The sequence below is a fragment of the Cynocephalus volans genome, chromosome 5 (genome assembly GCF_027409185.1).
Source record: "Cynocephalus volans isolate mCynVol1 chromosome 5, mCynVol1.pri, whole genome shotgun sequence".
NCBI classification, from domain to species: domain Eukaryota; kingdom Metazoa; phylum Chordata; class Mammalia; order Dermoptera; family Cynocephalidae; genus Cynocephalus; species Cynocephalus volans.
The window spans coordinates 436675-580853 of record NC_084464.1 but is presented as its reverse complement, the minus strand read 5'-3'; positions in this window follow the sequence as shown (position 1 = coordinate 580853).

The following is a 144179-nucleotide window of genomic DNA, read 5'->3' as shown; positions in this document are numbered from 1 at the left end:
AGTGATTTGAAATGCTATCTTTCTTAAATACTAAATTTCTATAAATCTTGGGTATCTCTTTGAATTCTCCATTCTTTTTCATTAGGTTTTATATTTACTTATAAACAAATTCCATATGGTCTTGATAATGAAGAATTTATAAAAAAAAAAAATTTCGATCTCTGGTAGACTTACCCCTCCCTTTTGATTTGTTTCCTCATTTTTTTCTGATGAACGATTAATGTTTCATCAACATTTTATAATCATCTTATTTTGTTCTAGGTGAAGAAACAAATGAGACTATTTTTAATGTGATCACGACACACGTATAAAGTAACTTAGGAGAAAATAAAATCCTTAGGATCATGTGGCTTTCTGGCCAAGAAAATATCTCTGACATTTCTCTATCGTTTGTGTATGTATGTTTTAAGAGTGTTCTAATGCTTAAATGACATAGTTAAACAGGCTTTGTTGAGTTCTTGTTAGCTTTATGCCAAATATTTTAACAATTTTGTGGCTATTGAAAATGGAATCTTGATTTGTGTAATGTAATCTAGATAGTTATTGTTATTACATAAGACATTTATTAATTGTATATGTGAATTTTTCTAAATCGCAACATGTAAATTTTATTTTAGTAAGTCGTCTTGTTTGTAATAGGTTTTTAATTAATTCTTTTTGATTTTCTAAATTCACAATACATACACATAACACATTTTTCTCCATCTTGAGATATACAAATACGTATGGTCAAATCTTATTTTATCTAGTGTTTTGATATTTATGAGTCTTACATTTTCTCAAAAGTAGTTTTGGCTTCTGTGGAAATTATTATGTGTTTTTCTTTCTTCTAATGCTGAATACTTTTGCAAAATATTGAAGTTAGTAATTCATCTCAAATTTAATTTTGTGAATGGTACCTAGCAAAAGCATAACTGGATTTAATTTCCAAGTAAATAATATTTCAATCCCTGTAATGATGAAGTGCTTTCCCCTAAGTAATCTGAATCCTTTCCACATATACCAGAATCTGTTTCAAAATTCAAACTTTTGCTCCACTGAACTATTCGATTATTCTTTGCCAATCTCATTCCCTTTCAAGTATGTTCCTTTGCAATACATTTTATTAGACGGAGCAAATTTCCTCTTTGTTTTTATTATTATTGTTCTTCTTATGTCTTGAACATTTTGCGGGCCATTTTTGCACATAATTTTTTTTCATATTAACTTTGAGGTTATTTGACAAGTCCCCTAAACGTCACTCTTTGGAATTTTTCAAGTTTAGATTTATTGAATCTATTGGTTAACATAGGTAGAATACATATATATGTGGCGTAACTTCCTAGCATCACTGCTGCCCGGCACATGGATACACGTGGGCATTTTGGTAGGAGCTGCTGAGTGGCTCCTGCGACAGGGGTATCTATGAACACATCTCCTGGGGCATGTGCTGGGACCTCTTCTTCCTTCATTCTCACAAGAGCTGGTCGTCACCAGACATACAGACCTGCCCATCTGATGGGGCAAATGTTATCTGAATAGTGAGTAAATTTCTGTGCATAATCATTAGGGAGGCCGCGGATGTCTGACATTTACTGGCCATATGAATTGCTTCCCTGTGGAACTGCAGGAATATGTCCTTTGTCCCTATGGATAAACGAGAACTCTCCGTACAACTAGGATGCATACTACCCTTTCTCTGCCCATGAAGAATTTTCCAGTCTGGGGTTTGTCTTTTCACCTTTTGACATTATTCTGGTTTTTGTTTGGACCAGGAAAAGTCAGCATTTTCCTCAGTGGCTTCTGGCTCTCTGGTCATTCAAAAGTAGTTCCTATTTCAAGATTATGGCAATACTAACTATCAGGGCTTTGTGTTTCTACATAGGGTCTTTGGTTTTTCTGTAATTTTCTTCTTACTAAAAACATAAAATGAAAATTAATCAGATCTTTCTCATATTATGCGGCCAGATACCAAAGGCCACATAACATATAACTGTACTGATAGGAACAATCCACGATAGGTAAATTCACACACACAGAAAATGGAGTGGTAGTCAGGGACAGGGAGAGGCGGGATGGGGAGTGACAGCTTAATGGCTACAGAGTTGATGACGCTGTTTGATCACTAGACGGTGGTAAGGGTTGCACCATATTAAAAATGTACTTAATGCCACTGAATGGTAATTTTGAAAATATTAAAAACACTTTATTTTATACAAGGGATATTATTGAAAATAAAAGATGAAAAAATTTGAGGAGATGCAGGACACAGACAAAAATGAGGAGAAGCACAGCGTCAAGGAAGGGCAAGAACGGATCTGGAGTGGGGACTGGTGAGGGTGTTTGTGGGAGCTCTGGAGCCAGGGCTCCCCTGGGTGCTGGTGTTTCTTCTAATTCTTCTGATGTTTCAGGAACGGTTATGTCAGGTTGCTCTAGCTCTACCTCTGGATCTTGAGCTTTCTCCTGCTCTTTCTCTTGCCCTTTCTCCTGATCTTTCTCTTGATCTTTCTGTTGCTCCTGCTCTGGATCTTGCGTCTGATCTACCACTTGCTCTGGATCTTGTTCCTGCTCTACCTCTTGCTCTGGATCTTGCTCCTGCTCTGCCTCTTGCTCTGGATCTGGCTCCTGCTCTACTTCTTGCTCTGGCTTGGGCTCTGGATCTTGCTCTCGCTCTGCCTCTGGCAGTGGAGGTGGAGCTGGAGCTGGAACTCGAGCCGAACATGGCAGCAGCTCTTGGGACAGTTGTTCAGCCTGGGCGGAAGCTGGAACTGGAGAGACAACAATTGAAAATATCAATGTGAGTTTCTATGTCTCATCCAATGACACTGTCTTTCTAGAAGCCCAAGTCCAGAGACCCAGCCTCAGGAAGTCTCCCCACACTGCAGAACACTGTATGATTGTTCTGAGTACTCAGTGCCCCTGTCCCCAGCCTGCTTCTGGAAACTCTGCTCTGTGTGGCCCAGCCCAGGCCCCTCCCCAAACCCGCACAGGCACCCACCCTCTTCCTCCTCACCCTCAGTCTCCACCTCACTAGGCTCCAGGTGCTCCGGCTTCTCCAGCTGCGCCAGAAGAAGATCAGCCTTACGCTCCACCTCTGAACCTCGCATACTGATATGTACATAGGCCGAAAGAAACTTCAGAGAATGAAATTCAGGAGGCTCGTGGAAATCGGTGGAATAGAATTCCAGCCAGATCTTTAAGACAGAGGACATGGCACTGTGGGAGACAGGTGGGCAACAGCATCAGAGGCCTGGCCTATCCCTCTATGCTGCCCTCCCAAGTCTCCCCTGAGTGAGCTGCAGTCTTGTGCCCTCTGCCCGTGCCTGTCCATAGACCAGCCCATCCAATGTCCATCCCCAGTATGGCAGTTCTGGCACAGATGGGCCTGGCAGCCAAGGAGGGGCTGGCAAAAGCCTCCATGGGAGGAGCCTTCAACCACTGATGTGACCACGTTTCCCTTCTTCAGGGAAACCTGACAACCTCCTCTGGCTGTGTCACGGCCCCATCCCTGCTAGAATGACCTGTCCACCCCAGGAGGGTGCTGTCTGCTCTGGGCATTTACTCACTGGCACACAGGAGGTGTTCAGCAATATCTGATAAATGAGGAAACAGAGGGAGGCGCTGCTCCCCTGGCCTACCCAGGGCCCTTGGAAAAGCCCAAACTTGAGCTCACACGTGAATGTACTGCCCAAGTGTCTGCATGAAAATCTGCATATCCTTTTGCCAGTGACAGCAATCTCTTGGCCCTGACCACACTCTGCACCCTCAGCACCAGCTGAGCATCCCCATGGAGGCTCCAGCCCCGAGTGTGAGCGGGATGCTCTGCACACCTCCTGCTCTGGCTCAGCACGGGCTCTGGTGGTGTGGGCAGGGCTGGGTGGGACGGCGTGGGGATGGATTCTCTCTGGGCTCACTCTGCTCTCCAGCCTCTCGCACACCCTATGGTGCCTGGGACCACATCCCCAGCCGTCTGGACTCCTTTCCCTGCAGGGAAAGCCTTGAGCCCTCAGCCCTGTAGCAGGAATCGTAAGATGTGTGAGAGCCAGAGTTCTGCCAGCCCCCCACCCACAGGCCCCCGCAGACCACACGCAGTTGTGTGGAGATGGGAGCCCCTCCTTCTGCACCTAAACCCCACTTACCATTTTAGCTGCTCCAGGGATTCGCCATCCCCGTGACAATCAGTAATCATGTTTCCATACCTAGAGGAGGTCAGGAGTGTGTCAAATCTACCATACGGTGGCACTACCTGCTTCTCATGTCTACTGTGACTGTCTCACCTCTGACTAGAATGGAAGCCCAGGAGGGCAGGGAATGCAGTCTCCTCGGTTCATTGGATCATGGTCAGTGCCCAGAAAGTGACTGCACATAGTGTGGCTTCACGTATGTTTGTTGAAGGAATGAACCCCAACCAACTCCTCCCAAGATATCTAGGTGCACCTGAAGCCTCTCTGCCCGCCTCTTGTCTCCCTGCTTTGAATACTCCCAGAAGCCTACAGATAGAATCTCGAATTTCCTGTAAAAATGTGAAAACAGTGAAGCCCAAGTCAACAAGGTCAGTGAGGGGGTGACAGAGACTTCCTCGTGGGGGTGTCAGGAATCCTGAAGGAGGACGACCGTGGCCCCTCCAGCAGACCTTCCACAGGGCTGGACTCAGGAGCAGCACTTTCCATGGGGGACCCACTGGAGCTTGTTCCTGTGACCACCCACTGAACACAGGAGGAAACTGAGGCTCAGAGGGGTGTGGTGACAGTCCTAAGACTGACAGCTGGGAGGCGGCCTAGTGACACTGTGTGATCCAGGGCCTGAGTGCTCACCTGAGGAAAAGCAGGTGCAGCACATGCCGGGGACTGGCAAAGTTCCTGTAGGTTGACAGAAACAGGTGGACATAAGATTGGTCACCACCCAAGACAGCAGGCACCAGGTGCTCCACCCGCTTCTTCAGGGTGCGTGCCGGGACAGGCCACACCATGTGGGTGGCATCCGAGCTCAATGAAGATGTGTCTTCACTCTAGGACAGGACAGGGGAGAGATACACAGTGACAGCACCGTGAACCCCAAGGAGGGCAGGGGCTGGAGGCCAGTCTTAACCCCAGGGAGGACATGAGAAGACAGCCTGAGGGCCCAGGGTTAATGTACAGGGTGGTGGTTGCCACCCCGGCAGTCCCCGTTCACCCTCCAGCCAGACCTGAGGTGTGAACACACCAGGACCAGCAGGTTTATAACCCCCCCACCCTCTGCCCCTGCCCTGGGAGGGTGTCCCATGTCCCCGTTCCCCACACACTCAGGAGGAGGGGGTGCGGTCACCCAGGGAGGCTCATAGTGCTGGCCTGGCCTTGCCCAACCTCCTCTGGGCCACCTGACATTACCTTTGGGGACCTCCTCCCACGGCCACAGGGGTCGAGGGCGAGGGCTGAACCAGCGCCGGAAGCATTGGACAAGCCTCTCAGCACCGGGCTTCCTGGGGCTACGGCCCCGGGACCTCGGGATACAGCACAACATCTCACTCTGCCTGTGGCCAAGTGAGCTGGGGAAGGGGCTGTGTATAGAATGTGGGTGCCAGGTTACCGAGTTCCGAGTTCTGTTGGGGTCTGTCGTCAAGGAAGTGAAGTCACTTCCTGATACCTCGTTTCCTGAGCCCCTCCTCTGTGTACAAGACTGCAAATGCCCCTCTGGGTACCTGTCTGCTGACCCTCCTTCCCCATGAACTCTCTCTATTGCCCACACTTCCACCAACACTGCCTGACCACACCCCTGTGCAAGGCCTGGGTGCAGCCAGCGTCACAGCTCAGAGGAGATACACGTAGGTTCATCCCCAGCTCCTGCTTCTTATCACTCTATGTGACCCTGGACAAGCCATTGTCACTCTCATGACCTCCCCAGTCTCCCCTTTTGCACAGTGGGGATCTTTCTAGCATCTTCTTCCTAGGGATGGCATCAGGCATGTGTGAGAAAACATCTCTGAAACCAATGGCCGGTGTCACATGCAGCTAATAAACAAGACTAGAGACAAAATCCACGACGGTGTGGAAGGTAGCATGGAATACGACTAACGACAGGTCTGGTTCCTGTCATATAATCTTGAAAATGTCACTTTTGCTCTTGGTCTGTTTTCCCTGTCCGCACCATGCGACAGTTGGAATTTCATGCATTCACATACTGCTTTCCTCCATAAAACCTCACAATGGCTTCGTGTGTATTTAGGTTTGGACTCAAGTGCCACATCTCTGTCTGTGTGGTTGGCGACTCCTCAGGGGCTCCCAGTGGTCCCCACCATCTGCTGCACACATCCTCACGTAATCCCCTGCCCTGCAGTGTGGACTGGACTTAGTGACTCACTTCTAACCAATACAGTATCAAAAGTGAGAAGGTGTCACTTTCTAAATGTCCTGGTAACACGCCTGCCTCTCGAGTCTTGTGCTCTGTCTCCTCTGTTCTCTCTGTTTGTATCCACCATATGCCAAGCATGGTGCCGAGAGCTGGAGAAAGAGCTGATTCAGCTGCACCCTGGCTTGGGAGATGATCCCAGGATAAGAAAGAGGAGAAGACGTGCTATCGAGTGGCTGACATTCTAAGAGAGGAAAGGGTAAAGTGATCTAGGAGGCCATCAGAATATTCTAGATTAGGAAGCTACCTGAAGATGGTAGGAAATGAACACCATTTGCAGAGAAGAACCAGAGGCGTTTGGTCCATTAAGATGACGGCAACATGTAACTGATGTGTAAGATGTAAGTAAGTAAGAAATACTATTCACAAATTCAAATCCTATTTTCAAAATCATTGAATGGCAGGGATAAGTGCTCATGTTCAATGCAAACATAACTAGAATTGAGGAAGATTCCATTTTTGGAATAACTTTATATCTCCATTAAATGCAGATATGTTCAGCAATTCTTTTCAAATTGTATAAAATATCCATTGTTGACATAATCAGGATTCCACCCCCATACTTTGGCTTCACAGCCCATTTTCTTTACACCAGACACACATCCATTGCTGTGATGTAGATCCATTGCTGTCAACACTATCCCAGCCCACAGCCTACTGGTCCTGGGAGACAGCAACTCTATCACTATATTGTGTGCAGAATCCAGGAAGGGCCTAACACGGGGGCTCCATAAATACTCCCTGAAATGCTGCACTTGAGAAGAGTCTATGATTTTATTACCTGGTGCTCTACCTACACATGTTATCACTCTGCATTATGTCATGATCCTTAGTCCCCCTCACCTGACAGTCAGCAACCCAGGAGCAGAGTCTACACCTCGGTCTGCCCCTATCCCAGGCCCCCAGCCCAGCACCTGGCAAGTAATAGGTGCCAAGTAGTGATGAATGAATTATCTGGAAACATGTGAAACAGGATTCATCAAGAATACCCAGATGGAAGGTCACCATGAACATGCTGCCTGATAACCTGCCAGCCCTTTAATTCTGTCTGCCGACCACTTCCTTCAGCCAGGAACTGCCTGGGCACAAAGATTTCCCAGAGTCACCATCCTGCCTTGACTTCTGCCGTTCACTTTAGCCTCCTTGATTGTCCTACTTACTGTGGGTTTCTTCACTCTCAGTCTCAGGGGACACCTCTGAACCCCTAAGGTAGCCCACTGGGTCTTCCTTCTCTGGTCAACACATTCCTCTTGCTTCTGTGCATGGCCTTGATAGCAGTGTCACAGGCAATCCCAGGAAAGTGACACCCCAGCATGCTGACCTTGGGCACCCGCACTAGTCAAGGGAGCCCTCTCCCTTCATCTCCTGCAGAATCCCCCTAAGAATAGGGGATGCAGATATGTACACATGCGTAGGGAGGAAAGGGGGTCTCATGACATCTTAGCTAGAAGATGATTACAAATTTCTTAAACATTTGTAGAAAATTATGGTTCACTTGTCCTGGCATGCAACTGAATGAGAAAAAAATCTGTGAAAAATTCTGACACCCATGACAAAAGAAATGATCCAAACAATATGACCATCGAGGTGCTTTTCTTTTATGTTTAGGACTATCCTTTAAAAATGTGGTATTGAGGAGCATGTCAACAATATTGGGGGAGGCTCTGGAACGATGCTGAGTAGAAAATGGACAATAGATTACTTTTTTGAGAATTGAGAGAAGCTATTTTGCAGAAAGTGGCAAATGAGCTTGACTTTTAAAAACGAAGAGCATTAAAGCAAGTAAGTTGAGTGGAAAGTAGATGATATTTGGGGGAGGGGTGACATGTTAAGTTACAAGAGGCAAAGAAATGGAAAGAACACATGTTTTGCAAAGGGAAACATCATTCCTGTAAAACATCAGAATTGGAGTTTTCTTGCTGTTCTTTTTGTGCCTATGTAGTATCTTCTTTCTGCTGTAACTTCCAACTTGGGTTCTAGGTACTCTGTGTATGTGTGTGTTTACAAGAGAGAAACTGATAAACCTTAGTAAGCCCTAGAAAATTCTAGAGGTCTGAAATAAACAGATATTTTTCAAGTTTATTTAATTAAAAAGCAAAACAAAACAAAAACAGTGTCATCTGCTCCTATTAGGTAAATAAATATATGATCATATTGGAATCTTTGTGTGTGTGTGTGGCTGGCCAATATAGGGATCCACACCCTTGACCTTGGTGATACGAGGCTGTGCTCTAACCAGCTGAGCTACCAGCCAGCCTATACATGATCATATTGGAATAATATGCAACAGAGAGATACTCTGCTGCTATGGAGAATAAGCTGATTGCAAGGAAAAAAGATGCTCACAGATAAGGCAAGGGTAGGCTTTTTGTCCCCCATTGTGGAATAGTACAGGGAACAATGCAAAAGTATTGAGGCTGGTCATTCCAAGTCATGGGAGGGAAATTAAAACGATGACTCTGGAAGAATAGTTTAAAATGTCAAGGAGTTTGAGGCAGGTGATCAATTTAGTGAAATGACAATTGCTTTAGGAGAGGCTGCTTCTTTGAAAGGATTGATACATACAGCAAGGCAAGGGAGGTGACTGTGCTGCTAAGTTTTTAATATTGCTATGCGTTTTAACTTTAAATATATTTGTGACTTTGCATGTAGCTCTGAATTTTGAGTGTCATAATTACTTAAGAATCTTTTATGGATTTGATTACTATAGCTATCACTGTAACTTGATGAGGTTTTAGAACTACATTCCATTTCTAATTTTGGTTTTATTATTTCCAAGTGCCAAAATACTTAACACAGAACCACCTCTTATTCTATAACAAAAAGCAATGGAGACAAGTTATTCAGTTGAAAAAAATTACTTTTTTTTTTTTTTAAAGATGACCGGTAAGTGGATCCTATCCCTTGATGTGGTGTTGTCAGCACCACGCTCTCCCAAGTGAGCCAATCAGCCATCCCTCCGTAGGGATCCGAACCCGTGGCCCTGGTGCTGTCAGCACCGCACTCTCCAAGTGCGCACGGGCCGGCCCTGCTCCATGGTAGTTTTAGATGCTTCCCTCCTTTCTTCTCAGAATTTTCATTTTCCCATGTTCTCCTGGACAACTTCAACCCTGCTAACGATTCAAACCCATCACATCTGTCTGTCATGGTGTGGACTGGCTCCCAAGCAGAAGACTCAGGGCCTCTTTGAACTAGGACTTGCATTGACTTCAACTCAACCAAGCTGAGGCGCCGATCTTGTGATTACACTTAGCCTGTGCTATGAATGGAGAGAAATGAAGTGAAAAGTGCCTATGAGATGCGAAGTCAAACTTGTCATGTTCCTAGTCCCCTCTCTGGGCTTCTCTCCATCTTCAGCTCCACCTCACTGTTTACCCCTTAAAGAAGCCAGATGCTCTCTAATTCGTATGTCCACGAAACACTTGGTTTCAAATAACGGCTATTAAATGACTATTTGGTGGAAGTTCTGTATCCTAAATTTGTAGGTGTCCTTTATGCGACTGACGATGGCATGAATACCTAGTGTTAAGAGTCTTTGGTGTGCTCAGCATTAATATACGTTAGGAATTGTCATGGAAACTTGTAAAATTAAGAAAAAATCCAAATGCATGTCATCTGGCCTTGGAGTCCAGTTCTTCAGTACACACTCTGCTGATTTGGGCACCTCAGTCAAGAACCCAGGCAAAGAATCTCACAGAGTCACCCCCAGGCCACGAAGCCACAGCACACGAGCAAGACTTTCCCGTGCTGCCCTGTTAACCATGAGCAGATGCCAAGGGCCCCAGATGTTTCAGCAAATCCTCTAGTTTCAGCAAATCCTCTAATATGAAACAGGCCAAAGCAAACAAACAAAAAAGGAAAAAGCGAATTGGAAGAAATAGAGATCATGCAAGGGAAACAGAAAATAGCATTAACTTCCTCAGAGTTACGGGAGAGAAACTGTTGGACTTAATGACGAAGAACAGACATTGTTAAAGTAGAAGAGGGAGAAGATGAATCAAATAACCACGAGGTCATTTAGAAATTAAAAATATAACTGTTGAAATTTTTGTTTGTTTGTTTGTTTTGTGTGTGTGTGTGTGTGACAGTTAAGGGGGTTGTAACCCTAGGCGTGGTGTCGCCCGCACCGCGCTCAGCCAGTGAGCGCACCGGCCATCCCTATGTGGGATCCGAACCCGCGGCAGCGCCCCTGCGCTCCCAGCGCTGCTCTCTCCCGAGTGCGCCATGGGGCGGCCCATAAGTGTTGAAATTTAACTTAAAAACAACTCACTAGAAAGATGAGAAAATAACACAGGGGAAGCCTGATTAGACCAAAAAGACAAAAAGATAACAAGAAAGATACAATTGAAAGAAAAGCATAAACAAGTAAAAGGAGTAAAAGGGAAAGAGAGAGAGGAAACGGAAGTGCGTGTCCGCAGAGCCAGTGTCTGAACAACACGCGGTCCAGGAAGAGCCGCGGAGATGGGCAGGAGGAGAGAACCGTGGGAGAAAGGAGGAAGGGACAGGTCCCGGAGGTCCCCAGAGGTCCCCACGTGGAGAGTGACGATGGGTCCACACGCCGCCCCGCACTGGGGAAGCACAGGGGACACCGTGTCAACTCTGGGTGTGGGGGTACAGGGGACGGAGGCTGCGGAGGAGCCTCAAGACGGAGACGACAGGGGAGTCCGGCCTTCAGCGTCTGGTGCAGAGTCGGTTCCGATCTCCGCTTTTCCTCGTCAAACGTGAGTCCGACAAGGCGAGGACGGGCCTCTGGACGTTTAGCGGCCCAAGACCGTTTACTTAGCAGTCTATGGGGGGGCGTCTCCCATTACGAAGAGGACATAAACCCGGACTGGGGACAGGGCTCTGGTGACGTCCACAAGGGGATCGTACCGACCCCGACTGCTCGGAGGCTGCAGTGTAGACATCGGCTCCCAGGAGGTGTCGTCCAGAGCACCACATGGGTCCCTGAGGCGTTCACCTGTGGTGACAGCAGCCGCCCTAACCGGGACAGTGCGCGTGCGCAGACGCCACCGCGTACAGCAGACACGCGGTCCTCACCGGGCTGTCAGCCGCGTCCCCGCAGCCGCCGGTGCGCGGCGCTCATAGCCTCCAACTGGAAGCCGCGGGAAGCCGCGGTCGCGGGGTGCGCTCTCCGTGGCGCCTCCTGGTGGCCCTGCCTGCGGCTGCCGCCCCCAGGCCGCCCGTCCCGCCCGGGGACAGGAGCGCACGACCGGCCGCTCTCCACTCCCTGCTCCCGCCCCTCTGCGGCCGATGACAGCGGGTTCCAGCGACACGACGGATTCCCACGGGCGCTCCGGGTCGGTGCAAGGGGTCCGCGCTGACGAGGCGCCGAGCACAGCCGTGAGGGGGACCCGCCTGGGCTGTCGTCGGCCGACGGTCCTGGCGGTTCCTCGGCCCCAGGCTGGCAGGCACAGTCCGCGGCGTGACAGTCCTGACCGCGGAGCCGTGTGCTATGAAAGCCACACGGTCACCACGAGCGACGGTATCTTGTGTACTTTTTCAAAACTGAGTTTTCTATTCTATGCCTTTATTCAACCGTATGAAATATAGAATTAGTAGTTTATCAAATTGCGTAAAAAATGTCAATTGTTATTTATATATAAACAAAATTTATAGATTTATTTGGAAGAATTGATATATTTTCCCTACTTATTTTCTCATCTATGAACATGTACATCTCTTCATTGTCTTCAGTTTGTTCGTTTTTTCAATAACGTTTTACACTCCGTGTTTAGAAATCATGATTGTAAAAATGCACCTTAATTATTCATGCAAACCTTATGAATGAAAATTTGGGGTGTTTCCAACCCTTAGTAATAGGTATTGTCATAGTAACAATCTTGTCGACACCTCACCTTATAATTTTTCAAGGTTACATATGATATAGATTCCTGAATATTGGGTTACAGTGTAAAATAGTAAATATACAAGTATAATTTTGCTAAATTTTGCGAGTTTCTGCTCCTTATGGGCTCTACCATTTGCATTCCACCACAGTGTATTATAATACCTGTATCCCCACAGTCTCACTAACAAGTTTGTTATCAAAAAATTAAATTTTGCAAATCTAATAGGTGAAGTCTTGTATTTCAATATATTTTAAATGTATAGTTCTCTATGAGGGATTTTAAGCACCTAATTAAGTATTGATGCCAATTTAAATTTCCTTTTGTGTTATTAGGTTGTTCATATATTTTGTTCATTTTTATTTCATTTTGTTGGTCATTTCCCTCTCATTTTTTCACACATCATTGTATTAGTGATATTATCCTAGTTTAAGAGGTTTTTTGTTTTTTTGCTTTTTTTAAATTGAAACATTATTGATCACCCATTTTAAGTATTAGAGCTTGTAATTACTTTTTGTCGTGTCCTTTTGACCTAGTTGGTGGCATTTACCTTTTGTTTCAGTTTGCTTTGCTTTATTAATTGCTGCTATGCCATCCATGTTAACTGCTGCTACATTAGTAGCAGCATATTTTCACCAGTGATTTGAAATGCTGTCTTTCTTAAATACTAAATTTCTATAAATCTTGGGTATCTCTTTGAATTCTCCATTCTTTTTCATTAGGTTTTATATTTACTTATAAACAAATTCCATATGGTCTTGATAATGAAGAATTTATAAAAAAAAATAAATTTCGATCTCTGGTAGACTTACCCCTCCCTTTTGATTTGTTTCCTCATTTTTTTCTGATGAACGATTAAGTTTCATCAACATTTTATAATCATCTTATTTTGTTCTAGGTGAAGAAACAAATGAGACTATTTTTAATGTGATCATGACACACGTATAAAGTAACTTAGGAGAAAATAAAATCCTTAGGATCATGTGGCTTTCTGGCCAAGAAAATATCTCTGACATTTCTCTATCGTTTGTGTATGTATGTTTTAAGAGTGTTCTAATGCTTAAATCACATAGTTAAACAGGCTTTGTTGAGTTCTTGTTAGCTTTATGCCAAATATTTTAACAATTTTGTGGCTATTGAAAATGGAATCTTGATTTGTGTAATGTAATCTAGATAGTTATTGTTATTACATGAGACATTTATTAATTGTATATGTGAATTTTTCTAAATCGCAACATGTAAATTTTATTTTAGTAAGTCGTCTTGTTTGTAATAGGTTTTTAATTAATTCTTTTTGATTTTCTAAATTCACAATACATACACATAACACATTTTTCTCCATCTTGAGATATACAAATACGTATGGTCAAATCTTATTTTATCTAGTGTTTTGATATTTATGAGTCTTACATTTTCTCAAAAGTAGTTTTGGCTTCTGTGGAAATTATTATGTGTTTTTCTTTCTTCTAATGCTTAATACTTTTGCAAAATATTGAAGTTAGTAATTCATCTCAAATTTAATTTTGTGAACGGTACCTAGCAAAAGAATAACTGGATTTAATTTCCAAGTAAATAATATTTCAATCCCTGTAATGATGAAGTGCTTTCCCCTAAGTAATCTGAATCCTTTCCACATAAACCAGAATCTGTTTCAAAATTCAAACTTTTGCTCCACTGAACTATTCGATTATTCTTTGCCAATCTCATTCCCTTTCAAGTATGTTCCTTTGCAATACATTTTATTAGACGGAGCAAATTTCCTCTTTGTTTTTATTATTATTGTTCTTCTTATGTCTTGAACATTTTGGGGGCCATTGTTGCACATAATTTTTTTTTTTCATATTAACTTTGAGGTTATTTGACAAGTCCCCTAACCATCACTCTTTGGAATTTTTCAAGTTTAGATTTATTGAATCTATTGGTTAACATAGGTAGAATACATATATATGTGGCGTAACTTCCTAGCATCACTGCTGCCCGGCACATGGACACACGTGGGCATTTTGGTAGGAGCTGCTGAGTGGCTCCTGCGACAGGGGTATCTATGAACACATCTCCTGGGGCATCTGCTGGGACCTCTTCTTCCTTCATTCTCACAAGAGCTGGTCGTCACCAGACATACAGACCTGCCCATCTGATGGGGCAAATGCTATCTGAATAGTGAGTAAATTTCTGTGCATAATCATTAGGGAGGCCGTGGATGTCTGACATTTACTGGCCATATGAATTGCTTCCCCGTGGAACTGCAGGAATATGTCCTTTGTCCCTATGGATAAATGAGAACTCTTCGTACAACTAGGATGCATACTACCCTTTCTCTGCCCATGAAGAATTTTCCAGTCTGGGGTTTGTCTTTTCACCTTTTGACATTATTCTGGTTTTTGTTTGGACCAGGAAAAGTCAGCATTTTCCTCAGTGGCTTCTGGCTCTCTGGTCATTCAAAAGTAGTTCCTATTTCAAGATTATGGCAATACTAAATATCAGGGCTTTGTGTTTCTACATAGAGTCTTTGGTTTTTCTGTAATTTTCCTCTTACTAAAACCATAGAATGAAAATTAATCAGATCTTTCTCATATTATGCGGCCAGATACAAAAGGCCACATAACATATAACTGTACTGATAGGAACAATCCACGATAGGTAAATTCTCACACACAGAAAATGGAGTGGTAGTCAGGGACAGGGAGAGGCGGGATGGGGAGTGACAGCTTAATGGCTACAGAGTTGATGAAGCTGTTTGATCACTAGACGGTGGTAAGGGTTGCGCCATATTAAAAATGTACTTAATGCCACTGAATGGTAATTTTGAAAATATTAAAACACTTTATTTTATACAAGGGATATTATTGAAAATAAAAGATGAAAAAATTTGAGGAGATGCAGGACACAGACAAAAATGAGGAGAAGCACAGCGTCAAGGAAGGGCAAGTACAGATCTGGAATGGGGACTGGTGAGGGTGTTTGTGGGAGCTCTGGAGCCAGGGCTCCCCTGGGTGCTGGTGTTTCTTCTAATTCTTCTGATGTTTCAGGAACGGTTATGTCAGGTTGCTCTAGCTCTACCTCTGGATCTTGATCTTTCTCCTGCTCTTTCTCTTGCCCTTTCTCCTGATCTTTCTCTTGATCTTTCTGTTGCTCCTGCTCTGGATCTTGCGTCTGATCTACCACTTGCTCTGGATCTTGTTCCTGCTCTACCTCTTGCTCTGGATCTTGCTCCTGCTCTACTTCTTGCTCTGGCTTGGGCTCTGGATCTTGCTCTCGCTCTGCCTCTGGCAGTGGAGGTGGAGCTGGAGCTGGAACTCGAGCCGAACATGGCAGCAGCTCTTGGGACAGTTGTTCAGCCTGGGCGGAAGCTGGAACTGGAGAGACAACAATTGAAAATATCAATGTGAGTTTCTATGTCTCATCCAATGACACTGTCTTTCTAGAAGCCCAAGTCCAGAGACCCAGCCTCAGGAAGTCTCCCCACACTGCAGAACACTGTATGATTGTTCTGAGTACTCAGTGCCCCTGTCCCCAGCCTGCTTCTGGAAACTCTGCTCTGTGTGGCCCAGCCCAGGCCCCTCCCCAAACCCGCACAGGCACCCACCCTCTTCCTCCTCACCCTCAGTCTCCGCCTCACTAGGCTCCAGGTGCTCCGGCTTCTCCAGCTGCGCCAGAAGAAGATCAGCCTTACGCTCCACCTCTGAACCTCGCATACTGATATGTACATAGGCCGAAAGAAACTTCAGAGAATGAAATTCAGGAGGCTCGTGGAAATCGGTGGAATAGAATTCCAGCCAGATCTTTAAGACAGAGGACATGGCACTGTGGGAGACAGGTGGGCAACAGCATCAGAGGCCTGGCCTATCCCTCTATGCTGCCCTCCCAAGGCTCCCCTGAGTGAGCTGCAGTCTTGTACCCTCTGCCCGTGCCTGTCCATAGACCAGCCCATCCAATGTCCACCCCCAGTATGGCAGTTCTGGCACAGATGGGCCTGGCAGCCAAGGAGGGGCTGGCAAAAGCCTCCATGGGAGGAGCCTTCAACCACTGATGTGACCACGTTTCCCTTCTTCAGGGAAACCTGACAACCTCCTCTGCCTGTGTCACTGCCCCATCCCTGCTGGAATGACCTGTCCACCCCAGGAGGGTGCTGTCTGCTCTGGGCATTACTCACTGGCACACAGGAGGTGTTCAGCAATATCTGATAAATGAGGAAACAGAGGGAGGCGCTGCTCCCCTGGCCTACCCAGGGCCCTTGGAAAAGCCCAAACTTGAGCTCACACGTGAATGTACTGCCCAAGTGTCTGCATGAAAATCTGCATATCCTTTTCCCAGTGACAGCAATCTCATGGCCCTGACCACACTCTGCACCCTCAGCACCAGCTGAGCATCCCCATGGAGGCTCCAGCCCCGAGTGTGAGCGGGATGCTCTGCACACCTCCTGCTCTGCCTCAGCACGGGCTCTGGGGGTGTGGGCAGGGCTGGGTGGGAGGGTGTGGGGATGGATTCTCTCTGGGCTCACTCTGCTCTCCAGCCTCTCGCACACCCTATGGTGCCTGGGACCACATCCCCAGCCATCTGGACTCCTTTCCCTGCAGGGAAAGCCTTGAGCCCTCAGCCCTGTAGCAGGAATCATAAGATGTGTGAGAGCCAGAGTTCTGCCAGCCCCCCACCCACAGGCCCCCGCAGACCACACGCAGTTGTGTGGAGATGGGAGCCCCTCCTTCTGCACCTAAACCCCACTTACCATTTTAGCTGCTCCAGGGATTCGCCATCCCCGTGACAATCAGTAATCATGTTTCCATACCTAGAGGAGGTCAGGAGTGTGTCAAATCTACCATACGGTGGCACTACCTGCTTCTCATGTCTACTGTGACTGTCTCACCTCTGACTAGAATGGAAGCCCAGGAGGGCAGGGAATGCAGTCTCCTCGGTTCATTGGATTATGGTCAGTGCCCAGAAAGTGACTGCACATAGTGTGGCTTCACGTATGTTTGTTGAAGGAATGAACCCCAACCAACTCCTCCCAAGATATCTGGGTGCAGCTGAAGCCGCTCTGCCCGCCTCTGGTCTCCCTGCTTTGAATACACCCAGAAGCCTACAGATAGAATCTCAAATTTCCTGTAAAAATGTGAAAACAGTGAAGCCCAAGTCAACGAGGTCAGTGACGGGGTGACAGAGACTTCCTCGTGGGGGTGTCAGGAATCCTGAATGAGGACGACCGTGGCCCCTCCAGCAGACCTTCCACAGGGCTGGACTCAGGAGCAGCACTTTCCATGGGGGACCCACTGGAGCTTGTTCCTGTGACCACCCACTGAACACAGGAGGAAACTGAGGCTCAGAGGGGTGTGGTGACAGTCCTAAGACTGACAGCTGGGAGGCGGCCTAGTGACACTGTGTGATCCAGGGCCTGAGTGCTCACCTGAGGAAAAGCAGGTGCAGCACATGCCGGGGACTGGCAAAGTTCCTGTAGGTTGACAGAAACAGGTGGACATAAGATTGGTCACCACCCAAGACAGCAGGCACCAGGTGCTCCACCCGCTTCTTCAGGGTGCGTGCCGGGACAGGCCACACCATGTGGGTGGCATCCGAGCTCAATGAAGATGTGTCTTCACTCTAGGACAGGACAGGGGAGAGATACACAGTGACAGCACCGTGAACCCCCAGGAGGGCAGGGGCTGGAGGCCAGTCTTAACCCCAGGGAGGTCATGAGAAGACAGCCTGAGGGCCCAGGGTTAATGTACAGGGTGGTGGTTGCCACCCCGGCAGTCCCCGTTCACCCTCCAGCCAGACCTGAGGTGTGAACACACCAGGACCAGCAGGTTTATAACCCCCCCACCCTCTGCCCCTGCCCTGGGAGGGTGTCCCATGTCCCCGTTCCCCACACACTCAGGAGGAGGGGGTGCGGTCACCCAGGGAGGCTCATAGTGCTGGCCTGGCCTTGCCCAACCTCCTCTGGGCCACCTGACATTACCTTTGGGGACCTCCTCCCAGACGGCCACAGGGGTCGAGGGCGAGGGCTGAACCAGCGCCGGAAGCATTGGACAAGCCTCTCAGCACCGGGCTTCCTGGGGCTACGGCCCCGGGACCTCGGGATACAGCACAACATCTCACTCTGCCTGTGGCCAAGTGAGCTGGGGAAGGGGCTGTGTATAGAATGTGGGTGCCAGGTTACCGAGTTCCGAGTTCTGTTGGGGTCTGTCGTCAAGGAAGTGAAGTCACTTCCTGATACCTCATTTCCTGAGCCCCTCCTCTGTGTACAAGACTGCAAATGCCCCTCTGGGTACCTGTCTGCTGACCCTCCTTCCCCATGAACTCTCTCTATTGCCCACACTTCCACCAACACTGCCTGACCACACCCCTGTGCAAGGCCTGGGTGCAGCCAGCGTCACAGCTCAGAGGAGATACACGTAGGTTCATCCCCAGCTCCTGCTTCTTATCACTCTATGTGACCCTGGACAAGCCATTGTCACTCTCATGACCTCCCCAGTCTCCCCTTTTGCACAGTGGGGATCTTTCTAGCATCTTCTTCCTAGGGATGGCATCAGGCATGTGTGAGAAAACATCTCTGAAACCTATGTCCGGTGTCACATGCAGCTAATAAATAAGACTAGAGATAAAATCCACGACGGTGTGGAAGGTAGCATGGAATACGACTAACGACAGGTCTGGTTCCTGTCATATAATCTTGAAAATGTCACTTTTGCTCTTGGTCTGTTTTCCCTGTCCGCACCATGCGACAGTTGGAATTTCATGCATTCACATACTGCTTTCCTCCATAAAACCTGACAATGGCTTCGTGTGTATTTAGGTTTGGACTCAAGTGCCACATCTCTGTCTGTGTGGTTGGCGACTCCTCAGGGGCTCCCAGTGGTCCCCACCATCTGCTGCACACATCCTCACGTAATGCCCTGCCCTGCAGTGTGGACTGGACTTAGTGACTCACTTCTAACCAATACAGTATCAAAAGTGAGAAGGTGTCACTTTCTAAATGTCCTGGTAACACGCCTGTCTCTCGAGTCTTGTGCTCTGTCTCCTCTGTTCTCTCTGTTTGTATCCACCATATGCCAAGCATGGTGCCGAGAGCTGGAGAAAGAGCTGATTCAGCTGCACCCTGGCTTGGGAGATGATCCCAGGATAAGAAAGAGGAGAAGACGTGCTATCGAGTGGCTGACATTCTAAGAGAGGAAAGGGTAAAGTGATCTAGGAGGCCATTAGAATATTCTAGATTAGGAAGCTACCTGAAGATGGTAGGAAATGAACACCATTTGCAGAGAAGAACCAGAGGCGTTTGGTCCATTAAGATGACAGCAACATGTAACTGATGTGTAAGATGTAAGTAAGTAAGAAATACTATTCACAAATTCAAATCCTATTTTCAAAATCATTGAATGGCAGGGATAAGTGCTCATGTTCAATGCCAACATAACTAGAATTGAGGAAGATTCCATTTTTGGAATAACTTTATATCTCCATTAAATGCAGATATGTTCAGCAATTCTTTTCAAATTGTATAAAATATCCATTGTTGACATAATCAGGATTCCACCCCCATACTTTGCCTTCACAGCCCATTTTCTTTACACCAGACACACATCCATTGCTGTGATGTAGATCCATTGCTGTCAACACTATCCCAGCCCACAGCCTACTGGTCCTGGGAGACAGCAACTCTATCACTATATTGTGTGCAGAATCCAGGAAGGGCCTAACACGGGGGCTCCATAAATACTCCCTGAAATGCTGCACTTGAGAAGAGTCTATGATTTTATTACCTGGTGCTCTACCTACACATGTTATCACTCTGCATTATTTCATGGTCCTTAGTCTCCCTCACCTGACAGTCAGCAACCCAGGAGCAGAGTCTACACCTCGGTCTGCCCCTATCCCAGGCCCCCAGCCCAGCACCTGGCAAGTAATAGGTGCCAAGTAGTGATGAATGAATTATCTGGAAACATGTGAAACAGGATTCATCAAGAATACCCAGATGGAAGGTCACCATGAACATGCTGCCTGATAACCTGCCAGCCCTTTAATTCTGTCTGCCGACCACTTCCTTCAGCCAGGAACTGCCTGGGCACAAAGATTTCCCAGAGTCACCATCCTGCCTTGACTTCTGCCGTTCACTTTAGCCTCCTTGATTGTCCTACTTACTGTGGGTTTCTTCACTCTCAGTTTCAGGGGACACCTCTGAACCCCTAAGGTAGCCCACTGGGTCTTCCTTCTCTGGCCAACACATTCCTCTTGCTTCTGTGCATGGCCTTGATAGCAGTGTCACAGGCAATCCCAGGAAAGTGACACCCCAGCATGCTGACCTTGGGCACCCGCACTAGTCAAGGGAGACCTCTCCCTTCATCTCCTGCAGAATCCCCCTAGGAATAGGGGATGCAGATATGTACACATGCGTAGGGAGGAAAGGGGGTCTCATGACATCTTAGCTAGAAGATGATTACAAATTTCTTAAACATTTGTAGAAATTTATGGTTCACTTGTCCTGGCATGCAACTGAATGAGAAAAAAATCTGTGAAAAATTCTGACACCCATGACAAAAGAAATGATCCAAACAATATGACCATCGAGGTGCTTTTCTTTTATGTTTAGGACTATCCTTTAAAAATGTGGTATTGAGGAGCATGTCAACAATATTGGGGGAGGCTCTGGAACGATGCTGAGTAGAAAATGGACAATAGATTACTTTTTTGAGAATTGAGAGAAGCTATTTTGCAGAAAGTGGCAAATGAGCTTGACTTTTAAAAACGAAGAGCATTAAAGCAAGTAAGTTGAGTGGAAAGTAGATGATATTTGGGGGAGGGGTGACATGTTAAGTTACAAGAGGCAAAGAAATGGAAAGAACACATGTATTGCAAAGGGAAACATCATTCCTGTAAAACATCAGAATTGGAGTTTTCTTGCTGTTCTTTTTGTGCCTATGTAGTATCTTCTTTCTGCTGTAACTTCCAACTTGGGTTCTAGGTACTCTGTGTATGTGTGTGTTTACAAGAGAGAAACTGATAAACCTTAGTAAGCCCTAGAAAATTCTAGAGGTCTGAAATAAACAGATATTTTTCAAGTTTATTTAATTAAAAAGCAAAACAAAACAAAAACAGTGTCATCTGCTCCTATTAGGTAAATAAATATATGATCATATTGGAATCTTTGTGTGTGTGTGTGGCTGGCCAATATAGGGATCCACACCCTTGACCTTGGTGATACGAGGCTGTGCTCTAACCAGCTGAGCTACCAGCCAGCCTATACATGATCATATTGGAATAATATGCAACAGAGAGATATTCCGCTGCTATGGAGAATAAGCTGATTGCAAGGAAAAAAGATGCTCACAGATAAGGCAAGGGTAGGCTTTTTGTCCCCCATTGTGGAATAGTACAGGGAACAATGCAAATGTATTGAGGCTGGTCATTCCAAGTCATGGGAGGGAAATTAAAATGATGACTCTGGAAGAATAGTTTAAAATGTCAAGGAGTTTGAGGCAGGTGATCAATTTAGTGAAATGACAATTGCTTTAGGAGAGGCTGCTTCTTTGAAAGGATTGATACATAAAGCAAGGCAAGGGAGGTGACTGTGCTGCTAAGTTTTTAATATTGCTATGCATTTTAACTTTAAATATATTTGTGACTTTGCATGTAGCTCTGAATTTTGAGTGTCATAATTACTTAAGAATCTTTTATGGATTTGATTACTATAGCTATCACTGTAATTTGATGAGGTTTTAGAACTACATTCCATTTCTAATTTTGGTTTTATTATTTCCAAGTGCCAAAATACTTATCACAGAACCACCTCTTATTCTATAATAAAAAACAATGGAGACAAGTTATTCAGTTGAAAAAAATTACTTTTTTTTTTTTTTTAAAGATGACCGGTAAGGGGATCCTATCCCTTGATGTGGTGTTGTCAGCACCACGCTCTCCCAAGTGAGCCAATCAGCCATCCCTCCGTAGGGATCCGAACCCGTGGCCCTGGTGCTGTCAGCACCACACTCTCCAAGTGCGCACGGGCCGGCCCTGCTCCATGGTAGTTTTAGATGCTTCCCTCCTTTCTTCTCAGAATTTTCATTTTCCCATGTTCTCCTGGACAACTTCAACCCTGCTAACGATTAAAACCCATCACATCTGTCTGTCGTGGTGTGGACTGGCTCCCAAGCAGAAGATTCAGGGCCTCTTTGAACTAGGACTTTGATTGACTTCAACTCAACCAAGCTGAGGTGCTGATCTTGTGATTACACTTAGCCTGTGCTATGAATGGAGAGAAATGAAGTGAAAAGTGCCTATGAGATGCGAAGTCAAACTTGTCACGTTCCTAGTCCCCTCTCTAGGTTTCTCTCCATCTTCAGCTCCACCTCACTGTTTACCCCTTAAAGAAGCCAGATGCTCTCTAATTCGTATGTCCATGAAACACTTGGTTTCAAATAACGGCTATTAAATGACTATTTGGTGGAAGTTCTGTATCCTAAATTTGTAGGTGTCCTTTATGTGACTGACGATGGCATGAATACCTAGTGTTAAGAGTCTTTGGTGTGCTCAGCATTAATATACGTTAGGAATTGTCATGGAAACTTGTAAAATTAAGAAAAAATCCAAATGCATGTCATCTGGCCTTGGAGTCCAGTTCTTCAGTACACACTCTGCTGATTTGGGCACCTCAGTCAAGAACCCAGGCAAAGAATCTCACAGAGTCACCCCCAGGCCACGAAGCCACAGCACACGAGCAAGACTTTCCCGTGCTGCCCTGTTAACCATGAGCAGATGCCAAGGGCCCCAGATGTTTCAGCAAATCCTCTAGTTTCAGCAGATCCTCTAATATGAAACAGGCCAAAGCAAACAAACAAAAAAGGAAAAAGCGAATTGGAAGAAATAGAGATCATGCAAGGGAAACAGAAAATAGCATTAACTTCCTCAGAGTTACAGGAGAGAAACTTTGGACTTAATGACGAAGAACAGACATTGTTAAAGTAGAAGAGGGAGAAGATGAATCAAATAACCACGAGGTCATTTAGAAATTAAAAATATAACTGTTGAAATTTTTGTTTGTTTGTTTGTTTTGTGTGTGTGTGTGTGTGACAGTTAAGGGGGTTGTATCCCTAGGCGTGGTGTCGCCCGCACCGCGTTCAGCCAGTGAGCGCACCGGCCATCCCTATGTGGGATCCGAACCCGCGGCAGCGCCCCTGCGCTCCCAGCGCTGCTCTCTCCCGAGTGCACCTGGGGGCGGCCCATAAATGTTGAAATTTAACTTAAAAACAACTCACTAGAAAGATGAGAAAATAACACAGGGGAAGCCTGATTAGATCAAAAAGACAAAAAGATAACAAGAAAGATACAATTGAAAGAAAAGCATAAAAAAAGTAAAAGGAGTAAAAGGGAAAGAGAGAGAGGAAACGGAAGTGCGTGTCCGCAGAGCCAGTGTCTGAACAACACGCGGTCCAGTAAGAGCCGCGGAGATGGGCAGGAGGAGAGAACCGTGGGAGAAAGGAGGAAGGGACAGGTCCCGGAGGTCCCCAGAGGTCCCCACGTGGAGACTGACGATGGGTCCACACGCCGCCACGCAATGGGGAAGCACAGGGGACACCGCGTCAACTCTGGGTGTGGGGGTCCAGGGGACGGACGCTGCGGAGGAGCCTCAAGAGGGAGACGACAGGGGAGTCCGGCCTTCAGCGTCTGGTGCAGAGTCGGTTCCGATCTCCGCTTTTCCTCGTCAAACGTGAGTCCGACAAGGCGAGGACGGGCCTCTGGACGTTTAGCGGCCCAAGACCGTTTTCTTAGCAGTCTATGGGGGGGCGTCTCCCACTACGAAGAGGACATGAACCCGGACTGGGGACAGGGCCCTGGTGACGTCCACGGGGGATCGTACCGACCCCGACTGCTCGGAGGCTGCAGTGTAGACATCGGCTCCCAGGAGGTGTCGTCCAGAGCACCACATGGGTCCCTGAGGCTTTCACCTGTGGTGACAGCAGCGCCCTAACCGGGACAGTGCGCGTGCGCAGACGCCACCGCGTACAGCAGACACGCGGTCCTCACCGGGCTGTCAGCCGCGTCCCCGCAGCCGCCGGTGCGCGGCGCTCAGAGCTGCCGAGGGGAAGCCGCGGTTGCGGGGTGCGCTCTCCGTGGCGCCTCCTGGTGGCCCTGCCTGCGGCTGCCGCCCCCAGGCCGCCCGTCCCGCCCGTGGACAGGAGCGCACGACCGGCCGCTCTCCACTCCCTGCTCCCGCCCCTCTGCGGCCGATGACAGCGGGTTCCAGCAACACGACGGATTCCCACGGGCGCTCCGGGTCGGTGCAAGGGGTCCGCGCTGACGAGGCGCCGAGCACAGCCGTGAGGGGGACCCGCGTGGGCTGTCGTCGGCCAAAGGTCCTGGCGGTTCCTCGGCCCCAGGCTGGCAGGCACAGTCCGCGGCGTGACAGTCCTGACCGCGGAGCCGTGTGCTATTAAAGCCACACGGTCACCACGAGCGACGGTATCTTGTGTACTTTTTCAAAACTGAGTTTTCTATTCTATGCCTTTATTCAACCGTATGAAATATAGAATTAGTAGTTTATCAAATTGCGTAAAAAATGTCAATTGTTATTTATATATAAACAAAATTTATAGATTTATTTGGAAGAATTAATATATTTTCCCTACTTATTTTCTCATCTATGAACATGTACATCTCTTCATTGTCTTCAGTTTGTTCGTTTTTTAAATAACATTTTACACTCCGTGTTTAGAAATCATGATTGTAAAAATGCACCCTAATTATTCATGCAAACCTTATGAATGAAAATTTGGGGTGTTTCCAACCCTTAGTAATAGGTATTGTCATAGTAACAATCTTGTCGACACCTCACCTTATAATTTTTCAAGGTTACATATGATATAGATTCCTGAATATTGGGTTACAGTGTAAAATAGTAAATATACAAGTATAATTTTGCTAAATTTTGCGAGTTTCTGCTCCTTATGGGCTCTACCATTTGCATTCCACCACAGTGTATTATAATACCTGTATCCCCACAGTCTCACTAACAAGTTTGTTATCAAAAAATTAAATTTTGCAAATCTAATAGGTGAAGTCTTGTATTTCAATATATTTTAAATGTATAGTTCTCTATGAGGGATTTTAAGCACCTAATTAAGTATTGATGCCAATTTAAATTTCCTTTTGTGTTATTAGGTTGTTCATATATTTTGTTCATTTTTATTTCATTTTGTTGGTCATTTCCATCTCATTTTTTCACACATCATTGTATTAGTGATATTATCCTAGTTTAAGAGGTTTTTTGTTTTTTTGCTTTTTTTTAATTGAAACATTATTGATCACCCATTTTAAGTATTATAGCTTGTAATTACTTTTTGTCGTGTCCTTTTGACCTAGTTGGTGGCATTTACCTTTTGTTTGAGTTTGCTTTGCTTTATTAATTGCTGCTATGTCATCCATGTTAAGTGCTGCTACATTAGTAGCAGCATATTTTCACCAGTGATTTGAAATGCTATCTTTCTTAAATACTAAATTTCTATAAATCTTGGGTATCTCTTTGAATTCTCCATTCTTTTTCATTAGGTTTTATATTTACTTATAAACAAATTCCATATGGTCTTGATAATGAAGAATTTATAAAAAAAAAATTTTTCGATCTCTGGTAGACTTACCCCTCCCTTTTGATTTGTTTCCTCATTTTTTTCTGATGAACGATTAATGTTTCATCAACATTTTATAATCATCTTATTTTGTTCTAGGTGAAGAAACAAATGAGACTATTTTTAATGTGATCATGACACACGTATAAAGTAACTTAGGAGAAAATAAAATCCTTAGGATCATGTGGCTTTCTGGCCAAGAAAATATCTCTGACATTTCTCTATCGTTTGTGTATGTATGTTTTAAGAGTGTTCTAATGCTTAAATCACATAGTTAAACAGGCTTTGTTGAGTTCTTGTTAGCTTTATGCCAAATATTTTAACAATTTTGTGGCTATTGAAAATGGAATCTTGATTTGTGTAATGTAATCTAGATAGTTATTGTTATTACATAAGACATTTATTAATTGTATATGTGAATTTTTCTAAATCGCAACATGTAAATTTTATTTTAGTAAGTCGTCTTGTTTGTAATAGGTTTTTAATTAATTCTTTTTGATTTTCTAAATTCACAATACATACACATAACACATTTTTCTCCATCTTGAGATATACAAATACGTATGGTCAAATCTTATTTTATCTAGTGTTTTGATATTTATGAGTCTTACATTTTCTCAAAAGTAGTTTTGGCTTCTGTGGAAATTATTATGTGTTTTTCTTTCTTCTAATGCTTAATACTTTTGCAAAATATTGAAGTTAGTAATTCATCTCAAATTTAATTTTGTGAACGGTACCTAGCAAAAGCATAACTGGATTTAATTTCCAAGTAAATAATATTTCAATCCCTGTAATGATGAAGTGCTTTCCCCTAAGTAATCTGAATCCTTTCCACATATACCAGAATCTGTTTCAAAATTCAAACTTTTACTCCACTGAACTATTCGCTTATTCTTTGCCAATCTCATTCCCTTTCAAGTATGTTCCTTTGCAATACATTTTATTAGACGGAGCAAATTTCCTCTTTGTTTTTATTATTATTGTTCTTCTTATGTCTTGAATATTTTGGGGGCCATTTTTGCACATAATTTTTTTCATATAAACTTTGAGGTTATTTGACAAGTCCCCTAACCATCACTCTTTGGAATTTTTCAAGTTTAGATTTATTGAATCTATTGATTAAGATAGGTAGAATACATATATATTTTCTCTCTATATATACATGTATGTATATGGAAAGAGAGAAAGAGAGAATAGATTGAATTAATGTAAGTAGAAGAGAAATTATGCAATTTTTTTGCTCCATGATCATGACTTATCTTTCCATTTATTCAGAATTTCTTTTGTAACTTTAAATAAATTTCTAATTCTTTCCCCCAGCAGTCTTCCAGAATAGAGGCCTTTCTACATCTTCACCATTTTTCCAAACATTCCTCTTCTTTATTATTTACCCTCCAGACATTTCAGCCCCTCTTTTTTTAAATCTTCCTTTTCCCATCATAGAGCACTTTAATCATATTCTATCTACCTGGAAACTCTCTCTCTTAATATTCACATTTCTGGCTCCTTCTTGTCTCTCAGAACTCAGATTTTATGTTACATTTTTTAGAGCGGCTTCTCTGATACCATCTGTAATGTAGCCTGCTAGTCTGTGTACAGCAACCTACTTTATTCTCTGAAAAGTGCTTAGATAGGAATCTGATTTTTTTTTCTTATGATTGGAATAACTAATATCTCTGTTTTTTATCTACTTCCTGGACTGGAATAATGTTCTCAGAGAGCAAGAATTTTATCTATTTCTTTTACTGCTAATATTCTGTCACTTTACAAATGCTTGACATGGAGTAGGCATTAAAATTTTGTTAATGAAGGAAGGTTTAGCATAAGGAAAATATATTTTAATTTTAAATATGATACCTAAAATTATGCTACGGATTGTTATAGGAATTTGAAAAATCCTATACTTGATTTTCACAATAAGAATCATTTTTAAATATCCCTTTATTTTGTTCTATATACATTCCTATTTCCAAGACTCCCAGCATGTTCATAAGCTTGCCAGTAGAATGTCCATATAACTCCTTTGCCTTTAAAATAAACTTTATGTTTTCTAACATTCTAAAGGAGAGAAGAGAAGTAGAAATTATAGGAACAACATTTATACCTTTTGGATTCTTCCCAAGAAAGAAAATAGTCATTACAATTGAGTGTAGATATTAGAACTTATCAGATGCATAATGGTAAGTACTAGACTGACAGCTAAAAGGGAAACATCATAGATGTAATAAGTTGAATGTACTGGTAGAAGGTGGAGCCTTATGAGGAGACTTCAATAATGTAATATTGTTATTTTATATTAGTTAATTCCCTAAAAAGCAGATTGTTTTAATGCTCATATTCATTTTGTGTTGTTTATTTTTGTTTCCAGTTGGTCCTCTGGCATAATGATAAATGTTTTCAAAGCCTTGTATTGTTTCTCTGCAAATATTGTTTTATAAAAGCAGAACTCATCATAAGACAGTATAAGAATGTGTTTGCTGTTCATCAAAGTGCATTCCTCACATTTCTCAGATATTAGTGAGTATTAGGCCTCATGGCCATCATCAGCACAACGGAGGTTAAGCAAATTTCCACCCTCTTCCCCCTTGCCCCTCCCTCTCTCACGTTCATCAACGTTACCCCCCTACTCCCTTGCCTTTTGAGAAAAAACAGAATTTGTGCAAATCAGATTCTTATGTAAAAAAGACTACCCATCGCCTCTAAGTCAAAACCTTATAAAACCTTTTTAGTCTGCATGAGGGTGGGAACTGATCTGATTCAGTCTATCCTCCACGTTAATGGAATCAAGCTTTTTGATGGAAATAGCACCTGGCTCAGGTCTCTCTCCCTTTGCTCCCTCTCCCAGAACCTAACAGTGACAACCAGGGCAGTGACCATTAATAATAAAACCTACATTCTGACAGTGCTCTAAAAGATCTAAAGAGCATACTAAAGATACTTAATTATGACAAAAGATGAGCTTAATTTAAGAGATAAAAATCAAATTTGATATGTGCATGTCAGAAAAATGAGAAAAAAAGACAAACATGAGTTTGTCAAAAATCAGCAGAGTCATCATGGCCATGTAAACAGTTATTTTTAGTTTATTTTGGCTGCATTTCCTATTAATTAGAGCATATAATATTTTCTCAAAAGTTACTTAAAATTTCTGATTTATTTGCATAAATTTGCCAAATATGTGGGGGAAACAAAAAATAGTCAAAGAACAGGTTTTTGCAATGCTCTAGTATAGTTAGAGTTCTGTGAAGCTAAACATCCACCCTCTATAGTCTGTACTAGTGAGAAGGCCAAAGACAAAAGTCCTGGAAAGAACTCTGATGTTCTGAGAAAGCGGTAAGGTTGAATCTTAATAACTCCACTTCTAGAGGTCAATTTGTCAGCACAAATTTCTTGGACCAACCAGTAACAGAGAAATGTATATATTCAATTCTAGGTGTGTTTTCAAATTAGGCTATTATGGAGTATTTAAGGCCCATTCAAATCCCTATGAATTTTGTTTCCATAATTTTTCAAACGATACCATATCCAGGATTACCATTATTGACATTATATGCATCATATGATATACATAGTATAATTTCAAAAAAATTATACTACATCAGATTCTTATAAGATGTGACCTAATTTCTTCTACAGTGCTTTCCAAATAACCATAAGCTACTTCCAAGAGTCTGATCTCCACCAACTGACTCTAGAATAAAATGCACAAAATCTATTAAGAGAGAGCCATTTGTGAAACCACTTTGTCCTGTAAAAACGCCCTCATGAATTTCCTGTAAGCTACACAATAGAGGGGACACAGGGGCTGGGAAGAGTAATGTAAATTATCTCACTTCTCAGCTTCTCTCCTTCTTGTGTACTTATAATCACATACATACTTGCACAAAGAGAATTCAGTCCTTTGAATGAACAGACAGGTTACAGTTGATTATTAGAAACTACTTCTGAGACAGTCCTCTATGACTGGCTGTTGATGTGTGTAGCTTTGTTTGCATATTGATAACAGATGAAACCCTGTGCCAAGTTCAAAGGAGAAAAGTAGGGTCTGGAAATGCAATGCAAAAATGTCCAAGAGCCACTCCATAAACCAGTAGGTTTTATTTTCTAAAAATGTAAGAGAAGATAGAAACAATTCATGGCATTAAAATAATAGCTGTTCTGCATTGAGCACATTCTTTATTTTTATCCCTGTTCTAGACACTCAAAGTAATGAAATTTACTTTTTGCTTTTGCTAAGTTAAGCTTTGTCTAATTATGCTCAATTTATGTTGATATGTTTATTTTCCACTGGTATTGTTACAAAATGATGTCCATTTTATTCAAATAACTTTCCCTTTATATTAGCTGGATAGGTACTTACAAGGAATACATGTATACATTAGACATGGACAAAATATCTGAACTAAGCCTCTTTACTATTTAAAAAAATCCCAAACACCAGGAGTTTTTCCTCATTTCTTTAAAAAGAATTCTTTTAAAATGTTTGATTTTTAATTTCTAAATATAAAGTGAATTCAATATCCTTAAAGGATCAAGCAGCACTTATTCATTGTTCTTGTAAGTTGTAAATTTTCTCAAATAAGGAAAATGTAGCATGTAAGCCTTTAAATAGAGAAGGTCTTATTCATATTTACAGATTTGTCCAATAAAAGTGACCCATATTCTTTCAACTATAGCTCTTAGGAAAATAACTGTTTTTATTGGAAATATCTATAATTTACTTGAAGGCCTAACAACTAAAGTAGCTAGAAATTTGAGCCAGTCACCCCAGGTGTTCTTTTTTGGTGCCAACTTTATTTAATGCTGCTCAGTAACTCCTCACTGGATGTCTGCACACCTAGATTATCTCTGCTAGATGAAATAGAATCAAGAGCTAATACATATATAGTTGAAAAAGATGGGGAGTTAAGAATATTCTAATTTTATCAATTTATTTATGAAGAATTTGAGGTACATAGAATTTATCTAAATTATAATATAGCCAATCCTAGAATCTAGGTCTTCTAACCTCATCCTAGTCTTTTTCAACCAGCTCATACTTTCTCTTAATTTTTCAGAATTATCTGGATTCTTCTACTTCTAATCTTGAGTATGTCATAAACAACTAGAAAGCAGCTGAGCTGCCCATCTGAAAGTAGGGATGAATTCAATTTTAAGGTCCTTCATATTGAGTATTGCTACTTCTGATGTTTTAAATTATTTCTTTTCACCTCTGTGTCCCAATGCTAAAAATATGTTAATGGGAAGAGAAATATGAGCAAATTAAATGATGACTTAAATAAATGGACTGAAATGAGCAAAAGGAATGGATAAACCTAATTTAAAATATCCTAAGAAATGTAATCAGTCTTTATCCCTCAATCTGTCAAATGATATGTACAAGTTCAAAAAACAAAACAAAACAATAGGTATTTGTTCTGCTCCTTATTGTAGTGATATTTTATTTTCTTACGTCTCAAAGTTGAATCACTTGTAATAGATGGTTGCATGGATAGTAGATATTTCTGTGAGTAATGACAGAATCTTCTCATTCAATTTTGTCTTCATTCCTTTTAGAAGTATAAATATATAAAAACATAACTTAAATAAATTTTCCATCTAAGCAGTGTGAGACCAGAAAATAAAAATCAAACTCACCATATCTCATTTAAAAAACTGGAAAATTACTTCAGGAGAAACAATATTAATTAAGTGTACATAGAATTAAGGAGTATTTTTTCACTCTGTTTTCTCATTTTTAGAATTTTTAGCTTAAGGAATGTTCAAAAGAAGAATTTTTCCAACAAGAAATGATATCTGGTCAATTACTGATAATAACAAGGGGGGTACTTAGATTATTATTTTCTTTTGATATTATCTTATATACTCCATATGTAAAAATGAGTTTTCCCATTGTCAGTGCCTAGATGTTTCATGAGCTCCACAACAAAGCCTGTAGAAAATTGTCACTTTTTAAATACACTTCTCATCTTCATTGAATGTGGTCATTATCCACCCAAAGGATTTTTGTGCTTACTCTGAATCAAAAGGGAGGTCATCATTTCCAACAAAGTGCATTAAAAGGGACTTTTAAAAGTGATTTGAAATGTTTTAATTCCTGAGAGTGTTTATAAACAGATTTAGAGAATACATTTATTTTAAAGAAACAAAGAATACCCTAACAAATGGTCACGAGGTTTCACTTAAAGCTGTAATCCAAACGTCTATTCCCAAAGGGTCTGTGATATAAATGGTCTTTTTGTTCCTGTAGCTTCTCATTAAATTATGCCACTGGGCAATGGAGCACTATCAGGCAACTCAGAACTTCCCTTGCATCGCTGTAATAGCCTGGGTGTGTTAACAGCCCTGTTTTCTCTTGATAATTGGAATCAATTGATTCAGATTTTATGATATAGCTATATGTAATCTTCTCTTAATTACTGTATATTCTTCTTCCTCAACTTGTTGTAGATAATTTCAAGTTACTTTATGTTTGCAGTAAATGAGAACTGGCTAATATAAAAGGTGTAGAGACTCACAAGACTGAGCAAGTTGTTCATGCTTCTTGTATCTTTAAGACCTGCTCAAACCTGGTTCACTCTTCATATTGAATTTCACTAAGTGGAGTGCTGTATCACATGCCAAAATTTATGGCTTGGTGGGTCATATAATACCCTGTTAATAATAGTCAGCTCATATTACATGAAAACTTAGTGCATCATGTTCAAATGTTTAGCCTTTAGTAGAGCCCATTAGCAAGCCAGAAACTGTTTTTCAATGGAGAATAGCTATCTGTAATAGATGGCATGACTTTGCTCTAGAATCCTGAAGGTCTGTCTTTGGAATTCGCCTGTAGGGGCCTGTCAGAATTTCCATATAACATCATCATCTGCTAGAAATTCTTCAGACGACATTGAAGCTGCTAGGTCATAAGCCCAAAAGGTCAGATTAATTTGTACAGCAACCTAAATCTGTTGTGGAGCTCATAAATGTAGCTTCAAAAACTTGTAGAAAGATGTTAGCAAATAAAATCCAGCAATATATGTATAGAAGATGACACATTTTGACCAAGAAGGACTTATTCCAGTAATGCAAGGTTAGTTTAACTTTTCAGAGTTAATTAATGTGATATAAAACACTAATAGAATAAATACAAACTAAATCACCGTCATTACAGATGGAAAAAATATTGACAGAATTAAGCATCATTTTTAATGTAAAACACTTTCAGAAGGCTAAGAATAGGAAAGGATTTTTACAATCTAGAAAGCATCTATAAAATACCTACAGCTAACATTGTATTAGTGAAATATTGAAACAATATCCTTCTCGTGTCAGCAAGAAAACAATAATTCAATAAATCCTATTGTACTTTAGTTCAATATTTCACTGGAGGTCCCAGCCACTGTAAAAAAAAAAAAAGTAAGGCAAAAAGTTTAGGAAATAAAGAGTTAAACTTGATCTGTATGTAGCAAATTGTAACAAATCCTTTAAAAATACTAAAATTAATAAGCGAATTAAGAAAGTATAACATACAGATATATAATCAATTTTATTTCTATGTTTTAGAAATAAAAATTAGAAAATGAAATTTATAAATACAATGTGCAATAGAATAAAATAAAATAATTACAAATAAGTTTTACAAAATATATGCAAGATCCTCATGTTAAAAACTGCAAAGTGCTGCAGGAAGAAATTTTTAAAAACTTAAATAAAGGGAGTGATATACCATATATATGGATTGGAGAAATTACTATTATTGAAATGCCAGTTGTTTAAACATTGATCTGCAGATTTAATGGAATCCCAGTCTGGCCTGCCCACTTATGCTATCACCAAATGATTTTCCAATTTCTTTCTGACTCTGTAAAGTCTATGGTCAGGCCTATCCCTTAGCTATTTCCACCAGGCCAGAGACTTTCTTCTGCATGGATGATACTTTGGTCTCCTGCTCAATTCTGAGGTACTTCTCTGTCTGGGATTTGGTTTCTTAGCGTCTTCTTTGTATCTGTTGCTCTAGAAACTTTGCTTTTCCTGCTAATTAAATATCCCATATGCAAGTCATTAGTAAGTATCCTATTATTTGTACCTTCTAAGTGTATCCCAACTTTGTCATTATATGTTACCTTCATCACCATAGAACAGCAGCTATCATGTGTGTGTGTGTGTGTGTGTGTGTGTGTGTGTGTGTGTGTGTGTGGTAAACTATAGTAGACTGTTAAAAACTGTCCCTGTATCCAATATTTCTACTTCTCCCACCCATTTTCTATTTTCACAAGTAAGTATAAGATCACATCATTACCATAACAAAATGTTCCATAAGTTGCTTCACATTCAGAAAAACAAAAAACCAAAAACAAAAAAATCCACCACATTCAGAAAAAGAAAAAAAAAATCCCAAAGTCTTTACCACATTGTACCTGAGTGATCTGGCCCCAGACCCTTACTTTTTCAGATTCACAACTGTCTTCATTATCTTTGCTGTTTCTCAAAAATAAATCAGTCAATACATCAAAATTGGGTGTCTTCTCTGGGTATTTGCATTTGCATTTCCCTGATCTTAGAAAGTCTTTCTCTCAAATATTCACATGACTCTTCTCTCACTTTATTTATGCATTTTTATCAGAATTGCCTCTCTATATAAAATTGCACCACATCATTATCTAACAATTGATCCACTTTTTAAATTTTCTTTGACTACACTTTTTATTATCTAGCTGACATTTCCTTTACAACCTCTTTACTCACTTGTCCTCTATGACATTTTCACACTGTCTGGTAGGACTTCATGTTTTATTTTTATTTGAATAGAGAATAAATTCCTTGGGCAGGGTCTTGTGCAGTGTCTCATTTCTTTGGCAATTCCCATGGCACATCAACCTCCATGTTGCCAAAATTGTTTTTAGGAAAACATTCTATCTCTCTTGTTCTTTGCTTAAAGTCTGACAACAGAAGATTGACTTCCACTTAATAGGCATTCAATAGATATGGCCTTAATTAATTAATTAATTAATTAATTCTTTATACCCCATTAAAATTCAATAAATACTTGCTGAATTAAGGTGCAATGGATTTCCCCCAAATTAATTTTACCACCATGAAGTTTTAATCACACTATATGGTTTTAGAGCATAGGTCTATTATTTTTAAGCAATCAGTTTTTTCTGAAGTGAAGTTTCAAGATATTGCAATGAGCTGTTTATTTTTATTCATTGGTATAGAAGCTATTTTTATTCTTGGTTGGTGACCTAAGAAAAACATGTGGGGAAATTGAGCAGTTAGGCAATATCAAATTCATACCCACTAGACACAAGTGGCTATTGAGTATTTGAACTGTGGCTGGTCCTAAATGAGATATACAATAGGTATAAAATACATACTACACTTTTAAAACTTAGTAAGAACAGAATGATATAAAATATCTCATTATTCACTTTATATTGATTACATATTGAAAAGCTAATATATTGGGTAAATTGGGATAAATAAATTTTATCTGTTTATTTAAAAAACTTTTAATTATGGCTACTAGAAAGCTTAAAATTATATATGAGGTTCTTATTTGTGGCTTACATTACATTTCTTTTGGATAACACTGAACTAAATAGAGATAAAACAGGACAACAAATGTGAGGATTTGTTAATTTTTTTCATAGAAAAATTTATTTGCTTGAATTCTAATTTTTTTCCTCATATAGAAGTACTACTAAGGTTTTTAAAAATAATTCATAAGGCATCCTGGCCTGCGCTGAGGTAAGCCCAGCAGAACCACATGGTGCTAGGGGCTCATTCTATGACCACAGATTCTGGAACAGGACCCAAGGTGGTTTAACATAACCACCACCAAACCTGCTGTCAAGCAAAGACAATTCACCACCACACTAGCAACCAGGTCCACTACACAGCCAACCTCAGTGTAGTAAAAGAAGCTAACCCTCTACCACATGACCAAATATCAATGAAAAAAATACTAGAAGTACAAACAAACTAGAAGAAATGACACCACCAAAAGAATACACTAATGCTCTAAAGTCAGACTCCATGGAACAGGGAATCCTTGAAATGTCGGAAAAAGAATTCTGAGCAATGATCTTAAGAACACTTGAACAAATAAAGGAAGACTCAATTAGAGAACACAATGAAGCAAGAAAAAATATCCAGATATGAAGGAGGAAATTTATAAAGAGATTAATACCTTAAAGAAGAGTGTAGCAGAATTTCTAGAAATGAAAGATTCACTCAATGAAATAAAAAACACAACTGGGTAGAGCAAGCAAAAGAAAGAATTTCAGGACTTGAAGATGGTCTTTCTGAAATAACTCAGGCAGACAAAAAAAGGAAAAAAAAGAATTAAAAATAATGAGGAAAATCTAAGAGAGATAGCAGACAACGTCAGGCTCTCTAACATCCACATCATGGGTATTTCTGAAGGGGAGGAGAAAAGAAAAGGTAATGAAAACCTATTCAAGGAAATACTAACAGAAAACTTCCCAGGTATAGGGCGAGATACAGACCTTCAGATCCAGGACGCTCAAAGGTCCTCAAACAGATTCAATTCCAAAGATTCTCCCCAAGATACATTATGGTTAAATTTGCAAAGCTGAAAGACAAAGAGAGAATTCTACAAGCAGCAAGAGAAAAGTGTCAGGTCACTTATAGGGAAACCCACATCAAACTAACAGCAGACTTCTCAACTGAAACCCTACAGGCCAGAAGAAAGTGGAATGATATATCCAAAATACTAAAAGAAAAAATTTTTTAGCCAAGAATTCTTTCACCAACAAGGCTCTCCTTCAGAAATGAGGGAGAAATAGTGTATTTCCCAGACAATCAAAAGTTGTGGGAATTCACCACCACACGACCAGTTCTGCAATGAATTCTCAAGGGAGTCATTCATCTGGAATCTGAATAATGGTGACCACCATCATGAATACGCAAGAAAGAGCAAAAACCACCATGCCAGCAAGAAAGAGAAAGAAGCTAAATCATCCCACCTTAAATTCCCAACTAATATTGAAGAAGAGAAATAAAAGGGGAAATAATGATCAAAAGATATTGAAACCATCTAAACAAGAAGCAATTGAATGACAGGAATTAAGCAACACTTGTCAATAACTCCCCTAAATGTGAATGGACTAAACTCCACATTCAAAAGACACAGACTGACTGACTGGACTATAAAGCTAGACTCAAGTGTATGCTGTCTTCAAGAGACCCACCTCGCCTGTAGAGACACACATAGACTAAAAGTGAAGGAATGGAAAAAGATATACCATGCAAACGGAAACCAAAAATGAGCAGGAGTAGCTATTCTTATATCAGACAAAAAGACTTTAAACCAAAAAACAAACAAAAATATAGACAAAGAAGGCCCCTGTATAATGATAAAGGGATCTATCCAGCTAGAAGACATAACAGTCATAAACATGTTGTGCCCAATACTGCAGCATCCAGATATGTAAAGCAAACATCTTAGGCCTAAAGAAAGAAATAGGACCTAATACATTAATAGTGGGTGATCTGAACACCCCTCTCTCAGTATGGGACAGATCTTCCAGGCAACAAGTCAGCAAAGAAACACAGGATTTAATCTATACCTTAGACCAACTGGACTTGGCAGATATATACAGAATATTTCACCTAACAGCTAAAGAATATACTTTTTTCTCATAAGCTCATGGTACACTCTCTGGGATAGACCACATATTAGGTCACAAATCAAGTCTCAACAAATTTTAAAAGATTGAAATCATCCCAACTATATTTTCAGACAACCATGGACTAAAATTTTAAATAAAAAATGAGCAAACTCTGGAAGCTATACAAGTACATGGAAACTAATAGGCTCCTGAATGACCTATGACAATAGGCTCCTGAATGACCTATGGATCCAAGAAGAAATTAAACAGGAAATCAAAAAATGTCTAGGAACTAATGAAAATAAAGATACATCATATCAAAACCTGTGGGATACTGCAAAAACATAACTAAGAGGAAAATTTATTGCAATAAATGCTTATAGAAAAAGAATGGAAAGACTTCAAATAAGTGACCTAACACTATACCTCAAATAACTTGAAAAATGACAACAATCTAATCTATGAGTTAGTAGAAGGAAAGAAATAACTAAGATCAGAGCAGAACTAAATGATATAGAGAAACCCCCCAAACAATACAAAGATCAAGGAAACAAAAGTTGATTTTTTGAGAAGATAACCAAAATAGACAAAATTTTAATCAGGTTAGCAAAAAGAAGAAGAGGAAAGACCCAAATAACAAAAATCCGAAATGAAAAAGAAGATACTACAACTGATACCACAGAAATATAAAGAATCATTGCAAACTATTACAAACAACCGTATGCCAACAAATTTGAAAACCTTGAGAAAATGTATAAATTGCTGGACACATACAAACTAGCAAGACTGAACCAAGAAGAAATAGTAAACTTAAATAGACCAATAACAAGCAACAAGACTGAAGTAATGATCAGCAGTCTCCCAACAAAGAAAAGCCCAGGACTAGATGGCTTTATTTCCAAATTCTACTAAACCTTTAAAGGGGAATTAATATGAATTATCTTCAAACTATTTCAAAAATTGAAAGAGCGGCTACTCTCCCAAAGTCATTCAGAGGCCCAGCATCACCTTGATAACAAAACCAGAAAAAGATACAACAAAAAAAGAAAACTGTAGGCCAATGTCTTTGATGAACATAGACATGAAAATCCTCAACAAAATTCTAGCAATCAATACAGCAATATATTAAAAAAATTATAGACCATGGTCAAGTGAGATTCATCCCAAGGATGCAAAGATGGTTCAATATATGCAAGTCTATACATGTGATATACCACATTAACAAAAGGAAGGACAAAATCCATATTATTATCTCAATAAATGCAGAAAAAGCATTCAACAAATCTAACATTCCTTCATGATAAAAGCTCTCGGCAAATTAAGTATAGAAGGACAGTATCACAATATGATGAAAGAAATATAGGACCAAGAAACTGCCAATATCACCCTGAATCAGTGAACAAGACAAGAGCAGAATAAGACAAGGATGCCCACTACCACTCCTATTCAACATAGTTTTAGAAGAACTAGCCAGAGCAATCAGGCAAGAGAAAGTAGTAAGGGCCATCCAGGTAGGAAAAAAACAGTCAATCTGTCCCTGTTTGCAGATGACATGATCCTATATATATAGAAAAACCTGAAGACTCAATTTAAAAAAAAAACCTCTTAGAGCTGATTAAAAATTTCAGTGAAGTTGCAGGATACAGAATTAACACCCCCAAATTAGTGGCATTTTTATTCTCCAATAAGGAACTAGCAGAAAAGCAATCAAGAAAGTAAGCCCATTTACAATTGTGACCAAAAACAAAGAAACAACCAACCCCCTCCCCGCAATAAAAAGCTAAGAATCAATTTAACTGAGGAGGTGAATTATCTCTATAAAGAGAACTACAAATAACTATTGAAAGAAATTAAAGACACAAAAAAGTTGGAAAGACATTCCATGCTCTTGGATTAGAAGAATGAACATTGTGAAAATGACCATTCTACCCAAAGTGATCTACAGATTCAATGCAATCCCCATCAAAATGCCAGTGACATTCTTCACAATAATAGAAAAAACAAACATAACATTCATATGGAATAACAAAAGACCCCAAATAGTCAAAGCAATCCTGAGCAAAAAAATAAAGCTTGAGGCATAACACTACCTGACTTTAAATTATACTACAAAGCTACAGTAACCCAAACAACATGGTACTGGCATAAAAACAAACACTTGGACCAATGGAACAGAATAATAAAACCAGAAATCAACCCACATACTTACAGCAAGCTGATCTTTGACAAAAGAACCAAGAACATACATCGGGGAAAAGACTTTCTCTTCAATAACTGGTGCTGGGAAAACTGGACATCCATATGCAGAAGAATAAAACTAGACCTGCACCTCTTACCATACACCAAAATCAACTCAAAATGGATTAAAGACTTAAGTATAAAACCTGAAACTATAAAACTGCTAATAGAAAACATAGCGGAAACACTTCAAGAAGTAGGTCTGGGCAAAAACGTTATGAATAAAACCCTAAAAGGACAAGCAACAAAAGAAAAAATAAACAAATGGGATCATATGAAACTAAAATCTTCTGCCTAGAAAAGGAAACAATCAACAGAGAGAAAAGGTAATCTGCAAAATGGGAGAAAATATTTGCAAACTATACATCCAACAAGGGATTAATATCCAGAATATTCGAGGAACTCAAACAACTACACAGTAAAAAACAAAAAACAAAAAACAAAAAACAAAAACCCAAAACAAATAACCCAATTAAAAAATATGCAAAGGAGCTTAACAGACAGTTTTTGAAGGGAGACATACAAATGGCCAGCACGTACTTGAAAAAATGCTTAATATCACTAATCATCAGGGAAATGCAAATTAAAACCACATTGCATTATCATCTCACCCTAGTTAGACTGGCTATAATCAAAAAGACTGAGAATGCTGTTTAGATTGTGGAGAAAGGAGAACTCTTCTACACTCTTGTTAGGACTGTATATTAGTACAGCCATTACAGAAAACCATTCCATCCTCCAGAATGATGGTTTCTCAAACAACTACAGACAGATCTACCATATGATCCAGCAATCCTACTTCTGAGTATATACGCAATAGAATGGAAATCATCATGTTGAAAGGATGCATACATTCCCATGTTCATCAAAGGTATATTACCATAGCCAAGATGTTGAATCAACCTAAATGTCCATCAGGGGGTGACTGGATAAAGAAAATGTGGTATACATACACCATGGAATACTACTCTGCCACAAAAAAAGAATGAAATTCTGCCATTTGCGACAATATGGATGAGATTGGAGAAAATTATGTTAAGTGAAATAAGCCAAGCACAGTGGGAAAAACACTTCATGTCCTCATTCATAAGTGGGAGCTAAGAGAGAAAGAAGGAAGGAAAGAAAGACCACAGTGTTGGATTTGAAGAGGGAGAAAACATACTTAGGGCTGCTGGAGGTGGAGGTGAGGAGGGAGAGAGGTTTGATGAGAGGTTGGTAGGGGACCATGGGCAAGGATTGCAATTTGAGGTGGTAGGCATGCTGATAGTATTGATCTGATCACCACATCTTGCACACTGGTGCCGATAGTCATCTCTGTGCCCTATGATTATAAATATAATCAATATAAATAAAATAATAAGAAAAACTAAATTTCATACAATAAATTACATTAGCTGAATAGGCTTTTCTCAAAGGAAGATATACAGATGGCCTCCAGACACATGAAATAATGCTCAACATCACTCAGCATTTGGGAAATGCAAATCAAAACCACTCTGAGATATTATCTCACTCCAGTTAGGAAGGCTAATATCCAAAAGACTGAGAATAATAAATGCTGGCGAGGATGCAGAGAAAAAGGAGCCCCCGTACACTGTTGGTAGGACTGCAAAAAAGTGGTATGGAGGTTCCTCAAACAATTACATAGTTCTACCATATGACGCAGCTATCCCACTGCTGGGTAGATACGCAAAGGAATGGAAATCATCATGTCAAAGAGATACCTGTATTCCCATGTTTATTGCAGCTCTATTTATTAATAGCTAAGAGTTGGAACCAGCCTGAATGCCCATCGTCAGATAAGTGGATAACGGAAAATGTTGTATATCTACACAATGGAATTCTATTCTGCTGTATAAAAAGAATGAAGTACTACCATTCACAGCAACATGGATGGACTTAGAGAAAATTATACTAAGTGAAATAAGCTAGGCACGGAAAGAGAAATACTGCATGTTCCCACTTATATGTGGGAGCTAATAAAAATAGATAAATATACAAACAAATAAATGGGGGGAAGACACAACAATCACAATTCCTTGAACTTGTTAAGCGAACAGATATGATGTTGATGGGGTGATGGGGGTGAGAGGGAGGGGGAAAAGGAGGAATTGGTAAAGGGAATGAAAATCAACTACATTGTATAGTGATAAATTAAAGTAAAAAAAAATAAATTAGTAATAACTACATAAAAAATTCTTATGAACCTATTTAGCTAAGTATCATAATAAACAAGGCAAATATATTTACAAACTTAGTTTGGTCAGAAGGAAGAAAAAATGTTCATATGCATAACCTATCAAATTGCATCCATATGAGAATTCTATGGGAAGATTTGTATATCTTTGTTGATTGAAATATACAAATTTAGTGTCTCAGCAAATATTTGAAACAGTATAGTCCAAGTGTACTGTCGACTTTCCTAAGTAAATGCAAAAAGTGATCAGCTATCTAAAAAAACGATAAGCAGAGTTCTGTAACAACAACACATTTACTGTCAGGGAATATGGTGAACAGGATAGTATTTGTAACAGGTACTATAGACAAAATTTCATGAATACCAATTTTTAAAATGTCTTTAAGTCCCATTCAAATTTGTATGCTCTACTTTTGGCTTTTTTTTTTAAACCAGAAAAATAAGGGTATTATAAGGGGTGGTAAAAGATGTTACTGTCTTTGTTGATTAATGTTTCAATTATTGTTAAAGGCTAGTCTTAGTTTTTATTTTTAACATGTATTGCAGACTATAAGTGAAAAAAATGTTTTAATTTGGACTTCAATTGGGTCTACTCCTTTTAGTCATTCTGTAATATATTTAATCTTTGATCTAGAGAGTACTTGGGACTTCTAAATGCTCAGGCCATATTTCCTTTAAAGACATCAAAAGTTGGATAACTTTGTCAAGATCAGCTTTAATTCAGTTTTGCATGGGGAAACCATAAATACTTGTAAAAATAACATTTTCTGAACATTTAGTTTGGCAATGCCTTTTATGTAATAAGTTTCTTCAGTTAAAGTTTCAAGTGGTATCACCTACAAAAATAATGTTTTTCTGTAAGGAACCCAAAGTGAAATATATTGATTGAGATAGAGAGAATGATTGTTATTTGTTAGTACTTGTAACTATATTGGTGATTTTGCATACTTCGATGGATAAAGACTGTAAAATGGGGGGACTTAGACTTAACACAGTGACCCTTAAGTCAATTGGTACTTGTATTTCAACTCTCCTGGGCTGTTCCAAGGTAAAATGAGAAGCTATGAAGATCCCTAGAATTCCTTGAAGCACATTGTGTTTTTATCTATGGCATCTTTACCTTGGAATAATTTTGCTAGGAATGGTCTTATTTGTTTTTCCAATATACTTTCATTTTACGTTACCTGTAGGCGTATTTTGAATCCATTTGCTCAGGACACATAGGGGTTGAACTTCTGTAATTTAGATTTTTTGAACACGGGCCAGTTGTTCGATTTTTAATGTGAGAGTATTCTTTTGGGTTTTGGTTTGTCTCTTTATCATAGCTCTATTTATTTAAAGATTTTCTGAGTCAAATCACCATTTTCAAGTTTAACCAATGATAAGTGAGTTGAGAGAGCTCCCTCACTTATAAAGTTGGAATGACATTCAGGTATTATCTAAAGGCTTAATGTAGTCTGGTTTTGAAATTGCCTCATAATTTCATTCATAATTTCTTATCATGCTGTTTACAGTTTTGAATTTTTGTTTAATAACCCATTAAGGAAAGATAGGCCTGAGCAGGGCTCTCTCCTACCTTTTGCCCATTACAAGACCTTTTTTGCATTAAACGTATTAGGCTATTTATGACATTTTATTGGATTCCATTGACGGCATCTGTGTATTTGTCTCCATCTGACTGATCCAGCAAGTGGATAAATTACCAGAGGTCTGATAAACCCAGGGTACTGGTATTTAATATAATTTTAACCTCTTGTCTAAATTTATTTCTATTTTGTTTGATTTACAAAAGTCCTTAAATGTAGCTATGCAATAAATCAGAGCTTAGATTTTACTGTAAACTAAGAAGCTGCCCAGAAACTTGGGCAGTGTTTAGGGTAAATTAAAGACTCTAAATTATAATCTTAAAAAATGATAATTCATGGGGGAAATTCTCAGTATGACCTGTGGATGAATTATATGGTATGAATATAGTACAGACAAGATAAAAAGAGGTAGTGGATAAGAGAAACATTCAGAGTGATCATTGAGAGATATTTTCTCTTTTGCTTTAGTCAAGAAATCTTTCATGAAGACCAGTTGTGTTCAGAATTTGTTCAGAGTTTTATTTGGAGGCTTCTGCATACCGATCCAGGTAGACTGACCATTGGACATTTACAATTCTTCCTTTTTTAGGCTCTTTAGATATACCAATTTAGTCAAATTGGATGTTACACAATAAATGATTGCAATTTATGTTTTGTGAAGTTATTTTATTTGGAAAGACAGGCATAAGAACTGGCATTACAATTAGAAAACATGTAAAAGGCTTAGGTGCTCTGAGGAGAAATTTGAGGCTTAAAAATAGACAGACCCAATAAAGAGGTAAACTTTACTTTTAGACTTTGTTTTGCACATTTTGGGTCTCTTATCAGGCAGGTGGATTGGCATTGCCAATGGCCTAACAACCACTGATCTCAGTGTGGGTCCAAGAAACACAGTTCTTACATTAAAAAATAACAGGAATTTCTGGGATGAATAATCAAGTATATACATGCAGAGACCATAAACAAATGAGGGCAACTTCAATGAGGGTTTTTTATTCAGGGATTCAGGGAAAGCATTCAGCCACCTTGATCAAAGATTGTAGTAAGGGCTGCTTGCACAGGGCAAGACAAACAATTTGCTAATCTTAGGGTATGACTTAGACAGGAATTTACGGAGCTTGATCAAAGTTCATTCTCAGTGAACAAAACGCAATACTATAGGGAAGCTGGTGGTAAAAGACAAGTGCACAGTGTAAGGAGTGTCACAGAGCAGTTATCTGTTTTAAACAGGGTCTGGTCTCAAAATTTGGCTTGGAATGGCCTTTATGACTTAACGTGAGTGTAAGTAAACTAAGGAGAAGACAAAGACTATCTCTGCCTAGCAGAAAATAGAAAGACAAGAGGGCAAACTAGACAAAGGACATTTGGTAAGAAACTTTAAATGAGTAAAAACCTGTTGAAAAATCTAAGACCACTACAGTAGCTTATTTAAAACTGAATGCTGGCCAAGGGAGAGAGCACCACAACACTCAAAATCAAGTGCAGTCCGTCAATTATCTGAGTGAAGAATAGAAAGACTAGATATAAAGAGGAAATGGGAAAATCTCAAAGGCACCTGTTCATTGATTAAAAAGAAGATTATGTGGTCCCTTTGGGGACTGGTAATTATCCTAGTGTGTGGGCATTGAGCAATCTTAAGCACAGACACATTTCTCAATAAGATCTGGAAGTGGCTGCACAGGTTTTAAATCATTCTATCTTTCTTGCTTTGATCTTAGCAAGATTAAGGATGTTGTAAGAAAGTTCATATGCACATCCCCAAGGCTCAGAAAAAAAATTCCTCCCCCAAACCCTAATAACAATCCTTTCATGAAGAGACACTGATATTCAGCACTTATTTGTTAGACACCTACTATGTATAGATTTGTATTGTGAATACAAAATTATAAAGAGTTTTCCTAGTCTTCAGAAGGATGCCTTTAAATTGTGAAGTGTATGTAAAAGACATCATGCAATAACTACTTTTAATAATTATTTTCCTGCTTGCTATGAAGAAAACCCAGAAATTCCTTTTATGTGTTTCTAAAACTCCTTTAAGTTTGGGAGTCTTGATCAAACAGAGTTGTACTCACTTGGATCCACTGAACACCAAGCAAAGATTCACATAGATTTCAAATGGCTTTCATGGGTCACTTGAGAAGCTTTTGGAATAATTAAATGAGGGCTGTAGCTGCACATTTGGAGTCTGTCTGCTATACCCATTATTTATCTACTTGAAGTAAGAATTCCACATAGGGTGCTGCAGCTGTATTGGCAGTTAGGTATAATGCATATTTCTATTTAGCAGCACCATTGTGAGTCATGGTAAAGGGAAACATTCATCTCTTATAAAACCTTCCACAGATGCTCATTTCCCTGGGCTTTGTAAGTCTGTTTCTAACTCTCTTGCCAGAGACAGAGATCATTATTGCTTGCTATGATATTGTTGTCAACGTACAAATCAATCTCACATACAAACTGCCAGAACATTTATTCTGTTTATTACATTTAAGCATGGTATACATAACATGATTCTGGCGGGGGGGGGGGGGGGGGGAACAAACTCTTAAACTAACCCTTATTTACCAAGAAGCTTATAATGAAAGTGTTATCCAACTGAAATATGACAAAGTAGATTCCCATTTTTGAAGCAGAGTTATAGATGGCACCAAACTTCAAATTAAATTTATCATTGACACTTAACCCACTGGCTTGATTTTTCTCTTTCTTTCTTTCTTTCTTTTTTTTTTTTGGTGACTGGTAAGGGGATTGCAACCCTTGGCTCAGTGTGGTCTGCACCGTACTCAGCCAATGAGCGCACCCACTGGCCATCCCTATGTAGGATCCGAACCCGCGGCCTCAGCACTACCAGTGCCGCACTCTCCCGAGTGAGCTACAGGGCTGGCACTGATTTTTCTATTTTCTTCTCTAAATCAGAGAAATCCTTTTACAAAGATTCTGAAAAAATATACAGACATGTATGACACTGTAATTCTGAAAGCAACATGGCGATGAAAACAAAGATCTGGTTTTTCCCTGAGTAAAGCACAAGCACACATGTTTAGTCCTGTGCTTTACACTAAGTTAGAGTGTAAAGTCCACAGATGACTGAAGATCATCATTTAAGGGAGTACAAGCTATTGATTTATAGATTTTCCACCTAGAAATTTCAAATTTAAATAGATATGAGAAAGACAAACAGTTACAGGTATCTCCTGCTGCCCCAGTGAACAGAAATTTCTATAATCTGTCACTACTTTCCTCCAGAGTGTCTCAGAGGACAGAAACAGTGTGTCATAAAAGGCAATAGGATGATGGTAAAAATAAAAATGAGACAACATCACTATTATCTCCCCATATCTGTTTCACTGGGAACTAAAAATGATGTTTACAAAACAGTATAAGCTGCTATCCATAAATTTAGAGTGGAACTCACAATATTAATGCAGACCAGTTCAACATCATTTTTATCATTGCATACTCAAATAATAATGCAATTTATGCCACAACTTTATTCTTCTGACTATACTTAACATCCTTTCCCCCTTTCCCATCAGTGCTATCATACATGATTTTCTGTACCACACTTGCCTGTTTCTTTCCAATCACACATGGTAAGTGATTTTACTTTCATTTTGTTTCAAATGTATTTCCAATCAAATGTCCACTAATTTATTTTAAGGCCTATCCATGCCCCTTTTCCCTGAAACACTGCTCTTAGCAAAGGAAAAAAATAATGAAGAAAATAAAGTTAACAAAACAAAAAGGCAAGCATAAAATCAACAAATGCTTTTGGTATGTTTTGTGTCTCCTTTGAATGAACTAGTCTTTGTGAGTTTGATTCTTATCACACGATTCCCACACTACCTTTTGAATGCCAACCTTTCTGTGCATTAGTAAACATGAAATGGCAATATGCTTGTTGAATTTAAATTCCTGTTTGGTTTCAATGCAAAGCTATTGTTAATCTTGGCTTCATCTGAGGTTTTAACCCAACAAGCAGAGAAATGCAGTAAGACCACTAGAAATCAGCAGAAACCCCAATGAAGGTGAAAGAAGAGAGGCAAAGAGGATAAATGACCTTTCTTTAGGTTCTTCAGAGCTTAAAATACACATGGAATCATTGGCGTAGCTTTACAGTTTCAACTAATGATGGAAATAAACTCACAGGACCCTTGAGGTGAGAAGAGAAAGACTATTTTTCAGAATTCCCTGAAAGCTTTTATCACGGGGTTAATCAGAAAGCCCCATTGGAGAGCAGTCAGCTTCTGCCTTTCCATGGAGAGGTGTTCTCAAGTCAGAGTTGCTCCCTTCTTACCAAAAAAATATATATCTTTTACAGAGAACTCCTCATTTTCTTCCAATGTCAAGAGAGCCTAGTGGGTCCAGTTTACGTTTACCTAGCTCTCTGAAGCCGAGCCTACAGAAAGAAGTCTCTCTACCAACACTGGGTCATTTTAGTTTATTTTTTCAAGCTCAGAATCTACAATATTATTTGATATGGCTGGGGTTTTTTTTTCCCTTGACTATCTCAATATTTCTTCATTTTATTTGCTATGGATCTGTTTATAATGTGTTGTATGTCTCCGAGCACCACTTTCTGTTTTTTTTTTTCTGTTTTTTTTTTTTGTATGTTTTTAAACTACTTTGTTTTATTTACTTTCCTTAGAAATTATCACACATTAAGGAAAGAAAAAATAGGCAGAAAAGAAAAAAAGACAAACATCTTGTTCCAAAATAGAAAAGAAAAAAAGACAAACGTCTTGTCCTGAACAAGTTATACAAAGGCAAGGACTAAATGTAAATCTAATACATGCCAAATTAAGGATGAATGGCCTGTCTTGGGCCACTGAAGGCTTTTCCACCTTTCTGTAGGGAAGAGAAGTGAAGTTGAAACTGAAGCCAAGAACCAGGATAGCTTTTAGGATGCTCAGTGTCTGGGTTTGCAGTTTTTAAACTTCTATCAGCAACTATCGAGGGAGCTTTTGAGCTAGGAGGGACTTGAAATGCTGATGGATATTTTTGAGGGGAATGCTGTAAGGTATTAGGTACAAGAAGGCAACATGAAGTACAATCTGAACAGACAAGATATAAATTACAGGGCCCTTAATTTCAATTTAATCATGTAAATGCTCTAAGACTCAACTTCCTCCTGATCCAAGCTGGTGCCCAACCTCTTGTGAAGATTAAATGAGAAAACACATGTAAAGAGCAGCTAGTTTAGAATTCTGGCTAGAATCAGAGTTTAGAGAAGCAGAGCAAAGGAAGCCGCTAATATTCTAATCACTTAGCAAAGGGGGAAACTGAGCAATGTTTGTACCACTTTTGATTGCATAATCTGTGTCAATCACAGCACTAGACATCCTACATTCATTATCTTATGTATTTACAGATCAACCTAGAAGTCAATTATCTTATGTCCTTATTTTATAAATAAAGAATCTGAAACTCAAAGGCAGATAAGTGACTCACATAGCTAGTTTGTGGCATAGGCATGACTCAGCATCTGGTATTTAGATCTCTGAAGTCTGTGTTCTTACTACTCTTGCTGCATTAATCTGGAGACATCTCTAAATATCAAATGAATGGGGAAAACAAACAAGGCAGATGTCTGTTTTCTGATACCTGGAATTTGGCCTACAGCTTTGGCGTCGTGGAGCAATCTCAGATCAGTAGTTCAATTTGAACAGATATTTGAGAGAAGTCTACGTGTAAGCCAATTAGCAGTTGCTACTACTCAGAGCATGTACTTTTTAGTAGCAATTAAGAGCTTGGATTTTGGCTATAGGAGTCCAAACTCTTCCACTTACTAGTTATCTGATCTTGGATAACTTACTTATCAAGAGCAATAAAATTATAAAGAGAACAATGCTACTAGCTACTTCATAGGGTATTTGTAAAATTTGAATAATAAAATACGTAGAAGGTAAATTTCATTGTGCCTAATACAGTATAGCGAGACATCAGTGAATGCTAATTGTTGTTATATTATTGTAATTATTGTTACTTTAGACACACCTCAAATGATTTTTATTGTGTGGGGGTGAGAAGAGAATCAAAGGCAATTTCCATCTCTGCTCTGGTTTGGTGGGAGATCAAATGTTCATTCTGTTTAGTTCCCTTTTGGCAATTTTCAGAGTTGGGACATTTTATCTTTCATACCATGATATGCCTGGGTATACTAATTTATCTTTCATTTGGATATTTTAATGATTTGAGATTTTGAAATTAGATTCAGTAAGAAATGGAATAGGGTCTCTAATGAATGGGAAATGAGTTAAGTGTTTTTTCCTGCTGATCTTATTTCTATTCTGGGGTCACATTATTTTCTTGCTTCTTCCAGCACAAAATATAGAATGATTTTTGTATCTATGAATCAGGGTAGAAAGAAAGGGTGAAGAACTGGATAGTATTCTTCCAAATGTAACCTGTCTCGCCCCAGGTCTAAGCCTTTTGAATCTTTAAAAATTACCTAGAAATAATATCAAGAAAGAGAAACCCAGTCAAACACTCTTCATTGGGTCTTGTTTTAAAGGTTGCTTAGGAGTCAATAAAAAAGACTGGTCTGATTCCCTACTGAGAGAAGGGGAAGAAATAGGTAGATAGGGAGAGAGAGGGAGGGAAGGAAGGAGAGAGAGAGGGAGGGAGGGAGAGAGGGGGAGAGAGAGAGAGAGAGAGAGAGAACAAGGAAATACTATTTTATTTAATTTTCCAAATAGGAGGAAATGGGTAGAAAAATTATTCAGAAACAGAGAGGTTAAAATATGGCAAGTATTTTCACTGATGGAAAAATCAACTTTATGATTAGATTATGCCACTGATTTTATGCATTCATTAAATGCACTTGAAATCTTTAGCATATTCTACAGGCTCAAAATAATCAAATAGAGCTGTACTCACTGAATGAGTATATCTATAAAACTATATTGATTTTTTTCCTTTTTCTATGTTGCTCAATTCTAAACTAGATATAATATTAAAGTTAATGACAATATGTTTTATTTTAATATTTGGGTCTAGCAGAATCAATCTTATATTAAAACAAAACCTTAAATTATAAATTCTAATAAGTGGTTTTTTGGGTTGCTTAATACCTGTAGAATATAATATATTTCATAATCATATGTGAATTTTTAAGAATGACCAGCTAATTCAGGAATGATAAGATTCTGTGTATATTTCTCATCTCTCCTAAAACATGGAGAAATAGAGGGCACAGCTTGTGTCAGAAAGCTTTCTTGCTGCATTATTTTTCTTCAAAGATCAGTGAGAATATGTGCCACTCACACATACACATGCATACACATTCACAGATAATAAACCCATAAAACATCACCAAATCAAAAGAAGCAAAATGAAGTGACATTTAGGCTGTGAAGTCTTAATTTAGGCCCCACAATGATTAGAGTATTTTAGTACCATAATAACTGATAAATAGACTTCATGTCAGACATTTCATTTATTTTTAAAGAAAACTCCTAGTCTGCTAAATTAATCACCCCCTTGGGGTACAGTGGAAGATTTTCAATTTAGTCATAGAAGATTAATAATGAAAAGTTCTGGAGGCACATTTCTTTATTTATGCTCTTCTTTTATTTTTTTTTAATTTAATAGTCAATGAGGTTTTAAGAGACAAAGCAAGAAGGGGGATGTTACTTTGACAGTTGCAAGCAATACAGATAAAATGCATAGTGGATCAAATCATAGTCTTTGACATGTTTATTTGTACATATTTGTGGGGTACAGTGTATTGCTCCAACACATGAATTTACATTCCTACCAACAATGTAGGAGAGTTCCCTTTTCTCCACATCCTCTCTAAAATGATAGTAGACATTCTGAGGTGAGGTGACATTTCATTGTGGTTTTAATTTGCATTTCCCTGATTATTAGTGATGTTGAACATTTTTTCATGTGCCTATATGCAGTTTGTATGCCTCTTTTACGCAATGTCTATTCAGGTTTATTGCCCATTTTTTATTTGGGTTATTTGGATTTTTTTTTTTTTTTGCTGTTGTTTATATATTCTAGATATTTGCCCTTCTTCTAATATGTAGTTGGCAAACACTTTCTTCCATTCTGTAGGTTCTCTCTTCACCTCGTTGATAGTGACCCTTACTGTGCAGAAGCTTTTTAGTTTGATGTAGCCTCATTTGTCAATTTTCACTTTAGTTGCCTGTGTCTTTGTAGTCTCACTCAAAAAAGTGCTGCTGACTTCCATTTTGTGCAGCATTTCCCCTATGTTTTCTAGTAGTGTCATAGTTTTCTGGTCTTAAATTTAGGTCTTTAATCCATTTCATGTATGATTTTTGCGATAAGTATGATTTTCTATATTTTGCGATGTGGAAACTGGTTAATACAGGCATTTACTTTCAATCTTCTGCATGTTGATTTCCTGTTTTCCCAGAACCATTTATTGAAGAGACTGTCCTTTTCCCATTGCATATTTTCAGCAGCTTTGTCAAAACTCAGCTGGCTGTAGATGCATGGGTTTATTCTGTTCCATTGGTCAATTTGTCTGTTTTTATTTCAGTACCATACTGTCTTGGTTATTATAGATTTATAGTACAATTTGCAATCAGGTTGGATGATGCTCTCAACTTTGTTCTTTTTAAGGGTTTCTTTGGTAATATAGGGTCTTTTGTGGTTCCATACAAATTTTAAGACTGTTTCTTCTATTTCTACGATATTGATAGGGATTGCATTGCATCTGTAGATTGCTTTGTGTAATATGGACATTTCAATAATATTAATTCTTTCAGCTCATGAACATGAGATATATTTCCATTTATCTGTGTTTTCCTTAATTTCTTTCACCAATGTCAAATCATAAACTTTAAACATTGAAAGGACACCGAGGAATCAGTCACTTTAATCTTTTCCCCAAATAGAACCCCCTTCAAAAATGTCTTCATTGTTTGCTCAGCCAGGATCTTCTGGACACTTCCAGTTCAATTCTGTGAACATTTACTATGCATCTGCTATGCATGAGGCACTGGAGAAACACAGAAAAGACACAAATAAATGAGAGAAAGATCAGGTGCAGGGTCTGTAGTAAATATAAGAAGGGTACAATAAGGAGGTAATTTGGGGTAACTGAGTGAATCACCCCCCACAATGTTGCCAGTCCTTGAAGAACATCAAGTAGCAGAAACATTTACCCACAGGCTGGAGCAGTGATTGAGAACCCATGGCTGAGATGAAGGGCAGACACTGCAGAAACCAAGGGAAACAGGACAACTATGTCCTTTGCCCAGAACTCATCCCTCCCTCCCTTTGAGATGGAAGCAGTCATCTTCAGTTAGGCATATGAGAAAAGTACATACAATTTCAATTTCAAATGCAAAACAACAAATCATAAACTATTTAGGGAAAACAATCACAATGAGTAAGCAATCACAAGGAATAAGTAGCACCAAATTCTCCATAAAAAAATTCAGCATGGTGGGGAAAAGACAGAATATTATTAGAAGAAAAATAATTTATAGAGGCATAATTAATAGGCTCAGAAGGATAACTGAGAATGCTGCAACCATGAACCAAAATCAAGCTTCTATTTTTTAAAAAAGCAATTTGAGTTTATGGAAAAGAAACAAAGAATAAAGTATGCAAGTATTCTTAATAGTAGAATGGGAAGAAACAAAGAGCATGTATTTTTATAACTAGAATTCTTCCTGAATATAATCCTAAAATGTAATAGAATATAAAATATGAGAAATGTATATTGAAGAGCTTTTATGCAATATGGAAGCTGGTTAATTCAGGGAAACTGTATATATAAATATGCTTTTTCTCCTTATGATGCTGGAGCTTACAGTCAGCAGAGCAGGCAGTCAGGAAGGAAAGATAGAGGCTAACTGGGAGATGGTAGATATTAATTGAGACCTGAGAGAACAAGCTGGAACCGACAAGGTTGGACTGGACTCATGTTGATGTTTTACAGGCTTTGAGTATCCAACGTCTGTGATATAAGTGACTTGAAGGAGACAACGGTACCCTTCACTGCAGAGCCAAACACACACGTTTGCAGAAGTTGACAGGACATCTGGCAGGAGGTCAAGAAGCCTTAGATCCAGCTGTTGATTCACAGATAAGTGGCAACATACGTGACCTGCATCAGCACTTGCTGGTCTGCAATGACCTAAGGATAAAAAGAACATACGTCCTGCCTCTCTTTGACCTCTCATACAAAACATCTCATGTGGCCCACACTTACCTGGGATAATACAGGGAAGGATTAGACCCACTAATTTGAGAATTAAAAGGGAAAAATTGACCTGTAAGAGCAATGTCATTTGGATTAAAAGTAGTGAAAATTTATGATGCTGATGCACTTTGAATTATATTTACTTGAAACCCCTTTGCCTCTTTCACACAAATTGCATTAAATCAGTGTCACCAATCTTCTGTCTTTAAATGACTTAAATTTTATCTACATTATATAAATTATTATTATTATTTTTGCTGCTGCTGTTTTTAAACACTACAATTCCAGACTAGCTATTTTTCCCCCAAATCTTAAATCTTTAAATAACACAAGCTTTTATTAAAACTTTTAACTGTTTGTCTCAGTTCATTCAACATGTTGATGTATCTCTTTCTCTTAGAATTCTATACTTGCTTTATATTTTGAAACTCTTAGATCCAAAATCAGGTGATGTCAGACTCTCTAGAGATAGTTCATGGAATGTTTCCTCAGCACCATTGAAGCTATTTAATCTACTCTAGCTTCTTATACCTTGACAACTTCTGCAAAATGTTTTTATAAAATCATGAAATATTATATACATGCATTATTCTAAGCTAACAGTATAGCTCTAGCAAATTTATTGAATCTGTGCTACCCCTAAAAGCTCAGCTGCTTCTTTGCTTAAATGAATATAATCTCATAAATAACCCTTTGTAACAGTAATAACATTTATTAACATATCATCTATTGGTTTACATTTTCTGAAACTCATCTTTGCCCGATTTTGAGTTGTTTGTTTTCATCTACAGACAACTTCCCGTCTTCTGACCTGTTTCCTTGTTTTTTTCTCTACATGTTCTTATTATTTTAGGCCTGGAGACAAAATCATTTAGCAGTGTAAGTATCATCTGTCTGTTTCTTCCACAGAATATCAAGAAATGGTAGCCTTAATAAACTGGTTTTATTATTGAATCACAGATATTAAGTCTAAAAATAACTGAGAATTATACTTCTGAAAACTTTAAGCAGGCTTATTTAACACACCAGCTCAAAGATGCTGTTAGATGAATATGCTAATAAAAAATAAAATAAAGCTCATTAAGTTCTACCAAAAAAAAAAAAAAAAAAAGAAAAGACATTCTTCAAATTGACAATCCTGCAGCATAGAGTCAAGGAAGATATTTTGTGTGGACTTTCTAGGTTTCAGAAAAAAAAAAAAAACATAATACAAATTGCTAGTAGCATGACAATTAAAAGTACAAACTTTTCAATATTGTGGAGAACAAGTTTCTGGCCCTGATTCCAGTGCTTGTTAGTTATGTGACTAGAGAAATTTACATCTCTCTAGTCCTTGATTTCTCCCATCTGTAGATGGGAGAACTGTCTTTATTAAAAGTGAATCAAGTATTAAATGAGAAAATAGCTATTTAAAAGCCTAATGTTATATCTTGCTGCAATAGTACTACACTCAATAAAATATCTATATTACTTTATGTTTTTGCTTAGATTTGCCCTTCCTCTTCCCCATAACAATATTGGGTAGTCCCAACAACTGAGAATGGGTTAAATTCCTGTGACAGATGTCTCATAATATGGCTAGAGCAATTAATTAAAAACAGTGTGTTATTTAATCTATCCACTTATATTAATGGACTTGGATCCTCGACTCCAGGCACTTAAACATTTAAAATCAAAATAATACTCACTGAGTGTACGAAAAACAAAAAAAACCAAAAATGAAACCAACTTTTTAAATAGGAGATGTATCAATTTCCTGATACCCCACTTACTCATATTTTTTTTTTTCCCAGTGACAGCCAACAGTATTTTTATGGTCTGTTGGGACGGATGTGGCTGAAGGTAGCTGCCTTGCTAGTGAACCCATTTGACTGTGATTTCACTGCTTTGGATCTCTGTCACCTTTGCTGTTAAAAATATATATGATATAGGTTGTGTTTAGATTTTAGTAGGAGAATGTCTGGCTAATGATGGCTTAGTCATATCACATCAGGATCTGGAGGTGGTTCTACAGTAGTTCAAAGGCATTGGATGTTAAATCAGCATTTCCATGATTCTCTTGTCTTTCCATTCAGGGACCCCAGATGCCTGCAGCAGCTTTCAACAACATTCAAAAACAAAGGAAACCTAAGCAGTAAAGAAGGTTTAGGGGTTTTTAAGAGCTTTCTTTTTTCCATATTTTTTTCAGGGAAGAAAATATTTCTCAAAAACTCAAGCATATTTGTCACACATACAGTTTGGACTTCAGGGTTATCATTTAAAAGGGAGAGTGTGTTAACCCCAGCAATCTAATTTCTGGACCAAGTCTCAGCATTTTAGTGTGATTTTTCACCCTGTTCTTTTCTATGAGAACAAGAGCTATTGACCTCTGTTCCATGTCTTCCATGACTGTTTCAAAAGAAACCTTACCATTGACTTATGTAATCCCAAGACCCATTCAAAGAAGCAGAGGACTTAATAATTATCAGCACAATTGCTTTATCTTGCATAAAATAATAATAATTTATAATGTTTGTGAACCAAAAAAGTTTGCATGTTCAATTAGTGCTAACAATTTTAAAAAGCTCACTTAAATTTATGTACATTTTATAACCAAATATACTAAATATCAAAACTAAAATATTTAGCAAAACCTCTTTTTTGTACAGAGAAAAACTATAACAATAATCTGTAAACATACATGAAATTTGATTCTTGATTACCTACATTTCCCATTTCTTAAAAATGTAGATTTTGTAAATTCGTGGTCAAAATAAATATTAGATATTTTATAATTAAGATCTCCAGTAGGATGAGTTTATTTTATTTTCCCTTTGATAAATTCCTATGGAAGTGTTTGCTAATATATTAGGAAGAAATGAAAAATAGAAAATAGGACATACTTTTTTATTGAATTCAGATAGTACAATTATATACCCTATTATGTAAAGACTGTTCATTAAAAAAATCAATATTGCAAAGATGTTATTACTTCTAAAAACAATAAAAATGTTTAATAAAGTTCACATAATTTATTTTGATTTAATTTCAAACTTCAGAAAAAGATGCAAAAATAGTAGATAGAACTTTTATAAACACTTTTTCACAGATTTAAGCATTTAAATTTGTTGTATTCGTTTTATTCACATTCTCTCTGCAGTTGTTTATTTTTATTAACCATTAACAATTTGAGAGGAGGTTGCAGAATTATGCCTTTTATCCCAAATACATCAGTGTATATTTTGTAAGGACAATGACTTTTTTTTGGACATAAACACAGTGTAATTCTTAAAAATCAAGAAATATAGCATTGCATTTTCACACCAGGTTATTTAGTCCCCTATAATCCAGATTACTTACTTAGTCTGTCTTTGTCTTTTACAGTCTTGACCTTCAAGGGTATAGGGTTGTCATTTTGTGGAATTTCCCTCAATATTTTTTCATTTGGATTCAGGTTATCCATTTCTGCCACAAGTTCTATACAAGTGATATTGTATATGTACCAATGTGTAATATAAAGTGATATATAATGTCAGTTTGTCTCATTATTGGTGACTTTGATTTTTATCACCGGTTTAAGATGCTGCCTACAAGGTTTGTTCACTGTAAAGTTACTATTTCCCATTTGCAATTACTGGGTAATTGGTGGAGAGTTACTCTGAGACTATGCGAACAACCTGTTCCTCATCAAACTTTCACTTACTATTTTTAGCTTCCATTGATTCCTGATAGAATCAATTATAACTCTGATGGTTGCCAAATGGTAATTAATTAACTACGTCCTTCCTTCTACATTTATTGGTTAATTAGTTGGAAGTCTACCGTAAAGAAATGCCTTTGCCTTTTCCCTCATTAAATAATTAATTAAGTTTATATTCGTGTTATTATTGACTAATACTTTCCTCATGTATTCTATGGATTATAATGTATTGCTCTCATGATTTACTCTGATGTTCAAATTGCTTTGGTCAGTACAAGCCCCTTCATACCAGCTCCTGTGTCCTTTTGACAGGTTCCTGTCAGTTCTTCAACACTTTCTTTTCATTTCCCAGCCCTGGAATCATTTCTTCACAATTCCTGGTTTTAGTGACAAGTAATATTTAAATATCACCATCTGGGCACCAGCCGTGCTGACTGCTACCAAGTTTCATTGTTTCTATCCTCTCTCAGAGGGGAGAAAAATAACAGGAAATACCTGTGTGTATGTTTCTATATGTATTTATTTCTATATCTATTATTTGAGTTTATGCTGATACATACAATTCCACTCAAATGTCATAGGGTTTATTTTAGACCTCCCCTCCCCCTTTTCTAACACCCTTATCCAAAAATGAGAAAACTGGCTCCTATTATATTATCTTCGATACATTTTCTTATTACATCAGTCTTAGAATACACAGACTATGTACTCAGAATGCAGGGGAAAAAAAAAAGACAAGTCTCCCCTTCCCCCTCCCCCCACTAAACCTAGTTACTCGAGTCTCATGATTGTTTAAAGTGTTTTTTGGGGGGTCATCAGTTTGAGGATATGTTATAAATATCCTGTGTTTAAATGTTATCTGGATTAGGGCCGGCCCTGTGGCCCACTCGGGAGAGTGCAGCGCTGGTATTGCCGAGGCCACGGGTTCAGATCCTGTATAGGGATGGCCGGTGCACTCACTGCCTGAGCCTGGTGCAGACCACACTGAGCCAAGCGTCGTGATCCCCTTACCAGTCAATAAATAAATAAATAAGTTTTCGGGATTGATGTTTTTTTCTTTTCCTTTTTCTCCTTCATGTGGTTATGTTACTCATTTGAAGTGGTTTAGGTTTATTTTTCTCTTTCTATCATATTAAGTTTTCCAATCTCTTTATTTCTACTGCCACCTACTAGCATAGGCTATATCATTTCATCTCCCCTGAATGACTGCAGTAATTCCTTATGGTCTACATCCTTCCATAAAGCAGCCAGAGTGATACTCTTCAAATATTCATGACCGTGTCACTGCCTGGCTCTAAAGTGTCCAATGCCATTCTACTTCAGAATAAAGCAAAGCGTTTACAACAGCCTGCACGTATCTGCATGAGCTGCCCCCTCTCGTTAACTCTCTGGCCTCCTCTTCATATTTCTCTCTAATGCAATTTGCATACCCATGCTGATATCATTGGTGTTTCTCAAATATTTGAGGGACTCTCCCAACTATTTTCCTTACTTCCCCCTGTGCTTGAAATTTCCTTTCCCCCAGGAGTGGAGTGGCTTGCTCCCTTGCTTCCTTCAGGACTTTTCACAAAGGGCTTCTCAGTGAGAGCTTCTTTGGGCAATTTATTTATAATAGAAACCTCCACTCTTTCCATTCCCCTCTCCTCTTTATTATTCTCCATAATCCTGATGCAGACATGTCACACACTTTCTTATTTGTTCTCCTTGTCTGAATTAGAATGCAAATTCCAGTAAAGCAGAAGTGTTTGCTGTTTTGCTTAATTGTATCTGCAATGCTGAGTCCTGTGCATAACATGTAGAAATTTTCAATAAATAATTGCTTAATGAATGGCTCAGTGAATGAATAACACCTCTTATCATATGCTCCTCTAAAGCATCAGAAAGAAAACAACATAAAGGTGTCTAAATATATTTAATGGAATTGAGGTTTAACATACAAGATTCAAAATGTTTTTGTTTGACAGGCTGTTTTCTATGATGTGTGTGTGTGCTCTCACCGTGCGCACACACGTGTGTGGTGTTGTGTTAATACTGGAGTTATTTGTCTAAGTGTGGACACATTTGCGTTAAAAAATAAATCTTTTTATCATAAGATGTCTAGTTCTTCAATTTTTAAATCTCCAAAAATCAACCCTTTCCCTTTTTCAGATAAACTTCATGTTTTGGCTCTGTCCTGGACTTTCCATTCTCCAAAGTTGAAAATTTTAGAGAAAATAGCACAGCAGTGATTGCACAGGAGGGTTTGTAGTCTCTCTGCACTGGGTGCTCAGGGATTTTTCATTTCATACATCATTACAACTTCCTCCAATGATTGGACACCAATTTTATCTCAGTCCCTCACAACAAGCTACCTGCTCACGAACTCAGCATCAAGGCCAAGCCGAAACAATTTCCACAACATGTTTTCTGTGCAACCTTGTAATTTCAATTGCTCATGCTAAAAATGTTATGTTACGCATCTCAGTGCAATCTCATCATACTAGCACCTAGCAATAGGCTAATGGACTGTAACAAAACTCAGCTTCAAAAATGTCAAGCATAACGAAAAAAGGAAAAAACGTAACAGAAATACCTAAGTGCTCAATTGGATTTATATATTCTTCGTGTTTACACTCACATAAGTTTCACAAACTTTATTTACTGGTTTATTTTGAATTGTCTTACTATTCAAGTATTATTCAGTTATCCTACCTAAATCTATACTATGAATCAACATCAAAAGAGGTGGACTCAACAGGATATTCATTCTCAAGTCTGCCAGCCATTATTAGACCACATTTTATCTTTATTATCAGTCATCCTATCTGGGAATAATCATGATAATTAGTCTTTTTCTCCTGTTTTTTGTTTTTCTAAGTTTTATTTTTGAGCATCTATTTTGGTGTAGGTGCCAGAGACAAAACGGTGAATGCACTGTTTTTTCCAGCATACTACACAGTAGAGGGGACAGAAATTAATAAAACAACCTCTCGGATGTACATTTACAAGCTGAAGTAACGGCTGTGAATAAAACGTTTAGGGATTTGTGTAATGTTACAAACCAATGTTCCAGGAGTTAGAGAAAGCTTTCCTGAGGAAGTGGATTGACCCCAAAGCAGACAATTGATGAGGGGTAGTGGGCAGAAGATATTGTAGGAGTGGGTTTGTTATGTACAAAACTCCAGAGAAAAGAAATACATTGTGAATTTAGTCAACTGAAAAATGGCAGTATGATCTTGGTATCAGGAAATAGTGAAAAGTGGCCAAAATTGAGGCTGGAGATGTTGACATACCTATGTTAGGCTACATTTGGGACTTTAAGAACCACAGAACTTTATTAAGCAATTATTGAAATGGAAATGAGTTAATCGGATATGTATTTCAACATGTTCATTCCTGCTAAATTAAACAGAATGGCCTTGAAAAGGGTAGTGTAGAGGCAGCTGACGGTAACGGAGGGAGTTGTAGTGGAAATGAGAGAGAATGATGTCTCGATGCCAGAAGAAGTGAGATATGTGTGCAGATTAAAGAGATATTTAGGAGGAAAAATAAACAAAATGTAATAGTTGATATAAAAAGTGAAGGAAATGGATGTGTCAAGGATTTTAGCTTAATTACGTGCTGCAGCAATATGGACAGAACTGGAAACCATCATGTTAAGTGAAGTAAGTCAGGCACAAAAGACAAATAGCACATGGTCTCACTCATATGTGGTATCTGAAAAAAAAAAAAAAAGTAGTTCTCATAGAATAATGTATAGTTACCAGAGGCCAGGAGAAAGGACTGGGGGTGAGGAGAGGAGGAGAAGTGGTTGACTAAGAGGTACAAAACTGTGCTACCTACTCTAAGTGAATCATTGTGCAGTGTATACATGTCCTGAAACAATGCACTGTACCCAACAAAAATAAATATAAATAAATTTAAAAAAATAAACAGTGGTTGAAATAGATTAACAGTAAATTTCTTTTCCAATTCTATGCATCTATCATGAATATTAATTTATTAATTTATTATTTGTTAGATACCTACTATTGATTAAGCATCTTACTTGGCATTAGACACAGCATGTTATACGAAACAAAGCCCTGCCCTTGTGGAACCCACAGTCTTGTGAAGAAACTAACAATAAATAAAAAAGAAAGAAATAAAGAAAGAAAGAAAATGCCATGGATATCCATTTAAATAGGAAGAGTCATCACTGAAGATGACACTAATTTCAAACTAAATATTCAATATCTGTTATCAATTAATATATCATAGGGGTTGAGTTATTCTATTATTACAGAATCAGGACAACAGAGAGAGAACATTTATCAGTGGCTATTGGAAGGAAATAAAACTGTTTTTAAAATCAGTTGATAGAGATTTGTTATTTAAAAAAAACAATAAAACTGCACCATAAGCATTTGTGCCATCCAAAAAAGGACTGTGACCTTGAACGTGGCAGCTCTCTTCAGTGCAGATCCTTGAGAGGGACTCAGTTGAGTGATGGCTCCCACCAGCACTGAAATTGCCCATGGGAATGAAGCCTTTGGTTCTGGAGAGAGGATATCCTCATGTCCTAAAAGAAGTGGTCAAGGGAAAAAAATTCTTTAGTCACTCCGATAAGGCTCTCAGATAGTTAGACCTGAATATCTGAATCCAGTATGTAAAATAATACTTTATTTTCTTCTACTATTTTATACTGAGTTTAATATTTTTAATACTTAATTTTACACGAAGAAAAGTTTTTGTCACTATCATTAAAGCCTCCATTCCCCACCAGTTTATGCTGTCACATGTTTTTGACCTTAATATTATATTGTTAAATATTGATTTACTATGATGAAATCTATCTAGTAACTATAGTCAATACTTTGGTGCTGAAAGCGAACAACAAAACATGAAATAAGTTTAAGAAACTCTAACTCAAACTAGGAAAGAAAAAGTGAAGGGAATCGATGTGTTAAGGATGCCAGCTTGATGAAGTAAGCTACTCACTCCATAAGTATTTGTTGAGCGCCCGTGAAGTCTAAGTGCGACTTAAAGGGTAGAGCTACAGCAGTGGGGTGGGGAAGAGAGAGATAGACAAGAACTTCTGCCTTGATGGAATTTATATTCTAGTTGGGGAATACAGACATAAACTAATTAGGAAGTAAAATACATAGTTCATCAGATGGTGAAAAATGGAGAAAAACTCAAAAAAAGGTATGGGGAGGGTAGAGTTAAAACCAGGAGTGGAAAATTATAATTTTAAATAAGGGAATAATTGAGAAGGTAAAATTTGAACAAAGATTGAAAGGAAGACAAAAATTGGAAAAGAATACCAAGAAAGTGACATTTGTGGAAATATCTGAAGAAGATGAAGAAAGCATCCTTGAGGAGAGCTGGATCAAGAGTATTGATTCTTTTTAGAATTGTTAAAGATCTTTTTTAGGTCTTTTTCAAATATCTGCAACACTGAACTCTTCCCACACATCTCAGCTTCCACCTGTGTCCCTTTTCCCCTTCTCTGGTTTCTCTTTCCCCAAACATTTATCATCTTCTATTAAACCGTATGATCCACCAGTCTCGGTTAGAAGGTAAGCTCCACAATGCTGGAGATTTTTGTCTGTTTTGCCTAGAACAATGCCTGGCATAAAGTATATGTTCTATACACATTCGTTTAATAAATAAATGAATGCCCACCTTTATACATACCTCATTTATATGTTTGAAATGTAATTAGCTAAATTTTCTTGTTAAAGTTTCATGGCAAAGAGTTCAGCATATTAAATCAATTTTCTTTCCCTTGTTTCTTCCGCCACACAAGTGAAAAATGCAAAAATTTTAGAACCTGGATTGGCTGCTGAATAATTTTGTTGCTTTACTCTATGAATATGTGCATTAATTACGCATAAATACACTTGGACATTTTCCCCTAATTGTCTCTATGCAGTCTGAGTTTTAAGTAAGTTATATACTTCATATGCTATACAGAAAATATGAATAGACAGTCTTGTAATAAATATTTTGCTTTATCTCTCAATATTATAACAAAGTAAGAATGAAAGTAGATATTGCTTTTGAGCTGAAATGTGCTCGGTACATAAATTTTAAAATGCCAAAGGACTGAAATATGTTGAAAGATACTTAGTCTGCCTTGCTAAAGGAAAAAGAATCATAAACGACTATGCCTTTTACGTCTATATTTTTGGACCACTTCCCATAAAACAAATAATGCATTACTGATATAGCCATTGCCCAAATGGTTTCAGAGTACTGCCATTTGCCAATTTTTCTTCCTAACTAATGAAATCTTATTTTCTACAAGGACTCATTTGTAAACCACAAGTGGCTTTTAGGTAAGTTTTACTGAATAAAAAGTTTCTCTTTGGACTTGAGTGTCTACGCTTGGTACATTGTTTGTATTTACACATAAAAAATATTCCAGGGCTATGACTAGCAGTAAGACAGAGACATAAACTATGCATGAGTAACAATGTGAAGATGGGACAGAGAAAGACTGCCTTTCTTTCAATTTGGTTTATTATTGACCCCATGTGAAGTAAACTGGCTAGTCATGCTTTTCGATGAGAAGCACAAATATATGTCTTTGGTGCTCTTAGGAGGTCTATTAATTAACAGACATCACAAGAACATAGAATGTTTCTAACAAATCAAGTTACCTTAAAGAGATCAGAAAATGTATTTCATGTTGGAAATAATTTGTTGATGTCATTTGTTGAGAGCAGAAACTTGACTTTTTTTTGTTCTTTCATACAGAAACATCCCTGTATTTATGTATGCCCTTTCATACCTACCATCTACCTTGTTGACTCAGTCAATTACTTAATATTACTGAGAAACATTGAAAAAAAATTTTATAATGCCAGAACTCAACCTTTTCTTTAAAAGGTATATTTTAATTCACTTCAAGTATGAACAGTGAAAAATTCAATATGCCAAATATATGATTTAGAATAAGATTTATTATATAAAAACACAAAAATATAAAAATAAACTTTAACATTTCTTTGTATATTAATATACTTTAATCAGTACTACTTTGGTTCAAAGAGAAATCTAATTCAATGAATGTTATGATTCCTGACATTTAAAATATCGTTGTCCATTGTTTTGATTACATTTTATGAAACTTTCTACAGATGTTGCAATATAACTTTTAATGTAAGAATTAATAATTTCAGTGAATATTTTAAAAACAGAATGTTATGAAAATTAAAAACTAGCAGTTGCTGTAAAACTTTTAGATTTTAAGATTCCTGCCCTTCCACTCTGTGATTTTTTCTAACATTTATTTATTTGTACAGTATTCACCCTTTTTTCCTGCTCTTACTTACATCTTTCAAATACAATTTCTATGCTTATTAAAACTCATTTCTCTTATTTTTGACATTATGCTTAACATTCTACAAATTTTCTTGTTTTTTTACCTTAAGAGTCTTCTAATGTATTTTTCATTTCCATTTAAAATTCTAAAGTTTCTTTAGAGTACTCTGAATTTAATTTTTATATAGCAGCCTAAATTGATTTAATAAAGCAATATTTCTTATACCTCCCCAAAGTTGCTGATTAGGGTATTTTAAAATGCTTTGTGTTTCTTGAATTATCTCTTTGCTCTGGTGTAATTTATTTTTAGTGTGATGCTTCCCTCCTGTGAATTTTCCCTCTCTATATATGGTGACCTCTAGTTTTCTATTTTTATTATATTTATGAATAAAATATTGATTAAATTACTGTAAGAAACTTGCATAAGATTTACTTGTCAAAGGTAAATATTTTCTAGTTACGATTTTTAGTTTGTTAGCATGTGCACTGACGCTTCTAATTTTAGAATTAGTAGTCAAAATGTTGGCAGGCAAACTGAACTACTTATCACAGATTACAGAAAAAGGAGGACTTTAACGTACTCTGCCAGTCCTGACACTAAGGCTTCAGTTAGTCAATGAAAAATTATGCATATTCTTTGTTGATGTCAACACACTCACTCTCAATTTTAGGTATGAAAGTAAATATCTCCACTGACAAGTGTTCTTTATAAGAGGAATATAGTTAGGACCAAGTAACCAAGTAACCAGGTAAAATATATAATGTTTTTCTATATTTCATTCTTGTTTTGTGAAGATTGTGACTCTGAATTTGAAATCCCTACACCATCCCATCTGGTAGAAAACTCCAAATTTTGTAATGTTTTTGCCTATGTCCTTCTCTACTGTAGCTCACCAATCATTTGTACTGAAAATTTTGTCAGAAGTTTGAATGGGTGAACTCCTTTTTTGTGATAGTTTTACTCTACTCAGCTTGTGTTTATTTACATTTAAATGAGCTTGGGAAGGCAGAGAAGGTAGACATATACTCAATCTACAGTCTTGGTCCGGAAATGATATACTCTCATTTCTTATTTTTTTTTTTCACTTTTCATTTTATTCCAGTCTTTTCACAATGTAAGCAAGTGCTTGGCTTCCTACGATTAGCTCTTTCCTGTCTTAAGAAATTAGTTTTACTAATTTCATAAAATATTAAACCAAATTTCTTCACCATAGACGTTATGGTTCAGTATAAGTGTGTGGGCAATGAAGTAGAACTATATGAATTCCTATCATAGCTCAACTACTTCTAACTGGAAGCAACTTAGTTAACTTCTTTGTACATCAGCTCTCTAAATTAAATAATAATAATAATAAGTACATAAAACTGTGCCTTCCTCATTAGGTTACTGACAAGTTTGAATGAGTTAATACGTGAAAAGCATTTACAATAATTCTGGTTACCAAGTAAACATGCAAGAATGTTAAGCTACTGTTATTAATATTTATCTTTCAGATCAAAGCCCCCTTTTCCATCTAAATCATAAATCATCTAAGTCTTATATCTTTCCTAATTCTATTCAGCAACAGAATTCTACTCAGCCATGGCTAATAGTAGACATGAAAATCAGTGGAAGACTGGACTTAAAAAAATGATTGGCAAACAGATTTCAGTATTGTTTAAATCCTGTCCTCTATGTTTTTTTTAAAATAAAAATTTCTTTATAGATTAGTTAAATGATGTTCTTTTTAAAATGTAGCAAGTTTTCATTGATTCCAAACTCATTAAAGAAATTACTATTTTATTTAGGAGAGTTCAAATGTATTTTAAGAAAATTAAATTCTTTCAGTCAAATATTTACAGAGAACTGTTTTGTAATTGTGTAATGCTTATGAGAAAGATGAAACTAATAAAATGATTTAAAATATAGGGATTGGGTGCAGATCGTATGTAAATTATGAAGGGAAGTGAAATAGAAGTGGTCACCAATAGTTTGCTTGGCATTGACTGATTTTGATTTGGCAAAATGTTTCTTGAAATTTTGAATGAGCAATGGATTTTAATACATATTTTTGAGTCTTAGGTATGACAAAGATATGGATTAGCAGCTCATGAAGCTCATGTTTGGATGGGTAGATCCAAACCTTTTTTTTTTTTTTTTTTTAAGTGTTTTTCACAAAGAGAATGTATGTGTTAAAAGAGATTCATTTTTAAAAGTCCATTGACAGGAACAGAAGGCAAGCCTGCAGCAATAATATTGACATTAATATTGATCATCAGCTATGCAATGTATTATTATACACGTTTTATAAACATATATATATAGAGAAAAAGACTTTAAAACCCATTATTCAAGAAAGTAAAAAGGCTTCTAAAAGCTAAATTGTGAAACAAATTTTAGCTGTAAGTCTTTAAATAATTGGTATTTGTCAGAAGGAAAAATGTCTTCTATGAAGTAAATTTTAAAAATAGCCTTCTTTGGCCTTTACTTGTGTCACATTTCTGTCAAAAATAATTGTGGTTCTCAAGATTCTAAGCTTAGTATCTATAATATGTTAAAACACTTCTACTGTTTTTTAATACTATCTATCCAGCAGAATGAACAAAAAAATAGCAAACCGCCCATATTTCTTGGAGAAAAAAATACCATGGCCAATAAATATCCTTTAAATAATTATAAAGAGACTCAAAGTCTAACGATCATCTATTTTCAAAATTTAAAGATCTGAGCAACAGAAGATAAATTCTGCAAAGTAAACATTCTGTAAAAGGACTTTCAAATTTGAGAGGACAATAAAATGTCATCTGATACATTTACAGAACAAGCTGTGAATTACTTTATTATACTTAATTATACACATGATAAGGATTCTTACACATAAAATGGACTGATACAATTTATGATAATAAAGACATGGTCTGCCCTGGATTTCCTGATTATATCAATTCTGTTCTAAAGCTACAATCAGGTTGACCAAACATACTTTATTAAAAAAGAATGTAACCATTATAAAGTTGTAATTTTTAAATTTGTTTTTACCTTTTTCTTTTAAATATGAAGGAAAAAAATATTGTAGGAACTGCTCGAGTATAATATTTCAAAATACACTGCAACTCACCTAAAAGGAAAGAAATTAAACTTGGCATATTTGGAAAATGACCAAGCATTCCAAAGAAAACATAATAATAATAATTACATGGTACCAACATTCAAAGAACTAGCTACCTTACATGTTGAAAGATGTGTGAAAACAATTTGTTCTCTGTACAATCTAAAAGTGATAAGTGTTTTTTAAATAGGTAATTTTGAAAAAAGAATACTGTTTTACACTAGAAGGGAGTATATAGATCTGGAAATCAGAGTCCATTTAAACAAATTGCCCTGGAGTTCAGTTTTGAACATGACTGGCACAATAGTTACTCAAAACGATGGCACTCTGGATCACGGACAAGACCCCACCTTTTGGGAACTCATGGGTAGCTAGTAACTTTCAAGAAGCTGTATGAAGAGGATTTTTATCTTGATCACGTGCAGAATGGATTAAGCAGTGTAAAGGAAGTCATTCATCTCATCCGTTCCGACAGGTATTTTGTCAGGATTTGAGTGGGTGATTATGGGAGGAGAAGGAAGAGTTCTGTCTGTGCTGATTTTTCTTTCTCCTTTTCAGTCTGGTCCTCTTCACAGTGGCATTTTTTTAAAATTATGTTTGGATTGAAATATAGAAAAATATTGTCAAAAAGTAACGCCAAATCTCAATAGTCTGTATTTTGTACGATCTCTCTGACGTTTAAATTGTTTGCATATCAACAGATTCACAAGTGCACTTGCCAGTTTATACATACTATGGCTCACGTGTCCTAAAGTATATTAATTTGTGTTCTATGCTTCTTGTAGTTCAGGAAGGAGATAAAACAAATGAAATCATTAACAAAACTCAATCTGGCAGAGTCTTTTTTTTTTTTTTTTTTTTTTTTGCTGAATTTGCCAACTGTGTCTGGAAACGTTTTGTTATTTTTCATTCCAAAGAGGCAAAAAGTCCAGACACTGTAGGAACAACATGATAACAGTAAATATTTACTGTGAAGTTCTTTTCATGTAACATGATTTGTTCCTTTTTATTTGTATTTGCTTCTTAGAAGAGAAGAACGTAACTGGATGGTTCTTGGACATGTATTTCTCTTAAAAGCAGTAGGTCTGATGATGGTTAAGCCTTTTTACAATATAAACTGTCAATTTAGTCATTCCATGGTTGTATCAATAGGGAAACAAAACAACAAGTTGATTTCATTAGAAATAGTAATATAGCGTTTTATCCCTACGTGTTACTCAAATTTTTGTGGACTTTTTGGGCCTGATTTTATGTGATAGTTTACCATTTAAGGCCTTATTCTCAACTACAAATAATGTGAAAACAAACAAACCTTATTGAATGAGATAATGTGCATTATTACAATTTATTATATATTAATGTTTCAATAAAAATAATTTGGAGTTCAATGCTTACACCTTTTATCAATTATTCTTATTTCTTTTACAGACCTTGTTCATATAACTGTAAGTTACATAAGTCAAGTCTCATTTCATTTGAAGAGTCATAGAAACTGGCAAAGTAAAAGTTTAGGAATTTAATAAAATCTCCCCACCCCCCAAAAAAAAGCCTATGTCAATCCACTTCTTGAAATTTACTTTCAGTGTATCGCAGTCACTCTAAACCCACAGACAAGACCCCACCTTTTGGGAGATTATAGATCGCTGTAATATTTTACGTTCTGTGCTTTCAGATCCGTACTTTCTGTGTGGCAGAAAAGCTACTTTTTCTTTACTGAATTTCCCTCAGGGAAGTTACTTTTGTCAAGAGCAAAACACTACTAACTGCAACTCCCATGTAGAACTTTTAAGTGATTATTTTTGAAAATGTCCATTCATTTGTTATTTCTGGGGTTTTATTACCACTCACAATTTCTCGGGGCAGCGGGGGTTCTGAGTTTCACCAGAGTTTTTTCTACATTATTTATCTCCCCTTAGAGCCAGGTTGTTCCTTGTCATGTTGCACATTCTTCAGTTTGTTACATATGTTCTTTCATACCTTCTAGACTGCAAATTCCTCAAAGGCAGAACTTGAATATTAGTCCTTACACTATTCCCTATAGAGTCAAGATGTTGTACTGTCATTTTTTAAAATACATAGCAATAATCTACATATTTTTCTTTACTTAAATTGTATAAATCCTGATGTTAATTTCCAACTTCTCTGAAATAAAGTAGAATTATTTTGATAGTTTTACGCTGAGGTTTCAATTCTTTGCAGTGGTATAGCTCATGAATATCTTTATTTTCCCTTTTCTGCATGTTTGAGTTTGTGTTTGTGTTGTGTGTTTCAGTCAAGAAGAATAGACACAGATAAACTACTTTTAAATATTTTTAGTTTTATTGTATCATAATACATGTTGTTAAAACATCTTATAAGTCTTTTTGAAAAATGCATATAAAATATAAAAATTTTTATTGAACATTGGGCTGGTTCTGAAAAAACAAAGCAGTTTCAGGAAAAATTTGATCATATTTCAATGCATTTCAAAACTTTTGAAATTCTAATTAGTCAGGTAATGTTTCTGATTATTGTGTGATTTTTCTAAGGGGAACATATTCTAATGATTTTTCTTTGTTCTAGTGACTATTAGGGTTTATTTATTGGACAAGTATCATGATATTCTTTTAACCTCTCCCTTTCTTAGTTGGTTATAAAAAAGAAGCTATAAAAAATGGTAAAATATATATTGAAAAATATTTACTTTCACAGGCCAAGATACTAAAAATCTCATTCTTCTTCCCTTGAAATGACATTGTGTGATTTCCAGTAGAAATCTCATTAGTGTACAGGTAAAGTTTCCATTAGACATGATAGGATCATTGTTAAGAAATTTGAATTTAGGTTGCATACAGGCTTAATGGTGTCCAGATTAAGAACATGAGAAAGATAATATAAGTTATCATGGTATGTTGATGACATATTCATCATGAGATTACTAATTCGAAAGGAAAAACTTTTGAAGCCAATGTTTAGTAAATAATTATTCACGCATCAAAAACTTTCAAGTCTTCTTCTAATGCTAATGAGAGAAGCCTCATAATTAAGTAATACAATCAACAAGGTTAGGGTAAGTCAATTTGTGGTCACATTTCTGGGAACAGAACTCTGGTTTACTTCAAGGGTAGGAAGTTTAGTTGTAATGCAACTGTCACAGTAGGAGGTTATCTATACAAGCAGCAACTAAGAATTGGCTATCATCCTGAATTTCAAAAAGTAAATATGATCTTTGAATATAAATCTGAAACATCCATTGATTATGGCCATCAAATGACTGGTTTTTTTCCAGAGCATTTGATATTACTGTCTGTCATTACCAGTTGGAAAATGGAATATTTGGATAAAATAAGCATAGTGAGGTTAATTGCGTATGTATGTATAATAAACATCTATTAATTTTTTCTCTACATTTTCTTAATTTATATATACATATATCTTTTGTATTAATAATAAAGACACCTATGTTCCTATTTAAGTTCTTTTTTTAAATTTTATTTTGTCGATATACATTGTAGCTGATTATTGCTCCTCATCACCAAAACCTCCCTCCCTTCTCCCTCGCCCCTCCTCCCCAACAATGTCCTTTCTGTTTGCTTGTCGTATCAACTTCAAATAATTGTGGTTGTTATATCTTCTTCCCCCCCCCCCGGTTTGTGTGTGTGGGGTGTGTGTGTGTGTGTGTGTGTGTGTGTGTGTGTGTGAAATTATATATAAATTTTTAGCTCCCACCAATAAGTGAGAACATGTGGTATTTCTCTTTCTGTGCCTGACTTGTTTCACTTAATATAATTCTCTCAAGGTCCATCCATGTTGTTGCAAATGGCAGTATTTCATTCGTTTTTATAGCTGAGTAGTATTCCATTGTGTAGATGTACCACATTTTCCGTATCCACTCATCTGGTGATGGACATTTGGGCTGGTTCCAACTCTTGGCTATTGTAAAGACTGCTGCGATGAACATTGGGGAACAGGTATACCTTCGACTTGATGATTTCCATTCCTCTGGGTATATTCCCAACAGTGGGATAGCTGGATCGTATGGTAGATCTATCTACAATTGTTTGAGGAACCTCCATACCATTTTCCATAGAGGCTGCACCATTTTGCAGTCCCACCAACAATGTATGAGAGTTCCTTTTTCTCCGCAGCCTCGCCAGCATTTATCGTTCATAGTCTTTTGGATTTTAGCCATCCTAACTGGGGTTAGATGGTATCTCAATGTGGTTTTGATTTGCATTTCCCGGATGCTGAGTGATGTTGAGCATTTTTTCATATGTCTGTTGGCCATTTGGATATCTTCCTTAGAGAAATGCCTACTTAGCTCTTTTGCCCATTTTTTAATTGGGTTGCTTGTTTTCTTCTTGTAAAGTTGTTTGAGTTCCTTATATATTCTGGATATTAATCCTTTGTCAGATGTATATTTTGCAAATATTTTCTCCCACTCTGTTGGTTGTCTTTTAACTCTTTTAATTGTTTCTTTTGCTGTGCAGAAGCTTTTTAGTTTGATATAATCCCATTTGTTTATTTTTCCTTTGGTTGCCCGTGCTTTTTGAAGTCTGTGCCCAGTCCTATTTCCTGAAGTGTTTCTCCTATGTTTTCTTTAAGAAGTTTTATTGTTTCAGGGTGTATATTTAAATTCTTAATCCATTTTGAGTTGATTTTAGTATACGGTGAGAGGTATGGATCTAGTTTTATTCTCCTGCATATGGATATCCAGTTTAAGTTTGAAAATCATCTCTCATTATACAGATATCGAGTGCTACTACATCTCCTTCAGGACATTTTCAAATGTTATTCCAAATTTCATTTGATAAGAGATAATTACTTGAGAATCAAAAAATTTGTGGTAATTTACAAAAAGGTTAACACATATTGGAAAGAATGTGGAGAAAAGGAAATCCTTGCACACTGTTGATGGGAATGTAAATTAGTACAGCCGTTATGGAAACCAGTGTGGAGTTTCCTCAAAAAATTAAAAAATAGAACTACCATATAACCCAACAATCCCAGTACTGGTGTATATACCCAAAAGAAATTGAATCACTATCTCAAAGAGACATCTGCACTCCTGTGTTCATTGCAGCATTATCCAGAATAGCCAAAGTATGCAATCAATCTAGGTGATGCATTTATAAAGAAATTCCAAGATGTAGAATTTCTGACTTTTATTAATAATGATTTCTAAATTCTAAATTTTTTCTTATTTGAATTGAATGAGATCAAATGTTTTCAGATAGAGTTCTGGGGAGAGTCAAGTGATGTTTTTAAAATTTTCATTTGAACTTTTGAGTCAAACATAACATTTTCTTTGTCCTCTATATTTGTGATATCAACTACACTTCATGTGGACAGAAATTTTGACTTAAACTTCTCTCCCCCCCCCCATGATGACAGTCATAGACCTAAACAGTGGCTGTGAGAAAGCCATGAATATAACATAAAATTTGGTAACCTAAATTTTTTTTCTCCTGTATATTTAATAGTAAGATTTTCTTTTCCAATTTTTAATATTATTACTCTGTCTGTCTCAATACATACTTTGCCAAATTTGTTTTTTTGCTTTTTTGTTTTGTTTTGTTTTTTCCTGGTAAGTTCAAATGGCATGATATTCTTCCAAGAACAAACAATGAGCCTTCGAGTTTCACCATCATGGGAGCTAGTGGGCAAAGGAGAAGTTACTGATAAAATACTAAGCTTCCATAATATTTACTGGAAATATCCTAGTCTGTCTCTCTCATGTTATACAATTCATAGAGAGCCCTATGACTTCTGTCAACAGGAAAGTAAACAGTACACCTAGAATAAGACATAAATGAATAATACCACACCTACTGAATTCAGTCTAGTTAAAAAATTAACAAATCTGTGAACTTAATGTTCTTGTGTTTATCCAGAAAAAGTGATTTAGAGAGAGTAAATACATAAATAGCTAGTCCACTGTTAAATTGCTTTGTGTATTACTACATGATGCAAGTGATAAAATAACTTCCAAGTATTACAAAATTTATGTGACTTCTTATTGGGTCAATGTCCTCTCAATACAAAAAACCTTAAATTTCCCTTCGATAATAATTAAACAAGGATGTATACAAAAGTATGCAGATATACAAGACCAAGTTCATATATACACCTGTCTCAGGCATGCAGTTCTTTTCTTAGGTAAATGTTTAGTGCTTCTCTTAAGTCTATTCTGTGGACAGCTAAGTGGGAAGACAGTGTGGAGGAGTTCGAGGCTTGGAAGTTTCTATCGCTGAACACGATGACTCTTTCCTCACAAATTAATTTTAATATCTATGGATAGCTTGTCATGAATTGAAAAGTTTTGCATGAATACACACAATTAGATTTATATGCAAATCTTGGGGTTCTTCTGGAATACTAAGAGGTGTACTTTGAGATAAAGGAAAAGCAAGGAATAAGAAATTAAACTCCCCAAATCTGAGTAATCATTTAACTGGGAGTTGAACTGTTTTTCTTCTTCTTCTTTCTTCTTCCTCCTCCTCTTCCCCCTCCTCTTCTACTTCTGCTTTTATCATGAATATGAATGAATTCGTATTTATTTTTAAAAAAACAAAATATGATAGACAATAAGTGGAAAAAAAATCCCCCAGGAAAACTAGAAAGGTGCGTTTTGAAGTATGCTTCAAAAAGCCAGTTAAGGGCTGACCCCGTGGCTCACTCAGGAGAGTGTGGCGCTGGGAGCGCCGAGGCCGCAGGTTTGGATCCTATATAGGGATGGCCTGTGCGCTCACTGGCTGAGCACGTTGCGGATGACACCAAGCCAAGGGTTGTGATCCCCTTACCGGTCACAAAAAAAAAAAAAAAAAAAAGCTAGTTAAAGTTTGAACTAAAGGTACTAAATAGTGAGGATTATGTTGCTTAAGGAACATTTTTTCTGTTTCTTTCCAAATGTATGCTTTGTCATTGGAGAAAAAGCTTAAGAAGATTTGTGTAAATTCATGATTCCTTCATTCTTAGATTACCCATCATTTTCTGAAGTGGGTACATTTGAAAGAAAAGGTAATGATAAATTGTTTGAGTCCCCTTCTCTAGTCCTGCTTTGTTGGTCCTACTTTCTTTGTCACAAAATAGTCTTAGACTGTGACAGATCCTTGAGTGGCAGTATTACCTGCAGCACTGGACAATCTTAAGCTTCTGCAGTACCTTTTTGCATGTGTTTGTGCGTGTTGAGTAAACAAGAAAGGCAGGGGAGCTGCGCTTCTTTGAAGCCTTTGTGCTCTGTGTTATGAGGGGCAATTATGAGCACTTAAGAAGAGAACTCCAAGGGCACGAGGGCTTATTTTTATGTATTAAATAAGGTTCCAACTTCTGTATTCTTGTAGATGATTTTATGTGATAACAAGAATCGAGATCTTCACATACATATTAATGCTAGACTTTATAAACAAATCCAACAAAATTTTAAGGAAGGTAAAAAAGCAAGTCTAGTACCTGATAATTTGTTGCAAGAAAAGAAAAAATATATGTACTTGACATTATCTCCAGTCTTAGAAAAGCAAAGATAAACTAGCCACAAATACAATCAATAGAATGTCCATGAACAGTATTGTCAAATCTTCTATAAGTAACTAACTGGAGGATATGAAATGCCATTAATTGCCTATTGCTCATACTTCCTCATGGGAATAACAGATGCCTGATCATATGAGATTACATCTGCTTCATGCATGCAGACTATATGAGGCAGTGATGAGGCTTCACAGCTCCCACTGCAAATGGACAGAGAAGCAACGGGAGGGAGAATGGGCTGGGGATTAAACAGTGAACCCTTGGATTGTGATTTTAAAAGGACACCTGAAGTTATCATCTATATGAATAATGACTTGCTATAGAAATAGAAAAAAGAAATACCTAACGTAATGTAAAAAGCTACATATTTTAAATATTTGTTGTTGTTTGTTTTTTTAATGGTTGAGTAAAACAGTTGGTACCTTGCAAATGTCATCTATCTCATCTCCCACCTCTAAGACCTGAGTTTTTCCATTCCTTTTATCTTATTTTTTCTTATTCTAAATGTAAAGTCTGGCTTTACCCTGTAAAAATCAGACTAAATGTTGATGATGTGAAGTTATTTTTCTAGTTTTAGTTTCAGTATCTATCATAAAACTGAACTGTGTTTCTGAATTGGGGATTCCAGAAAATGTAGTCTTTTCAATGTAAACAGTGCTAGTAATCTAAATAATGGTTTATTTTGTTTCTTCTATTCAATAAATGTATTTTAAACCCTAACTTCAAGGCAGTTTGTTAATGTGCTATGAAAATAGAAAGATAAATTAGTCAAGGATTAAGCCCTTGAAGTACTTGCAATTTAGTAGGAAGACAGAGTAATTTAGAACACTTATTAAAAAGTTGGGATTCTAATATACAATCCTTAAGATTCAGAGATATATCATGATTATGAATGTCTACTTTTACCTTTTCCTGAAAAAAAAGGTGGTGGTCAAAATTGGTAAATGAAGATCAATTAGATGGCCAAAACAAGTAAATTTGTACAAAATCAGGCAATACCAGATTTTTTAAAAGTCACATCTCCTTCCAGTAGAAATCTGAGTAGAAAATTAGAGACAATTAAATTCAATATTATAATTTTAAGAAAGAGAAATTAGGTAATTGACTTATCCAGGTCTATAAATTCAACATCACAGGCTCCAGTCCAGTGGTGGGTACATTATGAAAACATAATCTTTAGTAGCCCAAAACTGTACTTTACACTTGAGGAAATAAGACAAATACATGAAAAGTGGGGAGAATTAAAGAATGATTCATTGCTCTATTTAAAAATATTTAGACACTATTATATTTTAAAATAGTGGTTCCTGCAAGCTGGAGTGATTTCTGAAGAAAGAGGGAAGAAAAAAAAATATATTTATTCTATATGTATTTCCATGACAAAAAAAAAAAAAAGAGAGAGAGAGAGAGATTGTAGAAATTATGATAAAAGTTGAGAGCAGAGGGTTAAAAATTAATTATAAAATGTGTTCTAAACAATGGTTAGGTTAGTTGGGATAGAGAAGAGTTATTATTAAACTGGATTTTGCAAATCAAAAACATCATTATTTCCCCTTTTCTTTTGGTAATATTTTCTAATTTTTAGTTATTCATATGATGTCTTCTAAGTTTATAACATAACCTTATATCACCTTTTTATACTTATTTCATTGATATATATTTTATCAACTGACCATTTGATTTAAATAAATTTATTTCAGGGCTGGCCCCATGGGTCACTCGGGAGATTGTGGCGCTGGTAGCGCCAAGGCCGCAGGTTCGGATCCTATATATGGATGGCTGGTGCGCTCACTGGCTGAGCGCGGTGCAGACGACACTGTGCCAAGGGTTGTGATCCCCTTACCAGTCAGAAAAGAAAAAAATAATAATAATTATAAAATAAAATAAATAAATAAATTTATTTCAAATCTTTCAACCTAAATGAAAAACCTTTAACACTTTCCAGATAGGTCACTTTCTATGAAAATAAACAAGTTAACAAATTAAAATGAATATTAAAATGAATATTAAAATGAATAAAATGCAAATAATAAGACTTTGGTATTCCAGCACCAATACTCTCTATTGCATGTATATGTTGTTAGAAAGTGCAAAACATTTTACTCTACCTTTGACAGGCTTGGGTACTAATCTTTAAATCCATACACCAAATTTTGCGACTCTCCTTAAAAATACTTTAAGAAACAATGTAAAGATATTTCAAAATATGTATTTTTACAAATACATGAAGCAATTTTAATAATTTCTAAGGTATTTTCCCTATGTTTTTCTTTAATTGTTGTATAGTTTCAAGTCTTACACTTAAATCTTTAATCCATTTTGGTACATGATGAGAAGTGCAAGTCTAGTTTCATTCTTCTTCATATGGATGTCCAATTTTCCCAGCACCACTTACTGAAGAGGCAGTCTTTTCCCCAATGTATGTTCCTGTTGCCCTTGTCGAAGATCAGTTGACTGTAAGTTTGTGGGTTGATTTCTGTGTTCTCCATTCTGTTACATTGGTCCAAGTGCCTATATTTATGTCAGTACCATGCTGTTTTGTTTAGTATAGCTTTTTAGTACAATTTGAAGTCAAATAGTGTTATGGCTCTGGCTTTATTTATTTATTTATTTATTTACTTGCTCAGGATTGCTTTGGCTATTTGGGGGTCTTTTGTTTTTCCATATTAATATTAGGGTTGTTTTTTCTATTTCTATGAAAAGTGTCAGGAAGAAGGACTGGACCAAGACTTCATGAATAAGACCCCAAAAGCACAAGCAACAAAAGAAAAAGAATTAATAAATGGGATTATATCAAACTAAAATTCTTCTGCACAGGAAAAGAAATAATCAACAGACTGAAATAACAGTTTACAGAATGGGAGAAAATATTCACAAACTATACATCTGTCAAGGGATTAATATCCAGAATATATAATGAACTCTAACAGCTATAATGTAAAAAAATAAAATAAAAACAGAAACAAAAAGCAAATAACCCAATTTAAAAATGGGCAGAAGAACTAAATAGGCATTTTTTGAAGCACCTCTAGGTATGTTCTCTCCCTCTTCATGTCCAACACACCACAGCTCTTTTCCCTCCACCGTGAGGTTAGCGTGTCTCAGATGGGGCCTTTGATTTTACCTTTTTCCTGGAATAAAGATCTATAACACCCTTTTACGATATTCATTTTTCAATAAAAGTATTCATTTTAATATTTAATTCTTTCACAAACCAAAATTGTCTTAATAGTTAATTCATTCACTAACCGAAGTTGTCTTAATATATGTTCATACTCTATTCATCCAAAGGCAACGACTATTCTTTGGTAGAAAACACACAATTGAAAATAAACAGGATTCATTAAAACTCCTAGACTTGTTTGAAATCAATAAGTGATAGTGCCTCCTTAAGGATCCATATCTTAATGACAGTATTCCTAGGGACTTTTATATGTATGACTCGTAGCATGGAGACTGAGGTACAGATGAGTGGCATAATAGCCTGTACTGTGTGAGTTTGAGGGATAATAAGAAAAAAATGGATTAAAAGAAGGAAGAGAGAAAGATAAGGAAGGAAAACAAGAGAGAAGAGAAAGGAGGACAGAGCCTAGGTGAGTGATATCTTTATTTTTGTTTCTATCTCTGAACTTTAAGTGGTGTCACTATCGTCCCACTTCCCGCTCATATAAGTACTCCCCACCCAGGCTGTGCTACTGCCAAGGTTAAGAAGACAAGATTTCCAAAGCAGGACTGAGCCAGTAGTAGCCAGCACCCTCAGGGAGGAGGCAGAGAACAGTCCTGGACCTCTTGGCACAAGAGGCTCTTGGCCCCTAGGAGGAGCCACGTGTGATGGTTTCAAGCCCCTACTAGGAACTAGCACACGTAACTTTCACTCACATTTCCTTGGCCAAAGCAAGTCAATGGCCTTATGTTGGTTTAACAAAAAGACTAATCCTCCTTCACAGAGGGAACTAGTGGAAAGGGACAGTCAGAATGCGACACAGGATGGGGCACTAAATATTATGATTAAAAAATACATGCACATGTCCATGGCTCCACAGTTTAAAATATACAGTAAAAGTGTTTTATTTTTATTTAACAAGTTAATTTTTATTTTACTCAATGTATAATATTATTATTTTTAAAAACAGACATTTACCCCCACACATAGTAAAAGCAACGTGGATAGAATATTTATTTGTGCACTGATCAGTTCTCAATGTGACAATAGTTGAAAATTATTGTGGAAGAAAATACTTTGGTGTTTCCACTTGAAATTCAGTCTAAAAATATATATTAGAAGTTGAAATTGGCCAGAAGTCAAGCTGTTTCGACAGGATCACATAATAATACACCTTCTGAAAATACTTCTATCTTTATTCTGAGAGCTTTAATCACATTTCTCATTGTTGAAATAAAAGTATTTGATTCTCATGTAAAGATAGAAGAGTAAATTATCTTTAATTCAGAGTGAAAAAAAATTCTTTCAGCTCATTTCGCAGCTTATTTCTCTGGGTGAATTCAGGTAATTTACACACTTTAGGATTTCTGGACAAAGACTTTGTCTAGGTATCCTTGTCAATAACATAACTTATTTTTAAAATATAATATATGGGCTTATAAACACTGATGGAGGAGCAATGGAGGTACAGACAAGGGATGTAAAACTAAGTGAAATGGAAGAGAGGAGAGATGAATGTCAGACTTAGAAGATGCCAGAATTGAGGAAGAAGGTGTTAAATGTCAGTTGGATGGAAAATGACATTTCCAGCAGAGGTAACTGCATGTGCCAAAGTGTGGTGACAAGTTGGCACATGTGTGGTAGTGGAGGTTCCAGAAGAGGATGAGATAATGAAAGCCTGATCAAGTGAAAACATTGCTAAGAAAAGACTCAGGAGCTGGGATTTTATTTTGAGGATGAAGACAAGCCACTGAAGAGCTTTAACTATGGAGTTAAATTTGGAAATACTCTGTTAGCAACGTTGAAAAGAACACAAGGGATAGGGAGACTGGTTAGGACAGTCTTACAGTAATCTGGGTACATGATCTTAATAGCCAGACCTGAGGCATTAATTGTGGGGCTAGGATGAGACAGAGCAACACAAGTTAATAAAAATCTCCATAGGTAGCTAAAATAGTCACTTAGGAGACCACATTTATGTAAGAGAGAACGTCCATGTCACGAAACACAAACTGTGCAAAATATGCCTATAATTACAAGAACTCAAGAAATAATTGAAACACGAAACAAACAGCATTGCTAGTAAAAGCTGTTTTAAATGATCTTCATAAGGAAATGGTTTCCAAATGACCACTTGGGATTTTAAAAGGAAAGAAGTCAATAAAATAGTAAATGAATTTTAAGAATAGTCTGTTGACAAAGGATTAAACAAATATTATCTGTTCACAGAAATTCTACATGTTTATTCCAGTGATGTGCCAACTTCTTGGATTTTGCACAGTATTAATAAAAAGATTTTAAATTTTCAATCACAATATGTTTATTAACTTCAGTAAGTTGCACACATATACCTCCCAATGAATAAGATATGTATATTTTATATAAAGTTAAAGGGGTGAGATATATAAAATATTTAATTATGTTTTAATCGTGCAAAATATTTGGTTTCACTAAAATAACTACTTACATATGTTGAGAAAAGGTGATTGATTACATCATGGTTTTTAAAACTTTCAGTTTACCAATTTTTGATAAATCAATATAGGGATCTTTTGCAAAGTTCAGTTTATTTTTACATAATATTTGTTTATAATAGCTATGATAGATTAAGAAAGAAAAATATCTTACAAAAATTTATATATAAAAATGGAAAAAGGTATTATTGACTCCAGTTATTAAACTATTACAAGTTTCTAATCTCATTGCCCAATCAGATACAGTTTGTTAAAATACAGATAGTAAATTTCCATTTCATTTTTCTGATAATGAACAGTTCTTTCAAACTAAGTTAGTGAAACTTTACATTTTATAAAATATTTAGAACTCAGAAAAAGTTTTAATTTAGAAGCTTTTTATCTTCTAATTATTGTTTCAGTGTTTTAAACTGTTAGATATAGGAGACATATCATTTTGGCAACAAAATCACATAGGGATAGAAAACTTTCAAGCATCTCTTTTTAAACTTCTCTTTCGATAGGAAAACTTTCCTTGGAAAAGCAATTACTTTCTCCCTTAATATTAAACTGCCATCTTCATGTTGAAGTTACAGGTAAGTGTCTTTATTCATTTTAAATATAACTGCTTGGTAGCAAACTACTGACATCACAGAAAAGTCGGTAAATTTGAGTCATTTAGTTATCACTAAGTGATATCACTAAAACTAAAGATAAAACTACCATATGATCCAGCAGTCCCACTACTTGGTATTTATCTAAAGTAAAGAAAATCAGTATACCAAAGAGATACCTGCACCTTCACGTTTACTGCAGCATTATTCACAATAGCCAAAATATGGAATCTACCTAAGAGTCCATCATCATAGATAAATGGGTAAAGAAAATGTGGTATATATATACACAATAGAAAACTATTCATCCATAAAAAAATGAATGAAATCATGTTATTTACACCAATATGGATAAGCCTGGAATACATTATAAATGAAATGTTAGGCATAGAAAGATGAATACCACATTTTCACTCATGTGAGAGCTAAAAAAAGTGAGTTCGAAAAAGGAGAGAGTAGAATTAAGGTTACTAGAGACTGGAAAGGGTAGGAAAGAGGGGTAATAGGGAGAAGCTGGTTAACAGAATTATAGCTAGACAGGAAGAATAAGTACTAGTGTTCTATAGTCGTGCTAGGTGTCTATAATTAACAATAATTTATTGTATATTTTAAAATGGCTAGAAGAAAGGAAGTCAAAGGTTCTCATAACAAAGAAATTATAAATGTTTGTGGCAATAGATATGCTAATCAGCCAGATTTGATCATCACACAGTATACAAATGTATCAAAATATTGCTTTGTACCACATATATATGTACAATTACTATGTGTTAATTAAACTATAAAATAAGAGGCAAGAAGCAGAGCATGTGCAGAGTCCTAGGCAGGAGCTAAAGGGAACATCCCCCACCCAGAAGCAGGCAAGGAGCATGCTGAAAACACTAATTCTGCATGGGTGCCCCACCACAGCCACCACAGCAGCCATGGTTGCTGCAAAAGTGGCTCAATTCCACAGAAGTTACCACATCCACTGTGCCGGTGGCCCGCTAGACTGTTGACTGCATTGACACCAATAAAGTTACCAGGAGAAGAAGAGGACATCTCTGTCCTCTAAGCCCACTCCAGAGTAATAGAAGAAGCAAATGCTTTACCAGATGATCAGACATCAATGATACTAGAAACGCAAAAAATGTGAGAAAATAGGAAACCAGCCAAAGAATACAGTAATTCTCAAATATCAGATTCTATAGAGCAGAAAACCCTTGAAATGACTGGAAAAGAATTCTGAGCAATGATCTTAAGGAAATTCACTAAATATAAGAAGGCTTAGTTAGACTACATAATAAAACAAGAAAAAAAATGCAGTATATGAGGGAGGAAATTCAGAGACTGATATCTTAAAAAAGAATGTAGCATAATTCGTGGAACTGAAAGTTTCACAGTGAAATAAAAAAACAAAACCAAAAGCTTAAGCAACAGGCTAGAACAAGCAGAAGAAAGAATTTCTTATCTTGAAAGATAGTCTTTTAGAAATAACCCAGGTGGACAAAAAAAAAAAAAAGAATTAAGAAAAAAAATAAAGAAAATCTAAGAGTTGGCAGACAACTTTAAGCACACAAACATTCAAATCATGGGTGTTCCAGAAGGAGAGGAGAAAGGAAAGGGCATGGAAAACCTACTGAATGAAATAGTAAGGGAAAACTTCCCAGGTATAGGGAAAGATACTGACCTTCAGATCCAGGAGACTCAAAGATCCCCAAAGAGATTCAACTCCAAAAGACTGTTTCCAATACACATTATAGTCAAACTGGTAAAGTTCAAAGACAGAGAGAGAATCTTAAAAGAAGCAAGAGAAAAGCATAAAGTCGCCTATAAGACAGACCCTATCCGACTAACAGCAGACCTTTCAACAGAAACTCTATAGGCCAGAAGAAAATGGGATGATATATTCAAAACACTAAAAGAATAAAGCTGCCAGCCAAGAATATTGTACCCAGCAAGGCTATCCTTCAGAAATGAGGGGAAAATAGTGTATTTTCCAGACAAAAACTGTGGGAGTTAACCACCACAGTTAATCACCAGCCCAGCAAGAAATCCTCAAGGAAGTCCTGCATCTGGAATCCAAAAAATGATCATCACTACCACGAATGCATGAGAAAGAACAAAATCCACTGGTAGAATGAAAATGGAAATGAGAAAGAGAAAGAAGCTAAATCTTACCATCACACACACAGATAATAACTATTTATTTATTCTGCTTTATTTCTGATTTTGGTAATTTCTGTCTTCTCTCTTTTTTTCTTGATCAACCTAGATAAAGGTTTGCAAATTTTGCTGATCATTTTAAAGAATCAGCTTTTGGTTTTGTTGATTTTTTTTATTGTTTTTTAATTCCCTATTTTATATATTTCTGTTGTAATCTTTGTTATTTTGTACTTATATTTGCTTTTGGTTTAGTTTGATTTTCTTTTTCTATTTGTTTAAAGTAGAAGTTTACATTACTGATTTGAGATTTTTTCTTATTTTTAATGTAGGTGTTTACAAATATACAGTTTCCTCTAAGCACTTCATGAGCCCTGCATCCTATAAATTTTTATATGTTGGACTTTGATTTTTATCTCAAAGTACTCTCTGATTTCCCTGCAATTTTTCTTTTTACCCATTGTTTATTTAGGAGAGTGCTGTTTAGTTTCCACACATTTGTGAATTTTCTAAATTTCCTTCTGTTATTGTGGTAAGAGAACATATTTTCTATGATCTTAGTCTTTTTAAATGTATTGAGACTTGTTTTATGGCCAAAAATATATAATTTTTTTTAAAAAGGTAAAGAGAGTATAAAGTTTTACTTGGCTACAAATCTATTGTCAAATATTTTAGACTCATTTACCAATAAAAAACCTGGCTGTGAAATAAAATATAGTGAATTATGCAATATTCCTTCAGAAATATTTCCACATTGTAAGTGACAAGTGACTGTCAGATATATATGAAGCTGGAGAGGGTGCCAGTGTCACATTACCTACTAAATATTAGTAAAGCTTAATATGTTTCTTGTTTTTGGTAAAAATAGGAATAAATAGGCATTACATTATTGCTTCTTCTTCTTTAATGATATTTCTAGAAAAGGAAATTTCAAACCAAGGATCTAAGTGCATCAGTTCATGAATTAAAACCAATGCTCCCGTGTATTAAGTGTAACAATCATAATTTTCCTTTGCTAGTGATGTGAGTAATATAGAAATATATATGGCTCATAGTTTGCAAATATTTTCTCTCTTTCTGTAGGCTGTTATTTTGCCCTGACAATTGTTTCTTTTTCTGTGCAGAAGCTTTTTTTAGTTTGGTTCATTTATTCTTTTGTTGCTTGTGTTTTGGGGGTCTAATTAATTTAGTCTTTGCCCAGTCCTATATCCTGAAGTGTTTCCTCTATGTTTTCATCTAGGAGTTTTATAGTTTCAGGTCTTATATTTAAGTCTTAATCCATTTTGAGTTGATTTTGGTATATGGGGAGAGGTACGAGACTAGTTTCATTTTTCTGCATATGGATTTCCAGTTTTTCCAGCACCATTTATTGAAGAGGCAGACCTTGTTGCCTTTGTCAAAGATTAGTTGACTGTAAGTATGTGGGTCAATTTCTGGATTCTCTATTCTTTTTCATTGGTCTGAGTGTCTACTTTTATGCCAGTTCCATGCATCTTACAAGGCATTAATATCCAGAATCAAAGAACTCAAATAACTCAACAGTAAGAAAACAAGTAACTCAGTTACAAAACGGGCAAAGAAGCTGAATAGACATTTCCAATATGAAGGTATACAAATGGCGAACAGGCACATGAAAAATGCTCAACATCACTCAGCATCAGGGAAATGCAAATCAAAACCACATTGAGAAATCATCTCAGCCCAGTCAGACTGGCTATTATCAGATAGGCAGAGAATGAAAAATGCTGGTGAGGATGTGGAGAAAGGGGAACCGTCCTGCACTGTTGGTGGGACCGTAAATTAGTGCAACCATTATGGAAAACAGAATGAAGTTTCCTCAAACAGCCACAGATAGAACTGGCATACAACCCAGCAAACCCATTGCTGGGTATATACCCAAAGGAATGGAAATCATCATGTCAAAGGGACACCTGCACTCCCAGTTTATTGAAACTCTACAACAGACAAGAATTGGAGTCATCCTAAATGTCTATGGTCAGACGACTGGACAAGGAAAATGTGGTCCCTAGAGCCAATGGAATACTACTCTGCCATAAAAAAGAAAGAAATTCTGCCATTCACAGCATTTTTGGGACACACACATTTTTGTGCGTGTCTTGTCACCCTCTGGACTTCTGATAAAGATTAGGTATGTAGCCCTTCTTCAAATAATGTTTTTAATAAAAATAATAAAATTTATGCAATTGCAAAGGAAATCAGTTATACTAAAATTTAGTTACCAAAATATTTAAAACCAAAATGGAGACAAATAGAGTAATATATGTGCTTCTTTATTAATGTATTAAATAAGAAGATCGAGTTGTGGTATTAATAACTACTGAAATTTTATAATAATAAGTGGAAATATATTTTAAGTTTGCAACAACTGTGATCTATGAATATATTTGTAATTCATGTTGATTACAAATTCCCAGGTATTCACTATAGTCTGTTATTTATATTCATAATGCAAAAGAGCATTAATTTTTAAATAAAGGTTAGTGAATATATAGATGTAGCTAATATTTTTCCTATTCTAATTCACAGTCTGCTTGACTTGTGTTTATAGATTAAACTCCTTTGACAGAAATTTGGTCAGGTGAGAATATCAAAGAAATAATATTATGAGTTTAGTGAAAACTAGCCAACCAACAAAAATTAAGTAGAAGAAAATGAGAACAAAGAGGCAGAGTTTTATTTTTTCAAAGTAAACAGACATTGTACTGACTTCCCCTCCACCATTTTAATGGCGTTTTCATCGTTCGGTAGCTGTGTGACTATTACTTGAATTATGTATGGACATATGAATAGGCAGAACATGGAAAGATGTTTTTTAAACATCAAATATTTTCCCTTTCCTGGTGCTTCCCTGTTTTTCTCTCCCATAACTTCTCACCTTTAATTTAAGCAGTAAGCGTTTCTTTGTGAGTATTGTAAGAGATGCCCCTACACCTAGGCATTCAGGGAATCAAAGGGGATTGAGGATATGACCAAACCATATGGGAGAAATGGCATTTTATGAGTGAGAGACTGTTCTACTTCAGACTAGCAAATGATCACCTGGGCTTGGAACAGGTGAAGCAATGGAAGGGAAACGTGAGATCAGAGGCTGATTGGAGAAAGATGCTCCGAATGTTGCTTCTTGGGCATATGGTCAGGTCCCAGAAAAGGTGACACAAGTCAGACAGAGCTTTAGAAAGACTTGGAAATTCTCAAGCCCCAATATGTCATGAAATTAACTCTTAGTGTGCAGAAAAGAAATACCTACGAGACTAGACAAGGAAGATTTGCCCAAGGCATGCCAATAATAATCTAGATGGAGGAATAAGCCAACAAAAATGTCAACTGATAAGAACCAGTCGGTTTCCCATCGTCCTCCTCAAAATGCCTTGGTGTCATATGAAGCATTGGAATTTGTATATACACTGTGAATGCAAGAGAACATCCATGTTGGAAGGAATTAAATTTCCTTAACTGCACTAGTAACGGGGATTCTAAACTTAAAGAAAAATCAATAGTTGGGTGTTAGTAACACAGATTACTTTGCATACCTGAGTTTATAGATGTAGTTTCATAAATATTTTAAAAGTCAACCTGCCAGAATGGAAGCTAATCCAGGGTGTGAGGTGTGATCTTTTACGGTATTTGGCGAATAGACACAAACATACCTGGATCCTGCTCCATGTCACTGCCACTGTTCCACATAGAATGATATGACTAAAAGTCAGTGTCAAAAGGATGCAAAGCCACGTCCTCCAGTGTGGGATCCTCTAGTTAGGTGAACTGAAACGTGTAGACTATTTCTCTCCATCAAAACCAATCCTAAATTTTATCGCAGTCCTTCCAGATGTGTGGAAGATCAAGAGTCTGCAGACAATGGGGGTTGGCTGGGCCACAAAATCTGTACCTAATTAGGAGCATGGGACTGTCAGTCTCCAGAAAACTGAATAATCAATTAATTATTCTTTCTCCTTGTGTAACTGGTGTAAATAGAAGGTAGAAAATTGGAATGTATTTTCTGACCCATATAGGGAATAAGGCCTAGAATTCATAGTTCCATCCATGCTTTTTAAGAATCTATGAATTAATACATTGACCTTATCTGTGTGTAGCTTTGCAGAATACAACAGTTTTGAATTTCTAATCTCCTGAAAATTTTTCTTAGTCACATGATCACCATCTGTTTAAAAAAAATCTTTAAAGCAATGTGCACTTGGAAAGCACTAAATTCAGGCAAAAATAAATAATAAATCTTTATTTGAAGTCTTCTATTGTGGTTATAAATTTGGCAAAAATATTTATTGGAATGAAAAGAGAGAAAACAGTTAAACTATTATTTGGTGAAATAATAAGAAAAAGTAATAAAGGACAGATGAAAAGCTGTTCTTAGCAGTGGTCTTAAAGCAGGTTTTACTTCTATCCTATTCACATTTTTATCGTGGGTTTTTTTTTTTTTTTTTGCTTTTTGAGGGACTTTTCTTGTCAAAAATATGTTGCAGTATTCATTGAGTTTCTAACCCATTGCTGAATCAGACAACAACACATCTGCAGTTTCTGGCACCCCAATCCCCTGCTGCCAGGATTGTAAATGATTCCACTTTTCAACAAAGCAGTGATCCAGTGAGAGGATTAGAGGCATGAATTTTAACTGACAAAATATGAATTTGAAGTTAACATGATGCTTTTTCAGTGACTATGTTCTGAGGATACTGGCACTAGCAAGATTAGAGGTGCAGCTGCTTCTTTTATTTGCCATTGTAAGTGGAAATCACCAAAATACCTCCTCAGCTGGGTTTGACGACCTAATGGAACAGTAAGTGTGAATGAGTTTATTCCTTCTATACTGGCTTGCACTGAATCATGGCTTGCTTCTAATCTCTGCAGAATATTTGTATAATTGTTGGCGGTAGGTGGAAGGATTACTGCTATGACTAATAAAGAGGCTTTATATCATCTAAATTGCATCTGCTGTGACATTCCATTACTCACTACATCACACTATACTTTGAGTTTAAGCATAAAGTTCATGTTAGATTATAAACGGCAAGCTCTCTCCCTCTTGTATTTTACATCTGGCAGATGTCATAAGTTTCTTTAAGAATTTGATAACATTGAATGTATTTATATATATTTATTTATAGGCACACACATGCACACACACAGACAAATATTTTTTGGTTGAAATTTAATTTGATTCCTCTATGTATTCTTTGTTCCAAGGAGGGGTATCTGCTGCTGCCAAAGGCTGTGTTGTTCTCTTCACATTAGCAACTGTCCAAGCCAAGATCAGTGAGAGAGAAGACATAGGCTTTATATCAACATGAAAAATGGCCTTGCCCGTAGCTTGGAGATGAACATGAAAGAATCCAGTGTGCATCAGAATTGGGAGGCTGTTCTGGGTTTCAGCTTTATTTAACTCCTTTCATTTTAGTTGATGTAACTGTATTTCTTTATTTGAAGGCTACACCATATATTTTTCTTAATTCATGCATTCATTTAGTGTTTATTAAAGAATTTGTTGTCAATGCTGTGATTTTTTGGGTAATTTTGAATATGTGTTATATGAGGAATCAGTGGAAAAGTCAGCATTGATTAATTTACATAGAAAACTGACTGAGAATTAAGAGGTTAACAGTTTTTTTTTTGCAGGTGATGGACAGAATACAAAACTATCCTATCTACCCTAAGTGAATTATTGTACAGTACATGCATGTATTGAAACAAGATACTGTACCCCGTAAATATGTATAAGTAAATATTAAAATATTTGAATAAAGGAACAGTTGTTTTTGTATCGTATAATGATAGGACTTATGTTATATCTTTAGTGTGGCAACTAAGAACAATATTCAGATGTCAGCATCGCTCAATATTATGTACATTTGTCTCTTGTTTTTCACACTGGCTCGAACTTTGGTAATTTTACATTTATTTATGTAAGCAATAGACTAACTTCAGTCTCCACTTCATTCTATTAAACAATGTTTATCGCAGCATTCTTTACAATAGCCAAGAGTTGGAACCAGCCCAAATGTCCATCATATGAGTGGATACGGAAAATGTGGTACATCTACGCAGTGGAATACTACTCAGCTATAAAAACGAATGAAATACTGCCATTTGCAACAACATGGATGGACCTTGAGAGAATTATATTAAGTGAAACAAGTCAGGCACAGAAAGAGAAATACCACATGTTCTCACTTATTGGTGGGAGCTAAAAATTAATATATAAATTCACACACACACACACACACACACACACACACACACACACACACACACACACACACAAAACCGGGGGGGGGGAAGAAGATATAACAACCACAATTACTTGAAGTTGATACGACAAGCAAACAGAAAGGACATTGTTGGGGGGGAGCGGGGAGGGAGAAGAGAGGGAGGTTTTGGTGATGGGGAGCAATAATCAGCCACAATGTATATCGACAAAATAAAATTAAAAAAATAAAAATAAAATAAAATAATTTTTTTTAAAAAAAGAGTTCATTACTTTTGATTTCCACTATCAAATCCCCACAGTTTAGTAACGTTCATGATACATAAGGGTATGAGTTCAATAAATATATGAACTTATTTACATAAAATAATGAATAAATTATTAACAGAAAGATTGCATTTTAGGAAAGTTGTAACATAGTGGAGGAGAAATGAAAAACACTATTATGATACAAATATAACCACCTATATGGTAAAAAATAACCGTAGGGTTTTTTATAGCAGTGAAGTTTCTTTTTTATTTTTTCCCTTGGTAATCATTTATATGGTGCTTTATTTATTTATTTTTTTATTTTGTCGATATACATTGTTGCTGCTTATTGCTCCCCATCAGCAAAACCTCCCTCCCTTCTCCCTCCCCCCCCCAACAGTGTCCTTTCTGTTTGTTTGTTGTATCAACTTCAAGTAATTGTGGTTGCTGGCAGTGAAGTTTCTAATTCCAGTTTGATGACTACCAGGAGAGGCTTTGAGTAGGAGACTGCCCCTTGATTGTATTCCATCCTCTCCAGCTACTTTTTGAATCTTTGTGTCATATTCTCTCTGTCTGGTTCATAAACATATTCAATGATTTTTCCATCTTCAAACAACTATCCCAAGCCCCAGTCCAGAAACTTTTTAACTTTGGATGTAAAATAAGATCTCTTCCATTGTGATGGGAGAAAAGGTGAAAGGGAGATCTTAAATAAAAGTAAATTGTGTGGAAGGGACAAGAGTTGAGGCATTTTCTATGCAATCATCTGATAATGTGTAGTCAAGTTTATCCTTGAAGTTAATGACAAGAGGGAGTTTTAGGAACACACTAAGGATTTGCACTATTTACTGAGCAGAACGGGACAAAAGATTACTGGGTTATGTGGCTAGATTTCCAAGATGGATTGAAAATTAAGCTGCATGTGGGTGTGAAAGGTCTTTTACTAGCACTGATCCAAATGCCTATGTAATTTTTTTAAGTGTGTTTTCAACATTTTTTTTCTTGTTCTATTGCATTGGATAAAATCTACAAAATAATTTAAATACTTGGAAAAATTATTTTGTTTGGAACTTCAGCTAGAATTGTGTGGAATTGTGTAATATGGTGTTTGTTATCTGTGCAAGAATTATACCTTCAATTTTGGTATGGAGAATCTGTTCCAGGCATCATTTAAAAGTTTTTTCTTTTTTTTTGTAAAGTACAAATGACTATAATATATAATATAAACTATTTTATGTATTATAGCATTTACTGATATTATTATACCTTTTAGTATAATGCATTAACAGACTGATCCGTGTAAATAAAACTCTTAATGCTGACTTATCCCTCTATTTATAGATAGAAACTTAATTGGCCATTCCCTATTTTCATTACCCCATTTAATTTAGGAAAATATTGTCTTTGGGATTTCTCCATTTATATTGGTAATGTGTGTGTATTTTTTTTCTCTTTGTTGAGAATATTTATTAATTGGTTATACGTACTAGTTTAAATCTATCCCTAATGCTATAAACCTTATGTTCACATTATGAATTGAACTATTTGGTATTTTTTTATCCTCTAAAATAAGTCAACATCTTCTCACATTTTACTAAAATTTGTTTGAGACCACTTTTATTTAAACTTATGTTTTTGATAGTGCTTTTAATTTCTTTATGGCAATTAGTCTGTGTTCCTACCTCTTGCTGAGTAAATTTTAGCAAATGCCAGTTAAGTTTTCTGGGAAAAAAACCCATTTTATTATTATTAGCAAAAGCATTTATACAAAGTTATAATAATCTGCATGAAATAATATGATGTATTCTCTTTGAATCTGTGGTTTTATTACCTTTATTATTTTTAATATGTAATGTATGTTTTCTCTGTTTTTCATCCATCTAAATAGGATTTTTTTTTTTTTTAAGGAAAATTTATGAATCTATTACCTGATAATTCTACTGGTATTTTTCTTTTCTTTTCTTTTCTTTTTTTTTTTTTTTTTTGTGACCGGTAAGGGGATCGCAACCCTTGGTGTGCTGTCACTCACACCACGCTCAGCCAGTGAGCGCCCTGGCCATCCCTATATAGGATCCGAACCTGCGGTGGGATCGCCTCTGCACTCCCAGCGCCGCACTCTCCCGAGTTCGTCACAGGGTCGGCCCCTACTGGTATTTTTCTAAGGTAGTCATTTTTCCTGCTACATAATTGATAACTCCTTTTTTATTTTTTTTTCAAACTTGTTTAGTCGAATGTTTAATTTATTTGTATTCAATATAACTTAGGCTATGAAAGCTTCTCAGGTACTACTTAATCTGCATTCCTCAGATTTTTGTTATAAGAGGAGTCTATAAATAGTAATTTATACTTCCTTTTTTTCTTGATCTAAACGTTATTTTTGCTCTTAGAAGTTGTTAATTTAATTTTAATTTTGTTTTGGTAATGTTAGATGAACCCAATCAATTACATTTATACTAATAGTAAATAAAGTGTGTGTGTGTGTGTGTGTGTGTGTGTGTGTGGCCAATTAAACAATCAATTTTTGATGATATTCTATACATGTTTGAGAGAAATATTCATCTTCATAGGGTGGGTATATGTGTTAGTATTCATATATTTCTCATTTCCTTTTTGTCTGGTGAACTGCAAATTTCCTTTCTTTATTTTTCTTCCATTAGTGGTTATAATAATGAATAGCACTTCTATATCAATCTCAAAATATAACTATTCAACTACAACTGTGCTTAATTACTCCTATACACAAAGATAGCATCTTTACCATATGTTAAATTTTCTGCCATCATACTAAAATTTATTTCTGGTATTGTTGTTGAAATTGTGCCACTTCTGTTTTGATTTCTTTGGGAATTACATCATATGTTACAAATCACATTATAGAGATATGTAATTGAGATACATTATAGATATAAAACATTATGCATTATATTATATAATATAGACAGATATAACCACCATTATATAGATATAAAATATAAATGTAAAAATATTGTCAGACTATAATATTTCCTGTCATTTAGAATATTGCTTAATACCTTCCCTGCTTAGAAAACAATAATTTATTTAACCCTCATAATAACTCTATAAGATGGATGTTAATATTAATACCATTCTTTAAACAGAAAGAAATAAGAAAAAGAGAACTATAGAAGATTGCCAAGTTAATTCAGTTGGTATCAGATAGACTTGGAATTTGAATGAATGGATTATGTCTTCACCAGCTGTGCTGAGAACCGTCTTGCTACAACATATCACAGAATGATATTTTGATACAGATTCTAAAGTACTTATTGACCAATAATTTCTCCCATCTATTAAATCTCTGTATCAAGAAATACATGGTGGGCCATGGCTCTTAAGAAGGCATAAAATAATTATTTTTATACAGAAACATAAATGCAGTTAAGGAGAGATTCCTAAGTACTGACAAATTCAGGTCTGGATTTGGGGCTTGTGTATAACATAATCAGCTGAATAGCAGACTTATTGCCTTAGTGTCTTCTTAGTGTGGTAAAAAAAAATTAGTTTAGCCAGCTGCAAAACTTAAGAGAGATGATTAATAACTCCCCCAGAGCATGTGAGCAAGATGGCACAGTAATAAGTTCAATGTTGCATTCTTCAAGCTCTTATCTGTTTGGTTCACATAAGAATCTAATGATTCTGGCCTGGAGGTAGAGTTTTTCTTCTGATTTTCAAAAATAGAATTCTTTTGTTTGTAATGTGAAAGGGATTATCTTACAAAAAAGCTAGCTTCCAAATATGTTTCAGTTAAAGTACCATGTATTCCTTATTTCTTTTAAACATGAAATTAAATATTTATTCAAATTTAAACATGATTTAAACACAGTTAAAAATTAGATAACTTTTCTTTTAGTGCACTTTGGACTTCTCAGAGTCAGGTAAATGTTACCCTAGATTTCATGTTGGGTACAACACGCTGTAAGGACAGCATGTACACATAAGGCCAAGTTTATTTAGAAAAACATAGAACCATTAGGTATTTTTTAAAAGAAAATGATTTAATATAGGAAATTTTTTCCAAAGGTAGTGAAAAGTTCAAAAACCATAAAGGGGATGCTGAGGTTACCCAGAGATTAATAACTGCAGGAAAAAGCTACTACCCTTTGGATTGGAGAAACCAAAGGGAAAAATGGGATCACTAGAACGTAAGAGCTTAGGGGATGGATCCTGTGTGACCAGTGCTTGGACATATGGAGAGAAGCTCTGCGCAGGATGTGTCATGAGTCTGACATTTGAGGAGGGGACACCACAGCTGTAACTCCAAACTGCCAAGGATATGCAAACCCCAAAGAATCTGGAGGTTGGAGCTGGACTTGGCTGTTCTGTTTTGAAGAAGAACACTGTAAGGAACTAAATTCTGGAAGGAAGTCATTTGTTCCTTTCTTCTGACTTCCAGTCTCCCTCTTTGGCTTCCACAGATAGAATTCAACAATAAACTGACAAATATATCTAAGAAATACAGTTCACAGAATTCTAGAATTAGCAACTGTGTGCAAACTGTAGAAAGGTAGATTCAGAGCTAAAATATAATAATCAACAAGTACTTAGTCAAATCAGTGAAAGAAAAATGAAGAAAACTAGAGATACCTAGGGACAAAATTGAAAAAGGACAGAAGACATGCATATATTAAAATATTATAATCAACAACCACAGCAAAGGTCTATCCATTAAAGCCTCCCAAGGTTATTTCCTCTACAAGCCAATTTTCTTATTTTGTTAATAATAATACTATTTAACAATTATTATGAAACAACCCTGCTGACCGCTTACTCTTAGTCAGGTTAGGCCAAACTTTACAATGAACAGGTGAGGTTAAAATAAATTCCACGAAATTTGCCTTATGGGTCATGTTGTGCATTAACTCTCAAAGTCTGATTGCTCATGTTGATGTTCTCACATGTCACAGTGAAAATATAACGAACGCAGCTATAAAATTCTTCCAAAAATTTTAAAAAATAATAAACTTGAATCTTGTAGAAACATCGATGATAAACATAAAGGGAGCTGTGGCACTTCAGTGACTGATTAAAAAAATCACTGTTTTATAACTTTAAACTCGAGAACAGCATTTAGTATTCCGAACTTCCAGGTAAGCACTTATTCAAGAACAGATCTTGAATTATGAGCAATACTAATGCAGGGTGAGGAAATAGTTGTTTTTGTTTGTTTGTTTGTTTGCTTTTGCTTTTCCTCAGTACTGATAATGTTTTCAGTATAACTGCTGGTGAAACACACACACACACACACACACAAATCCTTTATTCAATGACTAAAGAAATGAGAAGATAAAATTTTCTCTGTATTCTCTCCATTCAACAAAAATTATCTATTTCATTTAATTTATGATGTGAACTCCTAAAATCATTAGAACACTCGTTCCATGTGCTCACCCTTTAGACCCTGTTATTTCCTCAACAGAACATTATTATGGATTATTATTTTGTTCTTTTTTCCCCCATCCTTTCACCAGAATATAAAGTATGTGAAGACTAAGGTCTCAACTGACTTGTTAATAACATTCTCTGCTCAGTGCTGGACAAAATGTCTGACTCATAGTAAACTTTAAACATTCATTCAACTGTACTAAATAGAATAATCACTTTTGCCATACTTAGTATTTCTAAAATAGAGAAGATATTATTATTTATCGTATATGCAGGGACATAACAATATAACTGAAAAAAATACTTCATAAACAACTAAAATTTGTGCACAGTTCTATCAACATCTTGCACAAGAGAAAAACAATTATGAAAATTTAAAATTGAAATGAGGGAAGTAAACTTTAAGTGAATTTAGGGAAAAAAACATAAATCAGAGAATTTGGCAGTTACTGGATTGTAAATGAAAATCTATGGAAAATTTTACAAGATAGAGTTTTTTCTCAATATAATTTATTATTAAAGTGGAGGAAGGACACCACAAAAGGAATGTCTAAAGATTTAAATTTAGTGAATTACCTGTTGAGAGTATGAGTTCAATTCAATAAACTTAAAACTCTAATAGACCTTTACAATTAAATATTCAGTCAGAGGAGGAACTATAAGTGTATGGTTGAGCCAGACAATCAATAGTCATTTGTTTCAGTTTCTGTTGTTTGTTAGCATGGTCCTAAGTAAGGGGACCCCCCAAAAAAAGAAAAAAAAATCTGCAACTAGCAGTTATTGGAAAGATGAAATCTGGGTGTCACCAGCAGTTCCAACAAACACATTTGGATATCAGTACATTTCTGTAATGGATAAATGACTCAAGGAAAATCACGTAGAAATTTTTGAAACTATATTAGCTCTTTCAGGCCACTATACTATAGTTCTCAACCTCGGTAAGCTTAGTAGTATAATCAGGATGCCTGTTTCATAAGATGCATCTTGTTGCCAGGCATTCCTTAGTGCAAGTACTCACTTCCAACATTATATTACTTACTGCACAATATGCTGTTGCTTCTAAAACACAATGTTTCTAAAGAGTACACTGACTGTTCTCTGAAACAGGCAGGAAAAGTAGGTTTAGAGATATTGAAGCAACAGAAGTAGCACAGACTGGGGAGTCAAACGCTCATGATGATGGTACCAATTGCCAGGTGTGGGAAATTTTGCAAGTTGCTTCACATTTCTGAACTTCAGTATCTCTATTTGTTAAATTTAGACAATTATATCTTTCTTACAGAGTTATGAGTATTAGATAAGTCCAATATACAATGTCTAATACATAATAGGGACTTCATAAATGATAATTATGTGAAAAACTTTTCATACGTTTTAAAATTTGTCTTTAAAAACTAATTCTTGGTCTAATTTTAAGCCAGTTTATTTTTTATAGTTAGTTAATGAATCTTTGATTGCTCAGCAATGAAGAAATGTACTAAAAATGAAAGGCAACTTGATTAGCTATTGCTTACTGATGAGCTCCATTAGAGACTGCTAAAATATAGAAATTCACAGTTATGGAAATCAAACATAATGGAAATGTTCCTTCTGAAATCTAATCACTCATTGCCATATGAAAAGGAGATACTGAGTTTCGCCATAAAGATCAGAGAACACTGAACCTCAAGTTCCTCCAGGGCAGTCACCAAGGCTTACTTACTTTAACATTCTCTAGTGCCTATAAGAGTATCTAAAGCACAATATTTGGTGCAGGAATACTAAAAATAAGCTAATGTGTATTTTTCAAAAGCTACCTACCAGTGGGCATTATATGAATGCTGAGAACACTTTTCAGACAGATTACCAACTGATGATTTGTAAATTCCAGGTGGAGTAAGAAGCTATGACTAAAAACCATTTTAGTCCAATAAAAGTAACACATTCCAAGCAAATTTTACTCTTTCTTGATGGACAGTTACCGACTGGGAGATCATAGAAATGTTACATAATTATCATGTAAGTTTCAGCACGAGTGTTTTCTAAACTTTTCATGAAGTCTTATAAACAAAGAAAACACAAAAACTGGCTATGTATATCTACAATTAAGTAAATGTGAAACTTTATGAATAACTTTTCTTAGAGGATCTTTACTTACAGATCAGTGTCAATCTGAAGGAAATTGCAGTCGTGCCTTCACTTGATAATATGCAACATCTGCACCAATCACATTAATGAAGAACTACATATCATATTTATTGAAGTATTGGCTCACCCAGAGATGTTAGGAGTATATAACTTATTGAATAAAAGAGCTATGACTCAACTTTATTTTGTTAGGCTAGGGAAACGATTCAACTCCAACAAAATAATTGAATAGGTGTTAAGTTACAGCATCAGAAAATTCTTCAATAACTGTTAGGCCAGGTTAGGTCTTCTTGTTATCTGTTCTCGTGATACACTTTATACCTTTTTTTTAAGAGACATAATTTACCATGATTAATTATTGGTAATTAGATTTTAATGTCTCCTTTGACCACAAGACTTCTCCATGAAAACAGGGTTGATTTTATTTCGATTCAAATCTGAATCTGCCACAAGAATGAGAACATCATGATAGGTATTCAATAAATGTTTGTTGATTAACTTGCTACAATTTGGGACACAAACCCTTTGCATTTAATTAGGCCTACTCTAGCACTGACTACCTATTGAAACCTATCATTGAAATTTTTTGTAAGGATTTTTTTTCTTGATCTGATCATTCATAAATCTGTTCCGAAGACGAAGTTCCAACACAATAGAAATATATGATGTCCACATTTTAGTACTTTCCCTTCCATATCACCACACTATTGACAGAAATACCATGTAGAAACTAGTCTCATAGAGAATACAAGTGAAAACAAAATCTATTACGTAGCTGCATTTGGTAGTTAGACTATATATTTGAAACCAACAATAACTTGAAGGCATTTAATGAAGTAATAAAGTGATTTATTATTTATTTCAACACATTGTCCTAAATAAAGCTTTCTAAATCCTAATTTTCTAGTAAGTTCAAATATTTAACCATTAACTTTTTACCATATTTGAAAGAAAATTTTCTGATTTAAGACTATCTGATTGCAGTTAGTGCTTTATTTTCTCCACCATTAACTTATTCTCATATTTATTTTTGTTTCTTATTTGTTTTGTACCATATTTATTTTTATTTCTTATTTGTTTATATATTTTTGATCAGATTTGCCCTCTCAGGTGGATTGTTCAAGCTACAATGCTAACTGTATTTATATGTTCTCATATATTTATTTAAGAGCAAATGGCTTTGTGGGCTTCTATCATGATTTTGAAATGGATGAAATGATAACAAAGTGGTTTGGGCAGAAATGAAATTAATAGATATTAACAAAAAAGATAAAATATGGAATCTCTTTGGGAAGTTTTTTTTTTTAATATTCTAAATTTCCACCCAAAAAAACCCTCCTCATTTTATGATTGCTGTGACTAAAAGCCAAGCAAATATTTGTTAAATAAGTGCACTAAGAGCTCTTAAGGTTTTTTTCTTTAATTTTTAAGCAAAAGAAGCATGTTATACTTAGTCTTTATTGAAATGACCATATCATGAGTATGCAGTAATAAAAGCATAAACATGAAAAAAAATTTATAGCTACATAGAAAAATTGCTATTTTTCTGGCATAAGATTAGAATAAAATTTATGAAATTGTTTTAAATTTGTCAAAAACAGAAATAAAAAGAAAAAAATACATCTGAATCAGCTCACTTGCACTGTCTCATCATTCAGAGTCAGTATATGTGGTTAAAGAACAGATTCTGGTCCCTATTTGACTGGGTATAAATCTTCATCAATTTCTAGCTGGGCATGTGCCATTAAACATCTGACTAAGCCTTTCTATAAATTTATTTTAGGTAAAATAAGGATAATAATAGTTCCCATGAAAATTAAATTATTCAATATGTGCAAAGTGCTAAGAACAGTGCCTGGGACATGGAAGGCAGTATATAATTGTTCACTGTTCTTTAGACTTCTTAAAAATGTATTTCCATGATGACACACTGATAATTCATAAAATAACAGCACTAAAGAGATTTCCAAATTTATCTACTTTACTTCCTGCATTAATTAGGCAAATTGAAATAAAGATCCTGATTCCATTTTTCTGATGTTTGCAGACATCTTTTAAGCCTTACTCATACCTCTTTCCTTTTCTGCCCACATCTGGGCAAACTGATTTAAAAAGCCTGCATTCTACTCCATTTGGCAGTGATGGGAGATTCAAACCATGAAAACTCATGCCTGTGCACAGGAATCCTAACGCTGGCCACACTCCCTAAGCACAACAAAAACCCCAATCCCAGTTTCCTCACCCCACCTTCTCAAGCCATTTTCAGACCAGCTTGGGAGGCTGGCTTTAGTGTACCTGGAAAAGCCCCATTATGTATCTGACGTATCTTTCATACCTTCCTGGTGTGTGTGTGTGCGGGTGCGTGTGTGCACCTGTTGTGAGTGAGATCACCAGTCTTATCACCTGGACCAGATTTTGTGAGGGTGCACATCCTACCTCTTCAAGTGGCTGAAACACATTCAAGGGGTCTTCAAAAATTTTGTGGAAAAATGGAATTAAAAGAGAAAAATAAAAAACATAAACTTTATTTCTCAACATATATTCCATAAAGTTCAAGACATTGCTGTAAGCAATGATACCAGCCATGCAGTCTGTTCCTAAAGAACTGAGAGTCCTGGGAATTTAACCATGTCATTGCAGTCTTTTTTACATTACTACCTGAAGAAAAAGGGTGCCCTTTAAAGATTTATGTATTTATTTTTATTTTTATTTTTTTAAGATTAGGAAAAAAAAAAGAAGTCAGAGGGAGCCTAATCAAGACTGTAAGGTGGATGCCTAATGACTGCCCATTGAATCTGTTGCAAAACTGCCCTTGTTTGATGAGAGGAATGAGAAAGAGCATCGTCGTGGTGGAGAAAGACTCTGGTGACGGTTTCCCTAGCATTTCACTGATAAAGCTCTGGCTAACTCTCTCAAACAAGTTCTTTGGCCTTCCAGAAAGACAACAAGCAAAATGTTGCCCTGACCTTTGCTCTTGACTGGGACCACTTCTAAATCTTGGTGGCCGTGGCTTTGTGTTTTGTCTTCAGGACCATACTGGTAAAGCCACGTTTCATCTATTACAATTCTTTGACGAAATGCTTCAGGATTGATCCTACTTGTTTAAAGTCTCCATTGAATGCTCTGTCCTTGTCTTCAGCTGACCTGGGTGTGGCAGTTTTGGCACCCAATTGAGCAGCGAGTTTACTTAACTGTAATTTTTCAGTCAGAATTACGTAAGCCGAACCAGTTGAAAAGTCTATGGTGTTGGCTATGGTTTTTGCTGTTAATCCCTGGTCCTCTTCAGCCATGGCAGACCAACATTCATTTTTTCTTCGCAAATCAACGTGAATAATCTGCTGCTGAGGGCTTCGCCTTCAACGTCGTGTCGTTCCTTCTTAAAATGAGTTATCCATTTGTAAACTGCAGATTTCTCCGGGGCATTATCCCCCCAAACTTACCATAAAGCACCAGTGATTTCACCATTTTTCCACCCAAGCTTCACCATAAATCTGATTGTTCCTGCTTCAAGATTAGCAGAATTCACGTTGCTCTGATAGGGACTCTTTTCAAACTGATGTCTTGTCCTTCTAAATGACTCAAGCTAGATCCTGTTCAGACATGTTGTAACAAATTATTTCAAGTTTATTTTGGCGCAAAAATATTTTGCCATCCATGAATAGTTTTTTCATAGTATGCATTTCCCATGAACTTTAGAAAAAAGTCCTCAAATGTATAAACTAGAGAATATCATCTTTATTTTGTAAAAATACAGAAATAAAGGTTACTCAATAACTTTTAAAGTATACACACACACACATAAATAGACAAATCTCTATTATGATTTAGAATATTATATTTATTATCAACAGAATTTTTTCCAGAATTAATTTCTCTGTTTTTGGTCCAGATTTCTCTTGCTAGCATTCTGTTAAAAATTTAAACTGCCTGAATGTTCATTTCATTATTCTTGAACTATTCCATTCCACCTATTCACTGTTGGTCTTTTGAAATGCAACAGTTTTATGCATCCTCTCCAGAAGTTATAAAAATAATACTGCACAAAGAGTTGAGTATTAAAGAATATTTATCCTTGCTTTCTATGACATACACAAATAAATTTTTATAACAATTTAGAATTTTAAGTAAGAAATTTTATACATTTCAGTCATGATCAATTTATGACCTAATTATTTCTGATGAAATAGGTTCCAGTTAGACTCTCACATATTATCAGCCATTTTTAATACATGTTTTCTCAACATCTATTTGCATTGTTTTGCACCACTAAATTCCGCTTAGCTATTTGATTCAGTCTGACATGCAATGGATGAGAAAACTGAATGTTTAAGTAAATGCCACTAAAAAAGATGTTAACATGTTGTTTTAGAGATATGTTTTTACATAAGATAGATCTACATAGTTAAGACAGTCAGAATTTTATATGACAAAAATATGCATTTATTGTGACTTCTAGGGAGGAAATGCAGAAACTGATATTGCCATGACCACTGCAATTAGTTTCCTCACAAATTTGGTCCCTGGCATTTATCTCATATATGCATTGAAAACTGTTTAAAGAATCCCTGTTGTACCTTTTTATTGAATTTCTAAGAAACCTGAGATTACAACAAAAATTAACAAGAAAATGGAAAGCAAAGTTACCTACTTTGTCTTTAACACAACCTATGTCTATAAAATGTAAAGATCTAGTAAGTCTGGAATAAAGCTGCTTGGATGAGAGTTTGTCTGGGTGAAAACAATTAAAATTACACAAACATACACACAAAGAAAGATGAAGTACTATCAAACACTCTATCTAAACATTAGTTTGTCTGGGTGAAAACAATTAAAATTACACAAATGTACACACAAAGAAAGATGAAGTACTGTCAAACACTATCTAAATATTGCAGATTGAGTTTGTATAACATATAGAATATTTTAAGAAATTTTGTTACATATGTGCTATAGTAAACCAAAATCCTGTCAACTATTAAAATAATCCTGTCAACTATTAATACTATTAAAATAATTTTTTTATCTATTAATGTATGAATTAATGTATTAACATATGCATTAGTCTACGTGTGCTGATACTGGGACCCAAAACCTATGATCTACTAAATTCATGGGTAATATTCAAACATTTTTTAAAAAATGTTTTTGGCACAGGACTTTTTTTTTCACTTAGCTGTGTTAGAAAAAAGACCTTGTATAATTTATTCATTTTTGTTTCCATTGTCGTTTCTATCATTGTATCCATAAGTTGGGTCTTGGAGAATAAAATTAAGTAGAGAAAAAGACAGGAGAAATGTCCGGAACTTAATATAAACCTATAAAATTATGTTAACACTGTGTTTGTTGATTTATGAAAAGAAACCATTCAAAGGTGAAGTTGTTGAAAAAAACAAAGAAAGAAATATAGCAAGAGACTGGGCAGTCCATAAAAGTTTAAAGGATCCAGAAAGGACTATGCATGAATCAGTACGTTGAAGGTCTGATGAGATAGGAAGCATTGATCAGAAATTAAAGCAAGAAGAATGAATAACAAGGGCTCAGAAATGCAAGTGAGTATTTTATCCAGTACAACGAGATGAGACAAATCTTAAGCCAGAGATCAGCAAATTATGACCTACATGCCAAAAGCTTTACAGGACCTGCAAGTTAGAATGTTTTTTATACTTTATATCCTTGTAAAAAAGAAAAAGAAGAAAATAATTCATGACGTCAAAATTATAAAAGACGCAAATTTTAGTGTGTGTAAGTAGTATTTTATTGGGACACAGCTATGCTCTTTTGTTGACATATCATCTATGGCTGCTTTCACACTACAGCAGAAATGATAAGTAGCTGTTACATGTTGCTTTGCTTCCGGTGGATGTGTCACCCCTCTTCCCCTGGGTGACGGAGCCACAGAGGATTACTGAAAGCCCATCTCTTCCAAGCAGTGAGAAGCCCTGAAGGGGTTAATCTCCCAGAACCCTCAAGAGAGAGTCATTCCTTCCACTTGGGAAAATTAACCACAAATTGGGGGTCTCTTCCCTCATTTCGTCTCCAGACCAGGAAGTTAAGGAAGAGAACATAGGTGGGGTTAGAGTTTAACAATATAACGTGATAACATTCAGTAAAACAAGCAACATGACATTCCAGGAGGCAATTTAAGGGATCCACCAACAAAAGCCTGATCTTAGCAAATATTCCTTCTCCCTACAGAATCTTCCCAGTATCTTTACTTATCAATCAGTAGCTTGTCTGTCTTTGAACCAGCAGCCTTGCTGTGTTACAATTCTTTATCTTACAACAGAGACTACAGACTAGGGAAAATTTCCTGTTTTTTTCAAGGTCGACATTTTATATATACTTTTGAGAAGTTAGACTAAACCTGAATGTACAAGAAACTAGGCCCTGTGAAATATATTTGCTTTATAGTATACTACACAATTGCAGAAAACATATGGCCCACAACATGTAAAGTATTTACTTCTGGCCCTTGAAGAAAAAGTTTGCTATCATCTGTCTTAAGCCAATGATGCAAGAGTGAGAATCTTCATATTCAATTCTGCAAACAAAAGGTGTTAGACTTAGCAAGATAGCTGTCTTAGCTATAACATGATTTCTGGCTACAGTGAGACAGTATTGAACTGAACTATAGTTTATACTTATTGAACTATATTGTGTCTCTCTATATATTTATTATAATAGAAAGCAATGCAATTTCAGACACGAATTCTGTGTTTTCAAGACATTAAAATTGTACATCGTATTTTTAATGGAGCTTTTTTCTTGTTAAAAGAGCGCCATATGTGAAAAAAATGTTATGCTCATTTCATTTTGTAAAATCATACATATCAAATCATAATTTAAAAATGAATGTCTTGAAAAGTTATAACCTATTAAAATAATATTTTTCATCTGTTAGTGTATGCATTAAACATAACAGAAGTCACATATATTTCTAGACAAGTCAAAGAAAGCATACTTGAAAAATCCTTTTCTTTCGTGAATGCAATTGATGTGAGAGTGGATGACAGCTTAAAGGTCTCCTTCTCCAAAACGTATGAGATCCATATTCTAAAAAATGGTTCCTCTTTAGAAGTATTTTAAATCTCATAGTACGATAAAGAAAAAAAAGTAACAGAAGTTCCAAAAAGTTATTTGTTTAGCAGGCTTCCATGCTATGCAGTTTAGCTTTGCATGATTTCCCCACAGCCTTTCCAGAAATGTTATTAACTTCAGAAAATTGTTTCTCCTTCTGCATGTTGAGAGAGAAGTTTCTATTCATAAAAGAAAGGCTAAAATATTATTGTGGACTTCAATTTGTGGTTCATACCACAAAAGTACACATTCATGTAGTGATTTACTACAACTTGGGTCTGATAAATAAAAGTAGTCTCACATTTTCTTCACTCATTCATACAAATTGATGAAAAACATACTTTGCATCTCCATGATGAGAAAGGAAGACACAGCCATTCTCAGTTTCCCCTGGTGGTGGATGAATACCTTGTTCCTAGGTAGAGGTCAAGAGAGCTATTACACTCTAACAGAATGTTGTAGAGCTGATCCTTGCTCATTCACCTGAAAGGAACTGAGACCTATAGCTAATTACTAAATTTTGTGTACTTACACATAAGCAAAGAAACTCTGCAATAAAGAAGTGGATGTACTGTCCTGAAATTGTCCTTTTATGCACAGTTCAATGGATGACAGGCTGGAATGGGTAACTGTACAAGTGAAATGGCTTATTATGCACTTTAGTATGCTTTATGGGCTAACCAAGTTACACACAGCTTATAAAAGCCATTGGCTATTGTACACTTTAGTAAACTGCAAACCCAAACATTCTAAATAAGGAAATAAGTGTGCATTTCTACATAAGATTACTATTGCCTCTGGAACTGTATTTCCTGTGTAATGGTTCACAATCCACTGACCTGATTAAATCTCTAATTATACTGTATTGAATGTGTCTCTATAATGCTCACACACAAACACAATCACAGCCTTCTATATCTGCAGTTATTAGGGTGGAAAAAACTAGAGAAACTGTTTTTCAGAATTCATATCATGTTTTACTCATATTAACACAACTAAGTGGTTCACTATAAAACCAGTGAAAATATAGTTCAACTACATTATAATGTTTTAAAAATATATACACTAAGGCAGTGGATTTTTTTTTTTTGATGATTAACATGCAGCCTTCATGAAACCACAGCAATGATTGCAGTGACCCGTAATAAACAACTATTAACCAAATGAATAAATAAATAAGTGATTGAGTGAAATGTCTTCTATTTTAGTCATATTTTCTTCTATGGTTGTGCTTTGAATCCCTTATTTTCTTAGTCATTTTGTTAGTACCATGAATGTCTAAAAACACATGTGATATGTTATAAATACAAAACAGTTGTCTGAAATAAATTGAAAAATTCATTTAAATTCCGGCGTTTGAAACTGTCATCATGTTCCTAAAGTATTGATATGTTACTACTTTTATAATGAATAGTACATAGCCACACAATATTAGTTGACCCCATTTCTAGTCACACAGTGCCAGATAGTATTGTGCAACCACATACACACATAAAAATCACCAAAGACTCAATTCCTGTTGTCATAGGGTCTGTCAGGAGGTAGGGGTGGGGTTATTTTCTACAACCCCTGTAAAATAAATAAAAATATTAGAAAATGAATTGACTATGTTGAATTTTTTACAAAACTTTAAATACCTAAACTATAGATAAATAGCTACATATCAGTATATGGATATGAATATATAAAGATATACATACATACTTATAAGGTAGGATACATACCGTACATATGTAAATATATAGTTGAATGCTTGCTACTAATTTTAGCTGATAAAATTTGATATCTGGACTTTGTTATTACTCCATTCATGTTATACAATACATTACCCATTTCTAATACATATAATTGTAGAGGATAGTCCACAAATCAGGAAATATGGTAATAAATTTGAAACACGTGGGTCTGCATCTCAGAATTCCACATTTTCTCTCCTGATGCTATAGAAGAAAATTGATTATCTATAATGATTCATATTGAGCAATCATTATATTTTTAATGAGTCAAAATTAATGATTGCCAAATATAACAAAATGATATTTAGTGATTCATTCTTATGTATGCTCATTTTGAAATAGTTTAGAAGATTTGTTTTGCTTTGGTTTTGTTTTTGCTTTTGTGACTTCTATAGTTGTATTACATAACTTGCTAGTTACTACAACCAAAAATATGATTATGAGTATCATTGCTTGCTTTAAAACATTTTATAAAATATAATTTCATTATTATTTGTTAATTTTCACACCTAAAATGAAATAAGTCACTATTAAACTTCTTTCATTTTGAAATTTAAAAATAAAACAATGCATTAAAATATCTTCAAAAGTATACCCAAATCAATTTTCTTAAGCTAAATTAATTTTCTAAACATTTTTAGCATTTTTGTTACTTTTTTTCTATTTATCTAAGCTATTTAAATATAGAATATAATATTTGTATAAATAATATGTCTAGCAGCAGGAACAAAATGACTCATAATTACCCACTCCTGTAACAACCACAGATAACTTCTTGGATGTTTTCTCATAGTATTATTTTCCATTATTTTTCTCTTGATGTACAATATATTTTCCAAAATAATTTTTAAAATATTGTTTCTACATAGACACTATGTTCACGAAACCAAGAACTCCATAAAAATTATAAAACAACTATTTTAAAGGCTGAATGTAGGTACTCCTAAACCAGAAGTAGGTATAAAGCAAAAGTGAACACAAGAAAATGATAAAGTATTATCCATGAAACCATCTGTAAACATTTAAACATCTGCTTAAGTCTGTTCACTTAAGAATACTTGCAGATGCATATAAACATAATCAATCCCTATGATCAGTCGTTCAGCTAATCTCTGCCCTTTTTGGTGCCTCGACAAGACTTGAGTAGAACTTATCAGCCTCAATCTCTTCACGACTGGTTATTCCACATTACAGCCAGTGGCAATTTGATATTTTACATAAAGCACTCCCAGGAAGTAACCTGAGTTCTCAGTCCTTAGGAATAGTTTTTTCATGTTCTGATTTTGAAGTTATTCACGTGATTCCTATTACTATTAAAAACGAGTTTACCTGTTCTTTCCATTCTGGAAAAGTACTCTCAAATATTTCATGAAAAGGACTTTAGAAATGTGAGCCAGATTACAGCAACTCTGTAATAGAAACAATTGTCAGATTTGGTAGCATCACAGTTAAGATGTTAGGTATAACTAGTGGCCAGATGCAAACCACAATTATTTCGAAGACAAAAAGCAGAGCTACTTTAAAAAGCATAATTCAAACCAACTCCTTTTCTGAATTAGGAGAGTAAAGCCAGACACAAAAAAATGAACATGTAGAAAATCTTACTGTGGTCACAAGTTTATGAGGCAATTATTATTATTTACTACTGTTTGGTCTAGGCTAGGTTGCAATCTGTATTAATTCCTACAGCTTTATGTTAGGCTATCAATTTCTTTTGAATTAGATTTTCATTTAGTAAATTTTTCTGAATCTGGCTTTCTGGATACTGGGGAATCCCCACATTTTTTCAGCATTCTTGATTGCGTTTGTGGTGTGTGCATGCATGTGTGTGTACAATGTGTTTCTCTTTGAATCTCCTTACCAACCAGACACAAAAATAAATAAAATAAAATAAAAATAAATATAAAATAAAATGTGTCTACCTTCAGGATCTTTCATTAAGATATGTTTAGCTCTTTCTGATAGTTGATAGTAAATGACTATCTCAGTGTCATCAGTCTAGGTAGTGTGAAATAAAATCTAGACAGTACCCTTTATGCCAATCGCCCTGGTATAATGATTAAAAGCATCTCATTTAGCTTTTGAAGGTGTTGCAGTTTGAAAATAAATTACAATATGTAGTTCTAAGCAATTACTGATTGGCTAAGCTCCTCTGGAAGTTTCTCATTTGTTAAAAAATCAAGGTAATCTTGAAATCTCAGGGTTAGTGAGTATCCTAAGCCACATGTAATCTAACCATATATCTGATATTTAAATTTTCTCTTCACCTTGATGACATTCCATTTTCTAAAGAAAGGGGAAAAAAAGGAATCATAATATTACTCAAAGACAAAACTTACACCCATAGTATGCAAAAATTAAATAGCCGTTTTTCGACAATCAGCTAAAACTTTGAAGTAAAATCCCTTAATTTTTATGTATGTTCATTATAGCTTGAACATTTAGCAGATCCGGAGAGTCATCTTTCTTTTTTCAATGTGAACATGGTGCAGCTAGCTGTTCTGCATACTACTTGCACAATACCATTTCAAGAAAAGCAATAACATGCCTACTAAAAATTACAGAGCTGAATATTTGAGTCAGGTATAGTTCCAGACAATGGTAACAGAAAAGACAAAACAGATAAGTCTTTCCAGTAATAGAACTTGAATTCCATGAAGGGAGGGACAAAATGAGCAAGTAAATAGAAGAGAGATGATTTCTTAAAACTAGAAATAGACTAGAAATGGTTCTCATACCTTAAATCTTATAGCATATACAATGTCTGTGTTTTTCAGAAATAAAAAAAAAATAGACAAAGGAACGTGATAGGGAGAAAGGGAGAGAAATATGATTATGTTAACATTCTACTTTTGTAATTCTTGGTATTTCAAGACAATTCAACAAAAGGAGCTTCCTTGTCTTATAAGTTAAGTGTCTTATGAGATGTTGCAATCAGAGAAGCTATCAGACTATTTTTGTATTTTCAAAATTGGTTTTCTTGTAGAAATCTTTAAAATGAAGCCTATAGAAAATAAACAAATATGAGAATGATGAATAGACATGATTTTCACTTTCTCAAACCTTTTTCCCCTCGTTTTCTGATTTATACTGAATTCTTCATTATTAGAGCAGTACATTCTAGGCTAGCTGTTGCCACGCCTAAGTGTCTCTTCCCACATGACCAGAATTGTCCCAGAGGTTTCATACTCAACTGCACATTGGGGTAAATTTATTTCACACTTTCCACTGCTGTATATACTTAAGAAAAAGTGAAAATGTTTATTGAATTGCTTAATGGTTAAGTTTAGCAAATTTGTTTGCCAGCATGCTATTCTATTCCATGCTCTGATCAGGAAACCCCTTTGCAATATGAGATGCCTTGTCTTTATCCTTATCTTCAACATACACCTGGGCCTAGTTCCAGGCTTTTTCTATAACCTTAGGGGATACTTTCTCCATTTAATTATTTTTCTCTTCTTTTATATCAGGAGGTGGTTATTGTTTGTGAGTAAATGAGTATCTGTAAGTAATTCAGTGTTCTGTGAGATATCTGATGTTTGGATTTAATTGTCCTACTCCTGCAGGCTACAGAGTAATAAGCTGGATATAAGTTTCTAGTAAGTCTGGACTCTGCTCTGTTGTATTATTATCTACTGGTGGTTCATCAGCAAGATTTCCTAAAGATCACAGAGATATTTTCAGTAATGCAGCATGTGAGACGTTCATCTGTGGAATGTTCTTCATAGGATCTTAAAATTCAAATAGACATCGTTAATTCTATTGAAAAAATGAAATGGGAATCTTGCCAAATTCAACTAGATAACGACTCTTTGTAGTTGGGAATGGACACTCTTCCGTGCTCCTGTCTTTTCAAGGACAGAAACTGACTTACTTAACTGTTTCTTCTGGGTTTGGGGGCCCCCTTATTAATTGGTACACTCATAAGAACAGCACATGCTTTCTAAAGATCTGGCTGGACACAAGATAGGAGTCTTCTATTGAGGAGGATACCTTTGCGTAAACAAGAAGAGGCAAGTAGTAATGAGAAGATGCAGGTGGTGTGGAAAAGAGGACTGACGATCCAAGGAAAATAATCACCCCATACAGCTTAGACAATGCAAAAGACAGGCATAAATCATCTACAAAATTCTTAAATTCAGTTTTCAAACATTGAAAGGGGGTAGAAACCTTGAAAGGAGAAAGGTTTTATGAAAAGAAACACTTTACTAATGCATAGATCTACATTTTACTTACAGCTTGCAGCAATGTCGCTAATTATCTGTCCCTTCAAGAGAAGTGATTCCTAAAAATGAAAACTGTTTCATACCCATGAGTGAAGCACACACTCTGGATATGGTTAAATTATGAGCCATTTATCCTTAAACAATTACAAATGGCCTGAGCACCGCTGGAATCCGAAGCCCTTTGTCTGCATTTTATGGAAACAGTCAAAATGGTAGTGTTAGCTCCAATCTCAATAACCATTGCATCTAAAATTTTTTCTTATGATTGCAGTATAGTCTTTAGAAGTGAAAGGAATGAAAAGAAAAGGCACCACAGTACTGGTAATGTTGTGTAATTATAATTGAAAGAAATTGGAAATTTATGAGGAAAATTTTCATCTTTAATCAAGTAGAAACCTCACATATCAAAGATGGTAGACTTTTTCATATGCATTTTTCTGCCTGCTCAAAATACTGCAGTATTCTTGTTTAGAAAATATTTGTTTAGTTGTTGATTTTTAATCAGCTAGCATTCTTTTTACAAATGAGCATGAATATCTTTTATATTAAAAATGCTTAACAAATATACTGGAGAAATGGAATTTATATATTTTATTCATTAACTTCAATAAAGTAATGCCCAGAGTACATTGACATGCTTATTAATGACATATTGACTATTGACATTCTCCTAATATAGCATAGCAAGCTATTTCCAAATCAAAATACTCTCCATTTCTTTCTAAGATTTGTCTATTAATTATTCTCTCAGTGTTACTCAAATGAGAAAATTCTAAGCAGGAGTATTTTTCCTGGTAAATGTGCCCATGAGCAAGACTTTCAAAAATATTTGTTTCTAAAATACTCTTAAATGTAGATATTTATTAAATATTAGGAACATGTTCATTATTAATCTGTGAATCTGTGGATTTTGTAAATCAAAAATAAATAATGAATACAGGATAAATACATAGATGTCAATTTGGTAGACAAAAACCAATGTGTAATTTCATTTCTTACAGACCCACTGAAATAAGAAAAAAGGTATTTAAATAAGTGTGTGTGTGAGCAAAAGAACAACAACAAAAAAAGATGCTATCAATTGGAGAGGTTTTTGAAAAGTAGGAAGTAACAAATCAGAGGAACAGATAAATCAGAAAGAAGAAACTTGTAAAAACAATTGAGCACTTTTCTTAAGGGGAATAACCTACAGAAGGTTCCTGATTTAGAATGGTTCAACTTAATTTTTTGAGTTTATGATGGGTTTATCCAGACATAATCACATTATTAACATGAGGACTATCTGTATTTATAAACGTACATTAAGTTTTTTTTGGAGGGACTTTCCAGAACACCAGAATGAGGATCTCTGCAATTCTACCCTCCATAAAAGCTTGCAAACACTGTGTTAAAATTAAATGTTTCAGAACTCTGTAAATAATTGAAACACAGCAATCTGAGGAGTGTTTTGTTATTTGTTTTTTCTTTTTAATAGCTGAATCTCTGTAAGACTTCAATTTGTCCTATTCCTATTCCCCTCTCCCTAGCACCATGACAGCCTTAAAAACCAGCAATCTTGGAACCATGGAAACTATAAAAATTAGGCTAGCAGCCACTGATGGGAGAAAATGTGTTTGGAGCTCCTTAAAAAAAAATGCTCAGAAAATTATTACTATTTGGGCTGTCTAGTATATCCCCAGAAAAGCCACATTCATAGTATTTGTCTTTCTTTGACCTGACTCAGACCTCACTTAGTGAGGAAAACCCTATCCCCAGTGTACATGTCAAAAACAATCAGCAGCAACTGTTTCATAACCCAGCTGCCTTAAGCGGCTATACTATGTGGTACAAACACGAAGCTGTTCAAAAACCTCAAAAGGGGCTGGACTGTTGGCTCAGTTGGTTAGAGCACGGCCTTGTAACACTAAGGTCAAGAGGTCACATCCCCATACCAACCAGCCACCAAAAAAAATCTCAAAATGAAAATTTGGAAAATAAGATGTTCATAGTAAACTTTGAAAGTTCTGATATATTCTTGGGAAACTCAAAGTTTATGCCTATAATTAGGTCTGTGTACATGCCTGTGAAATACCTGAGAAGGCCCTCAGCTCTTATCTGTAACTGACCTTGAATCTCTGCGTGCATAGGAAGTGAAGCCTCAAATACAGTTATAAATTTCTTGTCAGGTCACTGAGCACTTACCACAACACAAACAAATAGCAATGTTGGGAGACTTACTGGATCAAGACATTTTTAAAAACCTCTAATTAATCATTAGCTGACTGCTAAGTTAACTGAGCATAGAATTCTGTTTTTGCCCATGACAAAGACACAGATTTTTACCAAATACATCCAGAAGAGTCACTAAAAAAATTAACACCAATGTCAATAACACCAAATTACCCTGTGAAGAGGGTAATTTAATTTCTAGAGTTGCCACATTACATTATTTAAAATGACCAGTATTCAACAAAAATCATGATCATGAGACATGCAAAGTAACATGAACGTTTGGTCCATAAAACAAGAACAGTCAATGGAAACTATATCTAGTGGGCTTAGATGCTGAAATTACTAGACAGGGTTTTAAACAAGCATTACAAATATTTTCAAAGAACTAAAGGTAACTACATCTAAAGAATTAAAGAAAAAATATGGTAATGGTGACTCACCAAACAGAAAATACCAATAAAGAGAAAATATAAAAAATGAATAAAAGTTTTGGGGAGTTCAGTATATAATACGGAACTAAAAAAAATGAATAGAGGTATCAGCAGCAAATGAGCTAGAAGAAGAAAGAATTGGCTAACTTGAAGATGAGCAACCGAATTTATCTAGAATAAAGGTTACTCTGTTAATTTGTTGCCTAGATGATGATATGTCCAATGCTGAGAGATGTGATCAGGTCCCCCAATATTATCACAGAGCAGAGGCTTCTTGTCACTTTGAAATGAGTTTTGTGGAAAGAGACATCCTCTTCTTTACTTTGTCTCAGCTGGTGACTCTTCTTGTGTGAATGCACTCCAGTGGTTGGCGGACCATCTGTGTGGTGGGTGTGGCATCTAGCCACTTTTGCAGCAGCCATGGTTATTGTGGTGGCTCTGGTGGTGCTGTTTTTGGTATGCTCCTTGGCACTGGTGATATGCCTGGTTGTGGGGTGTGTTTGGTTCCCTTTTCCATGTCTCTGGTCCCTGGGCAGGCCCCAAGCTGCTGGCGCCATGTGCCCGGTTGTGGGAGGGGTGGCTGGTCCCCTTCTTCATGCCTCAGGTCACCAGGCAAGACCCAAGGCGCTGGCCTGCTGTGCCTGTTGTGGGAGAGGAGTCTGGTCCCTTTCTCCATGCCCTGGGTCCCTGGGCAGGCCCCTAGCTGCTAGAGCGGTGTGCCTGGTTGAGGGAGGGTGGTCTAGTCCCCTTCTCCATGCCCTGGGTCTCTGGGCAGGCCCCAAACCATGTGCCTGGTTGTGGGAGGAGGGTCTGGGCCCTGGCTCCATGCCTCGGGTCACTGGGTGGGACCCAAGGCACTGGCTTGATGTGCCTGGTTGTGGGAGGGGGGTCTGGTCCCCTTCTCCATGCTCCGGGCCCCCAGATGGGCCCCAAGGTACTGGTGCAGTGTGCCTTCAACCTTCTCTTTTGAGGTTCAACATTATTAGACTTTCTGTTAGACTGAGATGGTCCTGTCTTGCCGAATCACGGTTCTAAAGAGGAACTCTTCAGGAAGAACAGGAGGTTTGGGCTGCAACAACAGAGCCTAGTGGCCACAGGAAGAGCTGGTTCCTACACAGTACATGGCTAAGCCTTGAAGGCCATCCCAATTCAGTCACCTGGGAACTACCCATGTTTTTGGAGAGCAATATCCAAGCATAGGGAAAACTTAGAGGAGTACATGCTTTCAGCCCTTCTGCAATCTGTTCAAATAGGACATCATAACAGGGGAACAAAGAGACTAGGGACTGAGGAAAGCCACCTTGAAATGGCAACACATCTAGCAGCCAAAGGTTTTGGGTAGCCAAAAATCTGGTCAAAAGACTACTGGGAAGGTTCAGTTCCTCCTTTTGTCTAGAAACAAATCTAACATCTTTGGGATGAATAGCTCCCATAGTTTTTGGTAAATTAGGTGAGAGAGGCAGCCTCACAATTTCCTAATAAGGGCCGAAATTGGACAATTAGTTGGAAAAAATACATGTGATTTTTTACCCCAGACTTAGGAAGTAGTTCATACCAGTTTAAAACACATATACCTCAGAATTGTACTTTTTGTTTCTTTAGAGTAGGTATGTCCTTGAACCTTGATGCAGTGTTGCCACATAACAGGTGCTCAGTAAATATTTGTTGACTATACAAACTGACTTTGAGGTTCTAAGAGTACTGTCCAGTGGAAAATCCCAAAAGGTAATCAGAAAATTAAGATCCAGTGCCTGGAAAAAAAAATCAGTGCTAAACATTTATTCACATAAAAATATTTATTAACATCTTACTATGTGCCAAGAACTAGGACCAGCTGTAAGAAAAATAGAACAGTCCTCACCCAGAATAGTCTAGAAGGGGAACAGACATTAAATAAACAATATAAAATTCCAATATGATGAATTTCAAATATAGATTTAGAAAAAATACGTATAGATTTAGAGGTCTCCCATATGCAAAATAGATGAATTCTTGGAAATGAGCAAGATTTTTAGAAAGAAGAATGAGCAGGTGAGAAAGGGGATATAATCCTAGGAAACATCCACAGTTGAGGGATGGAAGAAGGAAAAGAAGCCAGAAGGAGAGTGAGAACAATTAAAAAGATAATATGGGAACCTGGAGGCCTGCAGATTCGAGAGTTCCAGAATCAAGATGAAGAGAGTGTGCAGAAGGGTCCGGGAATGTTAATTCAGATTATCAGAAAGTAATGGAAATATATTTCTTAGTGAAACTTTTTCTGTGCTCCTTTTCCTCTCCTTCATGTCCCTACTGAACCCTGTTCAGACTCCTGTCACAGTGTCTGTAATGTTTATTTATTTAAACAGCAGTAACCTTTGTGAGAGAAGCCAAATCTTATTTTTCTTTAATCCCCTGTAATCTGAAAAAATAAAAAAATGAAAATTGTATCCATACCTCATACTCCAAACAGAATAAAAAGAATAAATTCAAAATTGCTCAAAGAATGAATTAAAAAATAAACGATAAAAATATTACAAGAAAACATAAAAGAATTCTTTATGAAATAATTATTTTATAATCTTGCATGAGGAAGACCTTTCTAAGTATTAAAATCTAGAAGTCATAGAAGATAAAAATTGATAAGTTTGACTACTTAAAAATAATTTCATAATGACAAAAAAAAAACCAAAACTGTAAATAGAACAGAAAGTAAACTGTAGTGGAAAATTGCACTTCATTTCATAGGTAAGTGGTTAATTTTCCTAAAAGTACCATCAAATCATTGAGAAAAGGCCAAAAGCTGAATAGAAAAATGGGTAAAGAATTTGAAATAGTTTACAGAAGAAAAAGTTAAAATGGCTCTTAAATATAGAAGTTATTGTCAACTTTATTTTCATCACAAATAAGAGATACAAAATGAAATTACACTAAAATACAATCTTCCTCTGCCAGATTGCCAAAGATCCTGAAGTTTGATAACACACTGTGATTTTTGATTAATGTTTCTGAGAGACAAGTAAATGAGTATAAAGTCTAGAAATCAATTGAGCAATGGCTTAAAAAATAGCTACAAATGCATATATGCTCCGACTCAGCAATTCTACTTCAGGGAATTGATTCTGCGGATGTACTCTCATATAAGTGAAATTTCATAGGTATAATGTATCTTTGTAAAATCAAAGAATTGGGAAGTTTTCTCAATGTCCATTAGTGGAAGACTGGATAAATAAAAGTAATGGACTATTACACATCTATTAAAGGAATGAAGCAATTCTGTATCTACTAACATAGAATTATTTCCAAATATAATGTTAAGCAAAAAAAAAAAGCCAGGTGCAGAAGAGTGTGTTACCATTCACAAAAGGAGTGTGGTGTGGGAGCAGAGGGTAATATATATTTCTTTATTTGTGGAAGAATGAAATATCTATGGAAAGATACTCATGAAGTTGATAATATTGGTTGACTTCAGGAAGGGTAACCAAGTGTGGGGTAAGAAGAAGACTTTCCACTGAATTAGTTTGTATCTTTTCAGCTTTTAACCAGGAGAATACATCACCTATTACATTTAAAACTTTTTTGTAATTAGGTGACATTCACTGTATTAGTCCCTTTTGTGTTGCTATAACAGAATTACCTGAGACTGGGTAATTTATAAAGAACAGAGGTTTATTTGGCTAACAGTCCTGGGAGGGCTGCATCTGACACGGGCCTCAGGCTGCTTCTACTCATGGCGGAAAGTGACAGGCAGCCGGTGGGCACAAGCAGATCACATGGCGAGAGGAAGCAAGAGAGAGAGAGAGAGGAGGTGCCAGGGTCCTATAAACAACCAGCTCTTGCAGGAACTAACAGAACTAAAACTCACTCATTACTCCACCCACCTAGGGAGAGCACTATTCCTTTTATGAGGTATCTGCCCCCATGACTCAATCAGTTTCCAACACTGCCACATTGGGGATCATATTTCCACATGAGTTCTGGAAGGGACAACATATCCAAACTCTATTATTCATGTAACATAAATTTAACTATTTTAAAGTGAAAAATTCGATGGCATTTAGTACGTTTACAATGTTGGGCAACTCCCACCTCTTCCTAGATCTAAAGCATTTTCATCACTGTCAACAAAAACCCTGTATCCATTAAGCAGTCACTCTTCTTCCCTATCCCCAATCCCTGGCAACCATCAATCTGCTTTCTGTCTCTATGGATTTACCTATTCTGGATATTTCATATAAATTAGATTATACAGTATGTGACCTTTTGTGTCTTGCTTCTTTCATTTAGCATAGTGTTTGTGTGGTTCATCCATGCTGTAGCATTTATTAATGTTTTATTCCCTTTTATGGATGAGTAATATTTCATCATATAGAAAGACTACATTTTTTATCCATTCATCAGCTGAGGCACACTTGGGTTGTTTCCACCTTTTGGCCATTGTGACTAATGCTGCAATGAACATGCGAACATGCATGTGCAAGTATTCATTTGAGTATCTGAGTAAACAAATGTATATACCTGAGTATATAACTAGGAGTAGAATTGCTAGGTCACATAGTAATTATATGTTTAACTTTTTACTTAAACTTTTTAAATTCTATGTTTAACTTTTTGAGAAACTGGCAATTTTTTCCACAGCAGATGGCCCATTCTACATCCTCACCAACAATAAATAAGGGTTCTAATTTCTCCATATCTGACATCCGGTCAAGAGGGCAGAATAGACAGTCCCCAGTGTCACTCTCTCCCACAAATCAATGAATTTACAACTATAAAATTGTAACCAGTCAAGCTGGGGCCGCTGGAGCTCAGGTGAAGAGGAGGAGAGACCTATGGAACTCATGAAGGCGAGAGAAACCACGAAGAGAGAAAGAAAAAACTGCTCTCAGCAATTTGGGCTGCAGCCACTTTAATGCTGGAGCACATGGAGTAGGAGCCAGCAGAAGCCACAACTGTGCCCTTTAGATGGAGTTACTTGGAGGCAGCAGAGGAGAAGAGGACTTTGGTGGCTTCCAGGACAGCAAAACCACTAACAGGGTTCCTGTGGACCCACACAGGAGCGAGGAGCCAGAACAGCTGAAAAAAGGGAGCCACTCAGAGGCCAGTGTGTCATTACAGTGGACCAGCACAGGGCCTGTCCCATGGGAAGTGTTTGGAGCATGGGCAGTGGAGGATACAGGCCCACCGGGAGAACACTGGGACACAGCATGGACAGCTGATCCTGGATCTCCAGAGGAGACTGATCGGGTATACAGAATTTCATGGGGTGCAGTTTGATGAAAAAACTCCAGCCCAGATCAGAGTTTCTGCACAACACAGGTGCACCAAGTATGTGGAGAGCCAAAAGAACCTATAAGGTCAACCATTAAATCCTGAGCTGCACAAAAAGTCTTCGCTAGGGAAACAGTAGCAAAGTAGCAATTTACCTCAACCACACAGCTCAAGCACTGATTCCCACAGGAAGTTCCCCTGTTTTAGAAGCAAGAAATGACAAAAACTTAGTTCCAGCCCAGGCACACCATGAATGCCTTGGGGCCCACCAGGGGACATGAGGCATGGAGCCAGGGGCAGGACCCCTGCCCACAACCCCTCACACTGCCAGCACCTCAGGGCTCCACCCAGAACCTGAGGTTTGGAGTCAAGGACTGGACCCCACTCCCACATACCAGCATACCACCAATGCCTAGGGGCCTGCCTGGGAACCCGGGGCTAGCAGCCAGGGACTGGACCCCCTTCCCACAACCAGGCATGCTGTGACAGTGCCTCAGGGCCCTATCTGGGGACCCAGGGCATGAAGAAGGGGATCAGAACCCCTCCCACAACCAGGCATCAGAATGCCAGTGCCTCAGGACCCGCCCAGGGACCCAGGACATGGAGAAGGGGACCAGACCCCCTTCCTACAACCAGGCACCCTGCACCAATGTTTCAGGTCCCACTCAGGAATCCAGGGGAAGGTAAAGGGGACCGGAACCCCCTCCCACAACCAGGCACACCATGCCAGCGTCTTGGGGCCTGTGCTGGGACCTGGGGCATGGAGAAGGGGACCAGACCCACCTCCCACAACCAGGCACCCCATGCCAGCACCTTGGGGCCAGCCCAGGGACCCAGGGTATGGAGCTGGGGACCAGACCCCCCTCCCACAACCAGGCACCCTGCACCAGTGCCCCAAGGCCCACAAAGGGACCCAGGGTATGGAGCCAGGGACCAGATCCCCCTCCCACAACCCAGGGGCTCGAGATATGGAGAAGGGGACTGGAGCCCCCTCCCACAACCAGGCACACCATACCATCACCTTGGGGCCTGCTCAGGGACCTGGGGCATGGAGATGGGGACAAGACCCCGATCCCACAACCAGGCACACTATGCCAGTGCCTTGGGACCCACTCAGAGACCCAGGGCATAGAACTGGGGATCAGACACTCTCCACTACCAGGCACACTGCCAGCACCACAGAGCAGGCCAAAAATATCTCCTCCGTGTGGGTGGCCCACCATAGCTACTATGATAACGACGGCTGCCATGAAGACAGCTAGATGCCACAACCACCATGCAGATGGTCCGCCAGCCACTGGGGTGAGTTGACACAAGGAGAGTCACCAGCAGAGAAAGGAGGAGGATGTCTGTCTCCACGGAGCCCATTTCATAGTGATGGAAGAGGCATCTGCTCTATGATAGTATTGGGGGACTTGATCATGCCTCTCAGCATTGGACAGATCATTTGGGCAGCAAATCAACAGCAACCATTATTCTTTCAGAGGGTGAGAAGAAATGTAGGGTGATTAGAGGGGGACAGAGGGAGGGAAAGGGGGATGAAGAGGGATTGGACAATGCGCATAAAGAATAATTACAATTTGTAACAATACATATGCTAGTAATATTGATTTGATCAACATATCTCAATGTTGAAACACCAAAATATGTATAATCAATTTTGATTCAATGAAAGTTAAAATTAAAAATAATAATAATTTCTCCACATCCTTGCCAACACTCGTTGTCTTCCGTTTATTATTATCATTATTATTATAGCCATTTTAATGGGTGTGAAGTGATATCTCATTGTGGTCTCCCTTCTCTCTCTCTTGCTTTCCTCTCACCATGTGATCTGCTTGTACCTGCTGGCTGCCTGCCATTTTCTGCCATGAGTAGAAGCAGCCTGAGGCCCATGCCAGATGCAGCTGGCCCAGAGTTGTAAGCCAAATAAACCTCTTTTCTTCATAAATTATCCAGTCTCAGGTATTTCTGTTATAGCAACACAAACAGACTAAGACAAAGACACACTGTTCTAGAGTGTAGTAGAAACGTACAGCACCAGGAGCAAGGAGACTTAGGTTGTAATTCTGACTCTAAAGCTAACCTGTTACCTGATTTTGTTCAATTTATTTAACCTCCCTTGGCCTTGTTTTCTCAAGATGTGACCTGCCTTGCATCCTGATAAGTATGGTAAGATCTTAGCATAGCCCTAAAGAGGAAACACAGTTCCAGTTCTGGGAGGAAGTAGTTTACATGCCAAAGAAAGTGCAGAACCTGCTTAATATGCATATTTCAGGAATCAGGAGAACACACATGTATGGCGATCTTGAAGATCAGGAATGCTGGTGGGAAAAGTGGAAATAAACCCAGATGGGATATAGTTTATTGACATTGGAGCCTCCTCTATGACTTAAGTTCAATGTCCTGGTAAGGACACCTGAATTCTGTCTAACCTGCTGCTGAGATGGCTCTTAGGAGCTTCTGCACAATGATAGCCCACTGCAAATGAGGTGGAGATGCTGGAACTGCCTTGGCCTAGTATTGAGGAAGGGGTCCAAAGATTCAAGGATATAAAAATATTAGAATGAGTTTATTATGTGTGATCAGAGAAGCTGGCACTTGGCAGTGCTCCTTAGGTGGACCCAGAGGACATCTCTTTCACTAAAGCCATGAGGAATACATTGCTAAAGGGCACCAGTTAATTTGAGAAGCTCTGTGATAAATGCCTTCCATAGGCCGGTTTGACAGGAGAAGATGCTGCCATGGAACTGAGATTCCTAGTATCAAGGGAATGACAGGATTCTGGAGTGGCAGAGGCCAAATGGTAGGACTTAATTGTTAGAATAAAGGGGACATAATTGCCACATCGAGTGGCAGGGCTAGAATAGTATGCAGTATGCTTAGACCCTGGGGAATCTGTAGCAATACTTAACAAAAGCATTGCATTCTGGGGGGGTAAGATAGATGGAGAGTCAACCAGAATGTAATTTGCTTGTATAATAAAAAGAAAATATCAAGAGCTGATGAACAGAAACCTTCTCCAGTTTTCACTTCAGGGAAAAAGAGTCCCACACCCAGTTTCCAGATGAGAGATTTTACAGCCCACTCATTTCACAAGAGATGGTTGCCTTGAGGAAGGACGATGCGATGCTAGCGTGAATCTATACGATGAACAGTCCCATGAACCTTCCCCAAAAGGATCTAAGACCATTCATCAGAGAAAATTTGCTCTTGCATAAAGGAAATCCTCAGATTTTTCAAGAACTGCTGAATATAAGAACTGGGCTCTGTGCTGGTACTGAATCAAGAGATCTGAAATACCTTCATTAACGTCCGGTTAGAATGAGTGCACAGAGCAGCCACGTGATAAACGGAGTTCTTGCTCCAGTATGTCTCACAATGGGTGTGGTGGATCTGTTTGGAACATTCTTTGGTTATTCCTGTGGTTTCTGAATACAGAATTGGAATACGTATTGCTAGTGGCTGGGAGAACCCTCACATTGTTTCTCCCCCCTGTGGAGTAAGAACCATCATGGTAAGAAACTTGAAACTGTTCTTCCCCTCAGCCAAGTTAACATGTCAAAGTAATAATACATACTGGGAGGAAATGCAGAGATGAGCAACACCGTTAAAGACTTGAAAAGTGCAGGAGCATTGACATCCATTATGTTCCCAACCAATCATCTATGTGGCCCCCATAAAAACTATATAGATTATGGTAATGAAGGTGAACTTAACCAAGTAGTACTTTAAATCATGTCTGCCATGTGGTATCTTATAGACAAAAAGCAAGGTAGACTTTGGCACTTGGTATTCTACTACCGACCTGGTGAGTTTTTTTTTTTTTTTCTCTCAGTCTCCGTCACTATGGAGGATCAAAAACAGTTCATTTTACATGGAAAGTACAGCAGTACAAATTCATCATTTTACCCCAGGGCTTCATTAACACTCTTGCTCTCGGTCACAACATTCCAGGCAGAGGACAAGCCTATAGATAAGAAAGCACAAAGCACATCTAGAGAGTGGTGCGTGGTTTGGCTACAGAATATGGAGGGGCAAGAAAGCATGTCCCAGATGAAGCTCAGCGGGGCCAGTGACTGGGTCTGGGGTTGCCCACGGTCATATCCTCAGGCCCCGCACACACCTGGCACATGGCAGACTTAATGAATATTTGTGAAATAAATTTGCTAAAGATGAGTCTAGGAATATGGCTGGGGTCAAGATTTAAATGGCTGAAAATACTAGGCTTGGTTTGAACCTTAGTCCACGTGTGATAGGAAGCCATCTGAGCATCGCAAAGAAAACAGTCATTGAATCTGTGAGAGCAGCCGTGTGTCGGAGGCATTGCAGACCGAAGCTGGAATATATATACTTGTGCGTGATTCGTATGGAGGATGCAGTTGAAACTGTGGAACTAGATTAATCAAAGAGAAACCCGTGTCATCAAATGAGGAAATGCTGACTGAGTAATACCTGAAATCAAATTCTGGTTCTGTACCTAAAAAGTACTTTCAAAAGAACACGGTCATCTGCAAGAGGTGAAGTTAGGTAAAATCATTTAACTCACTCTTTTCTCATAAAAATCTGGGAAAAGTTTTGTAGAAAAGTATTTACCAACATATCCTAAATGAATAAGAGAACTTCTAATAATAAGTTGTTCTTGCTATAAAATTATTTTAAAATAAAAGCAACTTTAGAAAAATTTAGAGTATATTCAGGACAAGTAGCTTAGTAATTATTGTGTGGATATCCTTATATGAACAAGAATTAGCTATAAAAAATGGTTATCACAGAACCTTGACAATGTCCACTTGACATCTTTCATCCATGCACAGTAGAAGTTGCCATTTTTCTCCTACAACCATTTTATGGATCCCTGATCATGTGTCGGAATACTTTTCTTTTATTAAGTATCATAATGGGTTTGGTTTTGCAATAAGCCCAAAAATGAGTTTATAAAAAGGGCTTAAGAAATGGAATAGGAGAGTTTGAAGTTCTGGCCATCCAGAAGAGAAGGAATTGGGGTAAGGAGGAAAGACGGGAGGAATAAGAATGCAAGAGGAGACAGCAAGGTTGTGAGTAGCCTGGTGCCAGATTGGGTGCAGCATGGGCCTCAAAGAACTTGCAGAAATAGAAACAGTTAACTTCCAGTGTCTTTTTAAAAAAATTCCCCAGTGAGGCCACTACCACTGCTTCTAATCTCCACAAAATCAACAGTAAGTAATAGATGATATGGACTAACTCAAACTACTCAAGTCCTGTTGTTAAAGAGAGGCTCAGAAAAGTGCAGTAACCCATCCAAGATGGCAGAGTGGGAGGTAGCAGTGTCAGAACACACATCCAGGCTGTGTCACCCTGGTGCTTGACAGAAACTTTGGGGAGTTCATAAGACTTTCCTTAAATTGTGAAATGGAGGTTCAAGTATATCTGCAGAATAAATTTTGCATAGAAGACAGTTTGCAAATACAGGACTAAAGGTAAATAATATATCTGAGCACATCTACTTAAGAGAAAATGTCAGCAAATCAAGGAGCTAAACTTTTTACAGCAGCTCAAAATAATCATTATAGTCTCTCTGAAACACAACTCTGAAAATTGAATAAAATAAAGGAAATGTTGCTCATTAAAATCTTAATTGATCCAGTGAATTTCTGTAGTCATGAAATATTCAATTGACTGCTTAGAAAATCCACAGTTATATTTATGATCCTTGTATTGACCCCAAAGGACTCAGAAAGGATAAAAAATTATTATGAGCATTATAGCATTTTTATTGCCTTTTGGTGGATTTATTGTATATGCTAACCTGTGATATTGTTATTTATGTACTTGTATTTCCCTTCCACTGGATTAAAGTTCATCTTTGCATTCCTTTAAACCATTTTGTAAATAGTAAGCAGTGAAAAGCAAAATGCCTTGAGCATCCCTAAAAACTTGCCATGGCCTTTGCTCTTGACTAGTCTGTTTTGCTGAATTGAATTGACAGTATAACTGGTACTAATAATGTATAGAAGAAGACAATAAAACCTAAGTTATCTTAATATTTTAACACTTGCTTTGAAATGGATAAGAAAGTGTTTATGAAAACTCTATATTTATAATTTGTTATGAAATTAAACTATAGTTTAGGATGACCTGAATTGACATCACACCTTTCTTCTGCTCACCATGGCCTCAGGCCACCATTGAAGTAACAGACAGCCATTGCAGTCCCACAAACCTCCTACCCACTCCTGGCCCAGAGAGAGGTGCTTTTGGCGGCTAGTCTTGCTTAGACGGGAGAAGCAGCTCCTGCAGCTCTGGGGAGTTTCTTTGTTTCTTTAAAAACTATATCTAAAATGTATTTAGAGAGAAATTGTAAAATAATCTATTCACTTCAAAAATTTGGAAACTACAGATATGTATTAAACATAAAGAAGAAAATGAATATATCCCCTGTAAACATTTTGGTTAAAATCCTTCCAATCTTTTTTTCCTGGGCATTTTTTTCATAATTAATATTACACACTGTATATTCTATCTGGTATCCTGCTATATATATATATCCCCATATCTATATACATTTCCCCACCATTTATGAGAATTCAAGTCAAGTCCTTAGTGATATAGATAAATATCTCCTGAAGTTAGATTAAGGTGACATTTCTCAAGTTGTGGGTAATGACTAACAGCAGATTCATAAGTTAGACACAGGAGCTGGGAAATGTAAAGTTCTTTGGAAGATTAGTGACACGTATTTCCACGGGCAGGAAAATAGAATTCATTCACGTTTGAGGCAGTGACTGATACATACAGAGTACTTTTGTGCCATCAGGTGCATGACACCCCAAAAAGTCAACAGTTGGCAGAGGAGGGTGACAGCAGCTGCCCGTCAGGCGATACGTGCTTTGTGCAGCAGACAGTTGACAGTCTCCGGCCTCCCCTTCCTCTTGACTGCTCCACATCGAGGGGGTCTCTTGACATGCTTGCTCTCCCCCCCTCTTGGCTTGCTCTCTTTCCCTTTGCTGTGTATTCTAGAGTCACCTCAGGTGTGGTGACATCAAGGTGCTGTGACTTCCAAGTTCTTATTCCAGATCACGATTGTCCTCTGTTTGCTCAAGGGTCCTTCTATTGAATTTCCTGGAATTCCAATTCCAGCAGAGTCTCCTTTGTTCTCCAGCACTCACCTGTAAGTAGGGTCACTCACTCTCTCCCTGGGCTGAGAGATTTTCCACTGCTCCACTCTGGAACAAGTCCCCTGAGATGTTTCACAGAGAGCAAGTGTTAATCTGCCCTAATCAGGCTCCTGCTGCAGGAACAGCTTAGCTGTCAGGGTTTCATCCCTGTGGCTGCCACTCTGCTTCCTGTTCCTGGTGCTGTCAAAGTCATCCGTAGTGGCCACTGTTGTTGTTTGTTTGTTTTTAACAAAGTTCAGCCTCTGAGTCATGGATCTGGTCTTCACGTGGTCACTGCCCTTTAGGGCTGAATGGGCTCGTTGTTCTGCTCATCTCCCCAGCTGCTGGCATCTAGAGTGAGGCCCAGGGGTTTGGCTCTAAGTTGGCTCAGCATTGCCTCCCTGAGGGGCTCTGAGCAGCAACTCGTGCCTAAGAGCAATGGTTGTCTGCACTAAGTGGGAATCCTCTCCGAGTTAAGAAAGCCTTCTTTCACTCTGCGAGGGCATGTACAGTCTTCCTGGTACACCTGAGACTGCTGGGTTTGGGAAGCAGAATAATTGCCATCATCATCCTGAGCAGTTACGGCTTCAAGACATCACCCTTTGTTGTAGAAGCATCCACAGTGATGCAGGAATTGGCATCTGCTTTAAGTAAAACGTCAGTTTCAGAAACTGACTTTCAGAATGAGGAAGTTAAGGTGGCAGTGCTGCTTAGGATAGAAAATGTTTTTATTATCTACCATTTATTGAGCCCCCATGATAGGCCATGTTCTCAAAAAAATGTTATTTTATTTTAATCATGACAGCAACCATGAGTAAGGTATTGTTTATCCTAATCACAGGTGACAAGAAGCTGAGGCGTATTGACCTCCCCAGAGGCACATGACTAGTAAGTGGCAAAACTGAAATGCAGACCTTAGTGTGCCTGACTCCAAACGCTGGCTCTCAGTCACCGTGCCAACTGCCTCCCACAGAGCAAACACTGAGACCCACTCACTGGAGTAAAAGCACGAGTCATGTTATTATAAAGCAGGTTATTTGGAATCTGAACTAATCAGTCAATGATTTATAGAGCCCAACTAGGTGCAAGGCAAGTTGGCAGGTCAGTGAAGGACAGCCAAAGCATCATATGAAATTGTCCTTGCCCTACATTAGAGAGATGACATCAAACTGCATGCTGCACAAAAATGCCAGAGTTAAAGGACAACATCATGCAGCAGTGCAAGAGATGCCATGAGGAATACAGAGACTTCACTATGCATTGACCCTGTTCCAAACACTTTTTTGATGGTAAAATATACATAACATAAAACTTACCATTTTTAAGTGTACAATTCCATGGAATTAAGTACATTCCTAGTGTTGTGCAACCATGACCACTAATAACTTGCTGAACATTTTTTATCATCCCATACTGAAACTCTGTACACATTAAAAACATAACTCCCAATTTTCCCTTTCCTCCAGCCTTAGCTAGCCACTGTCCTACTTTCTGTCTCTATGTGTTTGACTGTTCTAGATACATCGTATAGGTGGAATCACACAACGTCAGTTCTTTCGTGTCTGGCTTATTTCACTTGACATAATGTCTTCCGGGTCATCCATGATGTAGCGTGTGTCAGAATCTCATTCCTTTTTAAGAAGGAATTTATCAGTGGATAAATGGATAAATAAAATGTCACATACGAGGGTATCTCAAAAAGTTTGTGGAAAAGTGGAATTAAAAGATAATATGGGGCCGGCCCATGGCTCACTCAGGAGAGTGTGGTGCGGTGCTGATAACACCAAGGCCCCACGTTCGGATCCCATATAAGGATGGCTGGTTAGCTCATTGGGTGAGCATGGTGCTGACAACACCAAGTCAAGGGTTAAGATCCCCTTACTGGTCATCTTTTGAACAAAAAAAAAGATAATATGAATCTTTCCATGAACATTTTGAAGACCCTCTTATGTACGTATCTATATATACACATACACAAACAAAATGTTTATATAGATACACACACACACACACACACAATTTTGTGTATCCACTCATCTCATCTATTGATGGACATTTGGGTTGTTCCTAGAACTTTTATAAGAATTAACTTAACCTTTGAGGTTATTATTATCCCTATTTTCAGATGAAGAAAGAGGCTGAGGTAGACTAAAGAACTGGCCCAGTAAGTGACAAATTTGAATCCAGAGGCCTCAGTCAAGAGCCCAAAGTCTTAACCATTATGCTCTGCTGTCCCTGTACTTTTGGGTGTGACTTGTGGGTAACTATGAGTTGTAAGGATGAGGAAATGCCCACAATTTGCATTGGAATAAGGGCTCTGCATGGAGGCTTCGGCTCCAGTTTTGTGCCATAAGGACCACGGAAGATTTGGATAGGCCATGGGCTACAGGAGCCAACATGTGAGAGAGCGGGGATGGGCCTTGCTTTGAGAGCAAGGGTTATATAAGGTCCTGCAGGACCAGACATTTTCCACAAGGGAGATCATGTGCCAAGAAAAACAGCTGCTTAAAAAGTAAGGCAAACAGCTCACCAAGCACCTGCCCACAGCCTGCTCAGCAGGGAACAGCCCTGTCAGCACTGGGCTACCTTAAAACCGGCCATTGACTGGGTACATGGATTAAAGGGTTTTAAAGGCTGAATATACACTTCCCCCAAAACCTGTTCTACATTTAAGTTTTTAATCAAATGACATTTCAAGTGCCTAGAAGGACTGGCTATTTACAGAAACACGTCATTTCTTTTTAAGTTGAGTGGATTCCAGGCTGTCCCTGTTTCCTCACTGTATATTTCACGATCATCCATCAACACTAATCACAATCCATTTTCGTCACTGATTTACCTCCCCATGTGATTCTGCCTGCTGAGGTCTGAGTCCGTGAAGGTGACTAGAGTAGCTAAGAGCTTGCCTAGAGTTGCTAGCATTCAAGTGGCCGTGCACGGAGGCTTTAAGATTGTAAGCTCCTTGAAAGCAAAACCTCGCCCTTTTCTATGTCTCCCTCTGAGTCTAGCACAAAGCAGTTGCCCCAGACTTTCAAAATGTGGTCTCCTGCATGGCATGGAACCACAGGAGGGACTGTCTGCAGTGAAGAAGAGATGAGTCCCTGGCTCGGTATAATGACCAGCAAGTTATTTAAACTTTCTAGACGTCAGTATGCTTATTTGAAAAATGGAAATCACAATGCCTGTTATTGAGAATAAAGATGCCTGCTTACATTCTTTTTCTTTTTCAGCCCATGACTCCTCAGCTTACACATTTTTACCTGGAAGAACCACCTACCCACCTACTGAGAGACCCACACACCAATCTAACCCAGCCGGCTTGTCTCACTAAAGTCCAGCTACCGAAGGGAGAATATCCAGGCAATTGCGTTAAAAAAAGTTTTGTGACTGACTAATGCTGTCCCTAGAATATGAACAGCTGAGCAAAGGCAGCCACAATGCTCGGGGACAGAGGCAATGTGGAGCTGTCATTGAATGGGTGTAGGATTTTGATGTGGGAGGATGAGAAAGTTCTGGAGATGGATGGCTGTGATGGTTAAACAACAGTGAGAGTGCACTTGGTGCCGCTGAACTGCACGCTTAAAAATGGCTAAAACGGTAAATTTTATGTCATGTGTATTTTACTACAATTGAAAAGTACTGTAGATGCCTATAATAACTTTCTATGTTTTCTGAGTCCTTTGAGATCATAATAAGAATTGCAAGTATGTTTGGGTCTTCTCAACGTTATCAAGGAGGGCTTATTTAGGGGCTGATCAGAAGTTTATGATATGACTTGGCAGAGAAAGATGAAATGAGCCCGTTCTCTCCTGCTCTGTCTCCTTCTCTCTCTGTTTCCCACTCTCTCTCCTTCTCTCTCTCTGCCCCTCCACCTCTCTCTGAAGTCTGGTTGGGAAATAGTAACAAAAGGTTGTCAGCACAGCAGAGGTGAAAGTTCACAGTAGCCACGATGTAGCAACTGTTAGGACCAAACAGGAGGAGGTGAGAGTGGAGGCCTTGAGCAAATCAGGACAAGTCCCAGCTATTATCATAAAATGAAAAATGTGAGCAAGCAGACACCATAAGTAAAAGACAGAGAAGAGACAGAGAAAGCACACAGATAAGTGAGGAGCAGAAACAGCTAGACCCCGAGAGGAGCAAAGTGGGGAGTCGCTGGAGTAAGGTTGGTGAAGCCCCATAATGTGGGTCCCCGAGGGCCTGCTGCCCCCAAGGTCGTCTCCACACAGCCTGCCACCTCTAATTTCCTGAATCCTGACAGTTAAGACATCCATGGATTTCCACACACAATGTCCCTGAAGAAACAAACCCACCGTACCAGGCATTACTTAGACCTTTTTTATGCTACTTATTCCATTTCTGGAGATTTCTTCAGTCTAAGAGGTATATAAAACACAAGGTAGATAAATGCAATAAAAATGCACAATGATTGTGGATGGGAATCTATTGAAACTTTGCTAAGAATAGGATGAATTCATCTGAAGAAAAAGTAGCTGAGATTACTTCGATAGATAAGAGCAGACCTATAAGAATCGTCACCACTACCAGTCTAATAGCCACTCTGCAGCAGGACTAAAGGTGAGTGCTGGAAAGTAACGGGTCTTTAGCCAGTTCCTCTGAGAGTTAACCTGAATGGTAAGTTGTTTGGGGAATGTATGTTCTGTGAGTATGGAATGAACAATGAGGGTGGAAAGGGAAGGACAGAAAACCAATCCAGGAAAGCATTCCTGCCATGGGTAGTTTACCTCTATGGTGACCAGTTGCTTTTGAAAATCTTTTGAAATTTATAATGAAATATGTCTCAAAACTATCCCCTCAGGGAAAGAAAGAGGGAAGCATTTATCCACAGGTTCTTGTCCTTTTGGGGGCCAAGATTGTTACTTGGAGACTTAACTATTCCTCAGGGAGCAGGTCCCCAGGGCAGCCTCTTGTGCCAGCATCAGAGAAGCCCTGGCAGAGCTGGTTGACACTGAGAAGCCTTGGTCACACCGGCACAGTTGGTACAATGCCAGGAGGACGTGTGTATGAGACGTATCTGAGACAATGGTGTCTGCTCCTCTTATTCCAATCAGGCTCCTAACCGCAGTAAGCCCAGAGAGATGGGTTCTCTCAAAGACAGTTAGGGAGAGAGACTCCCACTAAGTGAAGACACCTAACACCCTCCATTCTTACTACCCAGAGCTTTCCTCTCACCTCATTACAAATACTCTATACAGTTTAAACTTATTTTCTAAAAAAATATTGCAATAAATGAGAAAGCAAAGATATCACATGGTATATACACATTTGCATTAAAGATATTTATTGTGTCATGATCACGAAAAGGAAGGAAAGCCACTCTTTCGAAAGGTGGGCGCACCTTTAGGATTACACTTCTTTCAATGTAACTGACAATATCCTTATGTGGAAATAGAGGAGGTAGTATAGGAAAAAAGTTATATAGAACATAGAACAATGACTATGCATGACAGATTTTTAATTAGTTTTTGTTTTGTAAATTACAATGGTGAAATAATTGGCTGACAAGAACTCAGGGCTGGCTTTGTTTCAAGATAGTCGTGACAGTAAAGGACACTAGAGAACTTGGAGACGTCTATTATAAAAGATACATTTCAGAGATGTCAGTCAGAAAACAGTGATGTTGAGAAGCGTCTGATGATTTACCTAGTGAAGCAAGCACTCGCCATTGGCAATTGCAGTGCCTGTGTTTTACAGTGCCTGGCACAATGATACCAGCTTGTCACCCCATGGGACAAAGTTCATGCCTTTACCTTCACTAAGCCTCTCTTCACAGTCAGCACATTAAAACAAACACAGGCACACACATAAGAGCTACAAAATACATGAAACAAAAAGTGATAGAATCGACAGGAGAAATAGACAAATCTACAATTACAGGGGAAACTTCAACAGCCCTCTCAACAATTGATGGAACAACTAGACCGAAAATCATCACGGATGTGGAAGAACTCGACATCCTCAACCGAAAAGATCTAACAGACATGGGTAGAACATTGCACTCAACAGCAGCAGAATGCACATTCTTTTCAAGTACCTGTGGGACATATACCAAGATAGGCTATATCCTGGGCCATAAAACAAACCTAAACAAATTTAAAAGGATTGGAAATCACACTAAGTACGTTCTCCAGAAACATAAAGTTAGAAAGAAAGTCTCCAGACATTTGGAAACTTAAAACACACATCTACGTAATTCATGAGTCAAAGAGGAAGTCTCAAGAGAAGTAAAACACACAGTGAAAGCAGTTCAAAGAGGGAAATTTACGGCTGTAAACACTTACATTTAAAAAAAAAGGATCTCAAATCAACAACAAAACTACACTTTAAGGAATTAGAAAAATAGAGCAAACTAAGCTCAAAACTAGTAGACCAAAAAAAAAAAAAAAAAAAAAGATAAAAGCCAAAACAAACGCAATAAAAATTTTTTAAAAAAGAGAAAATCAACAAAATTAAGAACCAAGCCAGTTCTTCAAAAAGATAACAAAACTGACGACCTGCGTCCTGTGATCAGCGCTCCCCGCGCTCTTTGTTCTCACCCGTCTCTCGTGGTGACCGTGTGGCTTTAATAGCACACGGCTCCGCGGCCAGGACTGTCACGCCGCGGACTATGCCTGCCAGCCTGGGGCCGAGGAACCGCCAGGACCGTCGGCCGACGACAGCCCACGCGGGTGCCCCCCACGGCTGTGCTCGGCGCCTCGTCAGCGCGGACCCCCTTGCACCGACCCGGAGCGCCCGTGGGAATCCGTCGTGTCGCTGGAACCCGCTGTCATCGGCCTCAGAGGGGCGGGAGCAGGGAGTGGAGAGCGGCCGGTCGTGCGCTCCTGTCCCCGGGCGGGCGGCCTGGGGGCGGCAGCTGCAGGCAGGGCCACCAGGAGGCGCCACGGAGAGCGCACCCCGCGACCGCGGCTTCCCGTCGGCGGCTCTGAGCGCCGCGCACCGGCGGCTGCGGGGACGCGGCTGACAGCCCGGCCCGGGCCGCGTGTCCTCTGTGTGCGGTGGAGTCTGCGCACGCGCACTGTCCCGGTTGGGGCGGCTGTTGTCACCGCAGCTGAACGCCTCAGGGACTCATGTGGTGCTCTGGACGACACCTCCTGGGAGCCGATGTCTACACTGCAGCCTCCAAGCAGTCGGGGTCCGTACGATCCCCCGTGGCCGTCACCAGGGCCCTGTCCCCTGTCCGGGTTTATGTCTTCTCCGTAGTGGGAGACGCCCCCCCATAGACTGCTAAGAAAACGGTCTTGGGCTGCTAAACGTCCAGAGGCCCGTCCTCGCCTTGTCGGACTCACGTTCGACGAGGAAAAGAGGAGATTGGAACCGACTCTGCACGAGACGCTGAAGGCCGGACTCCCCTGTCGTCTCCCTCTTGAGGCTCCTCCGCAGGGTCCGTCCCCTGGACCCCCACACCCAGAGTTGACACGGTGTCCCCTGTGCTTCCCCAGTGCGGGGCGGCGTGTGGACCCCTCGTCACTCTCCACGTGGGGACCTCTGGGGACCTCCGGGACCTGTCCCTTCCTCCTTTCTCCCACGGTTCTCTCCTCCTGCCCATCTCCGCGGCTCTTCCTGGAGCGCGTGTTGTTCAGACACTGGCTCTGCGGACACGCACTTCCGTTTTCTCTCTCTCTTTCCCTTTTACTCCTTTTACTTTTTTATGCTTTTTTTTAAATAGTATCTTTCTTGTTATCCTTTTGTCTTTTTGAACTAATCATGCTTCCTGTGTGTTATTTTCTCACCTTTCTAGTGAGTTGTTTTCTAATTGAAATTTCAACACTTAGGGGCCGCCCCATGGCGCACTCCAGAGAGAGCGGCGCTGGGAGCGCAGCGGCGCCGCGGGTTCGGATCCCACATAGGGATGGCCGGTGCGCTCACTGGCTGAGCGCGGTGCGGGCGACACCACGCCTACGGTTACAATCCCTTAACTGTCACACACACACACACAAAACAAAAAACAAAAATTTCAACAGTTATATTTTTAATTTCTAAATGACCTCATGGTTATTTGATTCTTCTTCTCCCTATTCTACTTTAACAATGTCTGTTCTTCTTCAGTAAGTCCAACAGTTTCTCTCCTATAACTCTGAGGAAGTTAATGGTATTTTCTGTTTCCCTTGCATGATCTCTATTTCTTCCAATTTGCTTTTTCCTTTTTTGTTTATTTGCTTTGGCCTGTTTCATATTAGAGGATTTGCTGAAACTAGAGGATTTGCTGAGACATCTGGGGCCCTTGGCATCTGCTCATGGTTAACAGGGCAGCACAGGAAAGTCTTGCTCGTGTGCTGTGGCTTCGTGGCCTGTGGGTGACTCTGTGAGGTTCTTTGACTGGGTTCTTGACTGAGGTGCCCAAATCAGCAGAGTGTGTACTGAAGAACTGGACTCCAAAGCCAGATGACATGCATTTGGATTTTTTTTAAATTTTACAAGTTTCCATGACAATTCCTAACGGATCTTACTGCTGAGCACACCAAAGACTGTTAACACTAGGTATTCATGCCATCGTCAGTCACATAAAGGACACCTACAAATTTAGGATACAGAACTTCCAACAAATAGTCATTTAATACCCGTTATTTGAAACCAAGTGTTTCGTTGACATACGAATTAGAGAGCATCTGGCTTCTTTAAGGGGTAAACAGTGAGGTGGAGCTGAAGATTTAGAGAAGCCCAGAGAGGGGACTAGGAACGTGACAAGTTTGACTTCGCATCTCATAGGCACTTTTCACTTCATTTCTCTCCATTCATAGCACATGCTAAGTTTAATCACAAGATCGGCGCCTCAGCTTGGTTGAGTTGCAGCCAATGCAAGTCCTAGTTCAAAGAGCCCCTGAGTCTTCTGCTTGGGAGCCAGTCCACACCATGACAGACAGATGTGATGGGTTTTAATCGTTAGCAGGGTTGAAGTTGTCCAGGAGAACATGGGAAAATGAAAATTCTGAGAAGAAAGGAGGGAAGCATCTAAAACTACCATGGAGCAGGGCCGGCCCGTGCGCACTTGGAGAGTGTGGTGCTGACAGCACCACATCAAGGGATAGGATCCCCTTACCGGTCATCTTTAACAAAAAAAAAAAAGTAATTTTTTTCAACTGAATAACTTGTCTCCATTGCTTTTTATTATAGAATAAGAGGTGGTTCTGTGTTCAAGTATTTTGGCACTTGGAAATAATAAAACCAAAATTAGAAATGGAATGTAGTTCAAAAACCTCATCAAATTACAGTGATAGCTATAGTAATCAAATCCATAAAAGATACTTAAATAATTATGACACTCAAAATTCAGCGCTACATGCAAAGTCACAAATATATTTAAAGTTAAAACGCATAGCAATATTAAAAACTTAGCAGCACAGTCACCTCCCTTGCCTTGCTGTATGTATCCATCCTTTCAAAGAAGCAGCCTCTCCTAAAGCAATTGTCATTTCACTAAATTGATCACCTGCCTCAAACTCCTTGACATTTTAAACTATTCTTCCAGAGTCATCATTTTCATTTCCCTCCCATGACTTGGAATGACCAGCCTCAATACATTTGCATTGTTCCCTGTACTATTCCACAATGGGGGACAAAAAGCCTACCCTTGCCTTATCTGTGAGCATCTTTTTTCCTTGCAATCAGCTTATTCTCCATAGCAGCAGAGTATCTCTCTGTTGCATATTATTCCAATATGATCATGTATAGGCTGGCTGGTAGCTCAGCTGGTTAGAGCACAGCCTCGTATCACCAAGGTCAAGGGTGTGGATCCCTATATTGGCCAGCCACACACACACACAAAGATTCCAATATGATCATATATTTATTTACCTAATAGGAGCAGATGACACTGTTTTTGTTTTGTTTTGCTTTTTAATTAAATAAACTTGAAAAATATCTGTTTATTTCAGACCTCTAGAATTTTCTAGGGCTTACTAAGGTTTATCAATTTCTCTCTTGTAAACACACACATACACAGAGTACCTAGAACCCAAGTTGGAAGTTACAGCAGAAAGAAGATACTACATAGGCACAAAAAGAACAGCAAGAAAACTCCAATTCTGATGTTTTACAGGAATGATTTTTCCATTTGCAAAACATGTGTTCTTTCCATTGCTTTGCCTCTTGTAACTTAACATATCAACCCTCCCCCAAATATCATCTACTTTCCACTAAACTTACTTGCTTTAATGCGATTCATTTTTAAAAGTCAAGCTCATTTGCCACTTTCTGCAAAATAGCTTCTCTCAATTCTCAAAAAAGTAATCTATTGTCCATTTTCTACTCAGCATCATTCCAGAGCCTCCCCCGATATTGTTGACATTCTCCTCAATACCACATTTTTAAATGATAGTCCTAAACATAAAAGAAAAGCACCTCTATGGTCATATTGTTTGGATCATTTCTTTTGTCATTTGTGTCAGAATTTATCACAGATTTTTTATCATTCAGTTACAAGTCAGGACAAATGAACCATAATTTTCTACAAATGTTTAAGAAATTTTTAATCATCTTCTAGCTAAGACGTCATGACACCCCCATTCCTCCCTACACATGTGTACATATCTGCATCCCCTATTCCTAGGGCGATTCTGCAGAAGATGAGGGAAGAGGACTCCCTTGACTAGTGTGGGTGCCCAAGGTCAGCATGCTGGGATGTCACTTTCCTGGGATAGCCTGTGACAGTGCTAGCAAGGCCATGCACAGAAGCAAGAGGAATGTGTTGGCCAGAGAAGGAAGACCCAGTGGGCTACCTTAGGGGTTCAGAGGTGTCCCCTGAGACTGAGAGTGAAGAAACCCACAGTAAGTAGGACAATCAAGGAGGCTAAAGTGAACGGCAGAAGTCAAGGCAGGATGGTGACTCTGGGAAATCTTTGTGCCCAGGCAGTTCCTGGCTGAAGGAAGTGGTTGGCAGACTGAATAAAAGGGCTGGCAGGTTATCAGGCAGAATGTTCATGGTGACCTTCCATCTGGGTATTCTTGATGAATCCTGTTTCATATGTTTCCAGATAATTCATTCATCAGTATTTGGCACATATTACTTGCCAGGTGCTGGGCTGGGGGGCCTGGGATAGGGGCAGACCGAGGTGTAGAGTCTGCTCCTGGGTTGCTGACTGTCAGGTGAGGTTGACTAAGGATCATGACATGATGCAGAGTGATAACATGTGTAGGCAGAGCACCAGGTAATAAAATCATAGCCTCTTCTCAAGTGCAGCATTTCAGGGAGTATTTATGGAGCCCCCGTGTTAGGCCCTTCCTGGATTCTGCACACAATATAGTGATAGAGTTGCTGTCTCCCAGGACCAGTAGGCTGTGGGCTGGGATAGTGTTGATAGCAATGGATCTACATCACAGCAATGGATGTGTGTCTGGTGTAAAGAAAATGGGCTGTGAAGCCAAAGTATGGGGGTGGAATCCTGATTATGTCAACAATGGATATTTTATACAATTTGAAAAGAATTGCTGAACATATCTGCATACTTTCATCTAATGGGGATATAAAGTTATTCCAAAAATGGAATCTTCCTCCATTCTAGTTATGTTTGCATTTAACATGAGCACTTATCCCTGCCATTCAATGATTTTGAAAGTAGGATTTGAATTTGTGAATAGTATTTCTTACTTACTTACATCTTACACATCACTTATATGTTGATGTCATCTTAATGGACCAAACACCTCTGGTTCTTCTCTGCACATGGTGTTCATTTCCTACCATCTTCAGGTAGCTTCCTAATCTAGAATATTCTGATGGCCTCCTAGATCACTTTACCATTTCCTCTCTTAGAATGTCAGCCACTCGATAGCACGTCTTCTCTTCTTTCTTATCCTGGGATCATCTCCCAAGCCAGGGTGCAGCTGAATCAGCTCTTTCTCCAGCTCTCGGCATCATGCTTGGCATATGGTGGATACAAACAGAGAGAGCAGAGGAGACAGAAAACAAGATTCTAGAGACAGGCGTGTTACAATGACATTTAGAAAGTGACACCTTCTCACTTTTGATACTATATTGGTTAGAAGTGAGTCACTAAGTCCAGTCCACACTGCAGGGCAGGGGATTATGTGAGGATGTGTGCAGCAGATGGTGGGGACCGCTGGGAGCCCCTGAGGAGTCGCCAACCACACAGACAGAGATGTGGCACTTGAGTCCAAACCTAAATACACACGAAGCCATTGTGAGGTTTTATGGAGGAAAGCAGTATTTGAATGCATGAAATTCCAACTGTCGCATGGTGCGGACAGGGAAAACAGACCAAGAGCAAAAGTGACATTTTCAAGATTATATGACAGGAACCAGACCTGTCGTTAGTCGTATTCCATGCTACCTTCCACACCGTCATGGATTTTATCTCTAGTCTTGTTTATTAGCTGCATGTGACACCGGCCATTGGTTTCAGAGATGTTTTCTCACACATGCCTGATGCCATCCCTAGGAAGAAGATGCTAGAAAGATCCCCACTGTGCAAAAGGGGAGACTGGGGAGGTCATGAGAGTGACAATGGCTTGTCCAGGGTCACATAAGTGATAAGAAGCAGGAGCTGGGGATGAACCTACGTGTATCTCCTCTGAGCTTTGAAGCTGGCTGCACCCAGGCCTTGCACAGGGGTGTGGTCGGGCAGTGTTGGTGGAAGTTTGGGCAATAGAGAGAGTTCATGGGGAAGGAGGGTCAGCAGTCATGTACCCGGAGGGGCATTTGCAGTCTTGTACACAGAGGAGGGGCCCAGGAAATGAGGTATCAGGAAGTGACTTCACTTCCTTGATGACAGACCCCAACAGAACTCGGAACTCGGTAACCTGGCACCCACATTGTATACACAGCCCCTTCCCCAGCTCACTTGGCAACAGGCAGAGTGAGATGTTGTGCTGTATCCCAAGGTCCTGGGGCCGTAGCCCCAGGAAGCCCTGTGCTGAGAGGCTTGTCCAAAGCTTCCAGCGTTGGTTCAGCACTTGCCCTAGATCCCTGTGGCCGTCAGGGACGAGGTCCCCAAAGGTAATGTCAGGTGGCCCAGAGGAGGCTGGGCAAGGCCAGGCCAGCACTATGAGCCTCCCTAGGTGACCACAGCCCCTCCTCCTGAGTGTGTGGGGAATGAGGACTTGGGACACCCTCCCCGGGCAGGGGCAGAGGGTGGGGGGTTTATAAACCTGCTGGTCCTGCTGTGTTCACACCTCAGGTCTGGCTGGAGGGTGAAAGAGGACTGCCGGGGTGGCAACCACCACCCTGTACATTAACCATGGGCCCTCAGGCTGTCTTCTCATGTCCTCCCTGGGGTTAAGACTGGCCTCCAGCCCCTGCCCTCCTTGGGGTTCACGGTGCTGTCACTGTGTATCTCTCCCCTGTCCTGTCCTAGAGTGAAGACACATCTTCCTTGAGCTCGGATGCCACCCATATGGTGTGGCCTGTCCCGGCACGCACCCTGAAGAAGCGGGTGGAGCACCTGGTGCCTGCTGTCTTGGGTGGTGACCAATCTTATGTCCACCTGTTTCTGTCAAGCTACAGGAACTTTGCCAGTCCCCGGCATGTGCTGCACATGCTTTTCCTCAGGTGAGCACTCTGGTCATCGATCGCACAGTGTCACTATGCCGCCTCTCAGCTGTGAGTCTTGGGACTGTTACCGCACCCCTCAGAGCCTCAGTTTCCACCTGTGTTCAGTGGGTGGTCACAGGAACAAGCTCCAGTGGGTCCCCCATGGAAAGTGCTGCTCCTGAGTCCAGCCCTGTGGAAAGTTCTGCTGGAGGGGCCACGGTGGTCCTCATTCAGGATTCTTCCCCCCCATCAGGAAGTCTCTGTCACACCCTCACTGACTTCGTTGACTTGGGCTTCACTGTTTTCACATTTTTACAGGAAATGTGAGATTCTATCTGCAGGCCGCTGGGTGTGTTCAAAGCAGGGAGACCAGAGGTGGGCAGAGCGGCTTCAGGTGCACCCAGATATCTTGGGAGGAGTTGGTTGGGGTTCATTCCTTCAACAATCATACGTGAAGCCACACTATGTGCTGTCACTTTGTGGGCACTGACCATAATCCAATGAACCGAGGAGACTGCATTCCCTGCCCTCCTGGGCTTCCATTCTAGTCAGAGGTGAGACAGTCACAGTAGACATGAGAAGCAGGTAGTGCCACCATATGGTAGATTTGACACACTCCTGACCTCCTCTAGGTATGGAAACATGATTTCTGATTGCCACGGGGATGGCGAATCCCTGGAGCAGCTAAAATGGTAAGTGGGGTTTAGGTGCAGAAGGAGGGGCTCCCATCTCCACACAACTGCGTGTGGTCTGTGGGAGGCTGTGGGTGGGGGGCTGGCAGAACTCTGGCTCTCACACCTCTTATGATTCCTGCTACAGGGCTGAGGGCTCAAGGCTTTCCCTGCAGGGAAAGGAGTCAAGACGGCTGGGGATGTGGTCCCAGGCACCATAGGGTGTGCGAGAGGCTGGAGAGCAGAGTGAGCCCAGAGAGAATCCATCCCCACGCCCTCCCACCCAGCCCTGCCCACACCCCCAGAGCCCGTGCTGAGCCAGAGCAGGAGGTGTGCAGAGCATCCCGCTCACACTCGGGGCTGGAGCCTCCATGAGGATGCTCAGCTGGTGCTGAGGGTGCAGAGTGTGGCCACGAGATTGCTGTCACAGGGAAAAGGATATGCAGATTTCCATGCAGACACTTGGGCAGTACATTCACGTTTGAGCTCAAGTTTGGGCTTTTCCAAGGGCCCTGGGTAGGCCAGGGGAGCAGAGCCTCCCTCTGTTTCCTTATTTATCAGATATTGCTGGACACCTCCTGTGTGCCAGTGAGTAATGCCCAGAGCAGATAGCACCCTCTTGGGCTGGAAAGGTCATTCCAGCAGGGAAGGGGCAGTGACATAGACAGAGGAGGTTGTCAGGTTTCCCTGAAGAAGGGAAATGTGGTCACATCAGTGGTTGAAGGCTCCTCCCGTGGAGGCTTTTGCCAGCCCCTTCATGGCTGCCAGGCCCATCTGTGCCAGAACTGCCACACTGGGGGTGGATATTAGATGGGCTGGTCTATGGACAGGCACGGGCAGAGGGTACAAGACTGCAGCTCACTCAGGGGAGCCTTGGGAGGGCAGCATAGAGGGATAGGCCAGGCCTCTTATGCTGTTGCCCACCTGTCTCCCCCAGTGCCATGTCCTCTGTCCTAAAGATCTAGCTGGAATTCTATTCCAATGATTTCCATGAGCCTCCTGAATTTCATTCTCTGAAGTTTCTTTCGGCCTATGTACATATCAGTATGCGAGGTTCAGAGGTGGAACGTAAGGCTGATCTTCTTCTGGCACAGCTGGAGAACCTGGAGCACCTGGAGCCTAGTGAGGCGGAGACTGAGGGTGAGGAGGAAGAGGATGGGTGCCTGTGCAGGTTTGGGGAGGGGGCTGGGCTGGGCCTCACAGAGCAGAGTTTCCAGAAGCAGGCTGGGGACAGGGGAACTGAGCACTCAGAACAATCATACAGTGTTCTGCAGTGTGGGGAGACTTCCTGAGGCTGGGTCTCTGGACTTGGGCTTCTAGAAAGACAGTGTCATTGGATGAGACATAGAAACTCACATTGATATTTTCAATTGTTGTCTCTCCAGTTCCAGCTTCCGCCCAGGCTGAACAACTGTCCCAAGAGCTGCTTCCATGTTCGGCTCGAGTTCTAGCTCCAGCTCCACCTCCACTGCCAGAGGCAGAGCGAGAGCAAGATCCAGAGCCCAAGCCAGAGCAAGAAGTAGAGCAGGAGCGAGATCCAGAGCAAGAGGTAGAGCAAGAGTAAGATCCAGAGCAAGATGTAGAGCAAGAACAAGATCCAGAGCAAGTGGTAGATCAGACGCAAGCTCCAGAGCAGGAGCAACAGAAAGATTAAGAGAAAGAGCAGGAGATAGATCAAGATCCAGAGGTAGAGCTAGAGCAAGCTGACATAACCGCTCCTGAAACATCAGAAGAATTAGAAGAAACACCAGCACCCAAGGGAGCCCTGGCTCCAGAGCTCCCACAAACACCCTCACCAGTCCCCACTCCAGATCTGTTCTTGCCCTTCCTTGACGCTGTGCTTCTCCTCATTTTTGTCTGTGTCCTGCACCTCCTCAAATTTTTTCATCTTTTTTTTCAATAATATCCCTTGTATAAAATAAAGTGTTTTAATATTTTCAAAATTACCATTCAGTGGCATTAAGTACATTTTTAATATGGTGCAACCCTTACCACCGTCTAGTGATCGAACAGCTTCATCAACTCTGTAGCCATTAAGCTGTCACTCCCCATCCCGCCTCTCCCAGTCCCTGACAACCACTCCATTTTCTGTGTGTGTGAATTTACCTATCGTGGATTGTTCCTATCAGTACAGTTATATGTTATGTGGCCTTTTGTATCTGGCCACATAATATGAGAAAGATCTGATTAATTTTCATTTTGTGTTTTTAGTAAGAGGAAAATTACAGAAAAACCAAAGACTCTATGTAGAAACACAAAGCCCTGATAGTTATTATTGCCATAATCTTGAAATAGGAACTACTTTTGAATGACCAGAGAGCCAGAAGCCACAGAGGAAAATGCTGACTTTTCCTGGTCCAAACAAAAACCAGAATAATGTCAAAAGGTGAAAAGACAAACCCCAGACTGGAAAATTCTTCATGGGCAGAGAAAGGGTAGTATGCATCCTAGTTGTACAAAGAGTTCTCATTTATCCATAAGGACAAAGCACATATTTCTGCAGTTCCAAAGGGAAGCAATTCATATGGCCAGTAAATGTCAGACATCCGTGGCCTCGCTTATGATTATGCACAGAAATTTACTCACTATTCAGATGGCATTTGCCCCATCAGATGGGCAGGTCTGTATGTCTGGTGATGACCAGCTCTTGTGAGAATGAGGGAAGAAGAGGTCCCAGCGGATGCCCCGGAGATGTGTTCATAGATACCCCTGTCGCAGAAGCCACTCAGCAGCTCTTACCAAAGTGCCCACGTGTGTCCACGTGCCAGGCAGCAGTGATGCTAGGAAGTTATGCCACACCACAGCTGCCCAGGTTTTCAAGATTGAAAGGGGCTGGCCACATCACTAATATCCCTGCAGAACGACTGGGTGTTAAAATATGGTCCACGCAGACCAGGGAACTTTGAGCAGCTGCTGAGCTTCCCGTGTGCAGAGACTTTACATAAATTGTCACATAAACAGGTCATGAAGGCCAGTCTGTATCCAGGAACTCAGGTTGAAAAACAATGTTTATGTGTTGTCACTGTGCTACACACGTATATGTAAGTGAATCTGTGTGAGAGAGTGAGACAGACACAGAGGCAGAGGGGATCGAATGGGAGCGACAGCCCGGAAGACATGACCAGGCCATAAACGTGAACCAGCTCTGCTGGGTGGGACTTTCAAAACCTTTTATTCTCATTGAAGTGATATTTAAATGTTGTATAATTTGCATATTATTTTATATTTACAAAAACATTAACATGTTAAATACTATCCACTGAACACTCACCTACTAAGTACATTACCTAGTTTCACATTTTATAGGCATGTATTATGAAGCCAAAGATAATGCTTATAAGTAAATCGGTAGTTCAGTCTGAATGGAGAATACCATTTAAAATCCAGTCCTTCCACCCAGGAGCCCAGTGTGTGTCCCATGCGGTCTTCCTCCTCTTTGTTCTTGCGCTGAGTGCAGGTGTGTGCATGTGTGTGTGTGCAGGTGTGCGTGTTTGTGCACATGCACACTTTTCTGGGGAGACGGTGCTGTAGGCCTGCAGAAGACCTGCTGCCCCAGTGTCAGGTGAACTCAGGCATGCCGAGGGGATATGCATGTGCCATCAGCAGCGTCACCACCCCAGTTTCCTGAATCCAAGGCCAGGACCCTTTGCAACACTTGGCAGGCCATCTTCTTCTGTCAAAACATCACTTCCTTTGTGCAGTCCTTTACAGCTCCCAGCCTGCTCTGCACCATGTGATCACACTCAGCACAGCCTGGGAAGAGGTGGCCATCACTGGTTGTCCCCAACTTTATAAACAATGAGCCTTAAGGTCACACTGGGGAAGATACTTACCACAGTGACAGAACAGCAGAGTGATGCAGCATGGTTCCAGCTCAGCTGCTGCTGCCTACAGGTGTGACTGCACCACTTTGCCACCTGCATGGAAGTAGAATATGCCCAGCACAGTGAGTGGCTGCCACCTCTGCCACCCTGGATGCATCTCTGCAAGTGTCCCCCTTCTACCAGGCACTGAGCAGCACACAGGAGGACAAGGACACAGCCCCAGGGCAGCACAGACTGTGTGCATTGAACCCAATCTGCTCCAGGGCTCAGTGCACAGGATAGGCTGCAGGAAGTCGCATGCTGTGTCAGGCCGCTCAGTGGGGAGAGTCCCCGAGGACAGCGAGGTCACCCTACAGCATGGCTGACAGAACAACTGGTCGGGGAGAGGTCACCGCCTGGCACAGATAGACCCTGGGGATGGGGAGGATTCATCTGCCAGCTGCCCTCAGTGTGGGAAAGGAGCTTGAGGGCATCTGCAACTTCTCAGTTTAGGAGCCTCAGGAGGCAGAG